The sequence below is a fragment of the Scyliorhinus canicula genome, chromosome 6 (assembly GCF_902713615.1).
Source record: "Scyliorhinus canicula chromosome 6, sScyCan1.1, whole genome shotgun sequence".
NCBI classification, from domain to species: Eukaryota; Metazoa; Chordata; class Chondrichthyes; order Carcharhiniformes; family Scyliorhinidae; genus Scyliorhinus; species Scyliorhinus canicula.
The window spans coordinates 82241290-82385468 of NC_052151.1; positions in this window are offsets into that span (position 1 = coordinate 82241290).

A 144179-nucleotide genomic window follows, 5' to 3' on the forward strand; every position below is an offset into this window, starting at 1 on the left:
TCATACCTAAAATCTCAAACCCCTGATTGGATCTCTTCTGCACACTTTCATAACTTGACATCATTAGACCTTAAAAATACGAGACAGAATATTCTCAGTTACACAGCCAACGGTTTATATGTCTTTAGGCAGCGGCACATTTTGCCATGAGACACTGTGTACAGGATCCAAAAGCAGGACGGCATAAAAATGCAGAATCTCCAATTGCTGTCTTTCACAGCAAATCAGGCACAGGCATACATTGGAAAGCGGCTCCATCTGTAAACTAAAACACTAGGCGGGATTCTCTGATCCTGAGGCTAAGTGTTACGGCGCCGTCATAAACGACGTAGTGTTGCAACATGGCGTGGGGCTAAAGGGGCCGGTGCGGAGCGAAAGAGGCCCCCAGTCCGAAAGGCCGGCCCGCCGATCGGTCGGCCCCGATCGCGGGCCAGGCCACAGCGGAGGCCCCCAATGGGATTGGACACCCCTCCCCTCCCCACCAGGCCGACCCCGGAGGGATGCACGCTGAGGTCTTGCCGGGGAAGACCACACGTGGACGGCGCCGGCGGGACTAGGATATTTTTTGCGTCCACTTGGCCCATCCTGGGTGGAGAATTGCCGGGGGGGGGGGGGGGGGGGGGGGGGCGCGTAGAGTGGCTCCCGACCTCCACACCGGCGCCAATGGCGCCGATTCGCCGTTCACCGAGAATCGGCGAACTGGCATCATGGCGATGTCACGCAATTCGCACCTGGCCCAGCGATTCTCCAACCTGGCATGGACTGAGATAATTCCGCCCACTATTCTTAGCCAAGCAGAGATGTGAGGGTGGGACTTATCCGATCTGCTACTGCTTTCGGTTTTGTGCAGGCGCTGTGGGGACATTCATTCATTCAGAAATATATTACCCATGCTGTGTGCTGCTAAACATCTGGGCAATGAGGAGTATCAGTGTGGATTTAGGGGGAGACCCAGTCCATGCTGTCTGATGGGAGTAGAATTGGCACCCAGAATTCAGGAGTTTGAATATGAGAATGCACAAGCAGGAATGGCTGACCCACGGGCAGGGCTGGAATTGAAGGTGTGCACGATAAATACCAACCATGGGAGGCGGGAACCAGGGTCACGGTTGTTTAACCCCCTCTACCTAATCCCCACTCCTTAACCTTTCATTCCTCCCTCCATTACAACCCCATACCCTCTTCACCCCCAGCCCTCTCCTTCAACATCCCCTCCCTCATCACCTAGCAAGTAAATATAGAACATACAGTGCCGAAGGAGGCCATTCGGCCCATCGAGTCTGCACTGACCCACTTAAGACCTCACTTCCACCCTATCCCCGTAACCCGATAACCCCTCCGAACCATTTTGGTCACTAAGGGCAATTTATCATGGCCAATCTACCTAAACTGCACGTTTCTGGACTGTGGGAGGAAACTGGAGCACCTGGAGGAAACCCACACAGACACGGGGAGAATGTGCAGACTCCGCACAGACAGTGACCCAGCGGGGAATCGAACCTGGGTCCCTGGCACTGTGAAGCAAGAGTGCTATCCACTTGTGCTACCGTGCTGCCCCTAAAGGATGATTGCCACCTGTCGGGAGGTGGGGGGGGAGTGAGAGAGTGAGTGTGATAAGGATAATCTTTATTAGTGTCACAAGTAGGCTTACATTAACACTGCAATGAGGTTACTGTGAAAAGCCCGCAGTTATCACACTATGGCACCTGTTCGGGTACATAGAGGGAGAATTCAGAATGTCCAATTCACCTAACAAGCACGTCTTTCAGGACTTGTGGGAGGAAACCAGAGCGCTCAGAGGAAACCCACCCAGACACGGGGACAACGTGCGGGCTCCGCTCAGACAGTGACTCAAGCCGGAATCAAACCTGGGTCCCTGGCGCTGTGAAGCAACAGTGCTAATCACTGTGTTACCGTGCCGCCATGCATGTATATTCAGGAAATGTGCCTATTCTTTCAGGGGTCTCCATCCGTGGAGGTGCCAACCTGATATTGCGATGCAATTGGTTACTGGAATTATTCCAGTATTAAGCGGCAGACGCAATCACAGTAGGATGTGGCACACAGGAGAGCACCACCACCTCACCGGAGAGAGAATCACATTCTGCAGTTAGATCCCTCATCCCAGCACCGAGACACGGTCACGTTGGTCCACTTCCTGCCTGCATTCCCTCAGAAAGAAATATATACCCTGCTTTTCTATTAATGCCTCTTCTTGCTTTGTGTTATCGCAAGCAGAAGCCAATGAGGCAATGGCCTCAAGATAGAATCTATGCATCATGGCTCTTTAGGCTTCCCAACCTGATAAATATTTTATAAGGATCAAGATTTAGGTCATGTATGTTATATTACTCTTTGATAATATATTGTTACTCTTTGCTTTATATATCCAGAATAGTCTGATGGTGTGATTCTTAAGAAATCTTCAACTTAAAGCAAAACAGACTTATTGAATAACGAATTGGTTAATATTGAGTTTGCACACCCTGCAGAACTATAACTGGTAATCAAGTAATCTATAATAAAGTATTAACTAATTTAAACTACACATGCTAACTATGTTGTGATCTATCTCTTTAACACTGCTGTCTAGGCACTCCTGGTTGGAAGATCCTTTGAGTTCTCGTATTTATAGTGGAATCTAGTGTTGCCATCTTGTGGTTATGTTACACTGAGATGTTAGAATTCACCCTTTATATGTCTCTATATATACATATCACTACAATGTAGAGAACAAATTCTCTAGGAATGCAGTAAGATGTTTCTCTTGGTTGGGGAGTCTAGAATCAAGGGGCACAATTTTGAAATAAGGGGGACCATGATGAGGAGAAATTTCTTTACACAGAGGGTTGTGAATCTTTGGAATTCCCTATCCTAGAGGGATGTGAAAGCTCAGTCACTGCCTGAAAGCAGAGATTGATAGATTTTGATAACAATAATGCAAAGGGTTATGGGGATAGCGGGTGTAAAAGGCAAAGAATTGTCTGATCAGTCATGATCATATTAAATGTTGGAACGCTCGACGGGCTGAATGGCCTACTTCTGTTCCTATGTTCCTTGGAATATAGAGGTTTCTTTAGACCCCAGAAGTTTTGTTAATTACTTCATTTATCCTATTTGAATCACAATCACAATACCTAATATCAGCTATGTATATCATGAAACAATGAAATTGGTAAGAAATTAGGGTGTGTTACCTTATTCAATAGATAGGATGGCAGGAAAACGCTAGTTGAGGGTGCAGGAAAGAATTTCTTCCTGACTCAACTTGTTGGGAAGTAATGGATTTCATCAGTAGCACTAATCCTGAGGTGGTACCTGATTTCCACGTGGCAACTGGAGACTTTCGCAGCACAAAACAAAGTTACTCAGCCCATCATTGCCACAGCAAAGCTCTCAAAATAATTATCCATACCGTCCTATTTCCCAGACGTCTCTTTTTAAAATTTCGGATATGAAATGTACAATGGATTTTATTCCTGCCACTGTTTCCTGTTCGAACATTGCACGTTTTAACAACCCTCAATTCATATCAATAGTTGCTCTATCATCATATTTAATTTGGTTGAGAAAAGTATTGCCGCAGACAACTTGGTTACTGCTGCAAGAATGAATTTAATTTTCAGGTTATGAAGAAAGATTTCAAAAATGTAGATTTAGGTGGGCTGGTTGATGGATATAAGTAAGAGAGAAGAAAATAAATTACATATATGGTCAGAAAATCCTGTTATGTCCTTTTCAGAAATAGAAGAGTATATGCTGAGCAGAAATCTAAACATTTTAATGAAGGTACATAGGAAAGTAGCCTTAAAAATAAATCATTCACAAAATATAAAACATTGGCAAGGTTGCAAGTATAAGTAGCAAATAAAGCTGAAGTTAACTAAAGCCATAATTCAATCCAATAATGCATTTCAATGGTAAAGCTTTATAAATTCTATTAGTGACCAGAACAGCCACATAGGTCTTTTGAAAGATTTATCATGGTGGTTAGGATTGAGGAATGGGATATGGCTGAAATATAACTATATATGTTTTGTATTCACTTTCACTATTGAAGATGATACAGTGGTAGGTACATGTGCTTGATATTGATTCCTTAAACGTAAAGGCCTAAATGGCATGGTTTGAGGACCTGAAGCTTGATCAGAATGCTGGGCAATGTAACATTTAACTTTGAATTCTGTAGATCTGTGTTTTTCCAACTTTTTTGCCTGTGACCCATATTGACCAATCGGCCATTCTTCAGGACCAACACTGGCTGACCTTTGCGACCCACGTCGGCTGGCCTTCGCAAACCCTGCTGTCTGACCTTCGCGACCCATGCAGCTGACCTTCATGAACACGCTGCTCAAACTTCATGACCCACCATTTCTGCTTACCTTCAATATGATAAGTGAGCCTGCTTGGTCCTCACAATCTCAGTTGTTTTGTGATTCAATGTTATATTTCTGCTAAGGACTTCAACTGACAGTTAAAGTTCTTACTGCATCCGTTGAAAAAAATCAAAAGGTTTGTCCTTGAACTCGCCATGCTTAGTTTTCAAATGCCTCTGAAGTTTTGCGGGTTTTAAACTTTTAATTTGCCAGTGCTTCCCTGCACATAACACACATTGGCTTTCTATCCTGATTTGCATTGGCACAATTAATAAAGTCATACCTTAAAAAATTATCTTTATACTGCTTTGTTCCTGATTTCAGCTTCTTCTTAATGATCTGTTCACCAGAGGCCCTGGAGCTCACACCACCACTGCTTTGTCCTGATGTGGATTCTCCTGAGCAGCTCTCTCCAGCAGATTTAGATATGAGATCCTGACCTGTTTGTGTCTCTGGTCCTCTCTTCCTTATTCCAAAATGATCCATTTCAAATTCTTCAGTCCTGTTGCTTGCTTGATGCTGACAAAATGGAGGAATCTCTTCTCAGCCCAGGGCACGTGATGTCAGTATATGAGGTGTGTGACCTGTTCTCTGCCACCGCTCCAGGCAGGAAGACTCCATCAAATAAAAAAAAGGTTTGCTCCTGGGTCAGCGCGCTGACGTCAGGTGGAGGCGGTCTGCCCCGCTGGACTCTGGTCCTGCGCATTGCTGCGGGGGCACACATGCAAGGGACAACCAGAAATCTGCAAGCCAGTTGCAGCCAGCATTTTAAAAAATCGGTCGCAGCCATTGGGAACTACTTCCTGCGTTCAGAAACGCTGCGACGCACGGCCCTGTGACTCTCCCGACACCCGCTCATGACTCACCTGTGGGTCGCGACCCTAGGTTTTAAATGACTGCTGTAGAAATTTGGAGAGGTACAATGTGAGCAATTAATTTCTTTGACTAATAGTTATTTGAGATTTGGACTAGTTTGAATTGATTGGATCTGTTAATTGTCACTTTCAGACCAGCCTTACTGAGTAAGGGTCATGTGGTTTGAGCAACCAACCAACCAATGGTGGAAGATATAGGGGGGATGTCAGAGGTAGGTTCTTTACCCAGAGAGTAGTGGGGGCATGGAATGCACTGCCTGTGGAAGTAGTTGAGTCGGAAACGTAAGGGACCTTCAAGCGGCTATTGGATAGGTACATGGATTACGGTAGAATGATGGGGTGTAGATTAATTGGTTCTTAATCTAGGACAAAAGTTCGGCACAACATCGTGGGCCGAAGGGCCTGTTCTGTGCTGTATTTTTCTATGTTCTATGTTCTACCTGCCATGGAGAATCTCTCTGAGGGGTGGAGTTTTCTTAGTTAAAAGGAGTGGAGAATGGAAGTTTGCAAGCATGCAGCTAATGAAGCACCCTTGCAAATAAAATCATTTGTTCAAATTAAGAAGTCTCCAGGAGTGTATTTTTACATCTGGCGATAAGGATAAATGGGCCTGATGCTGCCTCTGCCTCTAACCTGTGAGAATTGAGTTTTAAATGGAGATTGAAAAATATATATGCTTACAAGAATGCCCCTTCAGGTGAATAGATCCATTTGCTGACTAATAGTTCTTTGAGATCTGAGCAAGTTTAAATTGACTAGATAAAGAACTTGCTGCATGAATGCTTGCACACATGTGCCAAGCCCCACCCATTGTTATCTGGGTAGGAAAAGAGGAACAAACGTCGGCCATTCAGCCCTTGGAGTTTGTCCTTCCATTATGGCTGATCTATATCTTAACTCACTTTTGTTCCAAACTCTGGAAGTAAATGTCTGTAATTTGTGTTTTTAATAGGCTTGAATTACATAATTAAATTGTTGTATAATGAATTTCTAGCTATGTTAAAGACTAGTGATTCAATGATGCATGGTTTGAAATAAAATGCTGAGGCCCTAATTATTTTACTTAAAGAGTATAATTTTACCGACATTTGGAGATTCAAATGATTAATACATAGAAAAACAACGTAATACATGGTTGAGAATGTCCAACACACTTTCTAAGAACTCCTGCACCTCAAAATCTACCACGACACCATTGATGGTATGGGGGAAAGGGAGCGAGAGTGACGAGGTGGAGGGAAGTAGAGAGTGTGTGAGAGGGATGGGGAAGAAAGAGTGTGTGCGAGAGGTGGACTTCGGGCTTCAGTTCACGGAGGGGGGGAGTGGTTGGGGGCTGGAAACGAAGCTAAGGACCCCACAAACTTAAATCCACGCCTGTGTTTAGCCTAATCAATTTGCTTTTGTCTTCAATACAAATTTGGTATCCTCTGTACTTCTTTCAGCTTTACCTCCTTGTCCCCCTATATTTAAAGTTTTTTGCACCTGAATCTCTCAGCTTCTCAGCTCCTCCACTCCTTTTAAAATGTTACAAATTAGCGCATATTTCCTCATCTAAATTTTCTTTCCAAGGTGCATCATTTTACATTCAAATGCATTACATTTAATCAGATGTCTATCTACTGCCCTGTCTGCATCCTCCTAAAATTGTGGGCCTATATTGGCTCCTGGTCCCCTAACCCTTACAATTTAAAACCCTCCCCTTTGCATAAAACCTTTCATGCTTTCTCCCCCCATTTATAAGGGTCAATCAGTTGAATATGGCAGGAAACTGTAGCTTCACCATCAACAACATCAACATTTTCCCTGAGGCAGTTTCTTCAGGTGGGCCTCAGCGCCCACCCAGAATATAGGGGAGGCTACTCCCCTATCTATGAGTAAAGTTACTGCAGCAGAAATAGGAATGCAAGACCGCATTAACTATTTCCTTTTGCATTTTATAGTCAACCTGGAAATAAGCTAACACATTTAACCATGAAATAGAAAATCTCTTTCTACGGGAGAAAAAAAATCCATTTATATTTGAAAGATTATGGAATCATACAACCAAGTCGTGATGTGTTTCCCTGGGTTGGCAGAGGAACAGTTCAGATTGAATATTGTGACCTGGGTCTGAATTAAATTTTAAAAGGGAAACTCAATGAATGTCCAGGCTGTCTTCGTGCTATTCGCATTTATTTTATTGATTTCTGAGCTTAAAATAGCTTGTTGCAGCAATGTATTCCGTTTACCTACACCTGCGAGTTTCTTCTTTTCTCTCAAATGGTTTCTTAAAGGACTAGAAACAAATGACCATCTTCAGAGTCCCTGCACTGCAATTGTGAACACTGCACTTGGCGTCAAAAGACTGATAACACACAAAAGATTTTAGCTTTCAATTGTTCCTTAACTGTGGCATTCCAGTCAATTCTTTTTGTTCATTTTAAACTTTGATTTGATAAAGTGCATGAAACAAGTTAGGGGAATGAGAAAGAATGGGTTATGTTCTGATATTTGGCTACTTTACAGTGCCAGGTCTTTTGGGACCATTGCTCTCAACACATGAACAAAATTCAGAAAAGTCAATCCCATTCATGTCCCAATTTCCTCTGACCCATTAAAAGCCAAGATTCCATTTGAGTTTGGGCTGGACTTCACTAAGATTGCTGACTTAAAAATCCAGTTTGGGTATAATTAGGAACTCTTACTAAGTCAGAAAGTGGTGGAAAACTGACAATGATGTATATTATCAGCAAATCTATCATGTTCACCATTCACACACAAATTTTCCTACAGAGATTGCTAGAAAGAAAACAGACCCTGGGTGAAGCGGGAGGCGGGGGTGGGGAGGGGGGTGAGACATTCCTCCCCTTGTTTTCGGGGGGGGGGGGGGTGCGGCAATGGCAGGGGAAGGGAGTGGAGAATCAAGCGGGAGACCTGAGATGGATTTTACGGCAGTGAGATTTCCCCACTGAATTGTTCCTGATGCAACAGCATTCCCGTCTTTAAAAGTCATGATCCCCATTTACATCTGTTTGCATTTCAGGTATTTACACCTGATTGTTCCCCCATGTTGAACTGTCCAATCACTTCAGCGTGTTGGGCACGCAGAAATCACGACAGGTCCCCCACAACATGCACCTGGTGAACAGAACCCACCAGAGATGCACAGATGAGTACACCCCCCCCGGGGGGATCGGGGGGGGGGGGGGGGGAAGGGGGGGGGGGGGGGTTGTAGAGGGTGATGCCTGAGCAGTGCCCACAGCAATGCCGGGAGATGTGCCGGGACAGTGTCATGGGCAGTGCCGGGTACGAGATGCTGGGGGTTCCATGGTGGGGGGGGGGAGCCAGAGAGTGTTCCTTAGTCGGGGGTTGGGGGGGAGAGAGGGGGGGGGTGGTGGTGAGGGGAAATGAGGTCCTGTGTCTGTGGCTGTTCCTTTTTCCTATTTTCTTTCCGCGTGTGCTTTTTGAGACTAAATTGCTGGCAGGGTGGGCTGCTGCCAGAGTGACATTCTGGGACCCATCCCTTCCTTTTTCTTGACAAAGTATCAAAAAATATGTCTGGAAAAGCCGACAGTGCAGCCGACGGGCTAGCCCCTGCTTTTCCTGCCGAAATAACACAAAATGACAAAATTCCACAACATATGGTAGCACCCTTATCAGTGCCCTGCCCAGGACTAGCTAACTCAGGCCTAAGTGGAGACTGAATTGGTGATATTGATCAGCTATTTAGTGCTTTAATGAACTAAGCCAACTTGCTTCATGGAAAGTAACATCTCGGAGAGATTATTTTTGTTGGTAGCTAAAGTTGAGCAGTTAATCTGAGAGTTGGTAACCAGCTTCTGCACAGCCAAGCCAAAATGAGAAACTACCTGTCAGATATTCAGGAAGGTCATCATGAGAAAAAACACCCTCCTTCCCATCACAGGGATCAGACAAAAGTCAAACTACGTTCTAATTTACCTCCGGTCCAAAATGGGTATCGACCTTCCTTAGCTTCATAGCTGCACAAACAATCTGCAACAATTCTTAAGCTGCTCTGTATTCCTCATGTAATCTTACTGCATACAAAGTACTTTGAAGAATCGTAACTCTCTTTGAGATAAAATGTTCCTTGGGGGCACGTAAAGTAGTTAATATTGATAGCCATTTGAAACAGATAGAAATTAATGGATGTTAATGATCAGTGTATTAAGCTGATGGACTTTTTGGTGGAAAGCCAAAGCCCGTCAGAAAATGTTTCAGCTGGTAAGAACAACAATAAAAAGTACCTTAATGGAGGACATAACAAGAGCTATTTATTTGAAATGCATCAATTACAACTTTCTCTGTTAATGCAGTTCACTCCTGGCATTAAATTAGCATGCAACATCAAACTGTAGGAAAATGCATTGTGTAAGTTTCAGTGGAAATATTTTGCGGCAGACATAACAATAACTTCAGTGAGGTGATGAATTGTGCTGCTGGTAAACCAACAGCAAGATTTTTCAAAGCATGCATGCTGTGCTTCCTCAGCTCAAGGTATTTCATCACCAGAATGGTGCGTCTCAGTGACCAAAAGATTCAATGCTATTTCAATTATTGACTTTATTTTGCAGAGGTCTGCCAGCTCCAGGCGTGGACCACAGCACGCCCAGTTTACAGGTTGCAAGTTCAGAATTCGCCTGCTTTGACCGCAATTTCAGTGCACTTTGCAGACAAGTTTCAATTGTGCCTCTTAATGTTATTATATGATACCATACCTTTGGCAATATACACCTCCAGCTCACTAATGTTATTTGGAATATTTTGAACATTCTGGGCAGAATCTTCTCGTCCTGCCTACCCCGGGACTGGAAATCACCCACCCCTCACCGAGGTTAACAGATCTTTGAGCCTGTCAAATTTTCTGTCCCGCCCACAATAATACCTGCAATGGGCATGATTGCCCCATTGTCTTTTTAGCAATCTTACTCATTTTAATTATTCCTCAATCTAAACTGATGGGGGATCTGGGGAAGGCAGCAAGGGGATATATGATTTTAGAAAGATCCTCATGTGGTGAGTATCATAATATCCACTCATGTATATCATGAGATGCAGACAGGCAGTGATTGACACACAGGATAACCAATGAACACACACGACACAGAACAACCAATCACCAGACAGGACACCACCACTATGAAGCCCACAGGACGTTCAGACTCTCCCTCTCTCACAGGACATGACCAGGGAGATAGTCGCAGTGCACAGGCCAATGAACATCATCACCATGTGATAGAGAGCTAGTCTGGTCAAGCCAGTAGGAGATTATCAGTTTGGTTAATGGAGTGTCAACCCACAGCAGATTATGTGCAGCAATCAACAGGTTCAATAAAACGGTGTTGGACCATCTCCTGTGACAGAAGCCTGTTTCTCGTTTTACTGCATCCAGTTGCAGTCGATGTCAGACCAACACGAATAACACATCAGTAAGGAGGAACAATCCGAGTCCTTGTGGCTCCACATTCAAGTAAGAACATTTAAAGAGACTTGTCTTTTTGAAGGCAACGGTATTGTCTTTCAAACACTCTTCTACTTTCTACCTTGTTAGCCACTTGTGGCGAAGCATTCCATGGACTAAAAGCTCTCAGTAAAGAAGTTTCTTTCATACTTTCTCCCTCCCACTTCCAATGAGATTCCATTAGCGGGAAATGATCTTTCAATGTTTACTCACAGGAAGGTCACCAGGTTTCACTCACTTGCCCCTTTTCTGGTCAGTTCCACTCTTACTCACCAGATTATTGTTGCTGTTGCCCTGGGTCCGAGAGGAAATGCAGTGCCCCAAACTACTCCCCAGTTTCTTGATTTCCATTGTTGCCTGAGCCCCAATTCTGAACCCGAGTCCCCACCTTACCCTCTGCCTCTGAGACCCCATATTCCGAATGCTGTTCCTCTAAATAAAACACTTTGACTTTTAACTTCCAATTGCGGCTCTCTATTGGAGGTGAGGTGAACAGTGGACACTCCAGAGAACTGCAAAACCACCAATCTGCTGCAAAACCTAAATCTACTGTGAGACTTCCATGAAATCCAGGTGGAATGACCACCACAGTTAAGGATATTTTTTGGGTAGCCTTGATACAATGTAAGAGCCATTGATCACACCCTTGGTGAAGCCAACAACCAGATGGCCACCTTTGTAACTGCAGAGAGAATAATGTGGGCAAATTTGTGGCTGCACGTACTCCTACAGAGAGTCCCTGGGTGCCTATTCATGTACAGAGCTCAACAGAGAAGTCCTCCTATAATCTGTGTTGCCTATGTATTCTTTGGGGCATGAAGGATAATATTTGGCAGAATACATTCTCTTTGAATACTTCCCAACTTTCCTCAGTTCCATCCTTTTTTGTTCTCCCTGTATAAGGAGCGGGGATGTCTTCCCCTCAAATTCTAATTTATTGTGTGCTAATCCAATAAAGATCCTCAGAAATCGAGGTATACGAGTGATGTGAATTCTTGCATCTTCCACCCGAATTTCTTCACAAAGCTCTGTAAGTACACCAAAAATGGTGAGGACATTCACAACTATGACATTATAGAATGGATAAGTGCTGATCATTAAACCCAGCACTGACAAATATTGGTCAGTATATATTATCAAAAGATTTGTGATAATCTGGATGGTTGCTTATCTAAAGCGATAATTAACTGTCGGATACTCCTGTATTTTTCTAATTTGAAGGTGTGGAGCACTCATCAGGTGTAATGTATACGTGCAGGATGCTCGCACAAAAGAAAAAATACACTGAATGTTTAAAATTACTGAACTGTGATTTTATTTAAAATTTAAAAATAAACAAATGGCAGTGAATACTTATTTTTAGATCAATGCACTGTACAAAATAAATCTTTATATTTTACTAACTCATAACAAGGAAAATAAATTTATCCAGTGTAAGACACCCTCTCTTGGTTTTGTTGATATCAATGCCGTTGTGATAAGACAGATTATGATAAAAGGATGAAAGGGTAATTGATACTTGATGGTTTAAAATTTCAAATATAATAACCAAAAAGATGCAACAATTATGAGTACATTCTTTCTGTCAAGCAGATAGGAAAATGGTGAATTTTGTCATTTGTTGCATATATATATAGATATATATAGAGAGAGAGAGAGCAAGACTAACAGACAAGGGTTATGACTCTTGTACAACAAAGCGTAAGATAGCACTGTGACCTTGTGTTGACCATATTCCATGAAATGTTATATGATCACCAACAAGGAAAGTGCCTAATGGAAGTTATATAGAGCTGAGATGTACCCCTGTCACACTTCATCTAAACTGATACATTGAAATTGTTCACACTGTGGAGACCTGGCAATTACTGTCCAATTCCAATCTATTCCAAACATCCACCGTAATGAAAAATAATTAAGAGCTTGAAAATTAGTTTTCACATGAAATGGTTTCAGTGACTGGACACAATTGCATTTGGCAGCCTGATCGGGGTTTACTTTTATCTAACAAAGATTGCTAATTATCTCTCAAGGTGTGTTTTGAATGCTCCTGTTAGCCATACCAAAGGCACCTCTGTTAACAAAATTGAGATGACACACAAGATGCCACAGGCAATTCCCCAAGAATCCTTTACATACAATTACATTATGTTTGTATTACAGCACACCTGTAATCCTTCCAGTTTAAAACAATTGGTTGAAGCCAAGCAATAAATTCACCGACTGCCTCATTTGTACTTAATGACCATCGTTTTCAGTTGTGCTTTTGTTAATTGAGTTGCTTTGGGAAAACAACTCATATACAATCTAAAGGCCACAGAACATTTCACAAACAATACATTTCAAAATGAGGTAACTGCTTAACTAGTGTTCAAAGATGAAATCCTGATAGCGTCTGGTCTCTTGGGACTAACTTTTCACCTTGGCACAATGACACAAACACAATTTGTGCTGGCAGCCCCCACAAAGATTGGTCTGATGTATTTCACTGAATAATGATTTGCTACAGAGTCTGTTTGGAAGCTGAACTATATTTCCCCAAGTGCAATGGTTAACCTCTGAGTGACTAATGAACTGTAACGGTGTGAACCATCCGATAGCTTTTTTTAAAAAATGAAATAGAGTCTAGAGCAATTAGCTGAGTTAGTCTATCTGCAATCCACCAGTTTGATTAAATAATTTTAAAAGAAGGGGAAAAAAATGACAAACACTGCAATGCAATAGTGGAATTTGGGGAACAAACACCACTATTCTATTGTTACAAGATATTAATGGATGAACAAGCTCATTCTGTCCACCTTAATTCAGATTATGGATAAATCCTGAATTCTCTCTATTTCAGCATCTGATTGTTCCATTAAAGTTTCCAGGGTTTTGTATTCCGGGAGTCTATTCCATAGACTGATCACCCTTCTTCTGAAGAAGAATGTCCTGGCATTGGGTCCAAATTTACTTTTACTAGTTCAATTCTGTTTTTATATCCTACTTACATAATTTAATTCAGTATAATATTTCAGATCTACCCATTTAATTTACCTTTATATCTTTATTTAGATGCCCACTTTCTAGGTGGAAAGCTCAAATCGCTCCTGCCTTTACTCGTAGCTCCACTTTGATAAAGATCAACTTTGTGGCACTTCTCTGTATTTCCTGCAGCATTTGAATGGCACCATGTGTCTGGGTGACCAGAACTCTGCACAATACTCACAATGCAATCTGACCAGAGTACTGTACAGTTTGGTCACAACATTCTTTCACTTGTACTTAATCATTTCAGCTATGAAATTCTATTGACTTTGTTTGCTATTCTTTTGCATTGAGTTGGATATGACATGTAGTACAGTATGTGTATGAGTCTGTCCCTGTGTTCTCATGGAACAAGAAAGCAAAAATGGGGTGATGTTGAGTCAGTGAGGAAGAGGGTTAAAGACAGAGTGAAAACACTAGAAAGAATGCAATCCCCTTGTACCTTGAGTCTTACAATCCCCTCTCAATCTGGTATTAGAGTATTGTTCCTGTCTCCCTTGAGTAATGGACCTGTGGTGCTAAGAGAATCTGTGAACGAGAGAATACGACAGAATGTTTGAATGTGTAAGCCTCACTGTGAATGAGTGAATATGATCGAATATGAAAGTGGGAGTTACTGAATGAAAGAATGAGTAGTGCGAGCATGGATGAAAAAAGTAATTGGGAGAGTAAGTGAATACAAACGTAAAAGAGTGAGTTACTGAGTGAGGGATAGAAGTGTGTCGGTGAAAGGGGGTGATTATGTGAATGAGTAAGAAAGTGAGACAGGGTAATTGAGTGAGACAGTGGGGAAACGGTGAGAAAGTGGGGACAATTGTACCTGAGTGGACGATTGAGCAAAAGACTGAGGGAGTGAGATTAAGAGAGTGCGAGAGTAAGTCAGTGAGAGAATAAGTATGCTTGAAACTAAAAGCGTGATTGAAAGGATGAGTTACTGATGTGGCTGGGTGAATATGACAGCAACTGAGTGAGTGAGAAATCAAGTGTGGGATTGAGTAAGTGATTAAGGCTGGGGCAGTGCCAGGGTATTGGGGGCAGTGCCGGCAGCAATGCCGGGGAGCCCTCTGGAGAGGTCTTTTGGGGGGTTCCCCTTGTTCGTGTGGGGGGGGGGGGGGTATCTCTGTGTACCTTGGCAGGTGGGGGCAGTTCTTTTTTCCTTATCGGAGATCAGGGCAGCCTTTTTAAAGTGGGGGTTCCCCTTACGTGTGTTGGGGTGGGGAAGGGGAGAGGGCCAGCCGGATGCCGGTGAGGAGGGTGAGGGGAGAGCCCCGATGCCTGTGAGGAGGGTGAGGGGAGAGCACTGAGGCCTGTGCGGAGGGTGAGGTGAGAGCACTGATGCCTGTGAGGGGGGTTGGGAAGAGAGGAGAGCCCCATTACCTGCGGTTGGAGCGATGGGGAAAGAGAGGAGAGCTCCTATGCCTGTGAGGGGGAAATGTGGGAAGAGGGAGAACCCAATGCCTGTGAGGAGTGGGGGGACGGGGGGTGGTACGGAGAGCCCCAATGCCGCCCCAATGCCTGTGAGGGGTGGGGTGGGGGAGGAATGGTGGGGAGAGCCCCAATGCTGCGAAGGAAGGGGGATGAAGGAGGGGAAAATCCCAATGCCTGTGAGGTGGAGACCAGGGCCGGGATTCTCCCCCACCTAGCGGGGCGGGGGGTCCCAGCGTGTTGGAGTAGCGTGAACCACTCCGGCGTTGGGCCTCCCCAAAGGTGCGGAAGTCTCCGCACCTTTAGGGGCCAAGCCCTCACATTGAGGGGCTAGGCCCGCGCTGGAGTGGTTCCCGCTCCGCCGGCTGGCGTGAACGGCATTTGGCGCCACGCCAGCCGGTGAAGTCCTTTCGGCCAGCCGGGGCCGAAAGGACTTCACCGGCTGGCGTAAATCCGCACATGCGTCGGAGCGTCAGCTGATGTCATACCGGCAAATGCGCAGTGGAGGGGGTCTCTTCCGCCTCCGCCATGGTGAAGACCATGGTGAATGCGGAAAAAAAAGAGTGCCCCCATGGCACAGGCCCGCCCGCCAATCGGTGGGCCCCGATCGCGGGCCAGGCCACTGTGGGGGCACCCCCCCGGGGTCGGATCACCTCGCGCCCCCCCCAGGATCCCGGCGCCCACCCGCGACAACAATCCCGCCTGTAAGAGAGGTGGTTTAATCCAAGCCGGCAGCAGAGGCTAGTCAGCAGCGGGACTCCGGCCCATCGCGGGCCAGAGAATCACCGCGGGGGGCCCGCCGACCGCCACGGGGGGCCTGCCAACCAGTGCAGCGCGATTCCCACCCCCGCTGAATCTTGGGGGGCGGAGAATTCGGGACACGGCGGGGGTGGGATTGACCACCCCGGGTGATTCTCCGACCTGGCGGGGGGTCGGAGAATCCCGCCCCAGATGTCCATGGGGTGGGGAACGGGCATTTTATTTATGGTGGCACAATGGCTGGCACTGCTGCCTCACATTCCAGGAAGCCGGGTTCCATTCCGGCCTCAGGTGACTGTCTGTGTGGAGTTTGCACGTTCTCCCTGTGCCTGCGTGGGTTTCCTCCGGGTGCTCCAGTTTCCTCCGACAGTCCAAAGATGTGCAGGTTAGGTGGATTGGCCACTAAAGGTGGGGTTACTGGGTTATGGGGATAGGATGGAGGCTTGGGCTTACGTAGGGTGCCCTTTCTAAAGGCCAGTACAGACTTGATGGGCTGAATGGCCTTATTCTGCACCGTGATCTATGATCTATGAAGTTGGATTTGGCGCCCTGATCTCACGATTCCTGGCCTTATCGACATCTTTAAGTCTCACCCCTCCAGCTGACGGTGTGAATCTTGCGTCCCCTTTTAAAATGCACAGTGTTGTTCCAATACCATGAGAAAAGCCGACTGTGATGTCTGCAAGCTTTACACCGATTTTCCTGTCTAAGCCAACATTCTGCACATTTCTGGGAAGATAACGTCCATTGTTTTCTAAAAATTTATGCTCACCTCTTTCTTCTCACTTTCACTCACTACTCTATCCAAAACCTCTGCAGTTTTTCTTCAAGAAAACGCTGTCATCTGCATATCTTGCATTATTACATTGTAACCTCCAATAAATAATCCAGGAATAATCTGTAAAAATAGTTTCACTACACAAGATGAATAAATCTGGGGAGAAAACATTTCTTGACCCCCTTTTAATCTCACAAAATCGCTTCGATCATTGTCAACTTTTACGGCTGCAATTTGTTCCCAGTAAAGATTTCTTATCATTCTAATAACGATCTTTATTGTCACAAGTCGGCTTACATTATCACTTACTGTGAAAATCCCCTAGTCGCCACACTCCGGTGCCTGTTCGGGTACACAGAGGGAGAAATCAGAATGTCCAATTCACCTAACAAGCACGTCTTTGGAGACTTGTGGGAGGAAACTGGAGCGCCTGGAGGAAATCCACGCAGGGAGAATGTGCAGACTGGGCACAGACAGTGACCCAAGCCAGGAATCGAACCTGGGACCCTGGAGCTGTGAAGCAACAGTGCTACCCACTGTGCTACTGTGCCACGCAGTAAGGTCAAGAGATTGTAAAATGCACATCAGTTTAATGTTTCACCTTATCAAATCACTTTTAGTGGTTTGGAAAATCTTCTATTTTCCTCCTAAAATGCCTTCTTGTAAAGAAAACTTTAACGGGAAATGTGCAATCTACTTTCTGTACGTTAAAGAACTTCATTATAGTAATTTAGTATTTCCAATGTACATAACATTTAATTATGTCTGTCGATGAAATGCATATTGTGGGCAACTGTGCTAGAAATAAAGCTTAAAAAGGAAATTACTTTTTTAAAATTAGATAATAAAGAGTCCCATTAGGATGTGATTGTTTGATTTGTATTTCCACAGTTTGCCATCCATTTGTATGCTACAATTGGAAAACATTGTTCCAATAGAAATATATTACTGTAGTTATTCCATGAATTTAAAAGACCCATAATTTGCAAGCACCTCTGTCCTTTCACAAAGGTGAAATGAATTTGGTAATAAGTGCCAGAAATGAAGCACCCTTTTAGTTAGATATTCACAATAAATTTTCAATATCCTCACCTTATTTCATCCTTTTGTGAGGCATAATGGAATTGGTTCTGTGACATCAGCAGCTCTCCAAACTTTGTCCAATTCATTACTCACGTGTGAACCCAGGTAATGCATTGCGGTAGGTTACTTAACTCATTATTAAATCCAACTGATTCTGTCTTCCTGTGATTTCTTTTAGGAGTTTCTGAATAGGAATTGGCATAAGGGATTGATTCTTCACCTTCAGCAGTCCTACAATAGCATCCCGGTCACCATATTAGTAACATCCTGGCTAGTTATTTTTAGTTGCCTATCTTTATTTGCCCTTCCAGCATTCAGAATCAACCACATAACATGGAATTGGCCAAGGAGAGTAGAGATGGCAGGTTATTTTTTCCCTGAAATGAATGAATCAGTTGGGTTTTTAATAGCAACCTCCACAGACATCTTCTTCGCCTCAGCTGACAGTATACCATGACCTGCTAATGATATGAAAATAGTGCTTCCTCTACGTGCGGTGTGAAATGTATTGATGCCGTTTTCGATGTGACGGAGAATCCCGATTTGGCTGAAACGCATTTCCTGATTTTGACGTCGACTAATGGAGAATATAGTATCCCATACAGGGGGCGGAATGCTCCGATTACTGATGCCGAAATCACAATCGGCGCTCGGCTGGTATGGTGAATGTACTTCACCTAATGCATGAGCTGTCTGTACCGTCGGTGTAATGATGTGACCCATGACCTGGAAGTGATGATACGGGCTACTTCCAGGTACTGTACTGGAACCCCGGTGGGCTCCGCCTCTGGCTCCGCCCCCACTGGTGCCATATATAGTCCAGCCACCTGTGGGTGGCAGTCATTAGAGCCTAATGTTCACTCGTTCTCACGGTCTCACAGTGAATTGACGGTATAACAATTTAATATCCATCGACAACATCATGGAAGCCGCTCTAAAGCCAGATAAGCTCGAACTTGACGGGCGCGCGTCAGAAGCCAAGGCGATCTTCGAACATTGGCTTTGCTGCTTCAAGGCCTACCTCGACTCCTTCACAACGCCTGCCACTGAAACCATCAAGCTACGACTCCTCCACGCTCGGGTGAGCCATCGAATTTCTGTGATGATCGGCCACGTACGAGGCGGCAGTCGCAACCATCAAGGCGCATTTCCTAAAGCCTGTAAATGAGGTGTACACCCGACACCCCCTCACGACTCGCTGTCAATGCGCTGGCGAATCGCTAGATGAGTACCTGGAAAAACTGACCCTACTCGCGAGGAACTGCAGCTACCGGGATGTGACCGCGGAGGAACACATGAACCTATAGATCCGGGGCACCTACGTGGCTGGGGTCCGATCGAACTACATCAGGCACTGCTTGCTGAAAAACAGGACCACTGAGCTGCGGGACACGGTAAAGCTAGCTACCTCGTTAGAGGTGGCCTACCAGAACCTCAGTGCCTTCCCTGAGGACCCGGCATACCCCTCGTGGGTGCCATCGTCGCGACCCCAGTCGGACCCGACTACGTCGCGGCCCTGCGCTGCGCGGCTGCCAGCCCAGCCCAGGGAACCGCAGTGCTACTTCTGAGGTCAGGTTCAACACCCCCGGCAGCGTTGCCCAGCCCGCACAGCGACGTGCAGCGACTGTGGGAAAAAGGGACACTTCGCCAGAGACCGTCTGGGCCGACCTAAGGCCCAGAAATCGAACACTCACCAGGCCCGACCGTGGACTCACAGGCCCACAGACCCCGCTACGTGGATGTGTGCCTGCCCAGAACGCCCCCTTCAGACCCGTCATCAGCCTCATGCGACTCGTGGGAGCCGCCATCTTGCCCGCTGACTCCAACACCGACCGACACGTGCGACCGATGGGGGCGGCCATCTTGGTCGCCATCTTCGACCTGGTCTGACACGTGCGACTCATGGGAGGGGCCATCTTGGTCGCCATCTTCAACCCAGCCCGACGCAGGCAAGTCATGGGGGCCGCCATTTTGTCACCCTGACACCGCCAGCCATGCTGGCTACCCGCAGCTGGGCGCAGTTACCCTCGACCAGTCGCAGCCGAAGCACTTGAAAAACTCAATGATGGTCCACCGGATCAACGGGCACGAGACGCCCTGCCTTTTCGACTCCGGGAGCACGGAGAGCTTTGTCCACCCCGACACAGTAAGGCGCTGCTCTCTTCCCATATAACCCGCATCCCAAACCATCTCCCTTGCCTCCGGATCCCATTCGGTCCAGATCCAGGGGTACTGTATCGCTAACCTCTCGATGCAGGGCGCCGAGTACGCTCGTTTTAAGTTGTATGCCCTCCCTCACCTCTGCGCCCCCCCCCCCCCCCCCCACTGCTTGGATTAGACTTCCAATGCAGTCACCGAAGCCTGACCCTATAGTTCGGTGGACCCATACCCTCCCTCACAGTATGCAGCCTCGTGACCCTCAAGGTCCCCCCCCCCCCCCCCTTCGCTCTTTGCGAACCTCACTCCCGACTGTAAGCCCATCGCCACCAGGAGCAGGAGGTACAGTTCCCAAGATACGTCATTTATCAAGTTGGAGGTCCAGCGACTGTTGAGTGAAGGGATTATCGAGGCCAGCAACAGCCCCTGGAGAGCGCTAGTGGTGGTCATCCGGACCGGGGAAAAGAATCAGATGGTTGTGGACTACAGCCAGACTATTAACCAGTTCACGCAACTGGATGCGTACCCCCTCCTCCGCATCGCGGATATGGTCTACCAGATCTCACAGTACCGTGTGTTCTCAATGGTCGATCTGAAGTCACCCTACCGCCAGCTCCCAATCCGCCCGGAAGAACGCCACTACACTGCTTTTGAAGCAGCCAGCCGACTTCCACTTCCTCAGAGTCCCCTTTGGCGTCACTAACAGGATCTCGATCTTTTAGAGAACGATGAACTGAATGGTGGACCAGTACGGTTTGCAGGCTACATACCCGTACTTGGACAATGTCACCATCTGCGGCCATGATCAGCAGGACCATGACGCCAACCTTCAGAGGTTCCTCCAGGCCGCTCAATCCCTCAACCTCACGTGCAACAAAGAGAAGTGCATTTTACGCACTACACGACTGGCCATACTCGGCCACGTCGTGGAGAACGGAGTCCTAGGGCCTGACCCCGACCGTATGTGCCCCCTCACGGAACTCCCCCCTCCCCACAGCCTCAAGGCCCTCAAACAATGCCTGGGGCTGTTCTCCTACTATGCCCAGTGGGTCCCCAACTATGCGGATAAAGCCCGCCAACTTATTCAAACCACCACTTTTTCCCTCACGGCTGAGGCCCGCTCAGCCTTCAGCCGCATCAAGGCCGACATAACCAAGGCCGTTATGCACACGGTGGACGGGTCCGTCCCCTTTCAGGTAGAGAGCGATGCATCAGACGTCGCACTAGCCGCCACACTCAACCAGGCGGGCAGGCCAGTAGCATTCTTCTCGAGAACCCTCCACGCTTCCTTGAACCGGTATTGGATTCTCCCCTACCCGGCGGGGCGGGGGGTCCCGGCGAGATGGAGTGGCGTGAACCACTCCGGCGTCGGGCAGCCCCAAAAGTGCGGATTTCTCTGCACCTTTAGGGGCCAAGCCCTCACCTTGAGGAGCTAGGCCCGCGCTGGAGTGGTTCCCGTCCCGCCGGCTGGCGTGGAAGGCCTTTGGCACCACGCCAACCGGGGCCGAAGGGACTTCGCCGGCCGGTGGAAGTCCGCGCATGCGCCGGGGTGTCAGCGGCTGCTGACGTCATGCCCGCGCATGCGAAGGGGGGGGGTCACCTCCGCCTCCGCCATCGCGGAGGCTGATGCCCGACGCGGAAGGAAAAGATTCCCCCCGCGGCACAGGCCCGCCCGCGGATCGGTGGGCCCCGATCGCGGACCAGGCCACCGTGGGGGCACCCCGGGACCAAATCGCCCCCCCCCCCCCCCCCAAGGACCCCGGAGCCCGCCCGTGCCGCCAGTCCCGCCGGTCAGGGAGATGGTTTAATTCACGCCGGCGGGACAGGCATTACAGCAGCGGGATTTCGGCACATCGTGGGCCGGAGAATCACTGGGGGGGGGGGGGGGGGGGGCGCGCCGACAGGTGCGGCGCGATTCCCACACCCGCGAATATCCGGTGCCGGAGAATTCGGCGGCCGGCGGGGGCGGGTTTCACGCCGCTGCCCGCCGATTCTCCAACCCGGCGGGGGTCACGAAGCACAAGCCATAGTGGAAGCCGTGCGGCACTGGAGGTACTACCTAGCCGGTAGGAGGTTCACCCTCCTCACTGACCAGCGGTCGGTCGCCTTCATGTTTGATAACGCACAAGTGGGCAAAATAAAAAATGACAAAATCCTGAGGTGGAGAACTGAACTCTCCACCTACAATTATGATATCAAATATCGTCCTAGAAACTCAACGAGCCCCCAGATGTCCTGTCCCGCGGCACATGCACCAGCGCACAAGATGACCGATTTTGGGCTATCCACAATGACCTCTGTCACCTCACTTTATTAAGGCCCGCAATCTGCCCTTCTCCACCGAGGCGGTCAAGGCCATGAGCAGGAACTGCCAGGTCTGCACTGACTGCAAACCGCATTTCTACCGGCCAGACAAGGCCCACCTGGTAAATGCCTCCCGGCCCTTTGAACACCTGAGTATGGACTTCAAAGGGCCTTGAAGTTGCCCCTCCACCAACCGTAACATGTACTTTCTAACCGTCATCGACGAGTATTCCCGCTTCCCCTGCGCTGTCCCTGCCCCGGCATGACCTCGGCCACTGTAATAAAGGCACTGCACAGCACCTTCACACTGCTCGGTTTCCCTGATTACGTCCATAGCGACCGGGGCACATCGTTCATGAGCGATGAGCTGCGTCAGTACCTGCTCAGCAAAGGCATCGCCTCGAGCAGGACCGCGAGCTATAACCCGCAGGGAAACGGATAGGTGGAGAGGGAGAATGCGACGGTATGGAAGGCCATTCTTCTGGCCCTCTGGTTGAGAAGTCTCCCGACCCCCCGCTGGCAGGAGGTCCCAACGCCCTCCACTCCATTAGATCACTCCTCTGCACAGCCCCTCACAACCGTTTGTTTCTCTTCCCTAGGACCATCTCTGGGGTCTCGCTTCCATCTTGGCTGACAACTCTGGGACCTGTCCTTCTCCAGAGGCACATGAGGAGCCATAAGACCGACCCCCTGGTCGAGAGGGTCTAGCTGCTGCACGCCAACCCCCAGTACGCCTACATCATGCACCAGGACGGACGGCACGATACGGTCTCCCTACGAGATCTAGCACCAGCTGGTTCCCCTGCCAGTGCGCCCCCCCTCCTACTGCCTACAGCCACCCCCTGTGCCCCTTGCGCCCCCCTGGGTCCCCTGTCTTGGCCCACACCGGCACTGCCGCCCCATGCCATCCCCTTGCCTACCCCCACCCCTCAACACTGACATGAGAGAACATTCCTGACTCCTCAACAGGCTTCCCCCAGTAGTCATAAACATTTTAAGGAGGGGCAATTTTGGAGGGGTTTTCAAATCTCAAATAGCTGGCGGGTGGGAGGATGTACAATTTTCCTGCGGTTTTCACAAAGGGGACTCTGACCTCGGTAGTGTTCAGTTATGAGGAGGTTTGGAGAGGTTGGGACTAAGTTCATAAGATACAGGAGCAGAATTAGGCCATTTAGCCCATCGAGTCTGCTCCGCCATTCAATCATGGCTGATCCCATCCTGGCCTTAACTCCACCATCCTGCCTGTTCTCCATAACCCTTCAACCCATTACCAATTAAAAATCTGTCTAACTCTTCCTTAAATTTACTCAATGTACCTGCATCAGCTGCACTCTGGGGTAGCGAATTCCACAGATTCACAACCCTTTGGGAGAATAGTTTCTCCTTCGTTATGTTTTAAACTGCTACGCCTTATCCTAGAATATGGGGCTGGATTCTCCGTCCTGCCACCACACCTTTCTGTTTCAACACGCCGTCGGGATTCTCCATTTCGTCGGCTGGTCAATAGGGTTTCCCATTGTGGGGCAGCCCCACGCCGTCGGGAGACATCCGGGCTTCGGCAAAACGGAGCATCCCGATGGCGGAGAATTCAGTCCATGATCTCTCGTTCTAGATTGCCCACAATGGGAAGCATCCACTCCACGTCTACCCATACCTTTTATCATCTTGTGTACCTCAATTTGATCTCACCTTATTCTTCTAAACGGTAGAGTATCGGCCTAAACTGTTCAATCTCTCTTCATATGACAAACCCCATATCTCTGGAATCAATCTAGTGAACCTCCTCTGAATTGCCTCCAATGCAATTTCATCTTTCTTCAAATAAGGGGACTAAAACTGTTCACAATACTCCAGGTAAAGTCTCACCAATGCCTTGTACAGTTGCAAGAACACTTCTTTACCTTTATACCCTATTTAGCTACAAATGCCAACAGTCCATTCACTTTCTTTATTATTGGATTGGATTGGATTTGTTTATTGTCATGTGTACCGAGGTACAGTGAAATGTATTTTTCTGCGTGCAGCTCAAACAGATCATTTAGTACATGAGAAAAAGACACAACGTAGCAGGGCAACGTAATTATTTACGGTACCTACATGCTAGTTTTCTGTGATTCAATTGCTACTGTTTTCCTTGCAGTGAAGAAGACTAAGAGAAGATTTGATAGAGGTGTTTAAATTCATGAGGGGGCTGGACAGAATAGAAACTTCCCCATTGTGAAAGGATCAAGAATAAGAGGGCACAGATTTAAAGTGATTTGCAAAAGTAGCAAATGTGACGTGGGAAAAAACATTTTAACAATGAGTATTTGGGGTCTGGAATGCACTGCCTGGAAGTTTGGTGGAGGCAGGTACAAGCAAAGCATTTGTTATAATAATCTTTATTAGTGTCACAAGTAGGCTTACATTAACACTGCAATGAGGTTACTGTGAAAATCCCCGAGTCGCCAGACCCTGACGCCTGATCGGGTACACTGAGGGAGAATTCAGAATATCCAATTCACCTAATAAACACATCTTTCAAGATTGTGGGTGGAAACCGGAGCACCCAGAGGAAACCCAATCAAGAGGGTATTAATGATTACTTGAATATGAACAATGTGCAGGGGTATGGGGAAAAGGCAGGGTAATAGCAGTAAGTCATGATGCTTGTATGGAAAGCTGGTGTAGACACAATGGTCCAAATCCTTCTGCACTTTCTGTTTCATTTTGTTGCTGGAATGGCAATGCAGAAACACAAAATGGTAACAGAAATTTACTCGATGTTGGAAAATGAAAATCTGTACCGTCAAATGGAACAGAAAACATGAAAGTGGTGGAAGGTACAGTGTGTTGCCACCCTCACTGATGTGTACCTGAGCCACATCATCGAGTCCAATAACTTCAGCACAAATCCCGCAAATGAAAATACTTTGTTGAATGTAATAAACACATTCAATATCACCTATGGAACTTTAAATTGCCAGTGGGTAATATGATTTATTCCAAAGTCAACAACTTTAAAGCAGAAACACTGTTTGGGCAATTTCAATATTCTAAAGAGAATGCATTTCAGAATATGAAGTGCAGCCCTGCCAATAATCTTCACGGGAAAAATATTTTGTGATATGTTCAATTTCGTAACATGTTGCTGAATGTAAATATGAGAAAATGTGGCAGATCATCCATATGTCTTGCCACACTGGTTTATTCAGGGTGAAGGCAGAACCTCTTGCTTTTTATTAACAAAACTTCAGCAGAAACAACAAAGGAAAAAAGTGTCAACTTTAACAAGTTTAATCATTTTAATTCTGAAGATGTGTTTGCAAAATAATAACTTTTGGCTTGGAAAATTAAAAGGAAATCAATGCAATTTTAGAAATAATCAACTCAAGAGCTTGCCTTAAATCGTTAGATGAATACAATGTAGTGATGGTAATAGACCAGTACAGTCCCAGCTTTTATCCTGTAGTCTTTGCTAAATTAGCTAAGCTCAGCATGGTGTAAAATCACGGCATTACAATTAGTTTCAACGCCGATTGGACGATGGAGAAAGAAAGTAATCACCCAGAGTCCCTGGGAGAGATTCTACCAGAAAATGGCGAAGAGCGGGATTCTCCGCCGACAGGATTCTGTTCCAGCACCTCCCCTGAGGGAGCCACCGGCACAGTCCCCAACACCTTCTCCTCCCTCAGGTGCTCGATGCCCCCCCCCAGGTTCTCCATGGAACAGGGTGCAAGAGGAGCCATCCCCTGAGTCCCCGCGACAACTGGCACTGCCAGCCCTGGAAGCCCGCTCTGGTCTCGACAAGGGTCTGCACGTTCATGGCCATGGAGCACAGGGAGCGGCCCATCTCCATCTGGGACTGCACCACATCACTATGTGACTGTGTCACCACCCTGAAGGTCTGTGCCACATCAGCCAGTGAGTGGGCTGTGTCCCTCAAGGTGTGGGCCACTTCCCTCAGGGTGTGGGCCACATCAGCCAGTGAGTGGCCAACATCCCTCTGGGACTGGTATCACTATAATACCAGTACCAAAGAAGAACAAGGTCGCCTGCCTCCACGACGACCGACTGGTGGCCCTAACGTCTGTTATCATGAAATGCTTCAAGCGGCTAGTCATGAGATGGATCACTGCCAGCCTCCCAGGCGGTCTCGATCCACTGCAGTTTGCCTTTCACTGCAACTGGACCACAGCAGATGCTATCGCCTGGCTCTACAATCAACATTCAAACACCTCGACAACAAGGACACCTATGTAAGCCTGTTGTTCATAGACTACAGCCTTCAACATCATTATCCCAAGACTAATAACCAAACTGCAATCTTGGACTTGACACTTCCCTATGCAGCTGGATCCTTGAATTCCTCACCAACAGACTGCAATCTGTCAGGATAGGTAACAGCACCTCCTTCACATTCGTCCTCAACTCCTGTGCCCCGCAAGGATGTGTGTCCAGTCCTCTACTGTACTCCCTATACACACACGACTGTGTGGCAAGATTTAACCAACTCAATCTATGTTTGCAGATAATACGACTGTGGTGGGCCATATCTCAAGCAATGATGAATCAGACAACAGGAAGAAGATAAATCACTTGATTGCATGATGTACCGAAAACAACCTCTCCCTAAATGTTGGAAAGACCAAGGAACTGATCATCGACTTCAGGAAGCGTAGCACGACACACACTCCCATCTGCATCAATGGGTCCAAAGTGGAGATGGTTGATAGCTTTAAGTTCCTGGGGGTCATCATCCCCAATAGTCTGTTCTGGTCCACTCACGTTGATGCAACAGTAAAGAAAGCCGTCTCTGCTTCCTACGGAAGCTAAAGAAATTTGGCATGTCTGCATCGACTCTCACAAACATCTACAGATGTGTGATAGAGAGCATCTAATCCAGCTGCATCACAGCCTGGTATAGCAACTGCTCAGTCCAAGATCGCAAGAAACTGCAGAGTGTGGTGAACTCAGCCCAGTGCATCACACAAACTTGCCACCTCCACATTGATTCTGTATACACCTCCCACTGCCTCAGGAAGGCAGACAGCATTATCAGAGATCCCTCCCACCCAGGCATTGCCTTCTTCCAGACCCTTCCATCAGGCAGAAGGTACAGAAGTCTGAAGACCCGCACATCCATACATAGGAACAGCTTCTTCCCCACAGCTACTAGACTCCTCAACGACTCCCCCTCGGACTGATCTGTTCCCAGTAAGAATACTATTCACGATGCCCGATGCCCAATCACTGTTTGTCGATGTATCATTTGTCAATGTGCTCTGTTGATTATTCTCTTGTCTACTACGTACATACTGTATACGTTCCCTCGGCCGCAGAAAAATTCTTTTCACTGTACTTCGGTACATGTGACAAGAAATCAAATCAAATCCCTCTGTGTCTGCGCCACACCGGCCTGCACATGGGCATTGCCACTGACGCTCTGGTGTGACTGAGCCATGCTGAGGAGCGCTGCTGCAATCTCCAGCTGGCTCTGGCACATGGTTGCCTGTGAGAGGGCAGCCCTGCCCTGGGCCTCGGCTCCAGCCTGCACAGAATGCCCCAGGCCTTACACACATTGACCCATTTCCGATACCGTCGCCCCTATTGCCTACACCGCAGACCCCACCCGTGTGCTTTCGGGCCCATCTCTGGCAGGTCCTGTAAAACACAAGACGCCATGTATGGTTAGACAGCCGGATGGTGGTGAGGCGTGAAGGTGAGGTGTTGAGCGCTGAGGTGAGGGGTGGGGTGAGGGGGGTAGGGGGTTGGGGTGAGGTGTTTGGAGTGGTGAGGGGAGTTGGGGGGGGGGGGCACACATGTGTCATGAGGATCCGCAACTAGGCAGGGGTTCTCACTTCCTCGCCCGCCACCGACCTCCACCTCGGCGACCTCGCTCTCCTGTGGGCCACCAGCCACGTCCAGTGCCTCTGCTCGGCATGGTGAGGGGCCGCAGGTCTGGTGGGACCCCTCTGGTCTTCTCCTGCTCCCGGCGGTTGTGCATGGCCTTGTGCTGGGGGGGGGGGCAAACACAAACAACGACACTGTTAGACAGTCCGGCGCATGCAGCCCAGGGGTTGGGCAGCTGATGGCATCAATGGCCAGGGTCCCCGGCCATTTCGGTTGGCATGAATGCTGGCATGTGGGGCACGGTGGGGGTCCGGCCATTCGCCGGCGTGGGGGGGGGCGGGTAACATGTGTGTGGGGGTAGGGTGCTTAGTGCCAGGGGCACAGCACTGCCTACTCACCTGGCCACCCTGAGGAGGTAGTGGAGTTTGTTTCTGCACTGGGTGCTGACGGCACTGACTGCGGCTCCCATCTCCACCCAGGCACATCGAACAGTGGCACATGAGGACCTCCGTCCCGGCCCGGGGTACAGCACCATCCACCTCTCCTCCACGGTGTCCATGAGGACCTCCGTCCCGGCCCGGGGTACAGCACCATCCACCTCTCCTCCACGGTGTCCATGAGGGCCTCCAGCTCAGCCTGGGGTACAGCACCATCCACCTCTCCTTCACGGTGTCTATGAGGGCCTCCAGCTCAGCATGGCGGAAGCGCAGCGCTGCTCCCTTTCCAGCCATGCTAGCTGTGGTGATGTGTGTGGGGGAGAAGTGTAGCTGCAGCCGTGCAGCAATCACCAAACTGGCAAATCCACCGTTGTTCCGCTGCCAAAGTGTCATGTTTCCTGTGACGGCCGTGCTAGCCCCTTTGGAGTGGCTGAATTGTTTTACCTGTGGCGCCATTTGTGCCATTGTGAAACTCCACACTTTTCATGACGGGGTCAACACTTAGGGAGCGATTCTCCGATGCCGCGCGGCATCAGGAAAGCCGGCGTGAACTCGGGGGGCTAGGAGCGGCGTTTCGAGAAACTCGGCTGCCGGGCCTTGACGCTTGCGTCAAAGCGGCGCGCCGAGAATGACGCGGCGGCGACGCCTAAGTGACGTCAGCCGCGCATGTGCAGGTTGTCCGGCTCCAACCCGTGCATGCGCAGTTGCCGTCTTCCCCTCCGCTGCCCCGCAAGACGTGGTGGCTTGATCTTGCGGGGCGGCGGAGGGGAAAGAGTGCGTCACTTGGAGACGCCGGCCTGACGATTGGTGGGCACTGATCGCGGGCCAGTCCCCTCCCGAGCACGGTCGTGGTGCTCACTCCCCTCTCCGCCCCCCCCACAGGCCCCAAACTTACCTTTCGCGCTATGTTCACGCCGGCAGCGACCAGGTGTGGTTGCCGCCGGCGTGAACAAGTCGGGAACGTCAGGCCGCTTGGCCCATCCGGGAAAAACGGCGAGCGCCGATTTCGCGACATGCCATTTTGGGGGGGGGGTGTTGGAGAATCGCGGGGGGTGCCAGGGCGGCGTGTCGCGATTCGTCCGGCCCTCCCGCGATTCTCCCACCCGGTGTGGGGAGCGGAGAATCACGCCCTTAGTCTCAGAAACGGAGAATCCAGCACATGATCGGCACCAGTCACTGATCTCGGCAGTGCAGTGCTCCGGTCCTCCGGAGGCCCCAGCAGTGATGTTCACGCTCCACGCCAGCAGAAGGATTTGAACCCATTTGCATTCTATTAATGGTTCGAACACCAGATTCTCCATGCCTCTGTGATGCTCCGGCGCTCTCGGCGTGGATTGGTGTAAGTGTTTGCAGGCGTGGCCCTGACACAGTGGATCTCATAGGAGTCAAGGGGGTAAGTATTTAATGTAGATGCCCCCCCCCCCCACAACGTGAATCCCACCCACCCTCAGCTGCCCCACCACAGACCCCCATCAGACCCCCCCATCTAAACCCCCAATGTGAACTTCCACCAGAGTCCCCCGCCTGACCCCCATCTAACCCCCACCCACCAGAGACCCCTGTCAGACACCCCCATCAGATCCACATATCAGAGACCCTCCCAGATCCCCCCCATCCTTCCATCAGTCCCTCCTGCCTGGAAGCTAAAGAGCAGGCCAGGTAGAAACAATGTAAAATCACAGCTTTTTTCACTCATTGTCTCTGCTTCAGACAAAGGTGTAGAAAGCAGCAGCTGTTACTGCACAGAAAGCCAAAATCACAAGACTTTAAACCCCCTCAGATTCTTTGATTTGCAAGGCTTCCGTTCACTTTCATAGTGAGATGCAATTGACTGGGTAATTGCTTAAAGTCAACCAGATGTCTAGATTGTTTATTTTCATTTCCCTTCACGTTTGAATGCATCTCAAGAACCCGGCTTTGAACCAAACCTCAATGTTTCTGAGACATCTAGGAGATAAGCATTGAGATTCTCCATTCCTGAGACTAAGTGCTGACACCAGCGCAGGATTCGTGGAGTTCCACAACAACAAAACTGTCGCCTCACCTGGATGATTCCGCTACTGTTGAGGGGCTAGCACTGGCACCACGTGGAACACAATCAATTCCAAAGAGAAACGGTGCCGGATTCGCCAGGTCCAGTACTGACACCCAGGAGGCAGCTGCATATACAGCCTGCAATCCCCACACACACCATCACGGCCTATAAGATTTCACGGATGCTGAGCTGGACGCGGCGGAGGAGAGGTGGTTGACCCTGTACCCTGGCCCGGGAAGGAGCCTGCCAGTCATGGCTGTTGGCCGTGCCTGGGCACAGGTGGTGGAGATGGTCAGCGCCGTCAACAACACTTGCCAGACCGGCCAGCAGTGCCGGACAAAACTGCACAACCTCCTCAGGGCGGCCAGGGTAAGCAGGCAGCACTGTGCCCTTGGCATTAACCCATATCCTACATGCCCGTAACCCAACACCCCCCCCCCAAACCCCTACAACTCTGAGGGTGATCGAAACTCCAAGCTGCACCACATGCCGGCAGCCATGGATGGGTGCCCTGGCCACCAAGGTGACTTACTACCCACCCCCTAGGCTCCATGCATTGGACTGACTAATGCTGTCATTCTTTTGTTTCCGGCCCCCCGCCGCCCTCTCCCCCCACCCCAGGCGAAAGCCGCTCATAACCGCTGGAGGTAGGAGAAAGCTGGAGGGGGACCACCGGACCTGCGGCCTCTGACCATGGCAGAGCAGAGGGCCCCAGAGGTGGTTGGCAGCCCGGAGGAAAGGGAGGTCGCTGGGGTGGAGTTCGGCCGTGGGAGAGGAAGTAAAACACTGCTCAGTTGCAGTTCCCCGTGAAACCTGTGTCAACCACCCCCTCCTAACACCACACCCACACCACCCTCACCCCCACAATATCTGCACCCTCCCCCCTACCCTCACTCCCACACCACCTGCACACCACCAACCCCACTCCCCTGGCCTGCAGTCTAACCATGCGTCTTGTGCCTTGTGGGACCTGCTGGAGGTGGGGCGGGTCCATCTGGTGTCCCCTGCCCCCAGCCAGTGCCACAGCCGGAGTCCCCCTGTGAGCTGAGCACTGACGAGGAGAACAGCTCGGATGGCATCCCTCGACCCGAGACTCAGGAGACCCCGGTGCTCGAGTCCGATGTTGACACATATTTCCCGTCACAGCTGTATCCAACAACCACCACCATGCCAGAGATACTCATCTCGTTTGAGCACTTTAGTGAAGAGGCTCCTGGGACATTATCTGGTGCGCTCCACATAGCTAATCCAGTACAGCAGGTGGAGGTAGAAATCTAATATCCGTTGTCACATTAAACACTTGTTCACTGTAGCAACCTGCCTCAGTGCTCTGTCAGATGGGTGTTAGGGGTGGGCTGGACTGGGCTGGCTGCAGGGAGGGTGCGGGGGGATGGGGGGGCGGGGGGAGGAATGGGCTGATGTTGTGGGTTGCCTGGGTTCCCCCCTCTTCCTCCCCCTCTTTCCTCCCCCCCCCCCCCCATCACCACCACCCCAGGTATTGGATGGCACCGTGTGATGGAATGACCAGCTCACATGCAGGGATCACCCAGGGGGACGTGTTACCATGGGCATGAATCAGACATTGTCGAACGATGCGGAGCAGCAGAGCTCACCGCAGAGCGGATTGTCATCATCCTCCATCCCATGGACTAGACCTAGTGTTACTGCCAGCCCAGGGCTCCCACCCTGTCGTGGGCAGGTATGCATCATGGACAGGTAATGGGGTGGCTTGGGGATGGGGGGGTGAGCTGGGATGCGGTGTCCGTGCCCGTGGCAAGTTCCCCCCCTCCCCCCCAAATAGTCGGTAAACCTGGAGGTGATCAAAACGTTCCATGCGCATTGACCCTGGTGTACATATTGTGGGGTCTCTCATGCCTGTCCCATGTCCTGCCCAAGTGCCCCCTCCTGGCATCCTCCCTGTCGGCAGAGGCCTAATGTTCATCCTCTTCCGCGCGATGTTGTAGAGGTCACAGCAGGTCACCACGATACGGGCGACCCTCTCAGTGTCAAGCTGGAGGGCTACCCAGAGCGTTCTAGGCACCTGAACTGCACCTTCAGGAGGTCGAAGCACCGCCTGATCATGCTCCTAGTTGCCGCTCGGGCGTCGTTGTAGCAGGCCTCTGCGTCGGTCTGTGGCCTCTGGATAAGCGTCATCAGCCACGAATGCAGTGGGTAACCCCTGCTGCCTCAGAGCCAACCCCCAGCTGGGGGGTCAAGAATCATTGAGTGTGTCAGGATGAAGGTGTCTTGCACACTGCATGGGTGTCGGTCGCTGACGTGCATGATGCGCATTTGATGATCACATATCAGCTGCATGTTCATTGGGTCAAACCCCTTTCGGTTGGTGTAGAGCGGCCCGTCATCAGCAGGTGCTCGTTTGACAGACATGCATCCTGTTGATCACCCCCTGGGCCCGGGACATGTCGGCGATGGTGACGAACCCCGGGCATCCTGGTGGGCGCAGTCCACATCAAAGTGATGTATTGTGCTGATTGGGCATAAAGGGCCTCCGTGACAGCGCAGATGCACCTATGCACCGAGATCTGTGAGATCCCTGCCAGGTCCCCACTCAGCGCCTGGAAGGACCTTGTGTAAAAGTTCAGGGCGACCGTCACCTTGACGGCCACTGAGAGCGGGTGTCCTCCCTCATAGCCCTCGGTGGCAGCTGTGCCATGATCTGGCAGGTATGTCGCACGGTCTGCCTGCTCAGCCAGAGTCTTTGATGGCATGCCCGGTCCGGCAGTTCCTCGAATGACAGGCGCTGCCTTAACTTCCTTGGCGTGTTGGGCAGCTGGATTTCCATCCTGGAGGGCTGCCTCCTGTTTCTCTGCGGCACACTCCTTTGCTACAGCTTCCTCCTCTTCCTTGAGCAGCTCCAGCTCGTACAGCCGCAGGGCATCCCCCAGGGCTGCGGCGACTAGCAGGAAGGCCACCATTGCTGATTGAATTAAAATATCCATTGGCTGCAGGGATGAAAGGCTGACATGTTAGCATGGTGCATGACCCCCATGCCCAGCCATGTTCAACGGACTACATAGTGGCCACGGTTGACACTGCAGGCTCTGCCCTTGCATGCCGCCCCTCATCTTTGCAACCCTGGCCCTGTCGGTGCCCGGCACCATGAGGGCCTCTAGCCCTGTCACCCATCCCTGATGCCAGGTGTACCGTTGCCAGTGGTATGCTCGGCGGACCCCACCCGGCACCCCCGTAGGGATGACAGTGGCCGTTGGCCTGGTGCCCTACCAGTGTGTGGTGGCTCGGTGGGTGGGGGGGGGGGGGGGGGGGGGGGGGGGGGGGGGAGGGGGGGGGGGGGCTGGGGGCACCCATACGGCTGGTATCACAATGCCGAACCAAAGTCCATGGTGGGTGGTCAATGGAGTGTGCAGCAAGATGGCCGCTTTGCAGGTTGCGACAATGTCGGTCGGTGACTGGACACCACCGCAGGCAGCTCGGCCAATTACCACCTGGCAGCCCACAGTCGCGTCTCTTTGTGTCCTATCTCCATTCTCTCCCTCATCAACCACAACGCCGGTTTCATGATTTTTAAAAGCACAAGTGTAACGCGCTGTCGGGAACTCAGCCCATCGGTGGAGGTGAAATGTGGAGGCCCCGGAGAATACTGGATCGGACCTGTTCATGATATGCAAACGGTGTTTACTGTACGTGCGTTCCGGACCACATTGACGGCGCTAGCGAGGTGGCAGAGAATTGCGATTTGGCGTCACATTGGCGCCCGCCACGATTTTGTGTCAAACCTATTCTCCGCTCAATTGCGTTTCCCGATCCTGGCGTCAATCAACGGACAATCCCGCTCAAGGTTTTTCACTTTCATATTTCTCAGCAGAAATTAATTATCTGCTTTTGAGGTGATCAGGAGCTGTAAATCATAGACGTAAGGGACAGGTGAGTGAAAAAGTAGTTATTTTTCATTGTTTCTGCCTGGAATGCTCTTGAGCTTCCATGCAGGGGTCACACATGGTGGGTCTATGAAGTGGGAGTGGTCTCTATTATGAGGGGCCTCTGGTGGGGGGGGACTGGTGGTTGGGGTTGATGAGTATCTCTGATTGGGGCCTTGATGTGACCATCAATTTACTAGACACACGATTAGAAGTAAACTCTGGTTTTAATAGTCTTACAACTGAGCCGGCCTGCGACCAGAGGAATTGATAGCAGGCTTACGGCTGCAGCACTTGATACTTCTGGTAGTGGGAGGGGCCATGGGTGGAGCTAAGGGTGGAGCCCTGTACAAGCTCCTCATCTCCCCCTATGGGCAGAGCCGCGCACACGACTCACATACAGAGCCCACAAGGACATAATACAATGCAATGCAATACAGTGTGAATTACAAGACAGTATGAATTCACCACAGGTCTCTGATGGGGGAGGTCTCTGATGGGAGGTCGGGGCAACCTCATGTGTGCATGTCATTGTGGCATTGTTGGGGAGGTGCAGGGAGACCCAGCAATTCCCATGGTGGGGTGGTGAGAGGATGACCACGACTTGTCAGCATGGTGGTGGTTAGGATTTGGAGTGTGAGGGGCGGGGGCAAAGAGGGGTCCAGTCTCTAGACGTATGTACTGGGCCGCCAATCAAAATGGCAGCCCATTTGCGAGATTCACAATGAAATCCTGGGAGTTTCCCACCATGCATAAATTTATATCACTCCTAATGCCAGTGCAGACCAGGAACAATTATACTCCGGCGGGAAACTTGGGCTGGATTCTCCAATTTTGAGGCTATGGCCGGAGGGTGTGTCTGGTTTTACGACAAAAAGGTTGGCGCCGCCCCAGCACCGATCCTCTGACTGGTGGGGCGCGAGCAGCCATGCCGCATAAAACCCACAGCCTCCACAAAATACATGGTCGGAGAATTGCTGGGTCCGTGGCCGTGCATGCCGCCAATTGCATTGGTCGTGCCGTATAACATGGCGGCAGCCGTGCGTGAACCCGGCCTGCCAGATAGTGTCCTCTTAGGTACCCCCTTACCAACCCCGAGCCACCCTCCACCAGTACCCCCATCCCTCACCAAGCCCTCCCCGGCCAGCAGCACGGCTCCCCCCTGACTGTGGTGGCGCTGGACATAGTCCATAGCCACCACACCGGGTTTCCGAAAACTGAGAGCACATGTCCCCCGCGCCATCGGGAACTCGGCTCATTGGGAGCGGAGCATCGGGGGAGGTCCTTCAGGTAATGTCCTGCCGCCGTCCCAATGGTGTGCGCCGTACTCCTCGATGATGCTGTTTTGGAGGGAGTAGAGTATCCGAAAAAAGACACCTCCCCCGATTTGGTCGTAAACAGGAATTCGCCGCCCGATTGCCGATTATGATATGGGCGTCTGGCAACAGAAAACCCTGCCTTTTGTCTCTGAAATGGGAAATCTAATCCATGATGTCTCATGGAAGAAAAATTCTAAATATAATTACCTCTGATTAAAGCTGAACTGAGAGAGGCTGATATATGGACAGAGATAATGGCTCAATGTTAAGCAGTTGACATTGCAATGCTGGTTGGGTGGGTGGACAAGAACCAGGTGAGATGTGGAAGCACCAGGTCTCAGCCCAGAAGAGGCTCAGAGGCCACTTTCTGATAGGATTGGGCTAGAAGAAGTTATCCCAAACAATCCTCCTCATAAAGAGGTGAAACTGGCAGAATAACTTATCTCACTGGAATTCTCATTCTGCCCAATGATTCGGATGCCCAGAAGTTATCACCATTTGGGAGCGGTAGTGATGTTTTGGCTGGGAGCGAGGACAGTAAGACCCTCAAATTGAGACCAACATTTTTTAATTACCGTATTTCTGGTGGATATCCAAGATGCACAAGTCACCACCAACAATATTTAAAAGTGGTGAGCAGATCTTTACCCTGAATAGTTCAGTAGAATCAGCAGGAGAGGTTATTGTCAGCAGGATTCCCATTCTGTCAGACAGTGGAAGAAGATTTTCAGACCCAGAATATTTTTTGTATAATTATGAGGCTTTATAATGGACTTTACTTCAACTTCAAACCTTAAAATAACATTCATTTTAATTGCATGTGTTCTATTATTGCAAAATATTTCAAGTGGTTGACAGAAGGCAATATCCAAGCATAATTTTTCAGTCCTCCCTGTGGTCGGTTTAATGGAAGTGGGGGGGGAGGCGGGGAGGCAGAGGCAATGTAGCGAGAGTTCAAAAATAGGTTTCCTGCCAGGATAGAACAATGACAGGATCACCCGTTCCCACTGCCCATGGAGGCCTCAATTCCCACCAGAAACTGGCATGGAACCGGTTTACATCTTGCTAATGGGATGCAGATGGAGGCCGGTAGAATCGTGCCCCCACACCCCCATGGCCATTCATACCCAATGTTAGCAGCAGATCACACCCGTCCAGAACACATTTGGTCCAATGTGACACGCAGGAGTGGGTATATACTTTGAGATAGCCTTGGACATCTCCCATAGACGAAGAGGAGATGGAGCTGTCCAGCAAATGGACCTTGGAGCATCATGTGCAGCACTGGGTGGATGGAGAATCAAACCACATGGATCTTCTCTATGCAGCACCATCCAGGAGGAGGCTGTTCTCGGTGCAGCAACTTCGTCCAGGGATTAGAACATCATGCAGAGACTTCACCCAGGGATCGGACTTTTTATGCAGAGACTTCTCCCAGCATACGATTAGGATCAGCTCCAACTGGACTTCATTAAATATAAAGCTCCAAAAGCTTCATACGCATAGGCACTGCAAACAAACTGGCCAAAATTCAGCTGTACTGTGAGGGGTTAATCATCAAGCATATCAATACCAAAACCAAATTGATTTTGTGTAAAGGACATGTGGAAAGAGAAAACAGTGGCCATCAGACAATCCAATGAAAGAAAATGGAAGACCATCAGAATAGACAACAGCAAGTCTCCTCTCAAAGACTAGGCCAGACTCAGCCTGAGCCTCTGTGACCGCTCCGATACAATGAATGGGAGCTGCCCTGTGTAGAATTAAACATTCTAGATGTTGGTGGGGTGTAGTGGATACCTGAGCATCCAGCACGGTAGGCCACACCTAATCCAAGCACCTCCAGGGTTGAGCGGGATTCCGTTTAAGTCAATGGGCTTTGTGGAAAGTGCAGGTTGGGGCCGCATCAAACCCCTTGCTGGTAAGAGTTAGGACCACTTGCCACAAAATGGAACCATGTACTGACGCAATGGGAATAGGCCAGCACGAGAGACCTGAGGGCTGGTTTAATGTGGGCCCACCATGCCACTGGAGATGAAATGTGGCTACCAGAATAGACAGTGTTCTCATATTATCAGTGCACACTTGGCGGAGGGAGGGAGTTAAAACAAACCAGGGCTCAAGGAACCATCATGAGCTGAGTGAATATGAATCCTTTCCCCATGATCTGGGATGATGACAAGGACACAGACAGCAAGATGGTGAGGTAATTCCCTGACCCAGGGGGCTCTGGTTGCCTCCTCATACACCAACACCGACCCAGAGGAGACCCCACTTTGGGGCTATAGAAGATGGTTAGGTGAAGTATAAATTGTTAAGTTGATTTACTCGCTGAGTGAATAGTAAAATAAACTGGTGTGTATATGATTGGATTCAATTTCTGTATGTGTGTTTTAATAGTGTCCTGTTTGGTTTTGAGTGTCTGTGCCCCAGTGTTCAGTGTCTGTCAGTGAGTGGATGTTGAAAGTGATAAATCCAATTGTGTTGTACACTTGTGCTGAGTTCTGAGCGAAGGGGAGGGGGGAGGGGTCTTTTGTCGCTTTGATTTCTATGTGTGTCTGCAACTTAAAAGTTGTTTACCCCCTTGTGGTCTGTTTCATGTGCGGTTTTCAAACAGTTGGTTGTTTGGTGTGTTTTTGAAGTTGTAATATTGTGAGAGAATGCGCGTCTGATAAAGGTCTTTGTGGATGATTATCATTTTAAATTTCTCCTGAAACTGCGATATCTATCTTAAGCGGGAGGACTCCACACAGTGCAATGCTATGCTTTCTTGTTTCCTTTTTCTATAGAAGCAGTTCTGATCAGACAACAAGATGGGATGCACCCTGTTGGTGAGCATGGTATACTCTTGTTCAAAGGCAGGCAAACAGTTTGAGGAGACATTGAGATGTCCTTCACCTATGCGTGTATGGGTAGAACCAGACCCATCGTAATGCAGGAGGGGAAGACCCGGGACACAGACAAGGTAAACATATTCCCCCAAGGGAAAATGGCCAGGTTGGTTGGAATAAAATTCAACCAAATACTCCAACTCCACTGGCTATCAGTTCAGTGAGACATCACTAACCTGTCCGAAATTCGACATTATGGCCAGCAAGGTATGGGTGAAAGAGGAAAGGTCCATGTGCCTGGAGTGTTGGGGAACATCTCAGTGGGATGGCGGTGGCTATGAAAGACAGATAGGAATAAGGCAGATGTACTCGAGGACTGGGACACATTGGGAAACTATTCATTTTGACAGATTACTGAGACAAATTTGGGCACAAAAGTGTGTTGGGACATATAGTGGGAGGAAGAACAAGGAATTCATATCTATGTGTGTGAGTGGAATCAGAGCACAAATGCCAGAAAGGGGTACCTATTGCTCTTAAATGTCACTAGCAGTGTTCCGGATCCGGATTGGACTGAACTCAAAGTTTAGATTTATGTTTGGTCCCAGATCACCCAAATGCCATCAGTGGCACCAAACTGTTAACACTTGGGCAACCTCCACCGAGGGCCCCAAAGACACGAGTGACAGAAGTCAGGTGGCTCCGAACAAAACCTGGACCCTGGATGGGTTAGTCTTGACAGGGAAAGTGGTGTCCCATGATATACATTATAAGATAGTCCCTGTCAACCTCACTTTTATGGAGTATGACTACCTGGATGGTGCCCAGTAGACAGAAAGGTTAGGGGAACCTATTGAAGGAAATGATGTGGCAATTCTACAAACTTAGTTATGGGGACAAAATTCAGGCGAAGTTTTGTGAATTCGATAGTTGCTAGTACTCCGATTCAGGAAGAGGATAGAGGGAATTAATAAACGACGCAGCTACAAAATTTAATAAAGGGGATGTCACTAATCAATAGTTCAGATAATGCCCAACTCCAATTGCAGGTCAATCGGCTCTGGGATCAATATAAGAAAATATGAGAGAAAGGTGACGAGGTAGAAGGCCATGATTTACAAGAAAACCAGGTTATGATAATCTATCTTAAAGAAATAATAGCTGAGCTGGAAAATCATGTACAGACAATAAATAAATTAATAAATGAGACACATGGTGGGAGGAAGAACAAGGAATGCATATGTATGTGTGTGAGTGGGATCAGACCGGGCTGCCCAGAATGATAGGTATGTGATGTAAGGGGCTTGGTTGCTAAATGAGAGGCACAGTACTCTGGAAGACTTAAAACAGGGTGACGTTTCATCGTGGGTCAACATCAGACACTTAAAGGCTATGAGCACTCACGATGACCTCATGAATCGATGCCAGCTGCAGTTGGCTTCTGAAGCATACCCAGCCCCAATTGACTGACCGGTATTATGGGGGTTGTCCTCAGAAGAATGGCAGTAATGGGCTGGTGACAATGGTTCGTGTCAGTATACCGGGTGGAGAGCATTGGATTAATCAGAAATGGGGTACACATACGGCATTGTTTAGGGGCGGCACGGTCGCACAGGGGTTAGCACTGTTTCTTCACAGGTCCAGGGTCCCAGGTTCAATTCCTCCTTGGGTCACTGTCTGTGCGGAGTCTGCACGTTCCCACCGTATCTGCGTGTGTTTCCTCCGGGTGCTCTGGTTTCCTCCCACAGTCCAAAGATGTGCAGGTTCAGTGGATTTGTCTTTGTGTCCAAAAAGGTTGCGTGTGGTTACTGGCTTGCGGTGATAGGGTGGGCATGTGGGCTTGGATTAGGTGCTCTTTCTAAGGGCTGGTGCAGACTTGATGGGCTGAATGGCCTCCTGCACTGTGAATTCTATGATAAATTTATGAAATCATAACGCCCCTTCATATGTGGTCAAATGGGGAAACGCTATGTCTGGCAAAGAATTGAAGGGGTGTCAGGGCAGTGGGGGCACATGTGGTGTTTTACCCTGAGTCACCTGAATGGATTTGACCAACTAGTGTGTGCGTGGCATTGGGAAATGCACAACCCATTAATTGTACTATGGGGGTGATGGTCCAGCACCATGTTGCACCCTAGGTGGTGCATGAAGGCTACGGGACATACTGCGTTACTGCCAGTCTGAGCCAGGATAGGAGAAACAGAGATACAGGGGACAAAATCAGAAAAATAACATTGGTGGGATCTTGGACTTAACACTGAAATACCTTCTTGGATCAGACTTGTTTCATGTGTCTTAGTTACAGTCAATTAAATTTATTTACAGTGCAGTAGGAGGCCATTTGGCCCATCGAGTCTGCACCGGCTCTTGGAAAGAGCACCCTACCCAAGCCCATACCTCTACCCTATCCCCATAACCCAGTAACCCCACTTAAAACTAAGGGCAATTTGGACCCTGAGGGCAATTTAGCCTGGCCAATTCACCTAACCTGCACATCTTTGGACAGTGGGAGGAAACCGGAGCACCCGGAGGAAACCCATGCACACATGGGGAGAACGTGCAGACTCCATACAGACAGTGACCCAAGCCGGGATTCGAACCTGGGACCCTGGAGCTGTGAAGCATTTGTGCTAACCACTATGCTACCGTGCTGCCCTGCCACTATGCTACCGTGCTGCCCTGATAATATATTAGTTTTGTCTTGTAAACCGAAATGGAAAACCAAGCACAAAACCTGAAGAAATGTTTCAGAATGGGTTTGCTCGGAGACTCTAAGTTAAAAGTAATGGTCTGGCTGGGAATTGCAATTCCCAAAATGCAGAAGATTTGTCATCAGGAGAAGATCTTTTGTGTTGATGATATTAAAGGGGGAAAATGTAGGTTTGGAATCCCCTCCAACTCAATGTTTATTGAATATAAAACCTCAAAAGCTTCATGGACATAAACATGGCAAACAAACAGGCCAAACCTCAATTGTACTATAATCTTCAAAACACGTTGATACTGGAACCAAGTCAATTATGTGCAAAGACACCGGGACATTACCATCTCAAAGACAATACAGTGGTCATCAGACAATCCATTTAAAGAAAGTGGAAGACCATCAGAGCAGATAGGCCCAGACAACATCTATTCTACGAACAAGCACCAACAACGGCTAAGGAGAAATGGACTTTATCACATATGTATCAATTCGGGAGCCAGTGACGTCACACCTGAATGGGGTCAATTGTTTGTGTCATGTAAACAACACCATGACGTTGTCTGGACCAAGGCAGGAATCAGGCTAAAAGAGATTAAAAGGTGCTCAGCACTGACCATCCAAACAGGAGGATGACTCCAGGAAACATACTTTGATATTTTTGATAAGGTTTTGGAATAAAAAGACCAAGACTGTTGAGTCTTACACTGCAGTCACCGAGGAGAGTTGAAAACAGTCATAGTTTAAGGATAGCAAGTAAGTCCTGAGGGAGTTTGAGTTGTGATTTGGGCAGAACTATGGTGATTTGCCTGGAAGCTTGTATTAATAAGTGGTGGTATTGAGTGTTGTGCGCCATCAATACGCTAGTTTAGAGGTCTTGTCTTCTGGCATAGGGGTTTTTTTTGTTAATAAACACCTATCCAGTTGTGCCGAACAGCCTGTGTCAATAAATGTTTGTCCTTTATAAAATCCTAAAGTCAAGAACTGACAGTAAGGGTAAATGGGAGTGTGCACCTCTTACATATCAGACAATAACAGCAGGGCTCCAAGGTTATTGACAGGGCAGAAGGCTATAGGAGGCAGAGGGAGGGTGAGAGTGTGAAGGTGTCGTGTGAAGATGCACTGATGGTTGATAGTAGAGATGGACACGGACCCGGGGGTAGGCAAGATGAGGGCAGGCAAGCCAGTGGTAATGGGGTGGGATTCTTATTGAGAAATGGGACATTGACATTACCTGGACATTGCTGATGATGATGGAAGAGGATTGAAGGGTAATGGTAGGGAGGTCTAAAGTTATTCCGGGGTGGGTGAGGTTGCTCAACAGTTATGTGGGATAAGCTGTGGGAGGGGGAAAAATGTTGGAGCAGAGGAAAATTGCCACTATCACCATTGCTGGGCTGGTTGCAACTATGCAAAGCCTCGTGGTGGCAATCACGAGATGCTGCACAGGAATTGGGTCATCAGGAGTTCATGGAGATGTGGGTCATCCCGACTGGACAACTGAAGAAAACCCCCAGCAAGTGGCCTTTGCAATGTTAGGGCCCAAGGACACATGAGAGTTCAAAGATCAAAGGCTCAGCATGTGAAGGGAGTGTTGGCACAAGAACCCTGTCAAATACCTTTGCTTCCCTGCAGATGCATCATTCCGGGGGATGGGATCGCCAGGGAGGATGGAGGGGTGGGAGGAGTGCTAGGCCTTAAGGACTATAAATTAAATAACACATTAAACAATTTTAAAGTGAAAAGAAAATTCTCTTTGTAGAAGTTTCCAGGACAATTGTTCTACACTTAGACCATGGATGATGGATGTGTTACCTGCAGAACTCAGCTGGCTAGAGTTTAGTATTTGTGGATTGCGAGGTTAGATTAATATTAATATATAACCAGTGACTGATTACCTTCAAGGGCAAAAACAAACATTCACAAAGCCTTTCTTCTTAACGGATTTACCTGTTGGTTAGTTGTCTCCCTCCACTGCCTACTGACTAATGAAATTGGTTAAGTCCATCATGGAGTCCAAAGCTGAAATGGGCTTCCAAAGCTCAATGCTCTTTACTCAGTTCATTTCTTTTTATATCTTATGCTTTTTACAAGCTCTGTTTTCCAGAACAGTAATTTCATGGCTAGCTATAACCTCAAAATTACCGTTGGTAATATTAGCCTACATATACTTAATGTATTTGCATGACATCCCTCTGCTTTTTAACAGCCATTAATCTGTTTATTTTAAATCATGTAAAATGTACAGCAAAATAACCTTTATAAGCATTCATGTACTGGTGCTGTCAAAATAATTACAGGGACTGTGGGTGGATTTTTCTCGTATCCCCCTCCCCCTCCCCCCCTCCCCCCACCCCTCTCCCCCCACCCCCACCCTACACAATATGTTTTCCGGCAGCAGAAGCGACCCACCACTGACGAGAGGCAATCTTCCAGTCCCACCGTTGTCAGCAACACTTCCTGTTGTTCACAGCCTCTGCCACTGAGGAACCCGCGACAATCCCGCCGCCGGGAATGGCCGGAAAACCCCACACTAAATGTTATGCAATGAGACATAATTTTTGACTCTCTTTAAGGCAAAAGTTGAATTTCGATCTGGTTGGACGAGGACAAGGGCTGAGGCTCCTGCAACCTTACCTCTTGGATTCCTCTGCAATCCACCATCTTGTCCCTGACCACTGGCTAAATTCAGGGTAGTTAGCTTAAAGGGTGCGACTGCCTCCTGGAACACAGCCTCCAGGTAACTCTCCCCCTCCCGGGTGTGTTGCAGTGTCCGAAGCTCAGACTCCAGCTCATCAACTCTGAGCCGGAGTTCCTTGAGTAACCAACAGTTACCGATGTGGTCACTAGGAACTACAATAGGGTCCACCAGCTCCCACATCATGCAAGAACAACACATCACCTCGCCCTCAACCCTTATTTTATTTCATAGTTTCTAAAATTATTTTAAAAACATTTTCAACTGTTTTCTGTTTCTCCTTATTATCTTGATCCAAAAGCAACTTATAATCAGTAATTTAAAATGGATCTTCAAATTTAGTGCAGATTCCCAATTAGTCTTTCTGTGACTTCACCCAGTTTGTTTCCTCCACTGGAACACTCACCTTCCCAGGCTGCTCTCTTCTTTTCTCCCGCTCCGCTCTGCTCCCGATGTGATAAGTTCCCAGGGCCTGGTGGGATCTCCCCCAGAACACTGAAGGGGGCAAGAGAGGAAATTACTGGGGCCTTGACAGAAATCTTTGTATCCTCAATGGCTACAGGTGAGGTCCCAGAGGAGTGAAGCATAGCTAATGTTGTGGTTTTTTTAAGAAGGGCAGCAAAGGTAATCCAGGAAATTACAGGTTGGTGAGCCTTACATCAGTGATAGGGAAATTCTTGAAGAGAATTATTCGAGACAGGATTTATTCCCATTTGGAAGCGAGTGGACGTGTTAGCGAGAGGCAGCATGGTTTTGTGAAGGGGAGGTCATGTCTCACTAACCTAATTGAGTCTTTCGAGGAAGTGACGAAGATGATTGGTGAAGGGCAGTGAATGTTTTCTACGTGGACTTAAGTAAGGCCTTTGACAAGGTCCCTCATGACAGACTGGTACAAAAGGTAAAGTCACATGAGAACAGAGGTGAGTTGGCAAGATGGATACAGAACTGGCTCGGTCATAGAAGACAGAGGGCAGCAGTGGAAGGGTGCTTTTATGAAAGGAACTAATGGTGACTAATGGTGTTCCGCAGGGATCAGTGCTGGGACCTTTGCTGGTTGTAGTATATATAAATGATTTGGAGTAAAATGTAACTGATTAGAAAGTTTGTGGATGACACAAAGGTTAATGGAATTGCAGATAGCGATGAGGACTATCAGAGGATATAGCAGGATTTAGATTGGTTGGAGACTTGGGTGGAGAGATGGCAGGTGGAGTTTTGTTCTAGAAATTCAGTGTACCCAATTCATTGTTTCCATTTAAGGGGCAATTTAGCATGACCAATCGACCTACCTGGCCCATCTTGGGTTGTGGGAGTGAAACCCATGCAACACGGGGGAATGTGCAAACTCCACACGGACAGTGTCCCAGAGCCGGAATTGAACCTGAGACCTTGGCGCCGTGAGACAGCAATGCTAACCACTGTGCCACCGTGCTGCCCTATGGCATATGGAGTTTAATCCAGACTAATGTAAGGTAATGCATTTTTGAAGGTCTAATACAGGTGGGAAATATAGTGAATGGTAGAGCCCTTAAGAGTATTGGCAGGCAGAGGGATATAGGTGTACAGATCCACAGGTCACCAAAAGTGCCAATGCAAGTGGAGAAGGTAGTCAAGAAGACATGCGGCACTGAATATAGAAATTGGCAAATCATGCTGCAGCTGTGTAGATCCGTAGTTAAGCCACACTTGGAATATAGTGTTCAACTCTGGTCGTCGCACTATCAGAAGGATGTTGAGGCTTTGGAGAGGGTGCCGAAAAGATTTACCAGGATGTTGCCTGGTATGGAGGGCATTAGCTATGAGGAGAGGTTGGATAAACATGGTTTGCTCTCACTGGAGCGATGGAGGCTGAGGGACGATCTGATAGAAGTTTACAAGAGTATGAGGAGCATAGACAGAGTAGTAGTCAGAAGCTTTTTCCCAGGGTGGAGGGGTCAATTGCTAGGAGACATAAGTTTAAGGTGTGAGGGGCAAAGTTTAGAGGTGATGTGCAAGGTAAGTTTTTAGATTGGATTGGATTGGATTTGTTTATTGTCACGTGTACCGAGGTACAGTGAAAAGTATTTTTCTGCGAGCAGCTGAACAGATCATTAATTACATGGGAAGAAAAGGGAATAAAAGAAAATACATAATAGGGCAACACAAGGTGCACAATGTAACTACATAAGCACCGGCATCGGATGAAGCATACAGGGGTGTAGTGTTAATGAGGTCAGTCCATAAGAGCGTCACTTAGGAGTCTGGTAACAGCGGGGAAGAAGCTGTTTCTGAGTCTGTTCGTGCATGTTCTCAGACTTCTGTATCTCCTGCCCAATGGAAGAAGTTGGAAGAGTGAGTAAGCCGGGTGGGAAGGGTATTTGATTATGCTGCCCGCTTTCCCCAAGCAGCGGGAGGTGGGTAGATGGAGTCAATGGATGGGAGGTAGGTTTGTGTGATGGACTGGGCTGTGTTCACGACTCTCTGAAGTTTCTTGTGGTCCTGGGCCGAGCAGTTGCCATACCCGGCTGTGATGCAGCCAGATAGGATGCTTTCTATGGTGCATCTGTAAAAGTTGGTAAGAGTTAATGTGGACTTGCTGGATTTCCTTTGTTTCCTGAGGAAGTATAGGCGCTTTCTTGGTGGTAGCGTCGATGTGGGTGGACCAAGACAGATTTTTGGAGATGTGCAACCCTAGGAATTTGAAACTGCTAACCATTTCCTCAGCCCCGTTGATGCTGACAGGGGTGTGCACAGTACTTTGCTTCCTGAAGTCAATGACCAGCTCTTTAGTTTTGCTGGCATTGAGGGAGAGATTGTTGTCGCTGCACCACTCCACTAGGTTCTCTATCTCCCTCCTGTATTCTGACTCATCGTTATTCGAGATCTGGCCCACTATGGTCGTATCATCAGCAAACTTGTAGATGGAGTTGGAACCAAATTTTGCCACGTAGTCGAGTGTGTACAGGGAGTAGAGTTGGGGGCTAAGTATGCAGCCTTGCGGGGCCCCGGTATTGAGGACTATGGTGGAGGAGGTGTTGTTGTTCATTCTTACTGATTGTGGTCTGTGGGTCAGAAAGTCGAGGATCCAGTTGCAGAGTGAGGAGCAAAGTCCTAGGTTTTGGAGCTTTGATATGAACTTGGCTGGGATTATGGTGTTGAAGGCGGAGTTGTAGTCAATAAATAGGAGTCTGATATAGGAGTCCTTGTTGTCGAGATGCTCTCGGGATGAGTGTGGGGCCAGGGAAATGGCATCTGCTGTGGACCAGTTGCGACGGTATGCGAATTGCAGTGGATCAAGATGTCCTGGAGTATGGAGGTGATGCGCTTCATGATCAGCCTCTTGAAGCACTTCATTACGATTGAAGTCAGGGCCACCAGACGGTAGTCATTGAGGCACATTGCCTGGTTCTTCCTTGGCACCGGTATGATGGCGATCTTCTTGAAGCAGATGGGGACCTTGGAGTGGAGTAGGGACAGATTAAAAATGTCCGCAGACACCTCTGCCAGCTGGTCCATGCAGGCTCTGAGAGCATGACCAGGGATCTCGTCCGTTCCTGTCGCTTTCCAAGGGTTCACTTTCAGGAAGGCCGATCTGACTTTGGAAGCTGTGATGGTGGGTATGGGTGAGTTATGGGCTGCTGGGGCAATCGGCAGTGGATTGTTGGTTTTCTGCGCGAACCGAGCAGAGAATGCATTGAGTTCACTGGGGAGGGGTGCGCTGCTGCAGCTGCTGTTTTTTACACAGAGGATAGTGGGTGCCTGGAACTCGCTGCCAGAGGAGGTGGTGGAAGCAGGTACGATAGAGACGTTTAAGGGGCATCTTGACAAATATATGAATAGGATGGGAATAGAGGGAGATGGACCCCGGAAATGTAGAAAATTTTAGTTCAGACGGGCAGCATGTTCGGCGCAGGTTTGGAGGGCCAAAGGTCCTGTTCCTATGCTGTACTGTTCTTTGTTCTTTTGTTCTTTAAAGGAGTTCAGAGCCATCTCTGGTTAACCTGAGCAAAAGTGAGATCTTCCCTATGAACCTGTAGAGGGGAGGGACAAAGCTGGAGGGACTGCTGTTCAAACAAGCCCAGACCAAATACCTGGGGATCCAAATAGCCCACGACTGAACACAGATCCACAAATGGAATCCAACGGGTCTGGTGGAAGAAGTCAAAATGGACCTGCAGAGGAACTGGGAGCAGAATGGGTGAAGATGGAGAGTTCTTGCATAGGGTCGTCAACTGGAGCCCCAGTCACAACTGCACTCCCCTTCCCCGACCAAGAACTCAAGAAGCCAGTGGTAGTAGCCATGCTCCAGATGTGCCAAATAGGGCAACACTTCGGTCTAACCGGAAATGTTCTCTATGGCCCCCATCTGCAACAACCACAGGTTTACTCCCGCAATAATGGACGGCACCTTCAAAAGGTGGATAGACGACGAGAGGACACTGACTGTTAAGAACAATAGCGACTCTGGGGGAACTCACAAAGAGGTTCCATTTGCCAAAAGGAAATGAGCTAAGACAAATACAGGTAAAAAACCTCCTCCATAAGGGAACGGTGACGTACCCCCAGATACCAGGACATTCATTAGGCGAAGACCTGCTGGACACAGGCGACCTAGGGAAGGGAAACTGTGGGGACCTGTACGGGCAACTGTTGGAGGAAGGAAGCTCCCCCCCCCCGCCCCCCGGATGAGACAAGGGAAAATTGGGCGGAGGAACTAGGCATAAGAATCATAGAGAATTATAGAATTTACAGTGCAGAAGAAGGCCATTTGGCCCATCGAGTTTACCCAAGCCCACACTTCCACCGTATCCCAATAACCCCACACAACACTAAGGGCAATTTTGGGCACTAAGGGCAATTTAGCATGGCCAATCCACCTAACTTGCACATCTTTGGACTCTGGGAGGAAACCCACGGACATGCGGGGAGAACGTGCTGACTCCGCACAGACAGTGACCCAAGCTGGGAATTGAACCTGGGACCCTGGAGCTGTGAAGCAATTGTGCTAGCCAGTATACTACCGCGCTGCCCAAGAAGTAGACTAAGAAGTAGGTGGAGGACTCTGGATTGAAGCACGACACAGGGTAAACTCCACATCCACATGTGCAGGGTTCAGTCTAAGACAGCTCAAGGTGGTGCACAGAGTGCATCTAACCAGAACCCGAATGAGTAGGTTCTTTTATGGAAGTCCCCACAAGGAATTCCATTGATTTCTCTCTTGGTGCCAGTGAAGGCGCAATGATTCGGAGGGCTCCATGTTTTTTTTTTCTCCTCAACACGAAGTACTGCCGAATCTGGTGTGAAATTTTTATTAGTCTTCTGCCTTGTTTTCCCCCCTGCAGGCATCCCACACTGGAGGAGAAACCAGTAAGTTAAAATTCTTTCTTTTATTTCCTGTAAATTGGGAGACAAGGACCAAAAGCCCATGGCTTCGCAGGAGTCATCTCGTACGTGACCGCTCACTGCAATGCCGCCACCTAAAGTCTGCTATCATCCAATTTAATGGACATGCTGGCAACTAGGATGAATATTTCCTGGCCCTCTGCTGCACTGCGAATAGACTTACACTGAGAGTTTGCTGAAAGGGCTACAGAATTTCAGGCCATCTCACACTTCCAGTATTTCTTTCCCGTGAATTAAAACAAGCTTGTAAAATCAATAAACATTAAGGAATTCCGAGTGCTAGCCAATGTGACCACAGCAAAATCGATAGATCTTCAACACACTTATGAATGAAAGCAATATTAGGAATTGGGTTGAATAGAGACAGTGAGAGGCTACTTTGATGGTCTTACTGAAAATATTGCGTCATTGACAGGAAGATACAATAAAAGAATCACTTTGCATTTTTTGTAAAAATTAAGAAACAAATAACAAGTTTATGATAATCACATCTGCCTTCAGTGATGAGTTAATCAAGTTAATGGTTTCATATAAATTAAAGAGCATAATGATCCACACGTACTGGAACTTTTCTCCACAGCCAAGAAATGTCTGATAATATTCGATCCTCATCAACATTCACTGAGTTTTCTGTTGCAGTGCGGATTGAATACATTGTGGAATTACATAGGTTCTATGAGGGACAGCTCTGTCAAGGTTATCTGTCTTTCATTTCGGAAGCTTGTCTCATGAGGAAAATGAAAGTCAGATTTCACTGGCTTTTCATTGAAGAGAGTTTTAGATTGTTAATTTGTTTCCTTTTTTACTTTGATTTTTATGGTTCAAGGAGGCGTTGATTTGTTGGTAAGATGCATGTGAAGGCTCTTTGGAAAATATGTAAAAATACCATTTAAATATCAGAGAACATGGAATAAATAATTTCATTGTGTATCAAATATTCTAGGTTAAAGTATAGATCAGTGGCTGAATTGCTTTCTCCGCATCACCACTCTCCTGCTCATGCATTCGGTCAGTGTTTTTCAAAATCGTTTTCCCTGGTCCACTTTTCCCAACAAGCCGACCTTCGCGACCCGCGCGAGCTGTCTTTTGCGACCCACGTGAGCTGACTTCCGCAACCCACGCCGGCCGACCTTCGTGACACACGCCATGTTCGCTTATCTTTAATGTGAAAGGGAAGCCTGCTTGGTCCTCATGATCAGTTTCACAGGAGAGGGCAATGTGCATATCCGGTGCAGAATACAGCCAGTTCCTTTGTGCTTCATTCATCTTTTTGAAAACGAAAAATCCACCTCGCACATGTAGATCATTGTGAAGGGCAATAGAAATAAAATGCTTGTTTTACTCAGCACTGGACACTCTTGGGAGGTGCTACTCCAGAATGCTGACAACCTCATGGGCTTTTGCCATGTTATTAATGTGCTGTCACAGGTCAGGTACAGCAATGTAGTCTTTTGATTTGGAACTGGCTGTAAGTTAATATGTGACTCTGGGTCTCAACCTCAAAAGGAATGTTTCACCCACTACTTCTCTTTCAAAATCTGAAACTTTTCCTCTCATTTGCCAGTACTTCCCTACAAATAACACACATGGACATTGCATCCTTATTTGCACTGGCACAGTTGACAAAACCATACCTTTCACAATCATCTTTATACTGCTGTGTTCCCAAGCTTCCTTGTAGGCTGTTCACCAGCACTGTAGAGAGATAACACGAGCACTGCTCTGTCCTGCCCTGGACTGTCCTGAGCAGCTCTCTCCAGCAGATTGAGTTGTGGTATCCTGGCCAATAGTTACACTGCCTATTTGTGTCTCTGGCTTTCACTTACTTGTTAATAAATGACCTCTTGCCTTGCTTACTAGAAGCTAGAAAAAGGAAGAAGCACTCCTCTGTGCTTTAGCGCCAAAACCACATACATAAAGGGTGCTTAGTGTCAAGTGTACATGCAAGTCACATAATCAGCTCACTGCTGTTACTTCCTGTTGGAAACTGCACACAGCCTCATTTCCTTCTCATTTAAAAGGTGGTAGTTTCCACCATTCTCAATAGAAATGTTGGCAACAGCTGTTGGTCATTTCTCCCATGATCAGGACCATTGTTGGAACACCGCGACTGATCGTTCCACAACCTTCCCGACACCCACCCATGACCCACCTGCGGGTCGCAGCCTGCACTTTGAAAAACTCTGCATTAGGTGAAGCATAGAAGCAAAAGGGGAACATCCCTGTTTTCATCAATCAGAATAGAAATAACAGTACAACAGGATTCCATTTGGTCCTTTGACCTGCCTGCTACCTACCGAGAATATGAGTGGAACTTTATAACATTTATAATTATGCTTCAGTGACCCATGGCTGCAGAATATTTATTTCAAATTTGTTGAATGCACATGAGATCAATTTGAAATTCCGCTGCTGGCGGGGTTCAAAACCATGCTATCAAATATGTATAGAAAGGAAGGGCTGGATTCACCATCCAAGGACGTCCGGGTTTGCGATTCCCAATAGAACATAGAACATAGAACAGTACAGTACAGAACAGGCCCTTCGGCCCTCAATGTTGTGCCGAGCCATGATCACCCTACTCAAACCCACGTATCCACCCTATACCCGTAACCCAACAACCCCCCCCCCCCCCCCCCCCCCCCCTTAACCTTACTTTTTAGGACACTACGGGCAATTTAGCATGGCCAATCCACCTAACCCGCACATCTTTGGACTGTGGGAGGAAACCGGAGCACCCGGAGGAAACCCACGCACACACGGGGAGGACGTGCAGACTCCACACAGACAGTGACCCAACCGGTAATCGAAACTGGGACCCTGGAGCTGTGAGGCATTTATGCTAACCACCATGCTACCGTGCTGCCCCTAACGGAGAATCGGGTGTTGGGGAAAAATCGGCTGAACGCAATGCTCTGTCCCCCTGTGGGAGCATTAAAATAAATACAAATGGGTCTAAATGACCCATTTGGATCTATTTAGCATGCCCAGTGCCCTCTGCTCTGGCCTCCCGCGATTCTCTGGTTCCCCTTGGCCGGGAATCATGTGGGCATGGATCACTTGTGGTTTATGCCAATGTGGTCCTGACGTGGTGGACCTCACGGTGAGCCAAGGGGGCCCTTGGCCCACTGAGAGGGCCAGCACATCAGGCCCAATCCCATCCGAGGGCTACACCACTCCCAGCAATGCACTGCTTCCCCACCCCTCCTCTATCCCCAGACCCCCTCCCCCACAGTGACCCATGAAATAGGGAGACCTCCCCACAAGGCCCACTGTAATCGGGAGAACCCACAGGGACCCCTGTAATAGAGAGAACCCCCACAGGGACACTCTTCCTAAAGCAACCTCCTGCACATAGCCTCCCCCCACCCCACCCAGAAAAGGGACCCCTATCTGGAAGCTGGAGAGCAGTCCAGATAGGGGCAGTGGCAAGCATTATAATTGCAATACTTACATCACAGCTCCATGTGTCTATTTCTGGAAGGAGAGCAGCTATGCCTGCGTCTGGTTCCCATAGATCCACTAGCTGCAGCCATTCATAGTTGTTGAGTAATAGTCTATGATCGACAGCTTCCACAAATCAGCTGCAGCTTTAATCCATTCATTTTTTTTATTTTTATTTTTTATTTTTTTTTCCAATTAAGGGCCAATTTAGTGTGGCCAATTCTCCTAACCTGCACATCTTTGGGTTGTGGGGGCGAAACCCACGCAGACACGGGGAGAACGTGCAAACTCCACACAGACAGTGACACCGGGCCGGGATTCGAACCCGGGTCCTCAGCGCTGAAGACAGCAATGCTAACCACTGTGCCACCGTGCTGCCCGCTTTAATCCATTCATATCCCTTCACGATTCAGTGGCCGAAGTGGTGAAATCACAATGTTTGTAAACATTGACCACATGGAAGAGAGGTAAATGCATTGAAACCACAGGCTTGTGAGAGTAGAATATATTTAGTCCTTGGAATGCACTTACAGCTCTTTGATGTGGTCAATGTTTACATACATTCCAGGAATGGGCAACGGTCCTCCTGTTATAGGGGCCCTTGGAGGATCCCCTGTTACAATTGTCGCTAGGAGGTTGTGTCAGGTCACCCCTGTACTTTGGGGGCACCCAGACAATCCGGGGGTTGGGGGCTGCTGTGGAATGGGGGAAGGGAAATTGGAGTGCGGGGGGTGATTGGTTACAGGGCCACACGATCAGACCACCTGCTCAAGATGGCAGCCCAATAGTGGGATTCCCTTGGGAACCTCTCACATTCCACACTTTGCAAAATTTGCTTGGCAAGGAATACGGAATGGCTTGCTGGTTTCTGCTCCAAGGGGGATTGTAGTCCACCTGTAATTCATCTCCAGCAGGAGGAGAGAGGGCTGGATTCACCATTTTTGAGGCTCAGTGCCGACGCTGGTGGGAAGTGTCGGAACTGTGGTGTTTTACGATGCCAAAATTGGCGCTGAACCCTTACCGATCCTGCGACCGTTGAGGGGCTAGCACCCACACCAAGTAAAACACCCGGTTCCCACGATATAAAAGGGTGGAGAATGGCCGGGTCCATGGCCGCACATGTGCACGTCGACAAACTTCAGCGGTTGCACCGTAAAATATGACGCTGGCCGAGCGCAGACCAAACCTGCTAAATAGTGCCTCACTGGCCACCCCTCACCACTCCCCCCAGCCCACGCAGAAGCCCCACCCCGGCCAGCAGGATGGCTTCCGGCCGACTGTGACGGCGCTGGGTACAGCCCTCAGCCGCCACGTCGGGTTCCCGACCGCTCAGACCACACTTCCCCCGCATGGTCGGGAACTCGGTCCATCGGGGGTGGAGCGTTGGGGGAGGGTCTTCAGATGATCCGCCAACAGCGTGCGGTGTGCGACACAATGACGCCATTTCGGAGGGGGCGGCGGATAGAAAACCGGCGTCAAACCAGCGCCACCCCCCCATTTGGGAGTCAGAAGGGATTCTCTGCCTGATCAGCAATTACAATATCGGTGTTGGGCAATGGTGAATCCTGCCCTTAGTCTCCAGAATGGAGAACCCAGCCCGAAGACTTGAATTGACAAGCGTAGGAATGACCCAATGAAAATCTTTGAGGGAAATGAAGTAACAACTTTGCGCACAGAAAGTTCTCGGCGGCATGATGGCGCAGTGGTTGGCACTATTGCCTCACGGCACCGAGGACCCAGGTTGATCCCAGCCCCGGGTCACTGTCCGTGTGGAGTTTGCACATTCTCCTCATGTCTGCATGGGTTGCACCCCCACAAGGTAGGTGGATTGGCCACGTCAAATTGCCCCTGAGTTGAAAATTTTTTTTAAAAGCAAGTTCTCGGAAATAGCAGCAAAGTCGTGATAGTCCCAGATGCCATGGGCTCCGTTCCCCTTTGAGGGGGAGAGCTGACTGGTGGTAATTTAACCTGACGATCACCACACCTCAGGCGAGGGGCAAGGTTGAAAAGAGGTGGGGGGCCTTCATGAAAAACCTCAGCAAGTACGGGAATTGAACCCACGTTGTTGGCCTCGCTCTGCATCACAAACTAGCTGCCGATCCAATTTAGTGAACTAATCCAAACAGTAATGAAATAATGACCATATAACTTGCTTTAATGACGTTTATTGAGTGTTAAATATTGTCTGGGACCACATAATAGCTCCACCAATTTGGCAAAATGTTTACTGAGTCCGAGGTTGCAAAAATTGTACGCAATTTCGGTGAAAGTCTCAAATAAAAACATGAAACACACCTTGCAAATGTTTGCAAATGTATCTGGGGGAACATACCGGACAGATTTTATTTGGAGATGGAGCCCAGTCCAAACTTGCTAAATTCAACACAAATCCCTTCAATAGTTTTAAGCTCGAGTTTCCACTTTGGACGCATTCGTCAATTCCTGCACAAACTATGCCACAAATTGTGACTGTTTTGATAAGTGTGTGTTCCCTTAAATTTCCACTCACTATCATTTGCATATTGCTGAATGTAAAATCAGGGCAATGGACAGTGCTTCAGAATGCAATGTTTTGGTTTGGAAAAAAAAACTGTTTGGAAAAATATTCCTTGATAGTATAGAAATGGTATATGTGTGCAATTTGGTTAATGCAGCTGAAAATGGGTATATTACACAAAATAAGCATTTTAGTCAGTGTCCAATTCCCCACCTATTAGTAACTCAATTTTGAATAACTGAAAATGACTTTAAAAAGCCAGACTAGCATTTATTTGCTCGTTACATTGGAGTACAGCCATCAGTTGCTTAGTAAAATTACACTCAAAAGCTTTTAAATCATGCCTATTAGTACCCTTTCACCCAAAAGAATCAGCTTAATTTTAAGAGCCTCCTGAAAGGCCTGCAAACGAGCAATTAGCGGTAAAACACAATAGTGATTAATTTCAGCGTGGGCACAGGGACAGTTTTTGTGACATCATCATGCGCAATGCTTTTTAAACCAACACAAAAATATCATGGAAATTCAATCTGCAGGGCATGCAATTTGCATGTAAAATTCCATGATCTTTTGCACTGATATCAGGCAAATTGCGTGAAAAAAACCCAGTGGAAATGAGTGGAAATGTTAGGCCTTCATATCCATTAGCGCTCTTAAAAACGGAGATGTGGAAATAATTGTGTGCCAATATGTTTACTGCTTCCGCAGTAGAAATATTATTGCTATAGCAACTACTGCAGCTCCTTCCCACAGTTTGACTCTGAAAGCATTAAGCTGGACTGTGCCTTTAAAAGCAGGCAGGCAAAATCTTCTGAGCATCCTCAGCAATGACTAGTGGAAATGAAATTACTGAGGTCTTAACCACCAAGAATGCCTGCTTATTTCAGCCACTGTGTCTGGTGATGAGTAGTCACCCTGTGTGGGATGTGTTCGAGATAAATGTCTATCTACTGGCAGCCAGGGTATCAGGTGAAGAAGTGATAATGTCTTTTTCACATCCATCATAGTTTTGAGAGGTCGGTTCGAGATAAATGGAAATTCTATACAAGTAAACACTTTGCTGTCCACAGGGCTGCCTGTAAGTGAAAGCTGAATTCCAGCCTGTGGTAGTTGACAGTTTAGATAACAGCCACCAGTCACAGTCTCACCTTTCACTTCACTGTCTCAGTTAACAACATTTTTATTGCTGGTTTCTTACTGTTAAGTTTGAAATAGTCAAATGCAGATGTAAGTAATTTGTTCTATTATAAACAGATCCCAGATGTAAGTGAATCTTTACAATGTCTCAATCAGCTCTGGGTTTAGTCAATGCTGTTCCATGCGAGTCTGACATGAGCAGTGTTTCTGCTTGTATCTATTTCTAGTCCGCGGAATCTAATCTAACTGCCATTAGACTTTTGCAATTGCGTTTCCCCCTTCACGATGTACTCTTGTGTTAATTATTGTCATTAAACATGCTACCTGCAAATTATTATCTTGCAGTTTTAAAGGTGATTGCAGTTTTGACTTGAGCCTAAACTGAAAACAGTTTCAGCTCCTGTTAAGGTTTCTGTGTTAAATGATTTGGGATCAATCCTAATCCACTTCCTTCTATAGGCATTGACCTGTACAGTAATTCTGCTGTCCAATTTGTCACTAAATTGGTTTTTGCCCCAGTGATGCTGCAAAGATGATTGATGTGAGAAATGGAAATATTTCCATTAAAGCAATGGGTGATATTATCCTCATTTCAAGGAAGTTGTTGGAGGAAAGTAAAGAAAGTTTGCAACCTTAGAATCAGTACAGAAAGTTGAACTCTGCTGCTGGCTCCATCTAGTCTGGAATTGTTTGGCAGTGACACTTGAGACCGGCCTTTCCAATCCTTGAAGCCGAAGCAGTATGATCATAAAGTAACAACTTGGAGCTCATGGCCAAAGTGCTTGGCCAGCTACCTAAGTTTTTCCAGTGTTGGCCTCCTTAAATAACAAGGCAATTGTGATTGCTATTTAAAGGAGATGTTTCATGCTTGTTGTGTAGGAAACTGGAACTGGTTAGCTAACAATGCAGAATATTGCCATTTCACTTTGGAAATGCTTTTGCAAGAAACGTGCAAGATCCTGACAAACCCTCAAGTTTGATAAGCTCAGTTTTTAAAGGCCAAATGGCTTGAATTCTGGGTCTGGAATTAGGGGGCACTGTGGCATGCCTTCTCGTCTAATTAAGAACCCACCTCTGGGATCACCATCCAGTTTCGAATGCTAGGTGTGCTGAGGCGGTGGGAGGGTGAAGCATCACTCACAAGGTAAAGGACGACTGGCAACCTTCACTGTGGCGACAGTGAGAGTGCTGCAAAAGTAAATGACACACAAAAGTGCAATGAAATAAATGCAGGAGGAGACGGAGGGCACCGGAAGATAGCTTCACCTTGAATACGCCTTGTAACAGCAGTCTCCATGAAAGACAACTGCAATGACAAGCCTCTGCCCAAGGATTACCGTGGAGCTTGCTGTTTTAGCTATTTAAAGTTCACCTTGACTCGAAGCGTTCATCTCACAAGCTGCATACATCACGCGGTTCCCAGGTGCCCCTGGAAAATTTCCTGTCTTCTGGGAAAATTGCTGATAATTTCTTCATTAGCAATCTCAGTTGCCCGAGCTTAGTGGATTCCCAATATTACTCAGCCCGCACCTCAGATAATCGGCCAGAGACAGGAACTCCCTGGCAAGTCAGCGTGACCCATCTTGTCCCCAATTTCCAAGACTCTTGCCTGAAAACCTGCCTCCAAGGGTCTAGAAAAATTCCTCCCATATGTTATTGGGCACAAAGGACTTTGTAGGTAGCACATACTAAGTAGGATGGAAATTATCATATAATATGCATATATCACAGTCTTTATTTTACATAATCCACATGCAAAACATGAAAATACAAAAAAGGTGTAAAAGACTAACATGGCTATCAAACCTGCCTCATCTAGACATGAACCAATCATCAAACACCATTGACGCACTCCTTAGCTATGGAATATCCTGAACAAGGCAAATTAATTCAGGAAACCCAAATTTCAGGCCAAATCTTCAGAGAATTCCTCTCTGACAATTAATCAAGATTCCAGAAGATAGTTGTTGCCCATTACTCCTCAGAATCCCAGCTAACTAGGAATTTAGTCTGAAAATGCCTTTTTCTGTGACAAAGATGACTGACAGAAAGCAGAGGGAGGGGATAAATGGGCCCTTCACTGGCTGGCGAACTGTAGCTAACAGGGTGCCGTAAGGGTCAGTCCTTAGACCTCAACTGTTTAGAATTTATATAAATGATTTGCACGCAGGGACAGAGTGTAACATAGCAACATTTGCAGATGATACTAAAATAGGTGGGTAAGCAGACAGTGAAGAGGAGATAGAGAGATTTACAGACAGACATAGATAAGCTCGGACAATGTGCTAAAATTTGACATATGAAGCTTAATGTGGATAATTGTGAGGTTTTCCATTTTGTCCAAAAAAATAGAGAGGCAAATTATTATCTAAGTGGAAGCGATTTAAAATGCGTCTGGGCAGAAGCATCTGGGTGTCTTTGTTCATGAATCACAGAAAGTCAATGTGCAGATACAGCATGTAATAAAAATGGTAAATAGAATTTTAGCTTTTATTGCAAAGTACTGGAGTAGAGAAGTGTTGTTGCAATTGCAATTGTGTTGGTGAGAGCACATCTGGAGTATTGTTTTCAGTTATGGTCTCCTTATTTGAGGAAAGATAAGGTGGCATTTGAGGCAGTTCAGAGGAGGTTCACCATATTGATTCCGGGGATGAAAGGGTTGACGTACGAGGAGAGATTGAACAGTTTGGGCTTGTACTCACTGGAGTTTAGAAGAATGAGAGGGGTTCTGATCAAAGTATATAAAATACTAAGAGGGATAAAGTAAACGTATACCAAATGTTCCCATTTGTGGGGCAATCGAGAACAAGAGATCACAGATATAGCTTGAGAGATGCTAGCTTTAAAACTGAGATGAGGAGGATCTACTTCTCGTAGAGGGTGGTGAATTTGTGGAATTCGCTGCCACATAATGGGTGGAGTCTGAATCATTAAATGGTTTCACGAAGGAGATAGATACATTTCTGATAAAAACAGATTAAGGAGATATATGGAACAGGCAGGGAAGTGAATTTGAGAGCAGGAAGAGATCAGCCATGATATAATTGAATGGTGAGCAGGCTCAAAGAGCTAAATTGCCTATTTCTGCGACTAATACCTATGTTCTCTCAGCTTGTTAAATTTTCTTTACTGGAATGTAGTGAAACTATACTTACCATGGCTGGGATTCTGTTAGGCTGACGAAGTCCCGCTCACTCTTTGGAGGATTGCCAAGAAACCTCCGTTAGTTATGTGGTAAGGTTTGACAGAATCAAATACATTTTTTTTAAATTTAGAGTGCCCAATTCATTTTTTCCAATTAAGGGGCAATTTAGCATGGCCAATCCATGTACTCTTCACATCTTTGGACTGTGGGGGCGAAACCCACACAAACACGGGGTGAATGTGAAAACTCCACACGGACAGTGACTCAGAGCCGGGATCAAACCTGGGACCTCAGCGCTGTGAGGCAGCAGTGCTAACCACTGCACCACCATGCTGCCAAACAAAATTGAGAGCATCGGAAACTCCCTAATAACTTTTGTTTTCACATCCCGTGTGACCATTTGACCCTGTCCGATTGTACGGCCAAGGAAAGTGACTTGAGTCTTTCCAAATTCACTTTTGGCTAGGTTTATCACCAAACCCGCCTCCTGAAGTCGATCGAATAACTCCATCAGATATTTTAAAAGTTCTTTCCATGTCTGGCTGAAAATTACCAGATCGTCGATGTCTACCGCACAATTGGGTAATCCTGAAATGACTTTGTTAGTTAACCGTTGAAATGTGGCTGGGGCGTTTTTCATGCCAAATGGCATAACTTTGAATTGGTATATACCATCTGGAGTCACAATAGCTGAAATCTCCTTCGCCCTTTCAGATAAAGGTATCTGCCAGTAAACTTTCAGCAAATCCAGTTTGGAAATAAAAGCTGATTGTCCCACTTTCTCAGTGCAATCCTCCAAACGTGGGATAGGATAACAGTCTGTTCTTGTAACTGCATTAACCTTTCTATAGTCCACACACAACCGTTGGGTACCGTCTGGTATCGGTACCATCACTATGGGTGAGCTCCATTGGCTGCAACCCACTTCAGTTATGCCATTTTTAAGCATACTCTCAATCTCTTTGTTAACCTGTGATCATTTTGATGGGTTCAGTCTATATGGATGTTGTTTGATTGGAACAGCATTTCCCACATCTACATCATATATAGCCATTTTAGTACTTCCCAATTTATCTCTACAAACTTGCCCACATGATATCAATACCTTTCAGGTCAGTTTGTTTTTCCTCTGGAAGGAAACTCAACAATTTATCCCAATTTTTAAGAACATCCTCGTTTTCCAATTTAATTTGAGGTATGTCAAATTCACAGTCATCTGGATTTGGTTCGTCACTTTGAGTTAGAATCATTAAAACCTCCTCCTTTCTCTCTCCTTCCCTTTCAAAGTACCTTTAAAGCATATTCACATGACACACTTGGTGAGTCTTCCTTCTATCTGGTGTTTTTTACCACATAATTCACATCACTTAATTTCCTTTCAATCTGATAAGGTCCACAAAACATTGCTTTTAAAGGTTCACCTACCACTGGTAACAACTCTGAAACTTTATCTCCACTGGCAAAACTACGAATTTTGGATGTCTTGTCCGCTACCCGTTTCATCACATTTTGTGAAACTTTTAAAAGTTGTCCAGCCAATTCACCTGCTCTATTTAATCGTTCCCTAAAATTTGACACGTAATCCAATAATGTAATTTCCGACTGCTCACTCACCAATTTTGCCTCAATCAATTTAAGTGGACCTCTTACCTCATGACCAACAATTAGTTCAAAAGGACTGAATTTGGTTGACTCATTAGGTGCATCCCTAATTGCAAATAGTATGAATGGAATTCCTTTATCCCAATCCTCTGGATAATCTTGACAATAAACCCTCAACATTGTCTTTAATGTCTGATGCCACCTTTCTAATGCTCCCTGCGATTCTGGATGGTCCTCAGTTGATTTAAATTGTTTTATTCCTAAGCTATCCATAACTTCTTTGAATAACCTTGAGGTAGAAGTAGATCCTTTTACAGTAATAACACTCTGGTATACATTCAGATTCCTCTTCTGTATATGCTTTCTGATACATCCGTTTTATTTCTACATTTTCTGTTGTAACTCCACCAATTTTCCTGAACTAAAAATATCCGCCTCATCCTCCACCTGTACTTGTTCTTTTTTAACCATCTGAGCAAAAATTGGTTCTGATAATTGCACTTCAACTTCATCTTCACTCTTTGATTTCTCCTCTTGTCTTAACCTGTGACTTTGCGACCTTGTTACTACACAATCCGGAAAAATCCCAGGATACTCGTCCTTCAACACTTCAGTTGTCTGATTTTCCACTGGTTTATCCACCACAGTAGGCATCACTCCCACCTGCGATCCAGCTATATCATTACCCAAGAAAAACTGTATTCCTGGACAAGATAGTTTCTCTATTACTCCTCCTACCACTTCACCACTCTTCACTGGACTTTCCAACCTTACCTTATATAATGGAACGCTACTCCTCTCACCCTGAATTCCACATATTACCACCTTTTCTGGCAATATTCTTCCCAAGCTACATAACTCCTCATCTCTTACCAAAGAGATTGACTAGCTCCCGTATCTCATAATATTGTGACTTCTTTACCTGCTCCTCCTGATACACATGAGTAAACTTTACCCACACGAGTAAATTCTTTAAAGACATCTGACACCTTCTTATCAGTCACCTCTTGATCAGGCTGTACAATCTTTTGTACCTCTTTCGCTTCACTTGGGCTTTCCTTTACCACTTTAACAAACCCCACTGTTTTATCCTGTTTTACCACATCAGCCTTCCCAGTGCTTTTCTTCAACCACCAACACTGTGACTTTACATGGCCTAGTTTATTACAGTGAAAACATTTGAACCTTTTCATTTCTTTTCCACCCTCCTGGATTTCTTTTTTAATCTGAGGTACACTCTCTTTATTGTCTCCCATCAGATCACCTTTAACTTTACCACTTGAGTATTTCTCATGTCCCCAGTTTCTATCCCTCACAGGCTGAAACTGATGTCGGAAACCAATCTTTGATTTATGAACTAATTCATAATCATCTGCTATTTCTGCTGCTAAACTCGCAGTTTTAACTCTCTGCTCTTCCACATGAATTCTCACTACATCAGGAATTGAATTTTAAAACTCCTCCAAAAGTATAATTTCTCTGAGAGCTTCATATGTTTGGTCTATTTTCAAAGCCCTTATCCACCTATCAAAATTACTCTGATTGATCCTTTCAAACTCCATGTATGTTTGACCAAATTCTTTCCTTAAATTTCTAAACCTTTGTCTGTAGGCTTCAGGCACTAGTTCATACGCACCTAAGATGGATTTTTTCATACATTCCAGATACCTCGTCCGGTAGTAATGCAAACACTACACTAGCCCTACTTACCAGCTTTGTTTGAATCAGTAATACCCACGTGTCCTGTGGCCATTTTATTTGTTTAGCTACCTTCTGAAATGAAATGAAAAAGGCTTCCACCTCCTTCTCATCAAACCTTGGCAATGCTTGGACATATTTAAATAGATCCCCACCAAGCCTTTGACTATGACTCTCTTTCTCACTATCCTCATCACTATCATCCAACTGTACGTTTCCCTTTTAACTGACTGTTATGTTTCATGGCCATTTTCTGAAGTTTAAACTCTCTCTTTTTATCTTTTTCCTTGATCTGTATCTCCCTTTCTCTTTCTTTTTGTTCTGCTAGGGCTATTCTTTCTGTTCTCCTTTCTTCTCTCGCCTTTTCTTTTTCGTCTCTCTCTCTTTTGTTTTCAAGCTGCTTTAATTCTTTCTCATGTTCCATTTGTTTACGTTGTAACTGAATTTTTTTGCCATTTCCAATGAGTCAAACTGTATCTCAGGCAACTTTAAATGCTCAGCCACCACCATAATTACCTCACCGTTTCGCATTTTGTCAGGTAATGTTAACTGCAATGTTTTTGCCCAATCTAACGGTCTGCTTTTAGTCTCTGTCCGTAAGGTACTACGTCTGACCATCTCCACCTCCAAAAACGTCAGAGCCTCTGAAAGAGCCAATTCCACAACACACTCCCCACTTAAACTGGAATACCACAACTGAAAAGCAACCACAATATGCTCACCCCTGACTTTCCTTAAGTTCACTAAGCCAATCCAATAGACAGACTTTTATCCCCTTCGAGCCCCAATTTGTTATGGGCCAGGGTTTGAGAATCCCAAAGTGTATCATGGAGTTCACCTGACCCACAACTTTTATTGGATTGTGATAAGGGGCGCACACGGCCCAGTCTCCAGATGTGGTACAGTAGAAATGGAAAAGTATTTCTTAAAGCAAAACAATGTTTATTCTATGAACTTAAGTTAACCTACAGTGAACATCTTAGCAACCATTAATTAAAATACCACCCCCAAAGAATACAACACTAAGTAGTCCTTAATAACTTCCCAAACAACATCCAGAAGACAAAAGAAACACCTTTTAACAGAAGCACATCAGTTTTAAATTCACTACTGAGAACAGTTATAATTCTGAATTCACCAAATGATCAAGAGATAGTCTTTTCATGGCGGAGAGAACAACAGTACACCTGCTTTGTCTGTCTTCAGCTCCAACGCTGAAACAAAACTAAAAAAAACAGACACACCCAAGCTTTTCTCAAAGTGAAACTAAAAAGCAGAGCCAGAGCTCAGCTCCACCCACACTCTGACATCACTGCAGTAACATGAGCAGCCAAACATTTCTTAAAGTGACATTCTCATCACACCAACCCCATGCTCTAGTCAGCTTTTTGAAATGGCAATCAGTTTCTGAGAAAAAAGGATGTTTCAGCAAAAAAACATGTATTAGCATCTCATCCAATTCTTTGTTTAAACATCTGAAAACTTGCCTTACAGCATTGGCATCCCTATTTATCTCAAATCACCTATTGAACAAGTCCACCAACTCCATTCACCATTTTGAAACCTCTTCCCAAACCCAAGATGTATTTAACACCATGGCTGAGGTCATCAAAACCATGGTTCAGACAAAGGCAGGATTCCAGGACTGGCAACGATTGGTAATTGTGGCACCTTACTTCAGCCTCCCCTCCATCCCATGGAGTAGGCTGGGGCCAGCGAGCACCCCGAGGGAGGCGGAAGGGATGCGACCCATGCAGCGGAGGAGCTGGAACACCTCAGCCGTTCTGAATCACCCCCACCTGACACTGACCCATGGGCAGCAGGCAGAACAGGCTGACACAGCGTCACCTGTCTCGCCCAAAAGTCAACAAGGCCAACCTAGGGGTGGAAGAACTAAGGATGAGGGAAAGGTGGAAAGACTAAGGGGAATGTGGAATCTGTGTGGGGTGGGGGGGGGGGGGGGGGGGGGGGGAGAGGTGGGACAGGGTGGCGAAGCAGCATCCTAGCTGGTAAATCAGGAGGTGATGAGGTTGTCCCATGTGCAGTAGCCCTGCCATCTCAGACTCCACACCCAGATCCTCTTGGACACCATCCTCATCCTCCTTGTTAATTGAGGCCCTGTGCTCTTCCTCCACCTCCAGCATTTCACCTGGCTGCTGTGTGATGTTGTGAAGGATGCAGCAGGTCAGCACAATGCTCAACACCGTCTGGGGCTATATTGTAAAGGCCCACCGGAGTGGTCCCGATATTGGAAGCACATCTTGAGCATGCTGATGCACTGCTCAATGGCGCTCCTGGTTGGTTTAACGGTTCTCCACCTTGGTCTGCAGCCTCTGCACAGGCATCATTAGCCATAACCTCCCTTGTTGCCCACACAAGGGAATGCCTCGAAGGTGCTATGAACCGACGAGTGCGCCAGGGTGTATACGTCAAGCACACTTCCTGGATATCAGGCACAGATGTGCATGATGTGCAGCTGGCAGTAGCACACCAATTGCAATTTCTTACTGATGAAGGGCACCATTTGTCAAACTGGTGTTCAGTGTGCAACATGCATGCCATCGCCCTGGACCTCGGGCATGCCAGCGATGGCAGCAAATCCTGTTGCCTGGGCATTCTGATGGACCTGGTCCAGGTTGAAGGTGATGTAGCCCAATTCCTGGGTGCATAAGGCATCTGTGACAGCGTGGATGTACCTTTGTGTTGACAATTGCAATGTCCCATGCAGGTCACTGCTCAAGCCCTGAAATGAGCCAAAAATGAGCATGAATTTTGGGGGACCGTCACCTTGACAGCCGCTGAGTGTGCGTATCCTCAGTCCATATCCTCGTGGTGCCAGTAGTGGCTCCAGCTAGCACAGGAGGTGCCCGGTTGCCCTGGTAAGCCAGAATCGGCGGTCCGGCATCTCCTCGAAGGACAGTATACATGTGGCCTGATATGGATAAGGCGCCTTTTCCGCAACTCGTCCTCGGCTTGTTGGATGGTCGGCACATGAGCTGCATCAGTTGGCCCCCACTGGAGCATCATGGAGGGCTAGAGCAGCGTGGAGGACTGGAGCATCGTGGAGGGCTAGAGCATCATGGAGGGCTGGAGCATTGAGGAGGGCTGGAGCATCATGGAGGGCTGGAGCATCATGGAGGGCTGGAGCATTGTGGAGGGCTGGAGCATGGTGGAGGGCTGGAGCATTGTGGAGGGCTGGAGCATGGTGGAGGGCTGGAGCATCGGGGAGGACTGCAGCATGGTGGAGGGCGAGAGCATCATGGAGGGCTGGAGCATCGCGGAGGGCTAGAGCATCGTGGAGGGCTGGAGCATTGTGGAGGACTGGAGCATCATGGAGGGCTGGAGCATCATGGAGGGCTGGAGCATTGTGGAGGGCTGGAGCATGGTGGAGGGCTGGAGCATCGGGGAGGACTGCAGCATGGTGGAGGGCTAGAGCATCGTGGAGGACTGGAGCATCGCGGAGGGCTAGAGCATCGTGGCGGGCTGGAGCATCGCAGAGGACTGGAGCATCGTGGAGGGCTGGAGCATCGTGGAGGGCTGGAGCATTGTGGAGGGTTGGAGCATTGTGGAGGGTTGGAGCATTGTGGAGGGTTGAAGCATTGTGGAGGGCTGGAGCATCGTGGAGGGCTGGAGCATCGTAGAGGGCTAGAGCATCATGGAGGGCTGGAGCATTGAGGAGGGCTGGAGCATCATGGAGGGCTGGAGCATCATGGAGGGCTGGAGCATCGTAGAGGGCTAGAGCATCATGGAGGGCTGGAGCATCATGGAGGGCTGGAGCATCATGGAGGGCTGGAGCATCATGGAGGGCTGGAGCATCGTAGAGGGCTAGAGCATCATGGAGGGCTGGAGCATTGAGGAGGGCTGGAGCATCATGGAGGGCTGGAGCATTGAGGAGGACTGGAGCATCATGGAGGGCTGGAGCATTGAGGAGGGCTGGAGCATTGAGGAGGGCTGGAGCATTGTGGAGGGCTGGAGCATCGTGGAGGGCTCGAGCATTGTGGAGGGCTGGAGCATCGTGGAGGGCTGGAGCATCGCGGAGGTCTGGAGCATTGAGGAGGACTGGAGCATCATGGAGGGCTGGAGCATCACGGAGGGCTGGAGCATCATGGAGGGCTGGAGCATTGAGGAGGACTGGAGCATCATGGAGGGCTGGAGCATCATTGAAGGCTCGAGCATTGTGGAGGACTGGAGCATCATGGAGGACTGGAGCATCATGGAGGACTGGAACATTGTGGAGGGCTGGAGCACGCGGAAGACTGGAACATCATGGAGGACTGGAACATCATGGAGGACTGGAGCATCGCGGAGGACTGGAACATCATGGAGGGCTGGTGCATCATGGAGGGCTGGAACATTGTGGAGGGCTGGAGCATCATGGAGGGCTGGAACATTGTGGAGGGCTGGAGCATCGCGGAGGGCTGGAGAATCATGGAGGGCTGGAACATTGTGGAGGGCTGGAGCAAGCGGAAGACTGGAACATCGTGGAGGGCTGGAGCATTGCGGAAGACTGGAACATCATGGAGGACTGGAGCATCATGGAGGACTGGAACATTGTGGAGGGCTGGAGAATCGCGGCGGGCTGGAGCCTCATGGAGGGCTCGAGCATTGTGGAGGACTGGAGCATCGCGGAGGGCTCGAGCATTGTGGAGGACTGGAGCATTGTGGAGGGCTGGAGCATCATGGAGGCTCGAGCATTGTGGAGGACTGGAACATTGTGGAGGGCTGGAGAATCGCAGAGGGCTGGAGCATCGTGGAGGGCTGGAGCATCATGGAGGGCTCAAGCATTGTGGAGGACTGGAGCATTGTGGAGGGTTGGAGCATTGTGGAGGACTGGAGCATTGTGGAGAGCTGGAGCATTGTGGAGGGCTGGAGAATCGCAGAGGGCTGGAGCATCGTGGAGGGCTGGAGCATCATGGAGGGCTCGAGCATTGTGGAGGGTTGGAGCATTGTGGAGGACTGGAGCATTGTGGAGGGCTGGAGCATTGCATCAGGTTTCCAGCCCGCTAATCATGCAAATCCTTGCAAATCACATGGCACAGGGCATGTAGCACAGTTCTCAACCCGAGGCATAGCCTGTGATTTGTAAAGGTTTAACGTATACGGGTATACGGGTTACGTGGGTTTAAGTAGAGTGATCATTGCTCGGCACAACATCGAGGGCCGAAGGGCCTGTTCTGTGCTGTACTGTTCTATGTTCTATGTAGCTTCCTTGATTTTTCTTTTGTATTCAAGACTCTTAATTACCTGAACCACGCTAACAATTTATCTGCCAACTTCAAAGACGAATTTGTGAGGGCCCTCTGCTCTTGCAACCCCCTCAATATAGTATTTGAATTATATTGCTTCTATATTGTTGTTTCTCCAAAAGTATATCACTTCACACTTATCTGCATGGAACTGCATCTCATAGAATTCATAGAATCAACAGTGCAGAAGGAGGCCATTTAGCCCATCGAGTCTGCACTGGCCCTTGGAAAGAGCACCCCACTTAAGCCCAGGCCTCCACCCTATCCCCATAACTCAGTAACCCCACCTAACATTTTTGGACACGAAGGGCAATTTATCATGGCCAATCCACCTAACCTGCACATCTTTGGACTGTGGGAGGAAACCGGAGAACCCGGAGGAAACCCACGCAGACACGAGGAGAATGTCCAGACTCCACACAGACAGTGGCCCAAGCCGGTAATAGAACCTGGGACCCTGGAGCTATGAAGCAACTGTGCTAACCACTGTGCTACCATGCTGCCCTTTGTCTGCCCACACGGTTTGTTATGTCCGATTGAAGTCTTCTACCATTCTGCTAACTGTATAATACTTTGCTGTGTTCTGTATCATTCACAATCTCATAAATAGCAAAAAATAAATTGATCCTAACATTGATCAGTGGGGCAGCACGGTAGCATTGTGGATAGCACAATTGCTTCACAGCTCCAGGGTCCTAGGTTTGATTCCGGCTTGGGTCACTGTCTGTGCGGAGTCTGCACATCCTCCCCGTGTGTGCGTGGGTTTCCTCCGGGTGCTCCGGTTTCCTCCCACAGTCCAAAGATGTGCAGGTTAGATGGATTGGCAATGATAAATTGCCCTTAGTGTCCAAAATTGCCCTTAGTGTTGGGTGGGGTTACTGGGTTATGGGGATAGGGTGGAGGTGTGACCTTGGGTAGGGTGCTCTTTCCAGGAGCCGGTGCAGACTCGATGGGCCAAATGGCCTCCTTCTGCACTGTAAATTCTATAATTCTATAACACCGATTCAACATTATTCTCTGTGACTTTGCCAATTAAGTGCACAACTTACTGCTATCCCTTTAATCCTACATATTTCTATATTCTGAATCAGTCTGTTATGTTGGTTCTTTATCAAACTAACCTCCAGTTTTCATGTTTTAAAGCAGTTAATATAGACTTAACTGTTGTTTAATCTTCAGGTTAAATGTGCCAACGGCTTATCCCTAATTGATTCTAGTGGGCTAATGATTTTTGGCTGGAACATTGAGGTGGCTCACATGAATCCTGACCCCTATTTCTCAGGAGGCAACCCTCAGGTAGAGGTAAGCAAGGTAGCAGACCAATTGATAGGAAACGTGTTAGTCCTGCATTCTTGGTGTGGGTGCTCTTGATTTTCGATTGACGGCAGAGTACGCACAAAGAAAACAAGAGTAATATTGAGCAGATTATCAATTTCTGCAGGTTTCACAAATCACAATCAATAACTATGATTAAGTAGTTTAATCAAAAACTCCTTACCAGTGTATTCAGTATGCTGTGGTCTCACAGAGTCTGGATATTTAGATTAAAATGACCTATTTTGCATTCCTGATTTAGATAGAGTAAAGAAACAATTAATTGATTAATTAAAACATGGGACAGCTTTACGCACCAGAGAAAATATCACTGACAATTGAGGATACAAGTCAACTTTGCAACTGCAATATATAGTTTGAACAAGCTATTTGTTTAGTATTCTAAGTTCAACTTTTATTGTCTGACCGTTGATGTTTTGTGGAGCATACAAGAAGTGATGCATCACCTTCTGCAGCTCTATTTATCGGTACCATTTGAAATCACAGTTGTTAATGAGTTTAGGATGTTAAAGGGTTGATTTTCCTCTCCCAGTGCAGTCCATTGAAGGAATTAATACAGAAACATCAGTAGTGCGTTCACTGGGATTAGGAACAGAGCTCCAGAACTTGTTCTCAGGCCTAATTTAATAGGAGCTGCCGTGTGGATGTGTTTTTGGCTGCAGCCTTAGAGTCAGGGAAAAGTCAGGATATATCTTGAATCTTAATGGCACAGAATTATTAGAGAGACAGGCACAGTTAAAGCCTCGGGGGAGAGCCAGGAATATTTATTTTTAAAGTAAAGAGATGGGAGGTGGGATTCTCTGTTTGAGAATCCACCCTGGGGTTGGTTTAGCACACTGGGCTAAATAGCTGACTTTTAAAGCAGACCAAGGCAGGCCAGCAGCACGGTTCAATTCCCGTACCAGCCTCCCCGAACAAGCGCCGGAATGTGGCAACTAGGGGCTTTTCACAGTAACTGCATTGAAGCCTACTTATGACAATAAGCGATTTTCATTTCATTTTATTTCGAAGTGCTGACGCTTGGCGTTCCATGGTTCTGATGGGGGTGTGGCTGCCGCAGTCAAAATGGGCAGGCACCGGCACCACATGGAACTGGTGCAATTCCAAAGCATGCCGACCTATGATTTGCTGGGGGAGGGAATGGCATTTGAGAGCCTGGCAAGTTGCAGCTGCATATAGGCACTCCACTCCCCACACACTCTCATTGCAGCCAAGAATATGGCACCCCGGAGAGCGGCCCTGAGGTTCGCGAACGCAGAGTTCAAGATAATGCTGGATGCCATGCAAAAGTGTTGGGACACCCTCTTCCTCAGGGTGGGAAGGAGTCTGTCACCTGCAGATGTCAACTGGACCTGAGCTCAGGTGGCAGAGGCCGTGAGCGCCATGGGCCCTGATGCGAGGACCGGGCAGCAGTGCTGGAAGAAGCTGCATAACCGCCTCAGGGCAGTTCAGGTGAGTCACCAGATCCGTGCTCTTGGCACACTCCTGCAACTCATCCCTCCCTGCCCCATGCGGCCCCCACCAGGTGGACCAGTAGGCAGTGGTGGGTGTGGATGGGCAACCCCCCCCCAAGCCAGCCAGGGTGCATCACCAGCGCAGTGCCCCCGGCACCACCCCTGTCCCACACTCCAGTATCCCACACGCCCTCTCCTCAACACCGCAACATCTCAACTCACCCGATGATGAGGCGGGACCGTCTGGGGTCTCTTGCCCCAGCCGCAGCCCCGCAACAGCCTACAGCACCAGTCTAGGGACAACACCAACTTCTCCTCACTCTTGTCACCAACAGCCTCCACCATCCCAGAGACATACAACTTGGTTGGGCACTTTAGCGAAGAGGCTCTTGGTGCCAATGTGGTGCACACGACACACATACTGTGGTACATCAGCTGGAGGTAGGAACCCCCGAGGAGGTGGACTGTTGGAGCGTGGCCTGACCCCAGAGCCTAACTATTCAGGAAATAATGAGGAAGGGAAAAAAACTTCCCGAATAATGCTCTTTATCCAGAGTGGCTACCTGATGTCAGCTCAGTGAATATTTTTGAACTTAACAAAGGATATGAAATCACTTTTGACAGCTGCCTTATGCGGCTTTTGAATTAGCGACAGTTATTGAGCTGCGGGAAGTTGTGATAATTGATGTTGAAAAGAGATGGAAATCCTACCTTCTCATTTATGCTGCTTAGCCTTCGTTTGAATGTCAACAGCATTGACACGTCTGACTGTAACTCTCGCAATTCCTATTGTTCACTGTGCCACAGTGCAGGCTTCCTCACAAGCTTCTGGAAAATGTCAGGCTGCAGCAGGGTATTTACACTGCCTGACAGAAGATATTTGGAGCTGGATTTAAAACCATTAGGAAGGCCACAACAACAAAAAGAAATCAGCTCCCCAAACCATTATCAGCACATAAATGATCACATTTTAATTTTCTCCCCACTCAGGATAATCGAATTGGACATGAAATGGAACGACCGTCAGCTGTCTCCCCTGTACGGGTGGTTGTGACACTCATTTTGATCCTTTCGTTTGAAGTTCAGTTTTCTGATGACTACATTGCAGTTTTGTACTGTGCAGAAACCAAACTGGAGAGCAGATTTCCTCAATTTGTTCCAGTTAATTCTCCTCTAATTACTTTATTTTCATGGACCACCATACAGCAGGAAGGTATCCCTCCCTTTTTCAATTTTATGTTAATTTCAAGCTGCAATGCCCCTCTACTGAACTATAGGAATGTAGTCACTAAATAATTGCTTTTGAAGTGGAATCCATTTGGAGCTGTTTACTTAGGAGCCATGATCTGCATGGTAAATTGTATATTATCTGTGTAAATATTCCTGACCTATCCCCTATAATGCCCCTCCCTTCTACAAAAAGCAAACTAGTATAGATTAGGTCAATGTCACTTGTGGTTAAAATGGATCTCAGTCTTCATTGCGAAACAGTAACAGCCTGATTTCCTGGACAGATTGTGTTTCACAGAGGATTGGTAACAAAGCAATGATGAATTTTAAAAGCACAACCAAAGCATTTTGGAAGTAATTCCCCAAAGACTGTTGCCAAGTTTAACCTTGCCAATGTCGTAAGGTTCCAAGACCACCAGTGTGTTTGGGTTTTTTAATTGATTTGAGAAAAGCTTTTAAATCTGCTGTGAGTCTTTGAAAATCTGGCTTTCCTAATGTAACTCACAGGCTGTGAATGGACAGAGGGGTAGGAGGCAAAAGAAAAGGGAGATGGATGTTCAGCTATCCCTTTGTTATTGAGGTCTAAAGGTTAGAAAAAGTGGGATTAAAAAATACCTGGATGTACACGTTACTGTCAATGTTTAACACTGCAGTATTCAGACTGCGAGTGATATAATGGCCTGGGTTTTCATCCTCCAAGGTGGGTTTGGGAGTCAAGAAAATTCCTCACTCAGCCTACCGTGCCTTGGGAGAAAGTGCGTGCAAAGGTGGGATCATCATTACTGGGGACTGGGTGCAGGCTGGACTCAGCATTGCTGCCTCATGGCGCCAAGGTCCCAGGTTCGATCGCGGCTCTGGGTTACTGTCTGTATGGAGTTGCACATTCTCCCCGTGTTTGCGTGGGTTTCACCCCCACAACCCAAAGATGCGCAGGGTAGGTCGATTGGTCACGCTAACTTGCACTTTAATTGGAAAAATTTAATTGGGAACTTTTAAAATTATTTTTAAAAAGGTCAGCCCAATGACGCACCATAAAGTGGATAGAACCAAGGAACCTAGTGGTGACAATAGGATGTGTAAGCAAAAGCTTTAAAAAAATCATTAATTTATTCATTGCCACGATATTAAAAAAGTCAGTTCAGTACAGGCCAATGAAAGTGTCAGTCATCTGGACCCTTAAACGTATAACTAAAAGAAGCTGCAGGCATTAAATCATTATCCTTATGTAAATAAATATTATGCAAATGACAGCAGACATCCGGGAACCAGAGCTGTCAATCAAGTAATGTTTTCACCGAAGCTCAGTTTTTCATCAATGGATATCTAGGATTTCAGGCAGGCCTCATTATATATTCTTGACTGACACTGTTTTAATTTTTTTTACACATCCTATCATCACTACAGGGTCCATTTGCTCTATATGGTGTACAATGGGTCAATGGCTATAAATTGGCAGAGGGAGCATGAGGAGCTGAGGGGAGTGGGGGAGGATTCAAGGTCAACTGCTTGGTTAGGGGACATGATGAACCATGGAACCGTAGTCTGGCACGGGGGCCATGTGAGGTTGGTGGGTGGCATAGCTTGGCTGTTTGTCATTTTTATAAATGACCTGGAGGAGGGTGTAGAAGGATGGGTGAGTAAATTTGCAGAACTCCACCACTAAAGTCGGTGGAGTTGTGGACAGTGCGGAAGGATGTTGCAAGTTACAGAGGGACACAGATAAGCTGCAGAGCTGGGCTAAGAGGTGGCAAATGGAGTTTAATGCAGAAAAGTGTGAGGTGATTCATTTTGGAAGGAGTAGCAGGAATACAGAGTACTGGGCTAATGGCAAGATTCTTGGTAGTGTAGATAAGCAGAGAGATCTTGGTGTCCATGTACATAGATCCCTGAAAGTTGCCACCCAGCTTGATAGGGTTGTTAAGAAGGCGTACAGTGTGTTAGCTTTTATTGGGAGAGGAATTGAGTTTCGGAGCCATGAAGTCATATTGCAGCTGTACAAAACTCTTGTGCGGCTGCATTTGGAGTATTGCGTGCAGTTCTGGTCGCCTCATTACAGGAAGGATGTGGAAGCATTGGAAAGGGTGCAGAGGAGATTTACAAGGATGTTGCCTGGTATGGAGGGAAGATCCTATGAGGGAAGGCTGAGGGACTTGAGGCTGTTTTCGTTAGAGAGAAGAAGGTTAAGAGGTGACTTAATTGAGGCAGACAAGATGATCAGAGGATTAGATAGGGTGGACAGTGAGAGCCTTTTTCCTCGGATGGTGATGGCTAGCACGAGGGGTCATAGCTTTAAATTGAGGGGAGGTAGATATAGGACAGATGTCAGAGGTAGGTTCCTTACTCAGAGAGTAGTAAGGGCGTGGAATGCCCTGCGTGCAACAGTAGTGGACTCGCCAACATTAAGGGCATTTAAATGATCATTGGATAAACATATGGATGATAAGGGAATAGTGTAGATGGGCTTTAGAGTGGTTTCACAGGTCGGTACAACATCGAGGGCTGTGCTGTAATGTTCTATGTCCTATGTGTGTTCTATGGGGCATTAGGGTTTACGGGCAAGGGTGAAGAGCTATAGCTTGGCATTTGGGACATGCAGAGTACCTTCTGAACTTAACTTTCAAAAGATCCTATCATGCAGTCTATGATTTGCAACGGCTTTGAGGGGCCATGAACCCCAACTCCCTTGAATCCTCAATAGGCTTCATGAAAGTTGTGGAGGAGTATGACATGCCTATCACTGTAACGGACCTGGCCAGGGTGGAGGGGCAGGGTAGGGGCTTTTGACCCAAAAGAACACACACACTCTAAAGGCACTCCCAAAAATGACACAGCGTGGGAACAGGGTCGCAAATCTGGGAATGGGGACATGCTTGTTATTTTTAAGAGTTATCCCGACATAGTGAAAATCCAGGCCAATATTAATGTTTATTTCAGCATCCCATGTCACAATTTATGAATTAAACACTTCCCCAGTGAGGCAACCATTAACCTGTACTGTCTAAAATTTGCAGATTGACAGCAGGGCTAAGATGACTGACTGGGATAGAAGGATTTTTTTAATGCCTCTGTCCCGATAATATAATCAGTAATACACCAATCAGCGTAGAATCAAGCCATAAAGTCAAGGAAGTCTAAAGTATAATTCCTGGTTTGTATTGCATTAACTAGCCTCAGTTCAGGAGGCTGCAGAAAACTGCAGTCACCTTCAATATCTGTGGGCTGGGTGTTCTGCACTCAATTACTTACCTGTGAAAGGTTAAGATCCTCTCCTTAAAGGTATATGCGCATCATATGCCAACAGTAAATAGTTTGAAATAACATTAGGAAACTTTCAAAGTACATTGAATCTGACAGAATTAATACAGCCTGCTTAAGTATACTCTAAATGCCTAAGTTCTCCAACAGTTACATTCTCTTCACTTCATGTTGGATGCTTTTCCTGTTAAATGAATGGTCACATCCCCTTTGAGGCAGCAGGATAATGGCTGACACTCACCTTTGCAAATGAGAATTTGTTCATTCTTTGCCTAAGTGGGTCACTTCTTTAAACAATCCATGATTCATCAGCTTCTGGAGTCTAGCCATTATAAAAATGATGATTTTTAACTTCTGCCAGCTGTCCGAAACTGCACTGATCCAGTAAATTGCGAAATGCCCGTGTAAGTCTGCTTTTGTATTCCAATATATTTGGATAAGGCTGCACTCCCATCTGTGCCTGACACATTTGCAGCTCTGTGCTAAAATTGCTCAGCAACTGGAACAGATCGCTCACCATTCAGTTCTCTTTCTCTAACATTATCTTGGTTTTAACTACAGGCGGGGTTCAGGCAGGTGAGGGCTGACATGTGCAGTGAATAATACTGATCTTGACAGCATGACTCCCAAATATTACTCATTCTCACACTGCAGCTGGTTAGCTTCAGGTCGGTTTTCCCATCTCAGACAGACTGGATGCAACGTTGGGCAGCAGGAGACCACTGCTAAGACGAAAGGAACAGCCTCCAGCCCTGAGGTAAGTTACGGGCTGGGGTTTTGGCAGGGCCTCAAGACTGGGATTGGGAGAGGAAGCCCTTGCCAGGAAAAGCCAACATTTCCCTTTTGTGTCCAGATTGGCATATTTTGATCCACAGTGGAAATTTTAAAAGATGCATCTTTTGGCCCCAGCTCCACTCGGTTAAGCTGTGGGGAAACTCACTGCAGCTTTTAATTTTCCTATCGACTCAGATCCATGAAATAGGCCCTGACAATTTCTTTGGAGCCCAATTCTCATACTGAAAGCATTGTTCTATTTAGCCATTCTCCACCCGATCGCCAGTCCCGATTTTAGCATATGATCATTTTCTTCATTTTTATAAAAATTTAGAGTGCCCATTTAATTTTTTCCAATTAAGGGGCAATTTAGTGAGGCCAATCTACCTACCCTGCACATCTTTGAGTTGTGGGGGCGAAAACCACGCGAACACGGGGAGAATGTGCAAATTCCACAAGGACAGTGACCCAGAACCAGGATCGAACCTCGGACCTCGGCGACATGAGGAAGCAGTGCTAACCACTGCACCACCGTGCTGCCCCATTTTCTTCATTTGAAAGTAAGACCATGGACTGGATTCTTCGTTTTTGGGACTAAGTCCCTGCGCCGTCATGAAAACTGTGGTCTTTTACTACAGGAAAACTTGCGACAAAGGGCCACAGATTCACAGCCTTGCATGGGGCTTGCAGCATGCGCTTGGCAGCGGTCTGCAGCGGCTGCGCCGTGCTCCCTGGCGGACTCAGCCCGCGGACCTGAACTAGCAAAGTAGTGCCCCGCATTGGCCGCTCGCGCATCCTGGTCCACCTACCCACATTACCCTCAGCTCCGAATGAAGCCTCCCCTGCCCGCCGATCAGCTCTCCCCCGACTGTGGCGGCCCCTGATTGAGTCCGCAGCTGCCACCGGACAGTGAGACCACACGAGTCCCACGTCGTCGGGAATTCGGCCGGCCGGCAACAGAGCATCGCGGGGTGGGCCTCAGGCAGTGGCGTGAGGCGGTGGATACTGGGCACGGCGTACTCCTAGAGTACAACGCTTTTTGGGAGCGGAGAATTTAAAAACCAGCTCTCGATTTTGGCGTCGAAATGGATTCTCTGCCCCGTCGCCAATCGCGATTGCGTCATCGGGGAGCAGAGAATGCAGCCCCATATACTGATGATGTTAAATGGGAGGCTAGGTAGACATTGCTTACCTGTAGGACGGCTGCTGTATTCTCTCTCCAGAGTCATGGGATTGTACATCACATGCTCTTTCATTGTGGAAAGTGATGAGCAGTAGTATAAAAATACACAGGCTTAAAGGTACTTGCATTTCACATCACAAGAAAATGCATTGATTTCTGCCAGACATTCTTCTCACCAGCTCAGAGCAGTGTTCTAAATTTGTAGATGGTAGGAAGAGAGCAGGACATCAGTGAATAAGCCCGTGGTCCATTTTAACTACGTACGTGTTCGTGTTCAGTTGCTCTGCTCTGCTAGACACCTTTGAAATCCATGCAAAGTTGTGGTCTCCCATCCTGCACCTTGTTGGACACTATATTGGTGTAATAATGCATTGCCTGACCTGGTTGCTCTCTGTTACTTTATTAGAACTTGTATTAAACAAAATCTTATTAAATCTGTGCAATGAATTATTGGATGCAAGAGTGATGGGAGATGAGAGGAGTTTTGTTCTTAAGAAATAATGGATTGGATTAGAATTCATATAGGATTGGCTATCTTTATAGTGGAGATAAAATTCAATTTTATCTTTAATGGTGCTAAAATTAGATAAATATTATATGTTTTTTTTCACGATGCTATCAGCTTGATGGTGCAGTTATTGATGGTGCCCACTGTAATATGACATTGTACTCAGGAGATCAGTTTCCACATGATTTTGTGACACATCAATGTGTTAGTCTGTCAGTAAGATCACCTTAGCACGTCAAATGGTGTTCTGTTTCCACCAGTCTCGGACCAGTTGTGCCTTCTCTTCTTTCATTTTTAAAATTAATTTAAGAATACCCAATTCCTTTTTTTCCAATTAAGGGCAATTTAACATGGCCAATTCACCTTTCCTGCACATCTTTGGGTTGTGGGGGTAAGACCTACGCAGACATGGGGAGAATGTGCAAACTCCGCACAGACAGTGACCCGGGGCTGCGATCGAATGGTGCCCGGTCATTGGCAGTGTGTCCTCTGTGCCATGAAACAGCAGTGCTAACCACTGCACCACCATGCTGCCCTGCAGTTGGTATTCTGACCAGAGCTATATTCTCATTTTTTTAAAAGCTGCTGAGATTGAGCATTCTGCTCTGAGTATAATGGATCAAAATAATGCAGTAGTAAAAAAAATTGACAGACTGAACCAACTGGGAAAACCTTTTTGTTGGTGATGTAGTAAAGGCACCAATTTTTGTAAGACATTTTAAAACACAATGAAAGCAATTGATAGTCCCAGAAGGGAAAATCTACAAAGATATTTTTGCAGCAGAATTTAACAAAAACATTGTCTAAAACACTGGAGGAAAGGACACTGCTGTGCTAATACAGTTTATAGTCATTCTCTATTACTTTGATTATTGACCAGAATTAACAACTAGTCATTTGATAGTACAAAACTTGCTGACAAAATACGTTTTGTCAAAGCTTTTGTCTTGAACTCATCAAGACAATCACAAGAATGACAATTTCAGGGAGAGCACCAAATGTATCCTACATGACCAGAGGGTGCTGATAGGTTGGCAAGTGGCCTCTGTTTGGGAGAGGTGTTACAATGGAGAATGCACCAGTTAATGATAGCTGACAGTTGATTACCAAGCATTGTTTGAAAATTTAAACCAGGCAGCTTGACTATGATTGGTGCTGGAAGATTTATATATTAATACACAAGGCTCTCTTCTTTGCAGACAGAAAGAACATGTACATACATTGCACATATTTCAGCTAAACAAATAAGTGATAATTATTCATTGGTTTATTCCTCAGAGCAATGCCTTGACACTGGTATTCTTGCAGTTGTCCTGATGAGTGCAAGACAAAAGAGTCTTTTTCAGCAATACCCAGAATTAACATCAGCAAAATGAATTAGTGAGAACAAAGTGAGAACAAAGAACAAGGACAAAGAACAATACAGCACAGGAACAGGCTCTTTGGCCCTCCAAGTCTGTACCGGTCATGATACCACCTTGGCCAAAACCATCAGCACAACCTCGTGCCATATCCCTCAATACCCATCCTTCCATGTATTGTTAAGATGCCTTTTCAATGCCATTAATGTATCTGTTTCCACACTCTCCCCTGAGATTGCACATTATCACAAGTGGAAAAGGGATCTTCTTTGGAAAGAGATGTGCATAAATGAATTAAAATTTGAAGTAATGGATTTTTGCAAAACTGCCACTTTTTTGTAAACATAAATAATGGAAAATATTGACATTTCCATACAGTTTTAAATTTAATAAACATTAAAATCTGTATTAGTTCTGAATAGTTCCTGGATTATTCAATCCTTTGGAACCAATGGATCTTACGACCTATTGCAAAATGATATTAGTTAAAGTTCAGTTATAAGATACAATATTACAACTTTCAGTCATGTTATATCTTCAGAAATGAAATATGTTAAATATGATATATGTTAAAACTATTGTGCAACCAAATATCATCTGCTTCACACGTATTTTCTTCTGCTACATAAATCAATTATAAATCTTTGTTTCAGTATATGTGCACAGCCTCATCTATGGTCAATTTTCAGGAGACCTGATAGGCCTGTGCAGTACTGGGGGAGCACCATCTTGCAATAAGATGTTAAACTAAGTCTTCCCTCTCAGGTGGGCATCGAACTTTCATAGAACAGGGAGAAATTAACTCACATTTTTTTTCTGCTCTTGGCCATTTTCATGAGGGCAGGGAAGGGGGTGGGCCTGGGAACCCACCAGCTACTATTAAAGAGGTAATTAACAACGTTGTGTGCTCCTTGAGAGCCTGTCTCCGGTAAGATTATTTTAATATTCAGGGAGACGGCCAGACTTTAGCAGCCGGCATGTTCTACATCAGCTGCAAAGGAAGCGTGAATCATGGCTTGGAGATGAGAAGAATTGAAAAAGTAAGTCAAATGGTATTTTCTCCTTTATAGTTCACCCTGAAATGTAGCATGAGTTGAATTTGGATTCAGTAATTTAGTTATGACCATGGTGTGATGAGACGATGTAACTGCCCATTAAAAAATTTGTTTGTCAGATGGTTACTTCTGCCAACTGGCAAGCTGTCAAGTAAAAGATCAACTTTGTAAATATGGTAAAGTCTTCAGATGAAATAAAGCGATTCCTGAAATTGATAAAAAATTAGAGTACATTTTATAGTATTGTAAGTGTAGCCTAGTATGATAAGAATGTTGCTATTTTGTATTTTTTTATTCAGCGCAAACATCTGTTGAGATAACTATTCTGAAGTATTTTTCTTTATTTGGGAAGAGTTATGGGCTCTTGGCTGAAATTCAACTTCCTAATCATTATATAAGTGCTTGTCTCTGTTTACATAGTTGGGATGTGGAGATGCTGGCGTTGGACTGGGGTGAGCACAGTAAGAAGTCTTACAACACCAGGTTAAAGTACAACATGTTTGTTTCAAACACTAGCTTTCGGAGCACTGCTCCTTCCTCAGGTGAATGACATACCTCTTCATTCACCTGAGGAAGGAGCAGTGCTCCGAAAGCTAGTGTTTGAAAAAACATGTTGGACTTTAACCTGGTGTTGTAAGACTTCTTATTGTACATAGTTGGGTGAAGAGTTTGTTTGTTGACAATGGAAGTTTTATGGGATATTCAATGGCTCCTAACTGTTAAAATAGGGCTTGTGAGTTATTTTCATAAAGTGGATAATAGCTGAAGGGGTGAGTGTTATAGTATAAGGGTGCTAAGGCAAAGCAAGCCTCCATACCTCATAGTGATTCACCTGATAACCTTACAACATGGTGACAGAGACACCAAAATACTAGAGAAACTGTAGAAGGAACCAAGATTCTCAAAGCATGAAAAATTAGTTATTATTGTAACAAGTAGGCTTATTTTTATTTGATTTGATTTACTGTCACGTGTACCGAAGTACAGTGAAAAGTATTTTTATGCGGCCAAGGAAAAGTACACAATACGTACATAATAGACAAAAAAGAATAATCGACAGAGTACATTGACAAATGGTACGTTGACAAACAGTGATTGGTTGCAGTGCGGAACAAGGGGCCAAATAAAGCAAATACAGGAGCAAGAGCAGCATAGGGTGTCGTGAATAGTGTTCTTACAGGGAACAGATTAGTCCAAGGGAGAGTCGTTGAGGAGTCTAGTAGCTGTGGGGAAGAAACTGTTCCTATGTCTGGATGTGCGGGTCTTCAGACTTCTGTACCTTCTGCCTGATGGAAAAGTCTAGAAGAAGGCAATGCCTGGGTAGGAGGGGTCTCTGATAATGCTGTCTGCCTTCCTGAGGCAGCGGGTGGTGTATACAGAATCAATGTGAGGGTGGCAAGCTTGTGTGATGCGTTGGGCTGAGTTCACCACACTCTAGTTTCTTGCGATCTTGGGCCGAGTAGTTTCCACACCAAGCTGTGATGCAGCCGGATCGGATGCTCTCTATGGCACATCTGTAGAAGTTTGTAAGAGTCGATGCAGACATGCCAAATTTCTTTAGCTTCCGTAGGAAGTAGAGACGTTGTTGGATTTTCCTGACTGTTGCATCAACATGAGTGGACCAGGACAGACTGTTGGTTATAGCGACCCCCAGGAACCTAAAGCTATCAACCACCTCCACTTCAGAGCCATTGATGCAGATGGGAGTGTGTGCCGTGCTATGCTACCTGAAGTTGATGATCAGTGCCTTGGTCTTTCCAACATTTAGAGAGAGGTTGTTTTCAGTACACCATGCAACCAAGTGATTTATCTCCCTTCTGTAGTCTGATTCATCGTTGTTTGAGATATGACCCACCACAGTCGTATCATCTGCAAACTTATAGATTGAGTTGGAGTTAAATCTTGCCACACAGTCATGTGTATATAGGGAGTACAGTAGAGGACTGAGCACACATCGCTGTGGGTCTCCGGTGTTGAAGACTATTGTGGAGGAGGTGCTGTTGCCTATCCTGACAGATTGCGGGTCTGTTGGTGAGGAAGTCAAGGATCCAGCTGCACAGGGAGGAGTCAATTCCAAAATTGCAGTTTGGTTATAAGTCTCATTTGGATAATAGTGTTGAAGGCGGAGCTGTCGTCTATGAGCAGTGATCTCACTCGGTGTCCTTGTTGTTGGGCTGTTTGAGTGATGATTGTAGAGCCGAAGAAATAGCATCTGCTGTGGACCGGTTGCGGTGATAGGTGAACTGCAGTGGATCGAGACCGCCTGGGAGGCTGGCAGTGATCCGTCTCTTGACGAGCCGCTCGAAGCATTTCATGATAACACACGTCAGGGCCACCAGTCAGTAGTCGTTGAGGCAGGCTACCTTGTTCTTCTTTGGTACTGGTATTATGGTAGTCTTCTTGAAGGAGGTTGGGTCCTTGGAACGGAGGAATGAGGTCTTAAAGATGTCTGCTAATACAATGAGGTTACTGTCAAAATCCCCTAGTCGCCACACTCTGATGCATGTTCAGGTACACGAAGGGAGAATTCAGAATGAAATGAAATGAAAATGAAAATCGCTTATTGTCTTCAATTAAGTTACTGTGAAAAGCCCCTAGTCGCCACATTCCAGCGCCTGTCCGGGGAGGCTGGTACGGGAATCGAACCGTGCTGCTAGCCTGCTTGGTCTGCTTTAAAAGCCAGCGATTTAGCCTTGTGAGCTAAACCAGCCCCTTAAATGAAAATCGCTTATTGTCACGAGTAGACTTCAATGAAGTTACTGTGAAAAGCCCCTAGTCGCCACATTCCGGCGCCTGTCCGGGGAGGCTGGTACGGGAATCGAACCGTGCTGCTGGCCTGCTTGGTCTGCTTTCAAAGCCAGCGATTTAGCCTTGTGAGCTTAAACCAGCCCCTCCAATTCACCTAATAAGCACATCCTTCGGGACTTGTGGGAGAAAACTGGAGCACCCGGAGGAAACCCACGTAGACACAGGGAGAACGTGCAGCCTCCACACAGACAGTCACCCAGGTGGGAATCGAACTCGGGAACCTGGCCCTGTGAAGCAACAGTGCTAACTACTGTGCTAGCGTGCCGCTCCTGAAGCCTGACCTGAGAGAAGTGCACCTAAATTATAGATACAATTAGAGATCACCAAAACAGAAAAACTCTATTCTAGACATAGAGGCTGATGGACTCCACCAGGGAATGCGGAGGTCCATTGCCAGGCCTGATGAGACTCAAAATCAAGGGACCATAAGAAGGCTGAGAAATTTTTTTAAAAAGGAACAAAGAAGGATGAGCAAAATACAGTAAAAAAGCTGAAATTGCCTTTTATGAGGCAGCCATCATGATCAACAAATCCAAAGTGCAGCCGGAAGAAAACTGCAGCAATGGGCCTGCAACCGACATCCTAGCATCAGTGTTGGGGAAACTAATGGAGAAAATTCTGAAGGAGTGAATCTAGCTCCACTTGGAGTGACAAGGTTTGATCAGGGATAGTCAACATGCCTGACAAATGTGATTGAATTGTTTGAGGTGGTGACCAGGTGTGTTAATGAGTTGATGTAGTTTACATGAATTGTGGCAAATCATTTGACAAGGTCCCACATGGGAGACTTATAAAGAATGCAAATACACATGGGATACAGGGGAACTTGGTAAGGTGGATTCAAAGCTGGCTGAGCGATTCATGATGAATAATAGGGGAGCCATCACAGATTGCTGTGGTCGTCACTGGACACTGGCTTCCAGTCATTAAAGCAGCCTTCTGTTATCACCCTGAAACAGAGGGTGATAACAGAAGGCTGCTTTAGTGACTGGAAGCCAGTGTCCAGTGACGACCACAGCAATCTGTGATGGCTCCCCTATTATTCATCATTTATATAAATTACTGAGATCACTATGTGGGTGGGTGGGATCAGTAAGTTTGCAGATGACACAAAGATAGGCCGGGTGGTCAACAATGAGGCTGAGAGACTTGGGTTGCAGGAAGATACAGACGGAATGGTCCAATAGGCGAAAAGGTGGCAGATGGAATTTAATCCTGAAAAGTGTAAGGTGTTATACTTTGGAAGGAGCAATTTGACAAATAAATATTCAATGAATGGCACCACACTGGGAATCCCTGAGTAATAAAGAGATCTTGACATGTTTGTAAATAGATCTCTGAAGGCAGAAGGGCAGGTTAATAGGGTATTGATGAAGGCATATGGTATACTTGCGTTTAACAATCGTGGCATACATTACAAAAGCAAGGAAGTTATGTTGGAGTTATATGGAACATTGGTGAGGCCACAGCTGGAGTACTGTGTGCAGTTGTGGTCACCACATTATAGGAAGGATGTGATTGCACTGGAGTGGGTGCAGAGGCGTTTTGCCAGGATGTTGACTGGGATGGAACATTTTAGTTATGAAGAGAGGTTGGATAGGCTTGGGTTGTTTTCGCTGGAGCAGAGAAGACTGAGGGGTGACCTGATTGAGGTGTACAAGATGATGAGGAGTATGGACAGGATGGATAGGGAACGCCTGTCCCCTTTAGTTGAAGGGTCAGTTACAAGGGGACACAAGCTCAAGGTAAAGGGTGGGAGGTTCAGGGGGAATTTGAGTAAAACCGTTTTTACCCAGAGGGTGGTAACGGTCTGGAACGTAGTGCCTGGGAGGATGGTAGAGGCAGGTTGCCGCACATCCTTTAAAAAGTACCTGGATGAGCACTTGGCACATCTTAACATTTGAGGCTATGGGCCAAGTGCTGGCAAATGGCATTAGGATTGGCAGATCAGGTACCTTTCATGTGGCGGTGTAGACTCAATGGGCCAAAGGGCCTTTTCTGCACTGTATTTTTCTGTGATTCATAACATATAGCAGTTGAGCTGGACTAAAAGGGAAAAAGTACAGTTTTAAAAACATCAGGTAGGTTTTTTAAATCATCTTCCAGGTGATTGGTAAGCTTGGTGGGCAGGTAGATGGGCTACATGTCTTGGTTTAATCTTTTTTGGTGAATTTAAATAAAACATCCCCTTGGGCACTGTGGGATCCCACCAAAATTCTTCAAAGCTGAATTGGAAGAACTCAGCCACAAGTAGAACCGAGTACAATGGCAGGCAGAAAAGAAGTTGCTGTCCTGAAATACATTTTGAAGAATCAATGTGTAGCCCAGGATAAACATGAGGAGTTTAAAAAGGTGCTGAATACTACGTCAGCAAAAGCTGTGTTTAAATTATCTGTAGCAACAGAGCAATGAACTGAAGTGCAGTATGAGTCGGCAAGAAGTGAACAAGATAATAATTAGTTGAAAGAACAGCTTATCGTTCTTCAAAATTAAATGCAAAGGAATACATCACCCTTCAGCAGCATGAGGAAATTAGGATTATCTTGAATTGCAAAATGGAAGATCAGCAGAAGAAACTCAATACGAAGCTTTGAATTACAAGATGAGTCAACTGAGCTTTGCAAAGAAAAGGAAACCTGTTATAGGATCTTCACACACTTCAACCTTACCTTGGGTCCATATTTGTTCTTTTGGGAAATACGACGAGAAGCAAACTGAATTTAATGTCATTCTGAAAGTGTTCAATATTCCAGGAGAAAGCCATGAAGTACAAGAAAAAGACCAAAGGGCGGAGGAACATGCTGAATGCAAAAGAGTAGAACAATTAAGGGAACGAAAATAAGTTAAGACTTCATTTGAGACCAACCTAGCCAACAGTGATACTAAAATGAAAGATGAGGACAAAGCTTTGCTGCAGGCTGAGAAAGAAAAGATAAGGTCAGAAGATGTAAATTGATGCTGAAACTCAAGGAACTAGAAGAAAAAGCGTCTCACTGAAAACCATTGAGTTGTTGAAAAATTACATGGCTAAAATTAAAATCAAGAACCAAGAATATAAAGAAATTCTCGAACAGTTACAAGAGAAAGTAAAATTTTTCACGAGAGCGTGAAGAATCTCAGAAACAACTTGCAAAAGTAAGATTTTTAAAATATGAGCTTGAAGGATAGCACACATGAATTAGGTTCTGCTGAGGAAAACTGTTCAGTGTCAAAAAATAACTTCCATGTACATAAGAAGAATTTGATGAAATGTTGAAACTTCATTGTGAAACAAACAATGACATTCTTGAATTTTGATCCAATCTGAAGAATGTGGAGGATAAGATACACAGCATAAAAGATCAAATCCAGCAGATACCTCTGAAACAAAGACACTAAACTCACCAGAGTAGTTGCTGAGCTGATCAAAAAGATTCATAAGTTTGAAAAGGATTGGAAAAATACAGAGTAAACGTGGAGTGGCATGAATTACTCCGGCGTCGGGCCGCCCGGAAGGTGCGGAATCCTCTGCACCTTCAGGGACTAGGCCGGCGCTGGCGGGGTTGGCGCCGCGTCAACCGGTGCCGAAGGGCCTCCGCCGGCCGGTGCTAGTTGGCGCATGCGCGGGAGCGCCACCGTGCACAGGGGAGTTCTTCACCGCACCGGCCATGGTGGACCGTTACACAGGCCGGCGCGGAGAGAAAGAGTGCCCCCACGGCACAGGACCACCCGCAGATCAGTGGGCCCCGATCGCGGGCAAGGCCACCGTGCCCCCCCCCCACCCGAGGCCAGATCCCCCGCGCCCACCTGAGGACTCTTCAGGCCACCCGCAGAGCCAGGTTCCGCCAGTATGGACGTGGTGTATTTCACGCCTGCCGGACTGGCCAAAAACGTGCGGCCACTCAGCCCATCGCGGGGCATAGAATCACCGGAGGGGGCCGCTGCCAATGGCCCCCGACCAGCGTGACACGATTCCTGCCCCTGCCGAAAAACTGACGCTGGAGAATCTGGCAGCTGGCGTCGGGGAGGTGAGGGCGGGATTCGCGCCGCCCCCCGGCAATTCTCCGGCCTAGCGAGGGTGGGGGGGGGGGGGGGGGGGTCGGAGAATCCTGCCCATATATTTGGCTGAAATCATACAAGTGGAAATGAAGGTTTCACATTTGAAACATCAACTTCTAGGAAGATCACGGGGACTCCATGGATAAACAAAATCTGAGTCTTCTCTCAGAATGAGCAGAGTGAATATTCCCTTCAGAAGGAACAGGACAAACCTAGGGGCGAGATTTACGATAATTTTTTCAAAGTGTCAGTCCCGGTGAGAAAACTGTGGAGAGTTTAGCCAGTGCCAGTGGCAGGAAACCCCGATGTGTACCCAGTCTCTTTAACACAACAACATTTCCCCCATGTGTTTCTTGCTGCAAAGTGGTGGCTTGCCTCTGAATTGTTCAGCCTGGGAATCAGTGTAATCAGGAGGGCGCACCTTTTAAATGCCTCCCCACCACTTGTTCTAAATCCAGCTGGGGAGGGCGGCGGCCAGGAAGACAGTGCCACATTTTATGGAGGGAGCCTCACCAAACTACTGGATGGTGTCAGCGGAGGCATGAAATCTTCTACCAGAGATCGGCCAGACATCTAGCAAATAAGGTCACCTATCCTGCCTGGGAGGCTGTGGCTGCAGTGGTGAATGCCAGCTCACTCAATAATAGGACAGGGTTAGAGTGTTGCCAGGGTGCAGTCCTAATGTCTCCCATTACACTCCTTTACACACCCATCACACCTCCACGGTGATCTCTCTCCCAACCATCTCATGGGATCCCAACACTTGACATGATGCCTTGTTACTGCCCCCCACCCAATTTAGATTTAGATTTATTGTCACATGACCGAGATACAGTGAAAAGTATAGTTCTGCTTATAGTCCAGGAGATCGTTCCATAAATGAAAAAACATAGAACATATGATAAATACACAATATAAATACATAGACTTAGTCATCAGGTGATGGATGTAGAGTGTAGTGCTACACAGTAGAGAAGGTGTGCGGAGAGATCAGTTCAGTCCATAAAGGGTCATTCAAGAGTCTGGTATCAGCAGGGAAGAAGTTGTTTTTGAATCTGTGCATTTTCTCAGACTTTTGTATCTTCTGCCTGATGGAAGAGGTTGGAAGAGAGAATAACCCGGTGGGATGGGTCTTTGATTCTGAAATGAAAATGAAAATCGCTTATTGTCACGAGTAGGCTTCAATGAAGTTACTGTGAAAAGCCCCTAGTTGCCACATTCCAGCGCCTGTTTGGGAAGGCTGTTACGGGAATCAAACCGTGCTGCTGGCCTACCTTGGTCTGCTTTCAAAGCCAGTGATTTAGCCCAGTGTGCTAAACAGCCCCAGCAGATTCTGCTGCCTGCTTTCCCAAAGCAGCAGGAGGTGTAGACAGAGTCAATGGATGGGAGGCGATTTTGTGTGATGGACTGGGCAGTGTTCACGACTCTCTGTAGTTTCTTACGGTCTTGGGCCTAGCGGTTGCCATACTAGGCTGTCATGCAACCAGATATATGTTTTTATGGTGCATCTGTAAAAGTTGGTAAGAGTCAATGTGGACATGCTGAATTTCCTTAGTTTCCTGAGAAAGTATAGGTGCTGTTGTGCTTTCTCGGTCGTAGTGTCGACATGCATGGACCAGGACAGATTGTTGGTGATGTGCACATCTCGGAATTTGAAGCTGTGAACCATCTCCATCGCAGCCCCATTGATGCAGACATATGTACGATATTTTGCTTCCAGTAGTCAATCATTAACTCCTTAGTTTTGCTGACATTGAGGGAGAGATTGTTGTCATTACACCACGCCATTAGGTTCTCGATCTCCCTCCTTTATTCTGACTCTTCGGTGTTTGAGATCTGACTCACAATGGTCGTGTCATCAGAAAACCTGTAGATGGTGTTGGAGCCGAAATTTGCCACACAGATGTGTTTATAGGGAGTATATTATTTAAAAAATCATTGTGGTCCTCCCAATGGATAATCTGCTCCTCACATCACCAGTCCCTTTCACCTCCCATGCATATCAGACTTCATTACCATATGCCATGACAGGTCTCCACCTACATTGTGGGACAAATTTGAGCACAACCAACATGAGTGGGCACAGCCTGCAGGAGTCGTGCCGGAGCTGAAAACCCAAGCCCCCTTTGAAGAGAGAGACCATGAGCTGGCCGGTGAGGAGCAGGATCGCACCTATTCAGAGGGCAGTGTGGGGGCAATAGACAAAAGTGAGAACCCAAACACATGCAGCCATGGTGCAAGCCTCAAGTGAGTTAACTTTTTCCGATCTATCTGCCCCTTTGATGCACTAGTGCCATCTCGCTTCTCTTGTAGGTGAATCAATCGACCAGCTTGGTCCATCCTCCACCCTCTGGACACCACAGATCCAAACAGCCCCACGGGAGACATGTCAGAGACCAGCATCAAAGAAGCATCGCAGCTGTCACCTGAACTCTCCACCAACGCAGATACTCAGACCGCAGGAAAAAACTTGAACTTGCAATCTAAACCTGCCACTACTCCAATTAAGCAACCCAATACAGTTTCAATGTCACTTATAAATAAAGTTAACAAACAGATTGCTTGTTCTGTTGTGTAGACCTTTGGAGAGAGTTCCTTTCAAGACCACATTCAGTACACTTATGCTGAACCGAGCAGCATTTGGAAAAACTGCAGTTCAACTTAAAACTCTTCTGTCTTGTCAAACTCAAAAGCCTATGGCAAACTGTGAAACTACAGACAGACCTGGCTCCTCCCATTAATTAGATCATCTGTATCCCCCTCAAATGTATCATGACCTGTTTACCTACAACCCCTCATAAATTATCTCCCCTCTGGGGAATCTCCAGCAATCATAAATTGAAATACAACCCCTCATAAATTATCTCCCCTCTGGGGAATCTCCAGTAATCATAACAATATCCCACTCGCCCTTTATCGATAACCAAGTAAATGGTTGGAATGAATCATGACCTCACATTTATGACCTCTTAATTACAGCTTTAGTGGACATATTGTCTGGATGTATTTCAAACCAGGGCATTTAATAACATTCCTGACACAAATATGAAATGAAATACAAATCAATTTCTATGTTCATCGCACTGGAGAATAATACCATCCATGGTATGTTGTAGAGAGTGACATGATATTAGTAGAATCAGGAAGGAGCTAGCATGGAGGCAGCACCCACACAGAGCGGTACCTTCAAGATATACATAGTTATAAGTTACCAACTTATATTTAATCATACAAATCTTTTGATCTCTTAGTGAGACACCAAACAACCTTACAAGTGTGAGGATGAGGAGGATTTGGGGTGTGAGTGAAGGAGTGCGGGTTATGGGGTGAGGATGAGGGAGTTTGAGGTGAGGAGGGTGATCGGTTTGGGAGGTGAGGATGAGGTAGTAGAGTTATGCTGGGCTTTAAAGTGGTCCAATAGATGTGTTGCTGATTGAATCGGAAGAACTGGATCAAGATTTTTGGCGGCAGGAGGGTTGACCTTTTAACTTACTTGTTCTGAACTTGGGCCCTCTCCATTTCCACTTTGAAGGTGTTCGGCCCATCACTCAGGCCCTTGTCCATTCCAAAAATGATACCACCCGGCAGACTTGAGAAGAGGCGAGATTAGTCCCATCTCCTGAGTCATGTTCCTGACATGAAAATCTGGTAACCCTGTTATACTGGTCAATATTTACCCTATGAACAATATCAATAAAATTGGTGACTTGATCATGGTCATGGTCTTGCCGCATCTCCTACATTATAATAATGAGAATTCAAAAGTTATTTCTTGGCTGCAAAGCATTTTGGGTACTCCTGAGGTTGTGAAAAGTGCCATATGAATAGAAGATTTACAGTTCAGGGGTTGATGGAAAGGACAGGTTTAAGGTGATGCCTGAGGTTTTTTTATTCTCCAAATTGCAGCTTTTCCCTCATAAAACAAGGGCATAAATCATCCGGAGGGCGAAAGAGGGCTTCCACAAGACCTGGAAGTCATTCACCAACCTGTTCCAGGATCTGTTTGAATCCAACAGTCAATAGAGCAAGGGGGGGTGGTGGGATATGGGCACCGCATAAGGGCCACTAAAACACCAAGGAATAAGGGGAGGGAGGGAAGAAAGAAGGGGGAGAGAGGAGACAGAAACAGCCAGGCCAGCTGAGGGGGGTGGGGCCGAGAACAAGGCCACAGAGGAAGGACCTGACGGCAGGCTCAAAAGCTCGCAGGTCAGAAAACGGGAAAGCACTGGACAAATTAACCCTGTGTGGTTAATTTGGCCAGTGTATGGCTAAAGAGGGGGGGGGGGGGGGATAAAGTACCCCCACATGTAACACCTCCCTCTTTTTTCTTGTCTAATCTTTGTGTTTGAGCCATCACACGTAAATAATTAAATAATTAAAACCCCTAAAAATATGTAATATAGAACATGACGTCAATGAAATAATTAAGTGGGGTCGGTATTGCGATATTGGGGCTACTCCTGCTATCATATGTAAATGTGGGGCTGAATTCTCCGCTGTCAGGATTCTCCATTTTGCCGGCAGCCCCCGCGGGGGTTTCCTGATGGCTTGGGGCTGTCCCACAATGGGAAACCACATTGACCAGCTGGCGAAATGGACAATCTCGACGGCGTGCTACACCAGAAACCTGGTACGGCAGGATGAAGAAACCCCCCCCCCCCCCCCCCCCCCCCCCCCCGTGGCTCTTTTGTAAACTTTGTAAAATAATTACTTAAATCTCAATAACATTGTTTTTAAAAAGCTACCACTCGATATGCCACTAAAAATCTTCACTTTGTCCTGCAGGCAAAGGAGACCCACAATACCAGAGAGAGGACCAAGACTGCATGGCGAAGGAGTGCCCAATATAAGAGCCTGACCACAATTGAGGATGGAGATCACCGGGAAAAAGGGCGACCATCCCTTTGCCGTCGGAGAGGCTGGAGTGGCTGTGTAACTGAGTGAGAATTACACCAACCTGGTGGTGAGAGATTGGAACACAGGAGACATGCATCAAAACCTGATGTGTTCATATATAAAATGTTGAACCTTAATTTTTCTTTGTGTTCTCCAGTGCTGTTTGATACACTCTGGACTCGATAACACAGGCAACACAAAAACAGAGATTCCACCTTTGAGGACGATGAAATTCAAGCCCGAGAGGATGCGCCATAACCTGCCTCTCCAGCCTCGTGTCACCCACTCAGACCACGGAAGGATCATAAAGACAATATGGGCCTCATTCTTGTGAGCATGTTACAGGCAAATCCCAGCAGCTGATGGGAGATGTGACAGCTGTGTCATCTTTGGGAAAACACTTCGGGAGCTGGCCCATGCTGAACTCAGGCTGCTGATGGGCGTCTGGTCTCAGACACAAGTTAGAAGCTTGCTGGGACTTGAAAATGAAATGAAATGAAAATCGCTTATTGTCACGAGTAGGCTTCAATGAAGTTACTGTGAAAAGCCCCTAGTCGCCACATTCCGGCGCCTGTCCGGGGAGGCTGGTACGGGAATCGAACCGTGCTGCTAGCCTGCTTGGTCTGCTTTAAAAGCCAGCGATTTAGCTGAGTGAGCTAAACCAGCCCCTGGTTGCAAAGAGAGAGAGGAATACATAGAGGAGATGCCAGAGGTAATACGTAGTCTTCCACACATGATGGAGGAGCCCATCCAAGGCAATAGTTCAGCCATTCCTCGGTCATGTGAACACGTAGCTTTACCTGTGAAGAAGTTGGCGATCGCCATAGACAGCCAGGTTGATCACCGGCAGGTATGAGCTCCATACGTCAGTAGCTAGGTGAGAAGAGGACAAGCCAGCTGGACCTTCCTTCGAGTGCCCGAGAGAGAGGAGGAATATGTGTCAGCCGCCCCAGGGCATCCTCTCAAGGCGCTCGCCGTGTAAGTGACCAGCCCCATTTCCCCTCTGATGGTGACCCAAGTGTGGCCAATAGACAAGGCTGAGGAGGGTGCCCTAGCACTCTTGCAGGAGCCGACTAGTAGGCCAGAGTCCTCGAGGCCTCGTACCTCTAGAGGCTAGGCATTAAAACCATCAGTGGCAATGGAGAATCACAAGCAGCACCATGCCTTCAACTCAGCTGCTGAGAGGCATCAGGAAGTAATAGGAGGAAAAGGGTAGGTGAGGATTTATGAGGACACAAAGGCAGCAAGAGTGTTCACAGTACACTTTCTCACTTCTAAATATGTCACATTATATTGAATTCATTTTAAAGATGTGTGCATCGGGTTCATTTATTAAGACTCGCTCAGAGGGCATATTGTCCTGTCACGCCCATGATTGGCAATCATGGATGGCTGCAGGGGACAGAGGGACATTTCAACTCAGCTCTTGTAAAGGCAGCAATGTGTTTGTATTCAGTCTATATTGGTTGTTCATGTGTGTGGGAAGATTTGCAATCTTGACTCTGGAGGACATGGTTGAACACACAGGGCTGAATGCTCCATTCCCCAGGTTTCTCGGCAGCATGTCGTTTGTTGGTGCCGGGATTCTCTACTCCTGCCATTTGTAAATGGGACTTCACTTTTCCACTGTCAAGTTTCAACTGGAAGTCAGAGAGGCCCATGCCAAGCAACCTGGCAGTTTTCCCGGTGTGTACTGGCAGCGGGTGAATGTTTGGAATCTACTGCCCTGGTGAATACAATTACTGATTTGAGAGGGAATTTTGGACAAAAGTAAATGGAGGTCAATACCTCATGAACTATTTATATTCTCTTTAATTTCATGGACAATCAAACAGACTAAAATGTCCTTTTCTGATCTGAACTATTCTATCTTCCCCAGTATGGAAACATTAATCTTCTTAGTTAATAAAAATCCTGCAAAGTACATCACTGGGACAGATCGTTGTTCCTCAGGAAACAGCAAAACAAAGGAAAATGAAATCGGGAATCGAGATTATAGAGAATCACTATAATTTAAAATTCTCTGAAAAACTCATCGGACTGGATTATACTAGATTCCCTGTCCCCCTTTCCTAAAAGGTCAGGGGAGGGGAAGAGACGCCAAGGGGAACACTGGCTGACCTGCAGCCATTTAAATTGGCCGTTAATAGGCTGGAGGCAGAAACACTGTCCTTCTGGATCAGGGGATGCCTCACATAGCTGCCAAGAAAAGAGAGCTGGACAGCTATCCAGCACCTCAAAACAGAGACATGCAGCATAGGATCTGGATCTGGATTTGGGCATATGTTTGAGGATCTGGTTGAGTGTCAAGCTTGTACCTCCCAGCGAGGGGAGGTGAGGGAGGTGAAGGGGCTGGGTTTTGAGAGGCAATGAAGGAAGGACAAGTGGGGAGGGGGGCCATGCAGGGAAACTGCCAGGCTGCAGCTTGTCGTGGGCCTTTCCCACCACCGGTTAAATCCTTGGGAGTGGCAGGGTAAAATTAAATGAAATGAAAATCGCTTATTGTCACGAGTAGGCTTCAATGAAGTTACTGTGAAAAGCCCCTAGTCGCCACATTCCGGCACCTATTCGGGGAGGCTGTTACGGGAATCGAACCATGGTGCTGGCCTGCCTTGGTCTGCTTTCAAAGCCAGCGATTTAGCCCTGTGCTAAACAGCCCCTAAGGGTGAGGCTCTTATGTAGATATTAGAACTTAAGGGCCTCAATTATCCTACTGATAGACAGGTGGCCCGTGCCACCCCCGCTGCGGGTAAAATTATAGTCGGTGCAGTGATCGGCATAAGGCAAAGCTTGTGATAGGTGGAAGGCAACAACTATTGGCTAAATCAGAATTAACAGGAATCTCACCATACTGAGATATCTAACATATGTAGATACATTATTAAGAAAAAAGAACTGGATTGGTAAACCAGAGACTCAGAGTAATGCTCTGGGACCCAGGTTCCAATCCCATCACTGCAGATGGTGGAATTTGAATTCAATAAAAATCTGGAATTAAAAGTCTAATGATGACCATGAAACCATTGCCGACTGTTGGAAAAACCAATTTGGTTCACTAACATCTGTTATGGGAGCGGCATTTTCAGAACCCCAAAATGTATTATGGAGTTTAACCAACCTCTCCCTTTAATGGATTGTTGCTTTTCAAGCACCCGGCTTGTTACCCAGGTGTGGTATTACAATCATGGACACGTGGGTTTTTAAACACAAAACAATGTTTATTCCATGAATTCAACTTAACCTTTTTAAATAAACATTGGATCATTGACTACCCCTTACTTCAAAGGTAACCCCGAAAATAATACAACACTAAATAATTCCTCAAAATGTTCCTTCAAACCTCCAAAAGACTTAACACCTTTAAACAGAAACACATTGGGTTACAGACATTACTATTATGAGTTTAAATAACCCAAATGATTCAGAGATAGTCTTTCATGGCAGATATCACAGCAGATCCAGCTTACTGCAAAAACACAGACACACCCAAGCTCTTTTCCTCAAAACTGGCTTTTCCTTTCAAACAGCTCACAACAAACCAGCCAGGCACGTTTTTGCTGCTCTCTCAAACTGAAACCAAAACACTGCAAAATGGCTGAGCTAAAAATCCAGCTCCACCCACACTGACATCACTTCAGTAATATGAGCTGCTTCATTTCTTAAAGGTACATTGCTTAAACATTCATTTCTGAAAGGTACTCTCACATGACACATCCTTTAGGGAAGAAAATCTGCCGTCCTTGCCTGGTCCAGACCCACAGCAATGTGGTTGACTCTTAACTGCCCCCCTCAAGGGCAATTAGGGATTGGCAATAAATGCTGGCACAGCCTGCGATGCCCACGTCCCATGAACAAATAAAAAAAAAGTTCTGTTGCGATGTACTGACTTCAGTGTGACATTCTCAGGAATGTTTGGCCGACCTCTGCAAACCATTACCAGTTTCTCAGTGTTCGTTAATCTTGCACAAATTTCATATTATTGCAACATGGTGAAAAATTTAACAATATTAAACTGACAGCTTTTCCATGATTGCAAGCATCAAACCAATAAGAGATGATTACAAACAGAAAATGCTGGAATTACTCAGCATGCCAACCAGTATTATAATGGTACTTGTTCATTGCATGAGCCCAACTTGAATGTATCCAAGTTTCACAGCAAATGTATTTTTGTAGGTGATTTGTTTAAGTGTCTGAGGGCCCATTAAATCCTCTTGCATGGCCGCACACAGATGGTAACTTGAAGGGACCAATTTGTTGATGGCTTGAGTGGGAAAGTTTATGTGTTGCACTTGGAGGAAACATTGCACTAGTCTCTGACACAGTTGTTCCCAATCACAAAGCACTCCATTCTCCAACAACCCCCTGCATATACAAATTCCTCTAAATCACTACCCTCACTTTGTGATTGACAGATTTAAACTGATGGTCCTTTGTCACTGAGTCCCAAACGGAGGTGATCTTCCCTTTGCAATTGATCAACTAGTTCTTGATTGTGACTCAGGCCAAACTTAACAGCTTTGTCTTAAACCCCACTTGCAAATCATTGATTTACATGGATAGAAGTTCCCACAGTGGAAAGATAGACCTAAGTCTGACCGAAGCCAGGTCTTAGCCTCAATTGAATTAAGTATGACCCCAGGCAGCCAATCTTAAACCACCATAACAGTAGCAGCAGTCCTCACATGGATCTTGGAAGACAGAAGACAATCAGGAGGGAACTGAAGAAGGACCGGTAATGATCTTTGGGACTGCTGTGGGACCAGCAAGTGGAGTAGGAGTATTCAAGTAAGAATTTTTAAAGAAACGTAAGTTAGATTATATGTTCTCATTGCTAATTTTGAATGATTTGTGCCTCCTCTATGCCTAAAGGACAGGTGCATTGTAAACCATTCTTTACCCAACAATGTCAATGGTGAAGAACCCAGCACTGATACTTGAGACACCGCACTTGTTACTGCTACCTACTCCAAACCAGTTCAATGTACAAACACCCTTTGGTACTGGTTCTAATTTTGACAGTGCAGAAGGTTTCTGACGAATAGTATTTTTTCCAAAGCCTTCAGTCTACCAATGAAGAGTTTAAATGCTATTTTAATACTCTGACCAGTGGCTGCAGGTGAACATTGTTGAAATACCCTCAAAGGTACAATGCATCCACCCTGGCGCATGCAAATTTGGGACCTTGGATTTGATCAGTAATAAGAGAATAAGAAATTTGTCCTGGGATTTTCCAGCCCTGACATTATGAATCTCCAAATGTTCCTGTCCCGCCTGTGACAATGCCAGCTGGTGATGGGGTCAGAATATCGCACCCATCAGTTTTTAATCATCAAAACAATTCACATTCAGAATGATAATTTACAGGAAGTTCTTGAGGCACGTTAAAATTTCTAAATTTTAACACCCCAGGACACCAGATTTTTAAAGTACTTCTAAAAGAAACAAAAAAGATTGATTACTTTCATATATTTGCTTACCATTAAAGGAAAGCATGAGAAGTGTTGGAGGCCCTTAAACACCTCTCAGGAACATAAAGTGGCAGCAGTGGTTCTGCAGGAGAAATCAATGAAATAAATATCAAGCTCTCCTCCAGCTAAAGCAAAACCTGCAGCAAAATGATATAGAAACAAATGTCATGGAAACACTCACCACTCAAAAGTTCATGTTGATCTGAAACTTTGGGGTTGAGTGAGGTAAAATCTTCCACAATTGACTCTGATTTATGTTCACAAATGGTCCCTGACCTGATGAGTGTTTTCCGGAACATTCTTTTTTAATTTCTGATTCGACAACCCCTGGGCAATGACTCTGCTAGGATTTAACGAAACAGATGGAAGTGAAACTCTCCTACTGTATTAGAAATAAGCTGCTCTCACCATAATTAATGGTACTCTAAAAAATATCACATTCTAATAAATGCTGGGGTAAATTTTCCAGTCCTGCCCACCATAGGAATCGCCGCAGATGGGACGGATAAGTTGACGGAGCATTTAAAGATCCATCGACCTCGGGCAGAAATTTTCGATCTTGGGGTGGGCTTTATCAGAAAATCCCACCATGTCTGTAACAGGATGTTAATTATGGGGAAAGAGAATTCCTTTTTATTAAGTGTGAAATTCCATTCGCGTTTCTTTGGAATTAATTTCATTTTGCATTAATGTTTTCTTGGAGGTAGTAATTTCCATGAATTATTCACGGGATGTATTCAAAATCATAGACCATTTGTTGGTACTACAGAGACAGTGATGGTCAAGAATTATGTATTAAAATGATTTATCTTCTCAAAGCATGAAGACAACAATTATCATTATCATCTTTCGGAATCAAGGCCATCAAAACTGTGCTCTGCTGGTATGAGAGAGCATAACTTGCAACAAAGAACCTTTTTTTAAGTCCTTTCATGATCATTCCAAATCGCACCATTTTAATTCAGATCAGCAGAGATTGTTTATGAACTTTTAGAAATGCTGAATCAATGTCAGATCATTCAGGTAGGGAATTCTGAATTTGTTCATCATTTCATTACCTTTAGCTTCCAAACCAAAGTAGCTTTATCCTCACTCAAGCAGATTGTTTTAAAATATATTCCCTTTTTAACAAAAATACTTTTATTCAAATAAGGATGTACATAACAACATACAATCAATCAATAAGAAAATAAAAAAATACAATCCTCCTAATCTGAGGTATTTTCTCTTATTTCCATTAAACCTTTCCCTTTTCTCCTCCCCCCTCTTATCCGATCTCCCCATCCCTAACAGCCCCCCCCCCCCTTTACCCATTGGCAACATAGATCTGCAAATGGAGACAAGAACAGCTTCCATGTCACCCAGAATTTCCCATTTCAGCCACAAAGGGCAAACTTAATTTTCTCAAGTTTAAGGAATTCCACAAGATCCCTAACTGTGTCGATATTTTTGGCGGATCTTCTGACTTCCATTCTAATAAAATTGGCCTCCAGGCGATCAATGTGGCAAAGGCCACCACATTGGTTCTTTTCCCTTCTCTGGAACCAGCTCTTCCTTGTAAATTCTCAAGAATAACTCAGACAGTTTAGTGGTACGTTCTTTAGTTTTTGTTGATAGAAATTTTCAGAGATGAGAGATAGTGGTTCCCGCATCTACTTCCAGTTTAGTTTTGTTCCCGCTCAATTCCAGACAGATCTAAACTCTCTGTGAATTACCTTGCATCGATAATACACCAAGTTTGTTGTTGAGGTGGGATGATTCCACTTTTTGTTTTTAAAAATATATGGCTTAAAAATCTCAAGTAAATGAAACATAATGTGGCTTGTATCATGTGACAGTTCATGAGTTATTTACTTATGAGTCATTATGTAGTCGCGGTGGGCAATTGCAACTTTTGCACTTATTGCTATTGATTTTTGATGTTTATTTTTCTTGGGATTCCTCTCAGGCACAGAGGTTGACTAAATATTACAGTGAATACTTACACATCTAGTTGCTTGTACTCCCATTCAGATACATAATGCTGCGGGGGCGGATATTTGGCAGCTAGAATCCACCATTTAGCTGCAGCAGGCTATGGTTCTTTGGGCATCAATTCAGAATTGACTCCCCCTTCTCCCCATTCCTTTTTAACAACACTAAGAGCCCTGCAGTAGATATATCACGAGGAAGCTCAGGATGTAATCCTGCTGGTTACATGTCAGACTTTGCAGGGTCAATGAGATTATAGCTCATTTTCCTGGAGCAAGTAGGCAGGCACAAGTAACATTGTGATTGAATCTGGGTGCTTCCCTGCCACAAACAGCTAAAAGAATACAGTGGCTGCCCTTTGTTGGAGAAAGGAATTTACCCCAACCCCGAGACACCAGTGTTGGTCGTTCTGGGTGAGTGTGCTTAACACTCAATTTGGCTCTGTTTCTTTACTTAGCTCTCGAGTCGCCAGGTATCGTTAAGATACCGCCACAAGTTCAAGGTGAAGTTCAAAGCAATAAAACCATACACCAATTAGTAAGTTCAAACAACTGAGTTTATTATAATACAATTATAATAACTACCCATGCACACGCTAAAAGGATTAAGCTATTCCTACCGCTAAATAAACTAATACTTATCTCGATGGAACTGCCGGGTCAGGGAACAAGGCCTCTTGCTCTGCTCTGGTCTGCAGACTTCAGGTTGGTATAAGTTAAAAGTGGTCAGGAGTGTCTATCTCTGGTAGCGATCGTTGTGAGGCACTTACTTGCTGGCGGCTGCTCTCCGAACCCTCTCCTCTCTCTCGTTCAAGGCCTTCTTTGCAAAAGCTGGTCGAGGTGCTGGTCCACGGAGGAGTGCTGGTCAAGGAGAGAGGAGGGCTGGACGAGAAGACTGAACCATGTGTGGGACCTGTCTTTTATAGGTCCCAGGGATCCATGCCCCTTTGGGCGGACTCCCTTACCTGCTTGGAATCGATTGGGTCTCTTCCCAATCGATATGTTTGAATCCCCCAATACTGAGGTTGTTCCTTAGCTACTGGGCGGGCTTTCAGGCTCTTTGTTTTCGAACCTTACTGGTGCCTGAGTGTCTGGTATCCTTTACAATGTTGCAGTTGCTTCCCCATTTGTGTCCATTGTCTCTTGAATCGTTCCATTAACATGTAAACTATCACGGAGATTGCCTCATTAGTATGCGGAATGTTCGTTTCGATACTGTCTGCTTTCTTAGCAGTCAGAATCCACACCTGCTAGGTGCAGCCTGCTGGTGCTACAAACATTGTCCATTTTATCCTATATGCTTTGCGTTCCTCCATTTTGTATTCAGGGAATGGCCAACTTCAGTGGCTACACCAGCAAAAACCCCTCTGACTGTAAAATGGGTCTGATGATTTTTTTCAGCTCCTGTCTTTGAGGCTTTTGATCACTTCCAAGCTGGGACCCATTCCCATTCATTTGGAGACAAGTACACTTCATCTCTCAGGGTATGCTGACTAGAGCCAGATTGAACCGGATAATTCTGAACTGTATGGATTTACCTCATCTGATTTTCTCCCCACCACTTCCCTGTCCCCAACAACATCCAACACCTGGGGCTGGATTCTCCGATGTTCAGGCTATGTCCTGGTGCCAGCGTGGGAATGGTGTTCTACGACCGAAAAATTGGCGCAAAATGGCCACCGAACCTCTGTTTGGTGCAGGGCTAGCAGGCAGGCAGCATACGGCACCCAGCTCCAGCTGCTGATATGGCCAGAAGAATGGCAGTTCATATTGCCTCTTCGAACATTGTTGAACAAAGTCAATATTACCCCCTTATGTTATTGCTAATTAAGAATGTAAATCACAACAGTTAGTACTTCAAAATATTGCATTGGTCTTAAAGTGCTTTGGGATGTTTGATGGTGGGAATTATGATCCAATTTAATTGATGGTGCAATTAAAATGCAAACCTTCTCTTCTAATTTCCTGTCATTTTGAATTAGGGTCTCCTTGATGTGCTGCCACAGTGAAATATTAGATTTAGATTGATTGTCACGTGTACCAAGGTACAGTGAAAAAGTATTGTTTTGGGTACAGTCTAGGCAGATCGTTCCATACATGAAAAACATAGGACATCCGATAAATACACAATGTAAATACATAGACACAGACATCGGGTGAGGCAAACAGAGTATAACGCTACAACAGTAGAGAAAATGCATGGAGTGATCAGTTCAGCCCATAAAAGGGTCATTCAGGAGTCTGCTAACAGCGGGGAAGAAGCTGTTTTTGAATCTGTTAGTACGTGTTCTCAGACTTTTGTATCTTCTGCCCGATGGAAGAGGTTAGAGGAGAGAATAACAAGGGTGGGAGGAGTCTTTAATTCTGCTGCTCGCTTTTCCAAGGCAGCGGGAGGTGTAGACAGAGTCAATGGATATCAGGCAGCTTTGCGTGATGGACTGAGCTGTATTCACAACTCTGTAGTTTTTTTACAGTCTTGGGCCGAACAGTTGTCATACCAAAGTGTGATGCAGCCAGATAAGATGCTTATGATAATGCGCCTGTAAAAATTGTTGAGAGTCAATGTGGACATACCAAATATCCTTAGTTTCCTGAAGAAGTATAGGTGCTCTTGTGCTTTCTTGATCGTAGCGCTGATGTGGGTGGACCGGGACAGATTGTTGGCGATGTGCACACCTACGACTTTGAAGCTGCCAACCATCTCCTCCTCGGAACCATTGATGCAGACAGGGTTGTATACAAGATTTCATATCCTGACGCCAATGGCCAACTCCTTAGTTTTGCTGACATTGAGGCAGAGATTGTTATTGTTACACTGTGCCACTAGGGTTCTCGAGCTCTCTCCATACTCTGACTCATCATTGTTTGAGATCTGACCCACTAAGGTCGTGTCAGCAGCAAACCTGTAGATGGAGTTGGAGAATTGCCGGGTACTTGGCTGCGCATGCGCACAACGGCGGTTTGCAGCAGCCGCGGCGTGCGACATGGCACCGGCTGTGTGCGGACCCGGCCTGCCAAATAGTGCCCCCCTTTGGACAGGCTTGCGACCCCCAGACCGCCCCCAATAATGCCCTCAGCCCCTGCCAAAGTCCCCCCCGCCCGCAGATCATCTCTCCCCCGACTGTGGTGGCGTTGGGCTGAGTCCGCAGCCGCCACGTCGAGTTCCCAACAAAAGATAGCATGAGAGACCCACGCCGTCGGTAACTCGGCCGGTCGGGGGCGGAGCAATACGGGAGAGGGCCTCAAGTTATGTCCTGAAGCCGATGATATGGCGTGCAGCATACTCCAAGAGTACGCCGCTTTGGAGGGGGCAGAGCATCGTGAACGCGGCACCCACCTCAATTTCGTCTGGAACGGCGATTCTCTGGCTGATCACCGAATGCAATTTCGGCATCGAAGACCAGAGAATCCCGCCCCTGATTTTTGAGGGATAAATTGATGAGCTTCCCCATTAGACATGCTGGACATTTCCTGAAAATGTCAAGAAACAGCATAACCCTGTCTCCGCTGTTTTTCTGAGGAAATCATCAGTCTCCTCTTGGGGTTATGCCGGAAGACTGGTGAAACATCAGTGGAATTTCGGGGTCATGTCGTAACTCAACTTGTTTTGGGATCAAACTGGGCATCAAAATTCCCCTTTGCTTGGAAAGCTGACAACATTCACTATGTCCAGCCCAGTTTACGGTGCGGTAACAGAATCAGCTGCAAGCAGGTGATGGTTTCTTTTAAAATGGTTTCAGAGAGAACAATCCAGTTCTGCTGCATATATGTGTTCCTGATCTTAATGAGAATTAGGCTGGCTTAGATACCTCAGAACAAAGAATTTTTTTTTTCCAAAGCCTAAGAAAAATGTAAATATGTTGTCATATAAACTAAATACCAATTATCAGGTTTGGTGCAGGACAAACTGTCTTTAATTTCTATTGCTGGTATTCCTTTTAATTATGCAGTAGCTTGTTCATCTATTATGCATGAAGTCTGACAGAGCACTGACCTCTCCCACTGGAAGTGTGCCAATGGTTGCAAACGACATTGGACAGAAACTTTTATTTCTGGAGATAGATTAGTATATAATTGGACGGGTTGGCTGAATAGATGTCTTCAGAGCTGATGATAAGTGTGTCAAGACTATAAAGACCGTAAGTGTGACCTGGTTGGTACAGAGTTCTCTCATGATTTCCCTGATCTTTATTGCCTGTCAGTCAAGATAAATTTCAGAAATTTAAGATCAAACATACAAGTCATAAAGTCAAGGCACAGGTTGATTGAGAGAAGTGTGGCTAACTGTAGATAAATTACTGACAGTATTTTTTTTTGCATTTTATATTTTCCCTCTGGCACTCCCAAATTAACACTCTAACTGCCCTACCCGATGGCAGAGCGGGGCATTCTTAACTCATTGACTTCCCCTTTGCTTAAGTGACCAAGAGGAATGCTTGCATGGTACAGTAAGAGGCCAGTCTTCATTCTGACACATTTTTAATAAATGTAGAACTGCAAAATACAATCTTCACTTATGCTAGTAGTAATACGTTACGAGACCCTTATTTCATAAGTTATAACACTCTGAATTACAGTAATACATTTTCCATTTTATTCCAATTGCTTATTCATATAACTACATTGGGAGCTAACTACATTATTTGCGACACATTAATTTTGCTACATTTAATCATGAAATCTAGGAACAGTTAATATAACAATAGCCTTGAACATTAAGATTTATATCGAACAATAAATTTGCACGAAGCACAAAGTGCATTCTACTTGCAGTATTCTTCTCAAAATCACCAGTTTCAGCTTCTATGCTTGATCCCTAAGCCCATTGCTTGGCTGTGTGACATTAAGTTAAGGGTTATGAAGGTAGCAAAGTGTCCCTGGAAGAGTTGGACCATGCACTCATTCTTCATTCACACCTTGTGAGACAATAGAAGAATTAGTGCCATGCATTTGATTTATTTCCAGTCATCGTCTAATAATGTTCATCTAAGCACTGGCGTGGTGCTGCAGGTGGAGGCTGACTGTTCCTAAGTTTATGGAACAAAACTATATGAATTGCTGCTTGTACTCTGAACTGACACTAAGTTTCTTGTCTCCTCATTCAATTTGTGCCCCTGAATTTAGTACTACGGCTAATTTACTAAGAGGTGTGAGTATTGCTAGGCAGACTCTTGTCCTCCTCCTCTTCCTTTTGATTCCTCTCTTTTCTTCTTACAGAGTCATTAACCATGATGTGGAGATTCCGGCATTGGACTGGGGTGAGCACATTAAGAAGTCTTACAATACCAGATTAAAGTCCAACAGGTTTATTTCAAATCACTAGCTTTCGGAGCACTGCTCCTTCCTCAGGTGAATCCTCGGGTGAATCACCTGAGGAAAGAGCAATGCTCCGAAAGCTAGTGATTCAAAACAAACCTGTTGGACTTTAACCTGGTGTTGTAAGAGTCATTAACATGAGGGTAGAATATCAGTATACCATGTTTCACCATTGGGGCTGCATGGTAGCACAGTGGTTAGCACTGTTGTTTCACAGTTCCAGGATGCTGGGTTTGATTCCCGGCTTGGATCACTGTCTTTGCAGAATCTGCATATTCTCCTCCTGACAGCATGGGTTTCCTCGGGCTCTCCGGTTTCCTTCCACAGTCCAAAGATGAGTAGGTTAGGTGGATTGGCCATGCTAAATTGCCCATAGTGTCCAAAGGGTTTGGTTGGGGTTGCTGGGTTGCAGGGATGGGCTGGAGTGTGGGCTTAAGTGTGGTGCTCTTTCCAAGGGCCGGTGCACACTCGATGGGCTGAATGGCCTCCTTCTGCACTGTAAATTCTATGAAATGTGATTGGTTGGGACTTCTGTCTGACCATTTGCTCGTGCCCTGACTCTGTCACAAATCCTCAAGATAGAAGCATTTGAGTAATGGGAGCAGATGCCCATGTCAGCAATGGCACAACTAAAGCATCTAACATGTGGAGCCAAAGGGAGGGCCGAGCAACGCCTTCCTGCTCCATCAGGGAAGCAGGGTCTGATTTTGTTTTTGTCCTAACAGCAATCCATTTCTCTTGAAGATACTCCCACTTGGATATGATAATATGGCATCCATCTTTGGTTCTTGTACGGTAAGTGAAACTGCTTCATACTTACTGATACTCCATGATATCTCATTAAATCCACTTCCAAAGGAGTGTGTGAAAGAAGTACCGTCCACCTCTTCCCATCACAATCTCTGGATCAAGCCAGAAAGGAGTAAAAGCCCAGTGGAACAGTGTTTCAGCCCAAATCCCCCATCCCACCCAGTTTGCAACAATTTACTAGTGGAAAGAGTGTGCAATTCTGGGTTAGAGTTATTATTGCGTCTTCAAAAGTACCCAGATGTTCTGTTGCAACTGTGACACAATCAGGCAGCATGCAAATCAGAGTGTCGAAGTGGTTTTATGATTTACACATTCGTATGAAAAATGCTTGAATGGTGATTGTGAGTGCATACTTGCATGAGGAAGTGCATGTTCACCTTGTAACCCCTGTAGAGCACACACTGAAGGTCATGAGATTTCTCTGCAGTGCAGTGCACAATATCTCTGTTGCTTACATTTGGCCACATCTGCCATTGCCTGCCAATGTTTCTGGCCCCCTGCTATTCTGACTCCCCTGTAATCTCGAAGGAAGAGATGGGATTTGTCTGCCACATGGTAAGCCCTGACGTCAGGACCTAATGCAGGTTTCAGGCTGAGACTGGAATACAATGGGACCATGGCTGCAATCTTTCCAACAGCGGGCAAGTAAGAGGCTCCTGCCAGGAGCGCAGTCCAATTAAGGATGCTGGGCTGCCTCTCTGAGCTGCTGGCCAAATTAGAGGGTCGGCAGCTCAGCAGCACCTATGATGGCAGTGACTGATGTTGAGGCCACAAGGGGAATGAGAGGGTTTCTCCATATTGGGTGTAATATGCTGCACAATGGCTAGACTGGCAGGCCCTGGCAATTGGAGAGTTAACCCCTAGAGCAGTGGAAGTAGAGCCAGACAAGTGTCCATTGCAACAGGGGCTCCTTCTTTGGAGAATGGAGCCCTTGGAAGCCAACATTGCCCCAGGAAGCACCTCAATGCAAATACCTACCTCCCATGGTGATGGTGGTGATGGGGGTGTGTGTGTTGGGGGGGGGGGGGGGGGGGGGGGAGTTGGGGCTTTTGCCAGCAAACTAATAGATTTTAATTTTGTTGCATCTGTAAAATCTCACATACTTCTGGCAGTGCAATAATCAAAGAATTTACGCAGATGTCTTTATTGACGAGGCAAACAAAGGACAATAAAAGTATAAAGTTCAGCCAAGTATATTTAGCACAGTATTATTAACCTGTAAATTATCCCAATACCATTCACAAAAGGCCCCAAAATTCACAATACTACCCATACCGATGGACTCAAGTCGAGCCGCAGGTCCGATTATCTGAGTCTCTCATTCCTCAGGGTCGATGTTGCGAAGGTGGGTAACGCTAGCTGCTTCCTTCTGTCTCTTGTCAGTCTTCTGAATCGTCAAGGTCACCTCATAGAAAATAGAACATACAGTGCAGAAGGAAGCTATTCGGCCCATCGAGTCTGCACCAACCCACTTAAGCCCTCACTTCCACCCTATCCCCCTAACCCAATAACCCCTCCTAACATTTTTTTCAACACTAAGGGCAATTTAGCATGGCCAATCCACCTAACCAGCGCGTCTTAGGACTGTGGGAGGAAACCGGAGCACCCGGGGGAAACCCAGGAAGACACGGGGAGAACGTGCAGACTCCTCACAGACAGTGACCCAGCCGGAAATCGAACCTGGGACCCTGGCGCTGTGCACCCATAGTGCTAACCACTATGCTACCGTGCTGCCCTACCTCCATACCGAGTCTTCGGTGTGTCTTGCGGATCTACCTTTATCCCCTTCTTTTCGCGCCTTTCCAGAATCTTCTCTGGCCCTCGACAAATGAGGTCTCAGGAGGGGGCCCCAACACCCAATGGACTTGCTGATGACTGCTTTGCGCGATACCAGGGACCCACCCTGGGTGTCCATTTCTGGTGGTGTTTGTTTGCACACTGCTAATTGTGATATAAGATAAGGGTCTAAATTATTGGACAAGATTGGAGAATTCTTTCAGCATGGAAAGGAGGTAAATAAGGTGATTTTATCGGGTTTGAAAGATTGTTAAGGGCAAATAGAAAACATATAAACCATTCAGGCAGAGTAGGAGAATGCAGGTCTCAATTAGTAAAAATATAATTTTAGATTGAAATCAGTCCAATTCTTAACGTAACGAGGGATCATCAGATGAAGTTAGATTAGGGGAAGCAAAGATTTAGAAGTACTTAGAAGCTACAGGAGAGAAGTATTAGGATCTCTCAGGAATGAAGCATGAATTAACATGGGCTAATTGGCCTTCCTCATCTGTAATAATCATGTAATGTTGTGATCCTCACCTGGAGCACTGCAGTGGACTTCAATTCCACTGCTCCACTGTACCCCAGGCCAAGAACACGCAAAGGAAAAATGAGTGACATTCCTGAAAATTGGGACCAAAAATAACTGAAAAGCTCATTCATCACAGTTTTGAGTAATTGTTTGAATGCTATTTATTTGTTGCGGGGTTGTCATATTGAGTGATACTGTCTGAAAGTCTCAGGAAAGTCTGACCTTTCCAATGGTTTCGGGTGGGAGAAGTACTAATTAAATTCTCTTTCAAACACAAGCTCCTTCTTTCACTATTATTGATTATTCTATGGACTTAGAAAGAGGCTGGAGCCTCTTTTTCCCAAGGCAGCAGCAGCAATACGCTAACCTTGAAGATTTTAGAAGTCCACACACCATAGCAGACGTAATCCACCATGACATTCTTCACATTAATAATGTAGAGACATGTGCATTAATTATGCATGACCATGGGAAGAATGAAAGAGATCTTTTCTTTGAGCCTCTGGTGGTGCAAACCTTTGGACACCAGTGTTCCAGTTCTATAAACAGTTAGCCTTTTATCTAGGCAGTTTTCCAAACTTTGCAACAATTCAATTAAGGCTTAATGCAATTGTATGTTGATTACAAACTGTGACTCAACACTTGAAAGCTCGACTGCAAACAAAAAAGGCTGCATGAAAATACATTTCTGATTTCTTTTGATACTTTTAGGATAAAAAGTTACTGAGTTTTCATCTGAGATGATTAACTTAGGGCTTTATTGCAATCCTTGGTTAACAGCATTGAGATCAGACAGCATGCCTATATCTAAATCATCACAGAAATAAATGTAGGGGTGGATTCTCCATTGCCCTCCGCTGATAGCGGATTTCCAGATCAGGCGGGGAATGGAACCTGGGTCGGAAAACGGGATCATTACCGGTGGTTATTCCCGTTCCGATGCTCTATTCCCCTGCTGGCGATGGCAGTGAGCTACACACCCGGGGAGGGCAGGAGGGGAGGATGCCAATCGGTCATTTGCAGCCATCTGCATCTGTTTATTGGGCTAGTAGCCCAAGACTCCACCTCCCTCAACCCCCTTCTTGACCCACACCCCCCTCATGTTATGCACGACCCCCACAGCAGGAAGTCCTCATGGCAGGATTTGGTTAAAATTTTCCCAAGCGTGATCCTCACATGGTGGACCCCACAGTAGGTCAAGGGGACAATGAAAAATGGCTGCCCCCCCCCCGCAAAGTCCAATGGAAGGCGCCTCTCCCTCGCACAATACTTTGCTCTGTAAAAAAAAAAGAGGATGTGAAAGCACTTAGCAGCTTTTGATGTGGTGAAGAACTGTTAGTCATTGCAAGGGTGCTTATAAACATTGTGGTTAGCATCAAAGCAGTCAAATGGAGATGCATTCATGCCTGAATGGAAGGATAGATCAACAATCCACAAAACAGCTGTCTCAGGAGCAATGAAACTGTCACTCACTTGCTAATGCAATGTATTGCTATGTGAAATTGAATGGAACATTTTCATGTCAAAGGCTGTTAAGGGATTTGAAGCCTTTTGAAGTGTACTTGGCTTTGGCGGAAGCCTCTGACACTTGTAAAGCTGCTTTAAACACTTTTGTTTGAGGCAAAGATGTTAGGGAAGGATAAGTAAAAATGCAGTGATTTTTCACTCGACTACCTCGGTTGCTCGTCAGTTTTCAGGCAGGGGTGAATGATGGGGGTGACTAATGGGGGTCTCTTATAGGGGTCTCTTTCAGGGGTCTCTGATGGATGTCTCTGATGGGACCATCTGTGGGTGTCTGATGAGGGTCTCTGTAGGGGGGTCTCTCTTGAGGGTCTACTGAGGGGGCTGGGGAGGTTGTGGGTTTCACCCTCATGCATGAGTGCTATGTAGAGGTGACCTTTTATTACCTAGGTGGAGGAGAGATAGCCCTACTTGTCAGTGGAGGGGGGTGATAAGATTTGTGTTGTGGGGAGGGGGACCCGCTGCTGGTCCTCAGCATTGGGCCACCTGCTCAAATGAAGCTCGATAATGCCGTGAGCATGGAATTGCACCTGTGTACCACTCCTAGTGCCAGCGTAGACAGTTCGTATGTCTCCGCTGGCAGGAGCACTCAGTCTCCAGAAGGGAGACTCCAGCTCATAATTCTCTCCCTTATCAATTGTGGACAGAACAAGCTCATGCCGGACCTCTTTGGGTTAGAGAAATCAGGTAAATATTTACCAACGCAATGAGTTGAGAGAAATGCACACAAAACGTTCATGGGCGTGATTTTCCATGGGCCGACGCTGAAAACAGGAAAGGTGATTGGGCGGAGAATTGATCGTGAAGCCAAAATCGTGGTGGCCACCGGGTGCATGCCAGAATATCATGCTTCGGCACCCCGACAGCGGTGTCAATGTGTTCAGTAAACGCTGTCTGCATATCATTAGCGAGCCCAACCTGGTATTCTCCGGGGCCGCCGCACTGCCATGCTTCTGTCAGGGAGAATTACCTAAGGCGAGTTTCACTTGTGCTATTAAAAATTGCGAAACACACGGCTGGCGTGTGAGGGGGAGAGAGGTGGTATGACACGCAGAGGCTACTGGTCCCGCTTTTGCAGGGCCAGGGGGCTGCAGGGGAGGCAGAAAATGCATAGTGTTAGACAGTCGGACCCAGCAGCACAAGGTTGGCTGGCTGGTTGTCTTCCTGGCCTGGGCACCGGGCCATGGCAGTAGGTATGGCTTCTGGAAGGTAGTGCAGGGTAGTGGGGAGGGGTGGGGATACAGGTGTGTGGGACGTGGGTTAGTTCCAGGTGCACAGTGCTGCCTATTCACTCTGGCCGCTCTGAGGAGGTTGTGCAGTTTTTTTCCTGCACTGCTGGCCGCTCCTGACAGTGTTGCCCACGGCGCTCATTACCTCTCCCACTTGCACCCATGCCTGGTGCACGGCGGTGGGTGGCAACCGCCTCTGCATCCCTGGGTACAGAGTAGCCCATCTCTCCTCCTCTGCGTCAAGTAGGGTCTTCAACTCAGCATCTATAAAACGGGATGCCGCTCTCCTTGCTGCCATCTTGTGGAGTTCTTATACGCGGCTGCAACTTGTCAGCCTGTTGAGTGTCAATCACGACTCTGGCGAATCAGACACTGTTGTTCATTGGAATCAGTCGTGCTCCACATGGCGCCGGTGCTAGCCCATTAACGGTCAGTGGATTGATCAGGGATTGGCGGCAATTTTGCTGTCCTAGAACACCATCGATTCAGTCCCCACATCAGCACTTAGTTTCTGGCATAGAGAATTCCGCTGCGCATTCTTGTGTCTTGTTCCTAAAAGGTTACATTGTCCTTTCAAAAATTAATAATTATTTCCTTTGTAATCACAGCAAAAATACCAAATATAAACTTTAAAGTATGGAAAGTTCTCACATCCGTCACACCTTATATTTATTTTTAAAGTCATAGAGATTTCATATGCCTTGTAAATCCAAGTATAAGATGCTGGATTCCCAAATATTGTATGCACACTGGGCTGCATTCTCCACTGTCGGGATTCTCCGTTGCGCCGGCAGCCCTGGGATTTCCCAACGATGTGGGGCTGCCCACAATGGAAAAGCCCATTTGCCAACTGGCGTGACGGAGAATCCCGGGGGCACGCCGCACCAGAAATCTGGTGCGCCGGGATAGAGAACTGATTTTGGATGACTTTGTTAGTGGAGACTCAAAAAGTTATTTTCTGACCTTATGCTCCTGGCAAGCAGGACACCCCATTGAAAGTGCAGATCAGTCTATGCAGTCTGACTCTGCAGAAAGACATGTGTGAATTCATGGCCCCATCTTTCATTCGCTGGAGCGCCATATAACGGAGAGACCCTGGAAGATGCACTGGGAGCCCTTGGATGTCCCTATGCAAGGACTGATGGGGCTTGCATCGAAAGTTTCAACTTCTGTTGATTACCTTGCCTCTGGAACCCTCCGAAACTCCAATTGAAAGTTTGAGATTTTGGATTGTTCCATCCCCCTTGGCAGAGTAATCATAGAATCCCTTCAGTGCAGAAGGAATTTATTCAGCCCATCGAGCCTGCACTGGCGCTTCGAAAGACCACCCCACCTAGACTCAATCTCCCACAACCCCACCCAACCTTTGGACACTAAGCGGTAATTTAGCATGGCCAATCCACCTAAGTTGCACATCTGTGGACTAGGTCCCCAATCGTTGGACATCTTTGGAGTAGTTCCCCATGAATGGTTGGAAGGATTAAAAGTAGTTCTAACTGATGGGTGACTATGCTACTGATCTCTCCCCCCCCCCCCCCCCCCCCCCCACAACTTAATGTAGTAGAAGAGCACATATATGGGTGTCACGGTAGCACAGTGGGTAGCACTGTTGCTTTACCGTCCCAGATTCAAATCCCGGCTTGGGTCACAGTCTGTGTGGAGTCTGCACTTTCGACCCGTGCCTGTGTAGATTTCCCCGGGTGCTCCAGTTTCCTCCCACAAATCCAGAAAGATGTGCTGTTTGGTAATTTGGATGTTTTGAATTCTCCCACTGTGTACCCGGAAATGTGGCGACTAGGGGATTTTCACAGTAACTTCATTGCAGTGTTAATGTAAGCCGACTTGTGACAATAAACGTTATTATTGTTTAGGGCTAATGTGAGACTGAGCACCATACCACCCACACAGTGGTGTATAATGCAGATACCCCACATCCAGGGTCTGTGCGGTGTTGAGCAGAGACGAGTTGACCTAAGCATGGAGACAGCTCCTAGTTTCTACCCTTCACTGTACATTGATACATGTGTAAATAGTTCTCGTAGTGAATAAAGGCATGTAGGTAACCTGCAGATGACGACGGAGGCTACTCTTTCATTAATTGTCAATAGTGCGTCCGAAAGATAAAAGAGAACAAGTTCATTAAATATTTTGGGAATGTCGTGACTACCCAGCCCAGGACCATTTACAAAGTAAACAGCTGAACAAGGAAAGTCATGGCCACTTTGTGGAAGCTGCCTGCAGTATCCATGTAAAGAAAATAAGCATGACTGGCAAGTAGAATGCAAAACGATACTCTTATTATAATGCACAAATTTGACTTCCCCGAAGGGTCTCCCTCCTCCACCTACACCATGGTTGTGGTTTTTATACTGTGAGGACTCCTCTCATTAAAATGGAAGCCTTGTCCCGTTACCAGGAAATTTCATATTTACTGGAGGTCACAGGGAAAGAAATGGTACACACCGCGTCGACTCTATGAGGATTATAACACCACCCCCACCAGATATCAGAAGTGGTGTCCGCAGCGGCAGATCATCACGAGGGACCGCTTGTCCAAATTGCTCAGTGTGATGAAACCCAATGGCTCCTGCCGGAAGATGGCACATGTTGGGGAAATCCCGAAAGGCAAACATGTGTACTCGGACTGCCCCCGGTGTGTGTTGACCGTCACGAACCGTCACGAGTCAGGGTCCAAGACCAGCTGGCGGTATGCGTGGCTCATGTCCAACTTGAAGAACTTGCATCCATCACTGAGCTTCGCATACAGGTCCTCGATTCGGGGACCAGGTAACGGTCGAAACGAGAGGCTCGGATTACTGTCACCTTGTCGTCACCGCAGAAGCGGACGGAGGCATTGTGTTTCATCAGATGGATGGCCAGGACAACCCAGTCCGAGAACCACATTGCTCAAGTGATGTCCAGGTAAGACCATAAGACCATATTAGGCAGAATTAGGCCACTTGGCCCATTGAGTCTGCTCTGCCATTCAATCATGGCTGATATTTTCTCATCCCCATTCTCCTGCCTTCTCCCCATAACCCCTGATCCTCTGAATAATCAAGAACCTTGAATTGGTGTCCACAGCCTTCTACAGAAAAGTGTTCCACAGATTCACTACCCTCTGGCAGAAGAAATTCCTCCGCATCTCTGTTTTAAATGAGTGTCCCTTTAGTCTGAGATGGTGTGCTCTGGTTCTAGTTTTTCCAACAAGTGTAAACATCCTCTCTACGTCCACTCTATCCAGGCCTCACAGTATCCGTTAATTAGGTCCCCCCTCATCCTTCTAAACTCCAACGAGTACAGACCCAGAGTCCTCAACCGTTTCTCATACGACAAGTTCTTAATTCCAGGGATCATTCTTGTGAATCTCCCCTGGACCCTTTCCAAGGCAAGCACATCCTTCCTTAGATACGGGGCTCACAGTACTCCAAATGGGGTCTGACCAGAGCCTTATACATCTTCAGAAGTACATCCCTGGTCTTGTATTCTAGCCCTCTTGACATGAATGCTAACATTGCATTTGCCTTCTTTACTGCCGACTGAACCTGAACGTTAACCTTAAGAGAATCATGAACAAGGACTCCCAAGTCTCTTTGTGCTTCTGATTTCCCAAGCATTTCCCCATTTAGAAAATAGTCTGTGTCTAAATTACTCCTTCCAAAGTGCATAGCCTCACACTTTTCCACATTGTATTTCATTTGCCACTTCATTGTCCACTTTCGTAGCTTGTCCAAATCCTTCTGCAGCCCCATCGCTTCCTCAATACTGCCTGTCTCTCTACAAATCTTTGTATCATCTGCAAACTTCGCAACAGTGCATTCAGTTCCTTCTTCCAGATCATTCATGTATATTGTGAAAAGACCCCTGAGGCATACCACTAGTCACCGACTGCCATCCTGAAAAAGACCCCTTTATCCCCATTCTCTGCCTTCTGCCAGTCAGCCAATCCTCTTTCCATGCCATGATCTTACCCTTAACACCATGCATTCTTAAATTATTTAACAGTCTCCTATGTGGCACCTTGTCAAAGGCCTTCTGGAAATCTAAATAAATCACGTCCACTGGTTCTCCTTTGTCTAACTTCCTTGTTACCTGCTCAAAGAATAACAGATTTGACAGACACTACCTCCTTTTGACAAAGCTGTGCTGACTCAGTCCTATTTTACCATGCACTTCCAAGTGCTTCGCGATCTCATCTTTAATAACAGACTCTAAAACCTTACCAATGCCCGAAGTCAGGCTAATCGGCCTATAATTTACCACCACTTTCCAGTCCTCTTGAACCCTTCCTGCTTCCAGTGATTCCGGAAAGATCACCACTAATGCCTCCATAATCTCCTCAGCTATCTCTTTTAGGACCCAGGGGTGTAGACCATCCGGCCCAGGTGAATTATCGACCTTCAGACCTTCCAGTTTCCCCAGAACCTTTTCCTTAGTGATGGTCACTGCACCACCTCTGACCCTGATTCTCCTGGCGCTCTGGCATCCCACTGGTGTCTTCCACCGTGAAGACTGATGCAAAGTAACTATTCAGTTAGTCTGCCATTTCTTTGTTTTCTATTATTACTTCCCCAGCCATGTTTTCCAGTGGTCCACTGACTATTTTTGCCTCTCTCTTACCTTTTATATATTGAAATAAACTTTTCTTTTATATTACTAGCTAACTTGCATTCATATTTCATCTTCTCTCCCCTTATTGCTTTTATAGTTGTCCTCTGGTTGCTTTTAAATGGTTCCCAATCCTCTGGCTTCCCACTAATCTTTGCCACTTTGTATGTTTTTTCTTTTGCTTTATGCTGTCCTTAACTTCCCTCATCAACCATGGATGCCTTGTCCTGCCTTTAACATGTTTCCTCCTCCTTGGGGTGAGGTTCTGCTGTGCCTCTTGAATAACCCCCAAAAACTCCTGCCATTGCTGTTTCACTGTCTTCCCTGCTAGTGTCCTTTTCAAATCAACTCTGGCCAGTTCCTCCCTCATGTCTTTGTAGTTACCCTTATTTAATTGTAATACTGTTACATCTGACTCCAGCTTCTCAACCTTTGGCAGCAGGTCATATGGGACTGGTTGGGCGCAAGAGAAGCGCAGTTGCGCCAGCGGGTCTACACAGATTCTGGTCGTGGCCCCCTTTTTGGTGCTTAGGCCCTCCTGGAATACCCCGGGGAACTTCACCAGTCCATATGGGTACATTTGGCAAATGCGCTGCCAATCCAACCACAGGTCATGCAACCAGTCGCAACTCAACAAACTCGGTCCACTACCGTGTACCACCACCAGCGGTATTCTGGCCGATTGCTGTCCATATATGATGGGGACCACCAATGTACCTTCAATTGTCAACTGCTCCCCCATATACATTGCCAACTGAGCGCCGGTATCTCACAACGCAATTGGAGGCCTGACTGAATGCGTTTGAAAGTATGACGGCTGACCACGGAGACCACTGCTCTGGTATTCAGCTCCATTTTGATGGACTGACCATTTACCTGTTGGGTTACCTGGGTGGGGACAATACGTGGGGCTGTCACACAGTACAGTTGTTGGTAGGGGGTGACTTCCTTCTCCAGGTAGTAGGCCCAGTCACGTGGGCATCGATTGCACCCAGCCATGTGGTGGCGTGGGTGGGGGGGGGGGGAGCTTCAGGGGCTGCCAATCTGCCCAGTCTCAGCAGCTGGATGGCCCTGCTCCGACATCCGGGACTTTGGTCTCTCGGGCGAACTTGTGCCAGCTGTTGGGGTGCCCTGCGGTCCCTGCGGTCTCTGCCCCATCATCGAGGGTTCATTTCTTCCAGCCTTGGGCCATCCGAATGGTCATCAGAGGGGCAGCCTAAGTTCATCACAGCCAAGCTATGTAGTTCCTGGATGCCTTGCTCTAATTGGAGATGGTAATCTCAACCGTCAACTGTAGGTCCAGGTGAGTCTTTGCCAAGAATTTGTGCAAGGTAGCCGGGTCCAAAAGCTGCAGACAAAATGGTCTTGCAGAGTCTCATTCAAAGTGGCTCCAATCTCACAGTTTTCTGCTAGTCTCCTCAAGCAGACCAGGAAATCGCTGTTTGACTCACACATTGGTCCTGGGTGGTGGTATGGAAGCGAAAAAGGCAGACGATGAGCAGGGGTTTCGGGTGGAAATCAATCTCCACTATGTTATGTGCCTTCTATTGTTCTCCAAGATAGCCAAAGTCATAGTGTTGACAAATAACATAATTATATATGTTTAACTCAAAACTAGTTTATTTTACACCACTGGTAGCATGTTATGAATTTCCACTTCTTGAAATAGTTTGCACAGTCATTACACACAAGGGATACCAAAGCGTCAAAGGACCAGTTGTCGGGTACATCTGAGTGAGTCAGACTCTGAATTATGCTATATATTGGACCACCACAAGCAGTGAACAAAACCAATCTGTCTTTCATCCCCTATGATTGCGTTCGTTTGTAAAAAGTATTGTATCTGTTCGATGTACTCGTCCAAATCATCCCTAACTGCCTCGAAAGATTCCAGTTTCCCAATGTGGGGCATTGCTGCGGGCGGGTTGGGGGCCGCCAGAGGCATTGATGAGGTGATCCGGCTTCACAGCACTAGGTGCCGATGGCTGCTCCACTTTATCCTCATCGCCAGTGTACTATTCACGCCAAGAGAATAAGCATGAATGGCAAGTAGGATTGAAAACTATTCTTTTATTAACTATACACAAACCACCTCTCCCTGAAGGGTCTCCCCCCTTGACTTGCACCCGTCGGAGTTTTTAAACGGTGAGGGCTCCCCTCGTTAAAGGCGAGTCCCCGCCCATTACCGGGGAACTTCATGTTCATTGGAGGTCACGGGGAAACGGATGGTTCACACCCCATTGCCTCTGTGGGGCTTATAACACTGCCAAAACTAGCAAGGGTGGGAAATCCCTTGGTCTCCGAGCGAATGGTGAAGCCATCTTGTAATTCAGCTGGCTCTTACAGCTTCATATGCCCTTTAACCAATTGTTAACATGCATCACAATTCCACACTTCCAAGTCAATTCAGACTAATCCCAGGCCCGGACCAATTGCAAAATTTGGGAATTTGGGGGAAAAGATTCTTAAGATACAGCATTGCTTCAAGTTTAAATAAAAAGTCAGAGCAAGTGAACATACTGTTTTGCTCATTAAGTCCGAATGCAGACGACATCATTGTAAGTCAGAGAATTAAGGAATCATCTGCGAAGGTGAAGAGGTACTAAAATCTTTTGATATTCATTTCGATCTCAGAAGCAATGAATTACACAAAAGAACTGAAATTCATTCAGTGAGTAACCGCTGCCGGAGGAATCAATTTCTTCATCAATGATCTGTTCAGGATGTCAGAAGGTTATGAATACGGGAGTTTAAAGTCTGAACTCATCAGAGACAGAATAGTGACAGGAGTAACAGGCAATGTGCTTTCTGACCTCCGACAAGCAAAGGAACATTTGACCTTTGAAAAAAACAATCCAGATAGTTAGGCAGCCAGAAATGAAATGAGCTCTTGGGCAATCTTAAGAGGAGAGAATAAAACACGGTGCAGAGGTAAACACACAGTCCAGCTTTTCAGGCCACAAATGCATAGACCTGAATCTTGAGCTCTTCAGGCACGTGTGATCACCTGGCCCCAAAACAGAAATGATTGTCCGGAATTGGATTCTGACCGTGATTTTACACTGGTTGACCAATCAAATGGCAGCCAGCAAGAAAGGGGCACTGAGAATGGCTCCGTTTTGTGGGTGGGGAGGGGAGAGGGGTGGGGAGTGGGCACTGAGCGACGTGAGTGAGAGTGGGCTTTTCCAGCAAGCTCCCTGCTGTGGAATTGCATCATGGATCTGCAGTCCTGTATAAATGAAAGAAGCTCAAGTAAATGCTACAAACTGTTCCAAATTCCAGCACCTCATCCCTCAAGTGTTTTCTTTTATTTTATATCACCCTGGACATTTTGTCCTATCCTGAAATGTGTTTGTGAAAACAGGAAGACCGTTGAGGCGATTGGCCCATCAGCAAAATGCGAAAGTGGACGCGCCATGGAAAATCACCACCAATTACCTCTTTGATCGGCTTAATTGCCCCCTCAATTGTTGTCCAGAAGGTGAACGCGATGATATTGGGACAAGCGCCCAAAGTCTTCTTGCATGATTTCACACGCATCCAGGTTGGGCACGCACCCACTCAATCAACGTAAAATTCTGGCCATTGGGGCTCTCTACGTGAGGGAAAGTAATTCCAGAACCAGCCAGATGAACCACCACGCCAGCACTGTGGGGTGAAGCATGCTCACAGGTGAGATCAATGTCCTTCATGTGCAGCCCAATGTTTCCAATGCAAAAGGTTTAGACACTGTGGCAAACTGCAAGGCAAGAACTTTAAAAGAAACTGGAGGACCGAAGATGATCCACGAGACCAAGACTGCAAGCCCAGAGACACACAGCTATGCTTCCCCAATGAGGTCAAAGAACTTGGTTTCTCATTTTGGAATGCAGGTATTTCTGTCAATGGCCGCCTAACAAATTTTAAATCAGATGCAGGAGGCACGTAACAGTCCTGTCAGACTAAAGAGCTGTGGCTGAAAGACCTCTGGCTTTGGAGAGCAGAGACTGATGTCTGATCCTGGAACTACCGAAGTGTGGTAGCAAATGTATATTTGAGCTGATGTACGTCATCTGTAACTAGCGTTTCTCTTTCTTGCGCAACGATTCTTGTGTAGCCCTGGATTTCCTCAAGACAACCAATTATATCATGAGGCAATGCTCTTGATCTGACATTAAGCAACAGAACTGTACATTCCCGAGTACTGAAACAAAGATGAGTATCCTGACTGGAATTGATCTCTAAACTGTCTCCTCTATTTGCAGATTAGGTTTGTCCGTTCTCATATTAGGTGCCAGAAAACTGTCAATGGTCAGACCAGCCAACTACCCAGGAGGTAACCAGGATGTCTCCACCCTACCAAGACGCCTCCATCTCCTGCACTGACAACAATACATCAGGTCAACATTGCAACCACTGTGCATACACTGCAACTCCCTGCTAGCATGCCAGGGTCACAAGAGATGCTGGAACCTGGTGGCAACCATCTGCAGCAGACAATGAAAGGCAGAGGTGAGCATAACCTGAAACCTTCTTCTCACCTCAGGAATGCTCTTCCTTAGCCACAGAGGGCATCAAGTTGGGATAAAATTGGTTGCAGTGGCATGGATGGTATGCCCATTGCCTTCCTGCTACCATTGACATTTTATTAACAATGGGGAAGGTGGTAGACAACCCACCAGAACTTCTCCAATTGACGCCCATAAGTGACCAAATTAGGCCATTTCAGAGCCCTTCCTTGTACCGCTGGTATTTTACCAGTGTTGGATAGGCACATTGCCACACTGGGACACCAGCAGCTGAACTCTGGTGGCCTTCCAGAAGGCTTGGTAAAACACTCCTGATTGGGCATGTGGTCCATAGAGGATTCCCCAGCCATCCCCATTAAAACACACACACTTCCCTCACAACTGAGCCCCGAACCCACGAGTCCTGATGTGACTCCTCCTTCCCACCTCCACTTAGCCTGTTGGTTGGCCAGCTCTCCATCATCACCAGCTGGCCCCTGCTCCTCTGGGGCAGGCTCCGGTTCTGCAGGGCCCTCCCCGAGAAGCTCCAGCTGGTGAAGCCTCATTGCGTCCACAAGGCCCGCAGCAGCTAGGCAGATGCCAATGACTCCTTGTTCGATACTGAAATCCATTACTTGCTGGGATTGAAGGGCAGACATGGTAGCATGGTGAGCACTTCCGTTTCCAACCAGGTCCAACAGGTTACACAGTGGCCCTATTTTGCACTGCAGTCCCTACCCCCGCATGTGCCTGCCAGCACGGCCCCCCCCCCCCCCCCACTTCATTCTCACCTCCAACCCGAGCCATTCTCCCTGACACTTTGCCCTCCGCACTGTACCCCTGGCCCTGTCAGTGCCTGGCACTGGGGGGCCTTCCACCCAGCCCTCATCCCTGGGCTCTACCTATGCAAGTGATACACTCTGTGGCCACTATCCTGTCCTTTCCCATGGGTCTATTGTGGGGGCCCCTATTGGATGGGCGGTGATGTCCTGCCAGCAGGGTGCCACCAGGTTGTGGGGCTGGGTGGGCACAATGCGCCACTGACCGGAGCCAGGCCTGGAGGCATGCGTGCTGGTAGGACCCACAGATGGGCTCAGCCGGGGAGGGGGGGGGACCTGTTGGGATCATGGCTGCGGTGTGCTGTAGGTCCTAGGGGCAGTGCATCAGTTGTGTCTATTTGTGTGGGGGCAGGATGGATGGGGCGCAGTGGGCAGGTGGGGCTTGGTGACACCTGGTTGACCTCTGATGTTGTCACTGGTGGGAAATCTGCCGTGCAAGGGGCAGTGTGCCAGTATGGGTGCTGATGACCGGGGTGTATGCATTCGGCAATCAAGACACGCTTCACAGCCCCTGCAGTGGGGCAATGCCTTGGATGGGTGCGCTGGGGTGTGCCAACACCTGGTGGGCCACGGGATATGCTGAGCCATGCCCATCCCGTTCATGGGTCAGGGTCTGTGGGCTCCTAGGCGGGTGGCCTGGGGAGCACCCATGTGGCCAGTGGTGCTCTGTGCATCCTTTGGTTGCCCCTGCTACTTCCCCTCCCCACCCTCCCGGCACTGGCAGATGCTCCCTGACCAGCAGCACAACTGTCAACCCATCGATGCGCTTTTGGTGACATTACCCACCTCCTCTTTCTCTCTCTCTCTCCCTCAGCAGCCACAGCGCCTGTTTCCTGATTTTAAATAGCACATGTGAACCGCACCGTCATCACTTCCGCCTGGCGAAGGAGGAACATCGTGGAAGGCCGGGGACTACTGGGTCTGACCTGTTAATGAGATGTCAATGCCTGCTACTGTACATTTTGCGTGCCCATCCCAATGTATGACGTGGATCGCATTCATACCGCTATCGCGGCGCCAGGGCATGGCATTCTGTTGGGGGGGCAGCACCAACCTCGATTTTCGACTAACGCTCAATTCTCCGTCCAATTGCGAGTCGCGATTCCAGCGTCGCTAGACAGAAAATCCCACCCTTTATCTTCCACCCAACGTTTACATCATTCTCAATGCGTAGTCACTCAATGACCAGCATTCTGAATGGATATATACAATAAGGTATGCATGTGATAAACCTTATTACAGATAAAATGATACACAGACAGACAAGGCAGCTTGGGAATGAGTCCTATCAGCCCGACTAAAAATAATTAAAAGGCATGACCAATTTTAATAAAACATCTGAGGAACTGTCAACGAACGTGCTGCAATATTTAACAGAAGACGCATAATCAAGAATATGACCATAAAATAAGTAATTCATTTGTTTCTGTGCAGCAATTTTCTTTGGTGTGGCAAATCAAAAGAATGTAGTCTTATCAAGGTTAACGGGGAGAATTGTTGAGATTGCCACGGGGAAATTGAGGACATTTCACTTGAGAGGATGTCAAAAGCAACTAATGCGGTTGGGGTGCTGAATAATAAGACCCAGTTTTCTGCATACATAAACAGTTCAAGCCAGCAACAAATATTAGAGAGATCTGGGGCGGGATTCTCCCCTACCCGGCGGAGCGGGGGGTCCCGGCGTAGAGGAGTGGCGCTAACCACTCCGGCGTCGGGCCTCCCCAAAGGTACGGAATTCTCCGCACATTTGGGGGCCAAGCCCTCACATTGAGGGGCTAGGCCCGCGCCGGAGCGGTTGGCACCACTCCGACTGGCGCCAAAACCGACACAACGGCCTTTAATGCCCACTGCCCTTTGATGCTGACGTCACCACTGGCGCATGCGCGGTTCTCTTCCGCCTCCGCCATGGTGGAGGCCTTGGTGGTGGTGGAACAAAAAGAGTGCCCTCACGGCACTGGCCCGCCCGCCGATCAGTGGGCCCCAATTACGGGCCTGGCCACCCCCCGGTGTCCGATCGCCCCGCACCCCCCAGGACCCCGGGGGCCAGCTTGCGCCGCCGATCTCGCCGCCACCAGAGGTGGTTCAAACCACGGCGGCAGGAGAGGCCTCCGAGCAGCGGAACTTCGGCCCATCGTGGGCCGGAGAATCGCCGCAGGGTGCTCGGCGCGGCGCGATTCATGCCCCCCACCAATTCCCGGGTGGCGGAGAATTGCTGCCATGGTGGGGGCGGGATTTCCGGCGGCCCCGGGCGATTCTCCGACCCTGCGGGGGGTCGGAGAATTTTGCCCCGATATGTATCGTGCAAAAAGAAGTGAGCCAAGGACAAAATGCTGAGGGATGTCAACAGATACAGATTCACTATGCTGCATTATAATGTGCTGATATTGATCAGAAAGGTATGAAGTAATTTTGTTTCACAGTGAATTATCAGCATTCAAACCCTATCCTTAACCCAATGGGAAGATGAGCACACTGTTAGATGGCTTCGAGCCAGCTACAATTATGCTAAGATACAAGAATGGCAATGACTTTGCTCAACGTCCGATTGAGGGAACACTGGCAGTGCAATTTCTGCATTATTAGGCCCTTATGTTCTGTGTGAACTCAGAGCTCAGTTCAAATGGCTCTGTTAAATTTGTGTTTCCCTCCTGTGTGAGTCACAAACTGTCCTCGCACCCTTACTGGAAAAAATGTGATGTTAAAAATTTAAAAATAAATAAAAATTTAGAGTACCCAATTCATTTTTTCCAATTAAAGGGCAATTTAGCATGGCCAATCCACCTACCCTGCACATCTTTTGGGTTTGGGGGAGAAACCCACGCAAATGTGAGAATGTGAAAACTCCACACAGACAGTGACCCAGAGTCGGAATCAAACCTGGGACCTCAGCGCCGTGAGGCTGCAGTGCTATCCACTGCGCCACCGCGCTGCCCTGGGATGTCAAAAATTGAGACTTTGTCACCTGAATCTACCCACCATTTTTAAAGGGCCAGCCCCTTAGGTTAAATACACATATCCTGCAGTATGAGTGCAGAATTAGAAAGTCATTGTAATCAATGAGGAATCTCGAAAAGGTAAGTTCAAGTAGTTTATTTCTTACTCACAGTAAGGACACACAGCAGTGAAACTTAGACCTAGTCCCAGCATCACCCCATGTCTCTGTGTATTTATATCTTGGGTGGGATCCTCCGTCGGTGGGCTGCTCCGTTTTCCCAACGCCGTGGGGCTGCCCCACAATGGGAAACCCCATTGACCGGCCGGCGTAACAGAGCATCCCGCCGGCGGGGTGAGTCAGAAATATAACGCGGTGGGACGGAGCATCCCGCCACTTGTATTTATTGTATGTTCTATGTTTTCATGTATAAAGAGATCTGTCTGGACTGTACGCAGAACAATGCTTTTCACTGTACCCGGTACACGTGACAATGAATCTAATTCTAATCTAGCTCGGACCATCCGAAGGGCTTCCTTCTGGACGGGCTTTTATCTTGGGAAATTAACAAGCCTTGCTGTTGAGCCTTGGCCCCTCAGTGGGAGAGATCAAGCCACAGGGGGAGATCGATCGGATCATCTTTGTGGGTCCCGTGGCGGTTACAACACCGCACCCCCCTCCAAGGTCCACAAGTCCCGCTGCCATAGAGGGTGGAGAAGGCTGCCTTCTCCTTCTCATTACACCTCCGCCTGGGTCGGGGGGGAGTGGAGCATGTTGGGGAATGTAGTTTTTGCACCGATCATCTGGGGGATACCATCGGCGATCATTGCCTGGTGAGGCTGTCATCCAAAACTGTGGATGCTTAAGTATCTATGTCAGAACCTGTGTCTTCCACCTCGTGTATCTCTATGTCAGGGGCCCTAAGTGGTGTTGTTCCCAGGCCCTTTTGAGCAACAAACTACCTCGCCTTCAGGAGAACAGCGACCACGACATTACTCAATCCTGCCACAGCACCTCTGCCAGACATGCTGGATCATCGACATGGACACTACCATCACATGTGTGAACACCATCCACCGTGGTACATACTCATGCAGTTCGGCAAGAGTGTACTGCCAAAGGACATCCTGAAATGACATCAGAGGAGATGTGTGCCAGGACACTGTGTTTCAGCAGCTGCTGCTTTCAGTCGATGAGCTTGTCAATTAATAATTGATACGTCAAAACCCTCTCCTTCTCCAACTCTTCCCTCCCTTCCTCCTCCTTCCCCTTGCCTCCCCTTCTCTTCGCCCCTTCCCTCCCTCCCCTTTACAAATAGACAGAACTGTTGCTTTTAAGTGAGAAAATATATTTAATTGCAAGAAATTTGAAAGAGTTGAGATAGTTTTATGTTGTTCAGATGAATTTAGTTCAATGTTAACTGGTTTCAAAGTTTGTATTTATAATTGAGCAGATTGAGCAGAGTATCAGTTCCAATGCCAAAATAGCAGCGGGTGCCAAATCGCAATTCTCCGTCGCCTCGACAGTGACGTCAATACCTTCCAGAAAGCACATACAGTAAACACCGTTTGCATATCATTAGCAGACCTGACACCGTATTCTCCAGGCCTCCACAATTCTCTGCCTCCAATAGGCCAAATTCCCAATGACACGGTTCATTTGTGCTTTTAAAAATGGTGAAACCGGCATCCTGGCTGATGAGAGAGAGAGGAGGTAGGACAAGCAGAGGCACAACTGTGGGCTGATGGACCGGACACTGGCCGGGCTGGCAGCAGATAGGGGGGCCCCTGCCAGGGCCGGCGGGGGCGACCCGTGAATGGGCCATGTGGCAGGAGCGACCCCCCATGAGACTGGGGAGGGGGTGCCCAGGCACAGACTGCCATTACCGTGGCCTGCAAGGCAGCCATATTGGCAGGGCATCAGGTGGCCCACCCATGGCAATGCCTACTGTAACCCCTACAGGGGCGCCGGCGTGGACCGCAAAGCATACCACTGGCAAGGGCAGCGCCAGTCAGACCATCAACCATGGCCTGCAAGGCAGCCATTTTGCTGCAACCCACTGACCACCCACCTTGGCTCCTGGTTCTGCAGAGTGACACTGACTGTATGGGAGCACCCATCCCCCACCTCCGCACCGCACCCCCCGCCTTATCCCTCACCACCCAACAGGCTGACACCCGCCGGCAGGGCATCATGCGGCCCACCCAAGGCAACGCCCACTGTAGCCCCTATGGGGTTGCCCTGTGGCTGTATGAGCTGGCGTCGCTTGAGGAGGAGGAAGCGGCAGCAGCGGAGCCTGCAGCAACTGTGCCTGCCCCAGAGAGGGAACAGAAGACAGCCACCCCGGAAGCATAGAAAGTATCCTATCAAGCTGCATCACAGCCTGGTATAGCAACTGCTCGGCCCAAGATTGCAAGAAACTTCAGAGAATCGCGAACACAGCCCAGTCCATCACACAAACCTGCCTCCCATCTATTGACTCAATCTTCACCTCCCGCTGCCTGGGGAAAGTGGGCAGCATAATTAAAGACTCCTCCCACCCGGCTTACTCACTCTTCCAACTTCCATGGGGCAGTAAATATAAAAGTTTGAGAACACCCACAAACAGACTCAAAAACAGCTTCTTCCCCATTGATACCAGACTCCTAAACTACCATCTTATGGACTGACCTGATTAACACTACACCCCTGTATGCTTCACCCGATGCCGCTGTCTATGTAGTTGCATTGTGTATCTTGTGTTGCCCTATTATGTATTTTCCTTTTATTTTATTTTCATGCACTTAATGATCTGTTGAATGGCCCACAGAAAAATACTTTTCACTGTACACGTGACAATAAACCAATCCAAAATCCAGGATGGAGAGCTGGCCAGCCAACAAGACGAAGAGGAGGGGAAGGTGCAATGGAGGTGCCATATGAGGCCTCGTGTATAACCGCAGCCACTGCCGTTCGAGGACCTGCCAGACCGGGCATGCTGTCGAAGAGTCCAGGTGAGCAGGGAGACAGTGCGACATATCTGCCAGATCATGGTGCAGCTGGCACCGTGGGGAATGGGGGAGGATACCCACTCCCGGTGACGTCAATGTGACGTTGCCCTGAACTTTTACGCCAGGGGTCCTTCCAAGTGGAGACCTGTCCAGGGCACACAGAGCTCGGTGCACAGCTGCATCCATAATGGAGGCCCAATACATCCGGGCAACTTGCTGGGCTCAGTTCATGCCAAAGGTAATGTATTGTGCTGACCAGGCATACAAAGCCTCTGTTATGCCGGTGATACATCTGTTCACCGAGGTCTGAGAGATCCCGGAGAAGTCTCAGCGTCTGAAAGGTGCATGTGGCGTAAACGTTCAGGGCGACTGTCACTTTGATGGCCAGTGGGAATGGGTGTCCTCCCCCATACCCCCGCGGTGTCAGATGCGCCATGGTCTTGCAGAGGTGACGCATGTTTCCGCTACTCAGCCGGTTTAATGGCCGCATTGCGCCCGGTTGCACCAGTTAAATCATGGGAGACGGCGAAATCAGGAGTGGTGCCGGGCGCAAATCAATTCGCAATCTAGCCGGCCCATTTCTGTTGCCGGGTTCCAGATCTTGCTCAGATGGGGCAAGACACCAATTAAGACCGATTGAGAGAAATCACCATCTCATTAAAGAGAGTTTTGGAGGGGGGCCTGGACAGAGGTCTGGGCGAAATAGGTCAGGGGCTACCCTGGGCTGGGGTGGGAATGAGGGGCTCGACATCTGCAGGGCCTACAGACCATCCTCCAATATTGTGCGTTCCCATAACTGGGGCATCTAATAATAATAATAATCATCTTTATTAGTGTCACACGTATGCTTACATTAACACTGTAATTAAGTTACTGTGAAAATCCCTTAGTCGCCACACTCTGGCGCCTGTTTGGGTGCACTGAGAGAGAATTCAGAATGTCCAATTCACCTAACAAGAACATTTTTCGGAAACAGATGCTGCCTGTCTGTCCTATCAAACCTTCCAGGACAGATCCCTGTTCGTGATTCTTTTCTGAAAGTCACTTTAACTCCCTTTGGCTGTGAACAATTGCTAATAAAGAATTGGCATTGTTAGTTGTGAGAGCATTTCCAGCTGCAGGCTGTGTTTGCTCCTGCTGGTTGCATGCTAATGCCTGGAGGCTCCTGTAGCTGAGAGTTTGTTTGCTGCTTGTTGCTGCCTTTCCTGCTTGCCTGCTGCCTCTTCCCCTTGTACTTACCTGCTGCTTTCTGGAAGAAGGGAAGGAAGAAAGAAAGTACTTGCCTTTTGGCCTCTTTTACCTGGAGTATGGCGAGAGGATGATTTTGGCAGGTCTACTACCGGGCTGAGGATGCAGGAGGACTTGCTCGAGCATACAGGATACTTTTAAAGGCCTGTTTTGTGTGTTGACTGTGTCCTCTGTTCCAGACCCGTGGGTCACGTGTTAATGCTTCCTGTGTTCCTGTGGCCCAGTCTTTGGACAGGGTGGCGATGGAATATCAGCCGCCGATACTGCAGGAGAGGGGTGGTGGCCCGGCTTGACTGCACAGCCTGGACGTTGCACTAGGACACTTCCATGGACTACTGGTGACATTTTATGTTCAGTGGCCACCTGCTGTTCCCTTTATGGGAGCCGTGCAGGTCACTGGTGTTCCTTGGTTTCCTTTTGCTCTGTGTTTGGTCTATATTTTTCGGGGTGGGAGTTGCCAGTTACAGACCCTCCTGCCTCGATAGCCTGGGAGTCAGTGGAAGGTGCTGCCTTTGCTGGAGAGGATTGGTGGTTTTCGCTCTCTCTCTTGCCTCCACTATGTACCAAGTCAGTGAGATCTTCCGGTGGTTGACTTACAAAGCGGCTTTCCACTGATGCAGGTCCACTGTAGGTGCTAAGGGGAGGGGGTGGGAGCAGGTGGAGTTTTTTGCATCACTGGCAGTGTACTGCTCATTTTCCTGGCAGCTGTGTGCTTGTCTGCTGCGACCCCTCTAGCTTCAATAGCCTGGACCCCGGCAATTACCAATGCCGGGAAAGGGTGGGATGTTCTCTCTCCTCCTTCTGCTGTGCCCCATGTTGATGTGACCTTTTCTGGTGGTCTGTATTGCCTGCAATCAGTCATGTGCACTCCAACTAACACACATGTGCAGTCATTCAGGCTCATTCTTGCCGATATGCGCGCATTGACGTTCACAAATATGCTTTTCTGTACACGCATTGGGCGCCTTTCCACCGATGTAGGTCCGCTGTTGGAGCCCGTTGGGGGGGGGGGGGGGGGGTTGCATGCTCTGACTCAGCAGCTAGCGGCATTGTATTATTTTTGTTTTTTGTCCCGGATTTGTCTTTGGTGTGCAGCTGATATCCTCATTATTTTTCTGTCTGTGTTGTGTTTTCTTTGGTGCACAGTACCAGTGATGGTGAGGGGGTGGGGTTTTCTCTCTCCTTCCACTGGACCTGTTTTGGTGTACCTTTCTGGTGGATTGAGGGTCAACCTACCCTGTGGGGACAGAGAGGAGGCATTTTGAGCAGCCATTTTGATGTATCAGGGGGATCAATAGCAGGTGGCATGTGTAGACACTGCTCCTGGGTATGGAGGGGTTGTGCAAGTGGGTGTCAGGGTATGCTGGGGCACAAGCATGGTGATAGGGGCCGGTGTTAACTTACCCTAGAGGCCCAGTGGAGGTCAATGGTCTTCATCCAGCATTGGACAGCAGTCCTCCTGGTCACGCTGCCTGAAGTCACACCCGCACCCACTACCTCCCAGGTGGCATTGGCGGCTCTATTGCTTCTCTTCTGAATCCCTCGGTGTTCCATCTTGCCTCCACAGCATCCAGCAGCCTGGCCAGGCTGGTGTCCCGAAGCGTGGAGCAGATCTATCTGTTGACAAAGTCATGTGCCACCTGGGAGTGAGTTCGGAGGCAGCGTTTAGGAGCAGCTCCCCCATTGTTAGAGAGGAGCTGCCAGGTGTGGTTCAGATGAATCAGCTGGTGGGATAGCCAGTTCTGCCATGTAGCTCATTGGGCATCATTTTAGGCATTAAGTGCCATAAAATGTGAGTCTTGATCTTGCTGGCTCAGCCGTCGGGAAGCATCTGGGAAGTTACGCTTGATATGACACTTCTTAACTTTTCCTGTGCCAATCTCCTCATGGATCTCTACACATCCAGAAGGTTTTCCATTCCAGCCTCAGGCCTATTGGAGATCATGACCTGAATCAAGTTCTCGTACTGTTGCGGCTCCTGCGCAGGATAACATAGGTGTTTTTTTCCTTCACTGAGTCAGAGCCCCTAAACTCCACCTGTCAAAGAAACTGCTCTACTACCCTGAAAAATACTGGGCGCACACCGACACCGTGCCCTCCGCCTCCACTGCCACCTGCTTGCAGGGCCGAACCAGACCTAGTGTCAGTGACCATGGCAACCACAAGGCTCAATGCAAAGGTCGACCTCCACGGTCCCACCCATGCTGAAATGCCCTGCAGAATGCAGGCTGAAGATGGGGAGACAGTGTGGCTTCCCCGTTACACTTTTAACAGCTTAATTTTCATTTCAGTTATCTTTATATTTTGACTGTGTGTGTGTAACGGCGTTGATTGCATGAAAAGGGTGACAAATATATTTGATTATTTGACTGGAATTAAATCTGAAATTTAGAGATCTGTTTGTGGACATGGCATAGTCCGCAAATAAGAAACAGTTATGCTTCTGGTGTCATCTGGTTTTTGGCTGCTGACAACGTGATTTATAAATAATTCTGTTAATATCAGATTCTACAGTTTCAGTGTTCTCCTCTTTGAGTTATAACAAAGTTATCACATAGTCTTAGTCTTTGTTTGAACTGCCAAGCATACATTTCCAGGGGATAGGCAATATTTTCCCCATGAAACACCTGCAAAAAATTTTTAAAATTTTTAAATAAAAAAATTATAACAGTTGTTTATATAAGCGAGAGGTTTAAATATTACAGAAAACTGAAGAGTTACAATGCTGGGGGTATCGAAATTTAAAGCAAGTCAGACTGCAGCACTATTAAACAGTGCTTTGTGGAACTCTCTAAGGACCTGAATTGAGATACCATAATGTACCATATTCAAAGACCTAGCCAAAGCACTTTCTACCTTTTTCAAATCCAGATCATCATTTTTCAAATTTTACTAACCCCATATCATCTTGTACATGAAATTCCACCAAAGCAAAATCTGTAAACGTTGGAAATCTGAAATTAAAAGCAGAACATGCTGGGGGTTTGGGGGGGGGGGGGGGGGGGGGGGGGGTGGGGGGGGGGGGGGGGCAGTCTCTGTACAATTGAAGCTTGATATTTAATTTTATATTGTTTGTAGAGCTATTGTTAATACCAAGTTAATCTGGTTTGAATGCTGAATTTATTGTTCACTGTGGTATGTTTTAAGGCTGAATTAGACAGATTCTTCAGCCTTAAAAATATTCAATGACCCATGCTCCACAGCTCTCTGGGGAAGCGAATTCCATAGACCAACAACATTCCAGGAGAAATAAAACTTCTCCTCATCTCCATCAAAATGGGAGGGCCCTTATTTGTAAACTGTGTCCCCTAGTTCTGGTCTCCACCAGAAGCAACTTCATGCCATTGCATGTAATTGAAAAGTATGTCTCTCAATGAGATACTAATATAACAAATCTTCTGAAGGATCAAGGAAATATGGACAGTGTTAAAACACAGTTGATGTTACAACTGGATGAGAAGATCACAGAATGGAACCCTGGCTCAAATCATTATAACTTTATTGTTTTTTAAAACTTAAAAGCTTTTTTTTAATCCTTATGAGGGCCTCCAGTTACTAAGCAACACCTGCTAGTTCTATTTATTCTTCACACCGTAACCCTCTCTAAGCACAATAGAATCACAGTTAGAAATTAACATACAAAAATATTTGTCCAGCATGAATCTAATGAGAGATTTTTCCCTTCCAGGCAAAGAACATTAAATTAAACTTCAAACTATACCATATTTCTAATGTTTACCAATGCAAATATAACTTTATTTTCCTAACAGTGGAAACCACCTTTTTTCCACAGATGCTGCCACACTTGCTGCATTTATCTGGCATTTTCTGTTTTTATTTCAGAATTCCAGCATTCACAGTATTTTGCTTTTATTAATTAAAATCTTCATTGAAAAGGGGGTCAAAGGGCAAGGGGTGGGGGGAGACAGGAAAGTAGAGTTGAGGCCATATTCAGATCAACCATGATCTTATGAATGGCAGAGCAGGCTCAAGGTCTGAATGGTCTACTGTTTCTAATTCCAATGTTCTTATGTTCACATATTCCATATACCCGCTAAACAGGGAAAGATGGGACTTATCCATTCGAATGTATATGTTAATGTGATAAGTCGTAGTTACTTCTTACAAACCTTTCTGACGCTGTAAGTTAACTTTTACCAGTGAAGGGTCCCATTTCTTCAGACTTGAATTATTTTTTGAGATATAAAAGTAGTGTCATTCCTTACTTTTATATATTGAATGGGTGTGTGATCTCATAGGGGGATGTTTGCGGGCTGGAAGGAAGCAATCCTGCTCCTCCTGCCCTACAAGCAGTGGTGTAAAGAAACTTAATGGGGAAATTCTCTGCCCATGTTGCACCTGGTGCAAATCCCACTATGGCAGGAGAATTACCCTCTCTACACTTACTCCAGGCTGCTGAGGCTGGTCATCAGGGGAGGTGGGGGTCTGGGAGCTTGGGCTGGGCTGGAGCGGTTCAGGTCAGGGTTTTTCCTGGTATGTGGTCATGTGGCAAGTTTTCTCTTGAAGCCTTGAAAACTTTAAACTCTCTCCCAGCATGTCAACATCAATGATCTGACAGATGAAGGTGAAAGTCTTCCCTTTGACGTGTTGGAAACCTTTGAAGTGCTTTTTTCACATTCAATCTCATTCTCAAGTCTTTGGGCTTTATGAGAAGCTTCAATGTTCTACCGCATTGTTTACATTCAATTTCACAGTCCGATGTCTTTTACGAATATCTTCATTGTCAGGTGCAGTCCATTTCAAAGGAGGAATTAGCGTTGTCTTTTTTATCGCTCTCCACGTTCCATTAACTCTGAAGTGCTTCCTAGAAAGAGGAGGTGCTCTGACTTACTTTTTTCTTTTCTGCTGGAGTTTCCAGCCCTTCCAAAGTTCCAAAGCCCTTTCCAGAAAGACCAGGGGCTGAATTCTCAGTTTTTGGGACTCTGTCCCCACGCTGTTGTAAAAACTGTGGCCTTCCACGCCAGTTGTTCTGGCGTAAAAGGGCCATATATTCATAGTCCTTCAGAGGGCTAGCCATAAACCATCGTAAAACTAGCAGCTTTTGCTGCAGATGCGGGCCCCCGAACTTCCGGGTCAGAAGCAAGCACGCGCACAGCGGCGGCCTCCAGCAGCCATGCTGTGCTCCATGGCGGACTCAGACCACAGTGCTGGACCTTAAACATAGTATCACCGATTGGCCGCGTGCCCGGCCCGGACCGCCTACCCAAAATTAGCGCGGTGCCATATAAGGCCCCCTTTTGCCCTCCGATCGGCCCCACTACCAACCATGGCAGCCACGGATTGAGTCTGCAGCCGCCACGCTAGTATCCCAACTGGGAGGGCCATGTTAGATCCACGCTGTTGGGACTTCGGCCGGTCGGGGGCAGAGAATGGCGGGCGGGCCTCCAGCAATGGCCGCAGGTAGGTGATATGCGGGTGCGGCGTACTCGGAGAGTACGGAACATCTCGGGGCCCGGAGAATCGGGGAACCGGCGCCGGTCCCGATTCCATGCGGGAAACTGGATTCTCCGCCCCGGCACCAGCCGCAATTTCGGCGGCTGGGTGCGGAGAATTTCAGCAGCAGGTTCTTTGTCTGAGTGCTGTCTCCCAGCACACTGGCAATTCCTGGTTGCCACAACCTGGGTTCCAAGGGGCAGTGCCAGACTGGCATTGCCAAGGTGCAGAGCCTAAAGGGAGGGGGGGGGGGGGGGGCTGAATGAGGGAGGATCCTGAAAGGGGGGCCCTTGATTAATCCTTGGCAGGGTGTCGCTGAATTGAGGTGGGGGCCAGTGATTGTGGAAGGGCTGCTGTGTTATTCTGAGATTGATCTATGAGGACCCAACCTTCTTTGGGTCCCACGGAGCAAATCACCCTGACACCAAAAACATTTCTAAGTGTGGGTGGATCAGGGTCTGGATCGTGCCAATCTACCTGACGGGAATCGCACCGTGGGTGGGATTCTCTGATCCTGAGGCTAAGTGTTGATGGCATCGTAAACACCTTTGCGTTTCTCGACGGTGTCATGGCCTCAGCAGCAGCGATTCTGACCTCTACAGGGGGCCAGTGCAGCACTGGAGTGACCCACGCCGCTCCAGCTGCTGAATCCGGTGTCAGATGGGCACCACGGGTCTGCACATGTGCAGTGGGACCGGTGCTAATACGCGCATGCGCAGTTGCTCCTTTCTCCTGTAGCCATGCTGGCCACGCAAAATGGACACTGAGCCAAACTAAAATGGAAGGCTGCTGAGAAACAGACAGTTCAGCCAGAACAGCAGTCTGCAAAGAGCAGTTTGCATTCTGCAGCAGCAGAAACCAGTTTGGGCTCAGGTAAAGAGACCTTAGCTAGGTGCAAATGGCAAAACGCTTTGCATGCTAATGAGGCCATCAGACTTGAACACCCACACAATAGATACATTTGGTTCTGAATGGACACATTCCAATCAAGACCCAGACATCGAGGCACCAGAAACCTCCGAACAAAAGGACATAAGAAACGCCCCCTCCATCACGGAGACCCCCTCGCATTGGGGAATTAATCCAGTATCGATAAGAAATTGATCCAATAGGTAGAGCCCGCCCGAGAAGAGGGAAGGACAACGGAACCCCTATAAAAGATAGGGACCTCGTGTTGTCCGGTCTGTTAAAACCTGTGCTCCGGCCCCGACTGACACCTGGTATCCTGACTCCAGCCGTTGAGCACCAGCCGCCGAAACCGTAAGTTCAACGCTCGCTACGCGATCCAAGCCCACTAGACTCCCAAGTGCCAGAACGCTTGCTGAAGGCTGCAGACAAAACCAGGACGAAGGCCTCGTTCTCTGACCTTGCCTGTTCCTGTTAGATAAGTATTCTGTTTGCTTATGTTTAGTTGTAGCTTAGTCTCTTAGTGTGTGTGCATGAGTATTTATTATTAACTGTATAATAAATATTGATCGTTTGAACTTGACTAATCGGTGTATCGTCTTTATTACTTTGAATTTGACCTTGGAATACTTGTGACGTTGCCTATACGGCAGCTGGCGACTCCAGAGCTTAAATAATTACATAGAACAGAGCCTAGCAGTGTTAAGCACACGTCGAACTCGGAGGCGTGTTAATACACTCCAATAAACGCGTTTTACGCCCATAGTAAAACGTGCAACATTTAGTGGCGACATCCGCCGGGACCCTGTTGTAAGTGGAAACACCACAGTGTCCAGGACCCTGAAATTTGAATTAGAACTCCAAATTGCAGAGAAAAGAAAGAGATCACAAGTATTCAAGGTGTTCAAAATAATAAGCGAAATTCGGAAGTGTGTTTAGTGCATGCGTACTAACAGGGCTGTAAGGTAAAACTGAAAGCTTTTTGTTGCGACAAACTTTCGGTAGTTTGTAATCGGAAAATAGCGTAAGCCGTACCCTTTTTACGAAACACCACCCCAGCAACCCCCTGTTCCAAATTATAAAAAGAGAGTCAGAGGAAATGGCCATGCAGGCAATGGAACGTCTGATGGATCCAGCAAAGTTGGTGGTCGCAGCGACCAGCAGCAGTAGCAGAGTAGGCCAGTGTCCCACGTGGGAGCTGGAACTCCGCAAATATCTGCAGGGAAAGGGATGGCCCCTTTGGAAAGAGTTTTGTGCAAATGAGGAGACAGGTCCCGGAAGTATAGGTCATACTTGGTGGGAGAACCTCTCTCAGATACACAAAAAGAGTTTAAGTAAAGCACGCAAGCCGATGGCGATTGTGTCCTGCTTGGCACAGTTGCGAGGCGCAGAGGAGGTCATCAGGACGCTCCGGGCGGATTTAGAGGAAAGGAACCGAATGAGTAAGGTCGATGTCAGGGACATCGAGAAAGAAAACCTGGATCTTAAAGGGAAGTTGGCAGAGAAGGGTAGAGAGGTGGATGATGCCAAGAGGGCTCACCAGTCTTGTCTAGCTCATCTGAACAGTTCCCAGACCCAGTATGAGAAAGCCTATCAGGACGTGCAACGTGCCGTTCTGATAAGACAGGAATCGGAGAAGCAGGTGGAGGCATTGCAGAGGCAATGCTCCGATCTCAAAGCAGCTTTGAGAGCACTCCACGCTGCAACGACCGAACAAAGACAAAGCACAGTTGACCACGCGAAATGCAGAAAACAGATTGCGGAACTGCAATCTCTGCTTTCGGTGCAGAATGGCTTCCAAAGCACCTTTGGAGCTCAGTTAGATGGGGAAAACGCCCCAGATTGGCAGGAATTAAGCGAGACAGCGCAGCGGTATGTTCAGGGAACATGTGCGCCCGCAGCTCAGCAGAAACGACAGGCACCCCAACCCCCCACAGCTCAGATCATAACCGCACCCATGAATCCCGTAACCACACAGAGGAAAGCCGAATCAGAAGGCGCCCCAGACATAACTTACACCACCCCTTTAACAGTAACCCAGCTAAGGGACGCTTGTGAAAAGATCACTCCGTTCCTCCCCACCGCAGACCCCCACCAGTTCTTTGCGAAAGTAAAACAGCAGGCTACCATGTACGGCCTGGATGAGAGAGAGCAGGTTAAGCTCACCGTGTTGAGCTTAGACCAGAGTGTAGTGGCAGCCCTCCCCGACCCACAAAACGTGGCAGGAGGCAGCCTAGAGGAGATGCACACTGCTATTTTAGATGCCATCGGGTACAATAGAGGTGACCCCGTAGAAGGATTAAATAAGTGCAGGCAGAAGAGATCTGAACACCCCACAGCATTCGCCGGAAGGCTGTGGATTCACTTCAGCGCAGTTTTCGGACAGCTAGATAGAGCGCATTTAACCCGCGAAAACATGGTTAAATGGACGCGCACAATTATCTCACACGCAACAGAAGCAGGACAGAGCGCTTGCAATAATTACGACCCCTCAGAAGAGGCCCATAACGAAAAATGGGTCCTCAAAAGATTGTCCCGCGCTTGGGAGCAATCGCTTCAGGCAAAAGCAAAGGTCAGATCCCCAGAAGAGGCTCAGGCTGCTGCAGATATCCAAGCAGTCAGAGAGCACCAGAAGCCCGCATGGGTAAATGAAGGCAAGAGCAGCCCTCAACAGAAAGGACAGGAATGCTATAACTGTGGACAGTTAGGGCATTGGGCAAAAGAATGCCAAGCACCCCAGCGATCTCAGAGAGGCCAGCAGACAGGCACTCTGAACCGCAACAAAGCAAAACCCATCCACAATGTAACAGTACAGTCAGGACCCACCAATGTGGACGAGACGAACTGACGGTGTTCGGGCTCCCCCACTTGGGTCTGTGACACACTATGGGACTCATCAGGGAGGCCCGTAGTCACGGCAAAAGTCAAAGGGAAGCCCATAGAGTTATTGTGGGACACAGGAGGATCCCGCACCACCATTAACTCCACAACCACGGCACACGCAGACACGTGGCCGACCACCTCCACCATCACACTTAGCGGGTTCACCGGACACTCGCAGCAGGGACATATCACAGCACCCGTAGCGATCCAGCTAGGGAACATTAGCACAAGGCACCCCGTAGTTTTAGTAAATCTTCCCCGGACAGCAGAGCACATCCTGGGGATAGATTTTATGAACGCCCACAGCTTGTCGTTCGACCCAGTGAACCAGTGTGTCTGGCGAATGGCGAGATCAGACAGAGCCCCAGCCACCCTCACAGTAGGAGACTACGCTAATCGGATTAGCGCAGTGGGAGAGTACTCATTCGACCTGACTACGCTCCACACCGACAGACAAATTAAGGCCCTACTAAACAAACACAGGACAGCATTTGCAAGTCACCGTCATGACTGTGGCAGAATGACTGGACAAGTTCATGTTACCGGACAGGACCCCCGACCGCAAAAGCAGTATAGATTTCCCCTCGAGGCAGAGGTGGAAATAGAAAAAGTTATAGGCAGCTTGTTGGAACAAGGTGTACTGAGAACGGTAGCCTCCACCAACAATGCCCCTATTTGGCCAGTGAGGAAGCCCGATGGATCATGGCGTCTGACCATCGATTATCGGGAACTCAACAAAGTAACCCCCGCAGTAGCCCCAACGGTAGCTACTAGTCCCGAGACCATGCTCAAGCAGGGTCTCAACGCCAAGTACTTCACGGTATTGGACATCAGTAATGGATTCTGGTCAATACCATTGGCAAAAGCGTGCCAATACAAATTCGCATTCACTTTTAAAACTCAGCAGTACACGTGGACATGCCTCCCACAAGGATTCCACAATTCACCCTCCATTTTCCACCGACAGCTGGCAAGTGGATTAGAAAAATTTTCCCGACCCGAATGTCTGGTACAGTATGTAGACGACCTACTACTGCAGACAGACACAAAGGCAGAGCACATTTCGCTTCTGGCCGAACTCCTAGAACTCTTAACTGAAATTGGCTGTAAAGTTAACCCGAAAAAGGCCCAAATATTGGAAAGTAAAGTGATGTATTTGGGATCAGTCATCACGCACGGCAAACGCGAGATCGAATTCAAAAGAATTGATTCGATTGTCAAATTGCCCCTTCCCCAGAATGTATCAGCCCTCCGGTCGTTTTTAGGACTGGTTGGCTATTGTCGGAACCACATCGACGGATTCGCGACAAAAGCCGCCCCACTTTCAGACCTCCTTAAGAAAGGAGCCCCCTGGGAATGGCTTCCGCAGCATACAGGCGCTGTGGAAGAGTTGAAACGAGCCCTTAGTGCAGCACCCGCGCTGCTAGTCCCCGACCAACTTTCACCGTACGCAATAGAGGTAGCGAGCACCGATCTGACCCTCTCGGCCGTGTTGCTTCAGGAACGGCACGAGCAGCTAAGACCAGTGGCTTATGCCTCCCGACTGTTAGACCCAGTAGAACAAGGATTTTCAGCCTGTGAGAGGCACCTCCTTGCTGTCTTCTGGGCAGTGCAGTATTTCTCATACATCACCGGACTCAACCCCATTACTATTCTGACCGAACATACACCCACACAGCTACTACTAGACGGTCGACTGAAGGACGGTTCAGTTAGCCAGATTAGGGCAGCTAGGTGGACCCTACTTTTACAAGGACGGGACATTACAGTGAAACGGACACGCACACACACATACTTAGCAGACAACCTCCAATACCCCGGACAGCCCCATGACTGTGAAATTGTAGCTCCCCTGCATAACACAGGACCCTTTTTAGCAAAAACACCCCCCAGGAAGATAGGGAACCCGAAACAAAGCCCCCAGCCCACAGACACGTGTGGACCCTTGAGGATTTATGTAGACGGTTCCTCCACAGTTTTAAATGGTGAGCGTATCACAGGATGCGGCATCTATGTAGAGGACGCGCAGGGGCGCGCTCTCGAAGAAATCGCTCTTAAGTTACCAGGTCACTTAGGCGCGCAGGCAGCAGAGCTAGCAGCCATAGCGTACATAGTGGACCACCCCGATTCTTTCCCCAGCCCAGCAGACATATATTCAGACAGCTTATATGTCTGTAACAGTTTGACCGATTTTCTGCCCCTGTGGAGGACACGAGGTTTTGTCTCCGCAGACGGAAAACCCCTTCCATCAGCCCCTCTACTCCAGCATATTTTAGCAAAAGCGAAGGACAGGACCTTCGGCATCATAAAAGTAAGAAGTCACCATAGGTCATCACCCCCTGGGAATGTAAAGGCCGACGCGTTGGCTAAGGCAGGTTCCAGGAGAGGACACTTATGGACCCCCCCAGCTAGCGCACCAGCTAGCGCCCCTGTGAGCGCAGTCCAAGTCTCACAGACTGATATTAAAGACCTCGTGGCAGCACAAAAACAGGACGGAGACCTCAGGGAGGTTTTCAAGGGAAACTTTGTGCCTGCTTACGAGCACTTTAAACACGCACTGACCACACATGAGGGTGTGATCATTAAGGACCGACTTTATGTGGTCCCACAGCAGGACAGGAATCAGATGATTGCCTTGTTCCATGACGGACACGGGCATCAGGGAATTGATGCAACAACGAGGCACCTCAGGCAACTCTGTTGGTGGCCTGATCTCAGGAATGATGTAACGCACTACATAGAGAATTGCCTGATTTGTGCTCAGAATAACCCGGAGCGGTATTCTAAGAAGGCACAACTTCGGCATACTCGCCCAGTTAACGGCCCTTGGACAAACCTCCAGATCGACTTTATAGGTCCATTGCCCCCTTGTCGGAATGGCTATAAATACGTTCTGGTGGTGATAGATACCTTTACCAAATGGGTAGAGGCATTTCCCTCGCGAACAAACACAGCTAAGACAGCTGCAAAGATCCTGACCCACCACATCTTCACGAGATGGGGTTTACCCCGAAGTATCGATTCGGACCAGGGATCTCACTTTACAGGACGGGTCATGAGGAACGTCCTGACAATATTCGGAATCAAACAGAACTTCCACATTGCGTATCATCCACAGTCCAGCGGGATTGTGGAGCGCATGAATCGGACCCTAAAAACTACCCTTAGGAAAATGGTTCAAGAGAACAATTCCACATGGGATTCAGTGCTCCCCTTTGCACTTATGTTCATAAGGAACACTGTCTCCACATCGACAGGATACACACCACACACACTCATGACCGGACGCCCTATGAAAGGTACAGAATTCCTTTTAGGACTGGACATGACAAGCCCCGAAGTGACGGCCCTCACACATGAAAAGGCAGTTAAAGATCTAGTTGAGACTGTGAGGTCTGCACAGCTCGCAGCCGCAGTCCAGCTAGGGAAACGCCGACAGCAACGGACTGCCTGTTTCAATAAGACCGTACACACCACAGAATTCCAGGTTGGGCAACAGGTAATGTTATCTGTTTATAACCCCAGCAGTTTTTTGGCTCCAAAATATTCCGGTCCCTACTCAATTTCGGACAAAATTAGCCCCTCCGTATACAGGATAAAGTATCCTAATGGGAAGACCGCGTGGTTCCATATAAACCAGTTAAAGGCTTATGGAACACAGGCCAACCATGCTCACCATGTCCTGCTAGACGCAGCAGAACACTTCACCCCGCCCACCAGAGACACTTTTCCACCATCCCCCTCACAGACCAGTTCATCCACGGACTCGCCCACGACTCCGCCCACAGACCACTACAGACCACGCCCCGACACGCCCACAAGCTGCCACAGCAGAGACAGTAGGACAGACACTGACTCTGAAGACAGCGACACCACACAGCCATACAGCCCACACTGCACCACCTACGACCCCGACTCCAGTGACCCCATGGAAGTCACCTACCTCAAAAACCCCGAACCACCACCCGACCCCGACTACCCCGACAACACACTCGAAGCTACACAATGGCACAGGGACAATTCCTACAGACTTGTCCGCAATGATGAGAGTGACCCCCGGTCACACAACTCCAAAATAGCATGCCTGATCCACACAAGGGTGTGGGATCCGGGAGAGCAGGACGACACGGTGTCTGACTCCCGACACGGCAACCCCTTTGTGACCCTGTTCACAGAGGCAGAATCAAAGTGAGGTGTCCAGATGATGTAAGATAGGAATCGTTTGAGGGAAACGATGTCCTTTCTGATGGAACCTGCACGTATGTTTGTCCTCGTTTTATGTTTGTTTGTCTCCGGATTGTACAATGTTTCAGTTGGAGGATGGACATCTTCTTTTCAGCTGAAAAGATTGTGACCACCTCACATGCACGTTAGTTTGTCCGCAGATACTTCTGAGAACTTCGGTTTGATTGGAGATCTTTTCCAAAGTTGTAACACTTGTGGCAGCCTGGTGAGCAGCTCACCGTATCGTCTAAAATATCTGAAGACCAGCTCATGTCCTCAGTTGGAGCATCTTGGCTCCCTTGGTTTTTTTTTAGGTGCCCCTCTATTCGGCGAAATAGAGGCTGCAAGTCATGGTCAACACATTCGTACCCGTTCTTTCCAGGTTACTCAGGCAGTGGACAAACGGCACTGAGGACCCGCCCTGTCTGAGAACCAACCCTTGGTCAGCCAAGCTCGGGTATGGCACAGCACGCCCTACCCGGGGATCCCATCCAACTCGTACCCGTAGCGGCCCATACGCAACTCATTCGGATGTTTGTTTCCAAGTTTGTTTTCATTTCACGTTAGGTAGCCCTTCGGCCGCCATCCCACATGCTATTTACATCCGGAAACATTCGGATGGTAAATCAGCAAAGCCTGCGAGACGGCTCGCAGAAGGAAGGATTGTTAGGTGTATGCTGGTCTTTAAATTCGCTTTTTGAAAAAAAAATGAGGGGAGTCACAGGGTGTGACTTAGCCAGTCATTTTAAAGGGTCAATTGGGTTTTGAAAGACAGATGCACTAACAAGTAAAGGTCTTAAACTGTGTATTGACAGATACTGTGCTTGATCCCAAAGGTTTCAAAGGACGAGACAGAGGTCGAAGCCAGGATTGTCAATACCGGAGGAAGAAGGAAGAGAAAGAAGAAGAACAGCAAAATGATGGAAGCCCACTTATTACTATTTAATGTCATATGTATATGTGTGGAAACAAGACACGTTTCCCCCACAACCCCCACCGTAAATGTTAGTACAGCAAACCCCCAGTGCTCAGCTCTGATCAGCGAGGTTCAGACCTGGTGTACTAAATTCATGACGTGGTACTCCATGTCCTACATAATCGAATCACTGTTGGTGATTGCGATCCTCACCATCCTAGTGCAGACCCTCAGGTTGAGGAAATGGAAGAGGAGAGCCTCTCGTTCCAGCACCTCACCCATCTATAGAGTGCAATCCCCCATCTTCGGATTCCACCAAACCCCTCAACCCCTCACTGATTACAACACTCTGTAAATAAAATTCAGCCATGTATTATATTGTTCCATACTCGACTGCCGAGTTGGGAAGTGTGATGTTGTGGTGTGAATGGTTAAGGTTTAGAGTGATTAAATGTTTAAGTTTAAGTTAAGGTTAATAGTGATAGGTAGAGGTTCCCAATTGTAGTAATGCATGTCCCTTTGACATAGGGCCAAGTAGAAATGTTAGTTAAATTTTTTTTTCTCTTCTTCCCATAGTTTAGAACAGAGTAGAACAGGAACTGGCAAGAGGTCAGAACACAAGGAGGCAAAGCACATAGGTGATCCTTCACAATAGTATGATTGTGAGGATCACAAGGAGGGAATGTAGCCATGCTGGCCACGCAAAATGGACACTGAGCCAAACTAAAATGGAAGGCTGCTGAGAAACAGACAGTTCAGCCAGAACAGCAGTCTGCAAAGAGCAGTTTGCATTCTGCAGCAGCAGAAACCAGTTTGGGCTCAGGTAAAGAGACCTTAGCTAGGTGCAAATGGCAAAACGCTTTGCATGCTAATGAGGCCATCAGACTTGAACACCCACACAATAGATACATTTGGTTCTGAATGGACACATTCCAATCAAGACCCAGACATCGAGGCACCAGAAACCTCCGAACAAAAGGACATAAGAAACGCCCCCTCCATCACGGAGACCCCCTCGCATTGGGGAATTAATCCAGTATCGATAAGAAATTGATCCAATAGGTAGAGCCCGCCCGAGAAGAGGGAAGGACAACGGAACCCCTATAAAAGATAGGGACCTCGTGTTGTCCGGTCTGTTAAAACCTGTGCTCCGGCCGAGACTGACACCTGGTATCCTGACTCCAGCCGTTGAGCACCAGCCGCCGAAACCGTAAGTTCAACGCTCGCTACGCGATCCAAGCCCACTAGACTCCCAAGTGCCAGAACGCTTGCTGAAGGCTGCAGACAAAACCAGGACGAAGGCCTCGTTCTCTGACCTTGCCTGTTCCTGTTAGATAAGTATTCTGTTTGCTTATGTTTAGTTGTAGCTTAGTCTCTTAGTGTGTGTGCATGAGTATTTATTATTAACTGTATAATAAATATTGATCGTTTGAACTTGACTAATCGGTGTATCGTCTTTATTACTTTGAATTTGACCTTGGAATACTTGTGACGTTGCCTATACGGCAGCTGGCGACTCCAGAGCTTAAATAATTACATAGAACAGAGCCTAGCAGTGTTAAGCACACGTCGAACTCGGAGGCGTGTTAATACACTCCAATAAACGCGTTTTACGCCCATAGTAAAACGTGCAACACTCCACGCTGGCCCCAACACAATATGGCGTAAGGCTACAGGGGCCGGCGCGGAACAAAAGAGGCTCCCAGCCCGAGAGGCTGTCCCGCTCCGGGCGATCGGTCGGCTCCGATCCCGGGCCAGGCCACAGCGGAAGCACCCCGTGGTCGGACACCCTCCCCCCCACACCAGGCCACTCGGCCCATCCTGGTCAGAGAATTGCCAGGGGGGCCCCGGAGACGGGGCTACGACCGCTCTGCGCTGACTGTGGTGGTGCCGATGGCGCCGATTCTCCACTGTCCGGAGAATCGGCAGAGCGACATCGGGGCGGCATCGCGCGTTACGTGCCTGTGCCAGCGATTCTCCGGCCCGACCTGGGCTGAGAGACCTCGCCCCATGTTCTTTCTG